General features: G+C 39.4%; 9 protein-coding genes across 14 annotated transcripts in view; 6 read left to right on the forward strand and 3 right to left on the reverse strand.

Moving 5' to 3' along the window:
- Positions 1-15,439: 15,439 nt before the first annotated feature.
- Positions 15,440-46,426, reverse strand: lhfpl3 (LHFPL tetraspan subfamily member 3). Its single transcript, XM_078243224.1, has 4 exons — positions 45,991-46,426; positions 18,309-18,539; positions 17,347-17,402; positions 15,440-15,520 (listed from the first exon to the last, which is right to left on the reverse strand). The coding sequence occupies exons 1-4, from the start codon at positions 46,424-46,426 to the stop codon at positions 15,440-15,442; spliced, it is 804 nt and encodes a 267-aa protein (XP_078099350.1).
- A 945-nt stretch (positions 46,427-47,371) lies between these two features.
- orc5 (origin recognition complex, subunit 5) lies at positions 47,372-57,579 on the forward strand. The gene is made up of 15 exons (XM_078242966.1): positions 47,372-47,593; positions 47,691-47,817; positions 48,809-48,901; positions 50,009-50,194; positions 50,551-50,625; positions 52,584-52,695; positions 53,030-53,160; positions 53,258-53,306; positions 54,177-54,267; positions 54,409-54,464; positions 54,738-54,850; positions 55,089-55,136; positions 55,228-55,338; positions 57,051-57,163; positions 57,292-57,579. The coding sequence occupies exons 2-15, from the start codon at positions 47,704-47,706 to the stop codon at positions 57,335-57,337; spliced, it is 1,338 nt and encodes a 445-aa protein (XP_078099092.1). The 5' UTR covers positions 47,372-47,593; positions 47,691-47,703; the 3' UTR covers positions 57,338-57,579.
- A 491-nt stretch (positions 57,580-58,070) lies between these two features.
- Positions 58,071-61,224, reverse strand: guca1aa (guanylate cyclase activator 1Aa). Its single transcript, XM_078242660.1, has 4 exons — positions 60,871-61,224; positions 59,922-60,071; positions 59,124-59,217; positions 58,071-58,623 (listed from the first exon to the last, which is right to left on the reverse strand). The coding sequence occupies exons 1-4, from the start codon at positions 61,066-61,068 to the stop codon at positions 58,496-58,498; spliced, it is 570 nt and encodes a 189-aa protein (XP_078098786.1). The 5' UTR covers positions 61,069-61,224; the 3' UTR covers positions 58,071-58,495.
- Positions 61,225-63,210: 1,986 nt separating this feature from the next.
- Positions 63,211-83,462, forward strand: golgb1 (golgin B1). Of its 2 annotated transcripts, none has more exons than XM_078242580.1 (20): positions 63,211-63,321; positions 64,839-64,917; positions 65,264-65,455; positions 65,573-65,686; positions 65,859-66,026; positions 66,130-66,252; positions 67,556-67,669; positions 67,940-68,642; positions 68,746-68,816; positions 70,836-70,896; positions 71,138-76,211; positions 76,297-76,708; positions 76,797-77,030; positions 77,118-77,954; positions 78,101-78,294; positions 78,621-78,780; positions 79,442-79,542; positions 79,627-79,698; positions 80,718-80,805; positions 80,916-83,462. In XM_078242580.1, the coding sequence occupies exons 2-20, from the start codon at positions 64,849-64,851 to the stop codon at positions 81,051-81,053; spliced, it is 8,925 nt and encodes a 2,974-aa protein (XP_078098706.1). In that variant the 5' UTR covers positions 63,211-63,321; positions 64,839-64,848; the 3' UTR covers positions 81,054-83,462. The 2 variants fall into 2 exon arrangements, with proteins under 2 accessions (XP_078098706.1, XP_078098707.1); XM_078242581.1 differs by having other exon boundaries at positions 65,862-66,026.
- A 724-nt stretch (positions 83,463-84,186) lies between these two features.
- hcls1 (hematopoietic cell-specific Lyn substrate 1) lies at positions 84,187-90,562 on the forward strand. Its single transcript, XM_078242582.1, has 16 exons — positions 84,187-84,297; positions 85,015-85,098; positions 85,184-85,257; positions 86,007-86,130; positions 86,289-86,399; positions 86,751-86,805; positions 86,919-87,029; positions 87,112-87,222; positions 87,303-87,413; positions 87,500-87,555; positions 88,261-88,330; positions 88,484-88,632; positions 88,727-88,879; positions 89,306-89,459; positions 89,543-89,611; positions 89,710-90,562. Exons 2-16 carry the CDS (start codon positions 85,015-85,017, stop codon positions 89,844-89,846), a joined length of 1,569 nt encoding a protein of 522 aa, XP_078098708.1. The 5' UTR covers positions 84,187-84,297; the 3' UTR covers positions 89,847-90,562.
- Positions 90,563-91,071: 509 nt separating this feature from the next.
- On the reverse strand, positions 91,072-93,154 carry llph (LLP homolog, long-term synaptic facilitation factor). The gene is made up of 3 exons (XM_078242589.1): positions 93,044-93,154; positions 91,850-92,078; positions 91,072-91,575 (listed from the first exon to the last, which is right to left on the reverse strand). Exons 2-3 carry the CDS (start codon positions 92,064-92,066, stop codon positions 91,412-91,414), a joined length of 381 nt encoding a protein of 126 aa, XP_078098715.1. The 5' UTR covers positions 92,067-92,078; positions 93,044-93,154; the 3' UTR covers positions 91,072-91,411.
- Positions 93,155-93,222: 68 nt separating this feature from the next.
- pex26 (peroxisomal biogenesis factor 26) lies at positions 93,223-96,315 on the forward strand. 3 transcript variants are annotated; one of them, XM_078242586.1, is made up of 6 exons: positions 93,223-93,323; positions 93,428-93,639; positions 93,903-94,043; positions 95,011-95,336; positions 95,446-95,586; positions 95,696-96,315. In XM_078242586.1, exons 1-6 carry the CDS (start codon positions 93,249-93,251, stop codon positions 95,800-95,802), a joined length of 1,002 nt encoding a protein of 333 aa, XP_078098712.1. In that variant the 5' UTR covers positions 93,223-93,248; the 3' UTR covers positions 95,803-96,315. The 3 variants fall into 3 exon arrangements, with proteins under 3 accessions (XP_078098712.1, XP_078098714.1, XP_078098713.1); XM_078242588.1 differs by having other exon boundaries at positions 93,518-93,639; XM_078242587.1 differs by having other exon boundaries at positions 93,235-93,323; positions 93,432-93,639.
- A 685-nt stretch (positions 96,316-97,000) lies between these two features.
- usp18 (ubiquitin specific peptidase 18) lies at positions 97,001-106,576 on the forward strand. Of its 3 annotated transcripts, none has more exons than XM_078242584.1 (10): positions 97,002-97,172; positions 98,146-98,242; positions 99,259-99,395; positions 99,471-99,550; positions 99,646-99,780; positions 100,647-100,742; positions 100,816-100,977; positions 101,069-101,200; positions 103,949-103,992; positions 104,830-106,576. In XM_078242584.1, the coding sequence occupies exons 2-10, from the start codon at positions 98,148-98,150 to the stop codon at positions 104,900-104,902; spliced, it is 954 nt and encodes a 317-aa protein (XP_078098710.1). In that variant the 5' UTR covers positions 97,002-97,172; positions 98,146-98,147; the 3' UTR covers positions 104,903-106,576. The 3 variants fall into 3 exon arrangements, with proteins under 3 accessions (XP_078098711.1, XP_078098710.1, XP_078098709.1); XM_078242583.1 differs by having other exon boundaries at positions 97,003-97,259; XM_078242585.1 differs by lacking the exon at positions 101,069-101,200 and having other exon boundaries at positions 97,001-97,259.
- Positions 106,577-130,681: 24,105 nt separating this feature from the next.
- LOC144537772 (G1/S-specific cyclin-D2-like) overlaps positions 130,682-143,166 on the forward strand; it is a 15,872-nt gene continuing 3,387 nt past the window's right edge. The window contains exons 1-4 of the mRNA XM_078281643.1: positions 130,682-131,110; positions 131,976-132,191; positions 137,588-137,747; positions 140,969-141,117. Coding sequence (XP_078137769.1) covers positions 130,916-131,110; positions 131,976-132,191; positions 137,588-137,747; positions 140,969-141,117 — 720 coding nt within the window. The 5' untranslated portion in view covers positions 130,682-130,915. The remainder of the gene's footprint in view (positions 131,111-131,975; positions 132,192-137,587; positions 137,748-140,968; positions 141,118-143,166) is intronic.

Raw genomic sequence — 143,166 nt, forward strand, 5'->3', positions numbered from 1 at the left:
TTCGACATGCTATACTATGACTTTTTTTGACATACTATACTATGATATTTGTATCACTTTTTTCGACATGCTATACTATGACCTTTTAACACTTTTCGACATGCTATACTATGACCTTTTTCAACACACTATACTATGACTTTTTCATTATTTCTTTCGACATACTATACTGACTTTTTTATTATTTCTTTCGACATGGTATACTATGACTTTTTATCACGTTTTTCGACATACTATACTATGACTTTTTATCACTTTTTTCGACATACTATACTATGACTAACACTAATACAATAAAAATAAAAAATAAATAAAATAGAAGAAGAAAAAAAGGATAATCACACACGAAGGGAAGGGAGTGACCACTGTCTACAAAACCATCACTGCAGTATGGTTAACACTACTGCCTCATACATTACGGAACTTCCACACATATCCACAAATGAAAAATAAATAAATAAAATATTAAGCATTATCTACTCATTCTACTGGGAGTCAGGTAATGTGATTTGTTCCCTACCATAATCTAAGAAAGGTCCCCATATCTTATTGTACTTATTTGCTGATCCTTTCAAAGAGTATCTAATTCTTTCTAGTTTGAGAAAATAAAGGGCATCTTTTAATCTGAGTTTAGTCCAATGTATGCGATGAACAATCTTGAACTGTAATAGTCCATGCCTTGCACAAATTGATGAGTTATGTACTCTGCATAAGGCAGCCTCCCAAGATGCTTCGGGGATAGGTTCCCCCAGCTCCCTTTCCCACTGAGATTTTACGTCAGAAAGGGTAGAATGTGAGAGTGCCATCAGTTTGCTTATAAATGGCTGATATAATGCCCTTAAATGATGAAGGTTGATCAAATATATGATCATAGGGGGTGCATGGGGGTTGATTTGGAAACGCTGAGGAGATATTCCTAATTAAGTCATGAATTTGAAGAAAGCAAAAAAAGGCTTTTTGGGATATTAAAGTTATCGCATAAATGTTGAAAGGAGACAAAAGTTCCGTTATGACAGAGATTATAAAATTGTTTAATGCCTGTGTTGCTCCAAATAAAGAAGGCGTTATCCATTACGGATGGTTTAAAATAATGATTAGGACAAATGGGAGACTTACATGAAAAAGATTGCCATCCAAAGTGCTTTCTTATCTGATTCCATATTTTCAGGGAGGCTGTGACTAGCACGTTTGTTGTGTGGGCTGTAAAGGATGAAGAGAGAGGGGCGTAAACAAGAGCAGCCACTGATGATGATTTACAAGGCATTCAATAGATTGCCAAGAGAGAGCATCTGCTCCAGGGTCTTCAAATAACCAGTGTATTACAGGCGAGTGTTACACGCCCAGTAGTAAAACAGGAAATCATGGAGAGCCACCGGAGTATTTGGGTTGTGTTAAGAGACTCTTCCGAGCTCTGGCAGGTTTATTATTCCAGATAAATGATGAACTAATTCCATCTAGCCTACGAAAATAGGACTTTGGAATGATGACAGGGATATTTTGAAAAAGATATGTGAACTTCGGGAGTATAATGACATTTAAATATAAATGACATTTTAATTGAGTTAATTCGGCCTACAACAGACAATGGAAGTTGGGTCCAACGTTTTAGGTGCTTAAGTTTAACACTTTTTTCGACATACTAATCTGTGACTTTTTATTTCTTTTTTCGACATACTATACTATGACTTTTTTCGACATACTATACTACTGGGAGGAGGCCTCGGGGGAGACCCAGGACTAGGTGGAGGGATTATATCTCTAACCTGGCCTGGGAACGCCTCGGGATCCCCCAGTCGGAGCTGGTTAATGTGGCCCGGGAAAGGGAAGTTTGGGGTCCCCTGCTGGAGCTGCTACCCCCGCGACCCGACCCCGGATAAGCGGATGAAGATGGATGGATGGATGGATGGACTATACTATGATTTTTTATCACTTTTTTTTGACATGCTATACTATGACTTTTTTCGACATACTATACTATGACTTTTTTTTATCACTTTTTTCGACATACTATACTTTGACTTTTTATACCTTTTTTCAACATACTATACTATGACTTTTTTATCACTTTTTTTCGACATGGCTATGACCTTTTTCAACATACTATACAATTACTTTTTTATTATTTTTTTCGACATGCTATACTATGACTTTTTTAACGCTTTTTTCGACATACTATACTTTGACTTTTTCTTTCTTTTTTAGCCATACCTTACTGTACTATGACTTGTTTAACACTTTTTTGGACATATTATTCTATTACTTTTTATTCACTTTTTTGGACATACTATACTATGACTTTCTATGACTTTAGACATACTATACTATGACTTTTTTATCACTTTTTTTGATATACTATACTATGACTTTTTTCTACATACTCTACTTTGACTTTTTTCACCATACTATAATATGACTTTTTTATCACTTTTTTAGACATATTATACTATAACTTTTTATCACTTTTTTTCGCCATACTATACTATGACTTTTTTATTTATTTTTTAGACATATTATACTATGACTTTTTATCACTTTTTTCGACATATTATACTATGACTTTTTATCACTTTTTTTGACATTCTATACTATGACTTTTTTCGACATACTATACTTTGACTTTTTATACCTTTTTTCGACATGCCTATGACCTTTTTCAACATACTATACAATTACTTTTTTTATTTTTTTCGACATGGTATACTATGACTTTTTTCAACATACTATACTATGACCTTTATCACTTTTTTTGACGTATTATACTATGACTTTTCATCACTTTTTTCGACATATGACTTCTTTAACATTTTTTTTGACATACTATAATAAGACTTTTTAATCACTTTTTTCGACATACTATACTGTGACTTTTTATTTCTTTGTTAGACATGCTATACTATGACTTTTTTAACACTTTTTTCGACATACTATACTGTGACTTTTTCATTTCTATTTTAGACACACTATACTATGACTTTTTATCACTTGTTTCGACATGCTATGCTATGACTATTTGATAAATTTTTTCGACATATTATACAATGACTTTTTGTCACTTATTTTGACATACTATACTATGACTGTTTTATCACTCTTTTCGACATGCCTATGACCTTTTTCAACATACTATACTATTACTTTTATATTATTTTTTTCGACATACTATACTATGACTTTTTATCACTTATTTTCGACATGCTATATTATGACTTTTTTCGACATACTATACTGTGACTTTTTATTTCTTTTTTAGACATACTATACTATGACTTTTTATTACGTTTTTCGACATACTATACTATGACTTTTTTTATCACTTTTATTGACATACTATACTATGACCTTTTTTTAATTACTTTTTCCGCATGCTATACCATGACCTTTTTCAACATACTATACTAAGACTTTTTTATTATTTTTTTTCGAAATGCTATACTATGACTTTTTCAACATACTATAACTTTTCATTACTGTTTCGACATACTATACTATGACTTTTTAATCACTTTTTTCGACATGCTATACTATGACTTTTTATACCTTTTTTCGACATACTATACTATGACTTTTTTTATCACTTTTATTGACATACTATACTATGACTTTTTGGTCATACTATACTATGACTTTTTAAACACTTTTTTCAACATGCTGTACTATGACTTGTTTAACACTCTTTTCGAGATGCAATACTATTACTTTTTTATCACTTCTTTCAACATACTATACTATGACTTTTTTTGACTTACTATACTATGACTTTTTTTTACTTACTATACTATGACTTTTTAATCACTTTTTTCGACATGCTATATTATGACTTTTGTCGACATACTATATTATGACTTTTTTGGACGTATTATAATATGAGTTTTTGTCACTTATTTCGACATGCTATACTATGACTCTTTTATCACTTTTTTCAACATGCCTATGACCTTTTTCAACATATTATACTGTGACTTTTTTATTATTTTTATCGACATGCTATACTATGATTTTTTTCGACATACTCTACTATAACTTTTGATTACTATTTCGACATAATATACTATGACTTTTCATCACTTATTTCGACATGCTATACTATGACTTTTTATTTCTTTTTTAGACATACTATACTATGACTTTTTATCACTTTTTTTGACATGCTATACTATGACTTTTTTAGCACTTCTTTCGACATACTATACTGTGACTTTTTATTTCTATTTTAGACATACTATACTATGACTTTTTATCACTTGTTTTGACATGCTATGCTATGACTATTTGATCACTTTTTTCGACATATTATACTATGACTTTTTATCACTTATTTTGATATGCTATACTGTGACTTTTTTATCACTTCTTTCGACATGCCTATGACCTTTTTCAACATACTATACTATGATTTTTTTTCAACATACTCTACTATAACTTTTTATTACTATTTTGACATACTATACTATGACTTTTTTATTACTTTTTTCGACATGATATACTATGACATTTTTCAACATACTATACTATGAATTTTTTATCCGTTTTTTCGACATATTATACTATGACTTTTTATCACTTATTTTTGACATGCTATACTTTGACTTTTTCTTTCTTTTTTAGCCATACCTTACTGTACTATGACTTGTTTAACACTTTTTTGGACATATTATTCTATTACTTTTTATTCACTTTTTTGGACATACTATACTATTACTTTTTTGGACATACTATACTATGACTTTCTCAACACTTCAACATACTATACTATGACTTTTAAATCACTTTATTTCACATACTTTAATATCACTTTTTATCACCTTTTTCAACATACTTTACGATGACTTTTGTTATGACTTTTTTGACATACTATACTTTGACTTTCTATGACTTTAGACATACTACACTATGACTTTATCACTTTTTTTGACATACTATACTATGACTGTTTTATCACTCTTTTCGACATGCCTATGACCTTTTTCAACATACTATACTATTACTTTTATATTATTTTTTTCGACATACTATACTATGACCTTTATAGCTTTTTTCGACATACTATACTATGACTTTTTATTACTTTTTTTAGCCATACCTACTATACTATGACTTGTTTAACACTTTTTTGGACATATTATTCTATTACGTTTTATTCACTTTTTTGGACATACTATACTATTACATTTTTCGACATACTATACTTTGACTTTTTTGGACATACTATACTATGACTTTTAAATCACTTTATTCCACATACTTTAATATCACTTTTTATCACTTTTTTCAACATACTTTACTATGACTTTTATTATGACTTTTTTGACATACTATACTATGACTTTTTTTGACTTTAGACATACTATACTATGACTTTTTTTCGACATGCTATACTATGACTTTTTTCACCATACTATACTAGGACTTTTTATCACTTTTTTCAACATGCTGTACTATGACTTGTTTAACACTCTTTTCGACATGCAATACTATGACTTTTTTCAACATACTATACTATTACTTTTTTATCACTTCTTTCGACATACTATACTATGACTTTTTGTCGACATACTATACTATGACTTTTTTGGACATGCTATACTTTGACTTTTTTCACCATACTATACTATGACTTTTTTATCACTTTTTTCGACATGCTATACTATAACTTTTATTATGACTTTTTTGACATACTATACTATGACTTTCTATGACTTTAGACATACTATACTATGACTTTTTTTGATATACTATACTATGACTTTTTTCGACTTACTATACTATGACTTTTTAATCACTTTTTTCGACATGCTATATTATGACTTTTGTCGACATACTATACTATGACTTTTTTGGACATGCTATACTTTGACTTTTTTCACCATACTATAATATGACTTTTTAATAACTTTTTTCGACATGCTATACTATGACTTTTTATCACTTTTTTTGCCATACTATACTATGACTTTTTTATCACTTTTTTCGACATACTATACTATGACATTTTTGGTCATACTATACTATGACTTTTTAAACAATTTTTTCAACATGCTGTACTATGACTTGTTTAACACTCTTTTCAACATGCAATACTATGACTTTTTTCAACATACTATACTATTACTTTTTTATCACTTCTTTCGACATACTATACTATGACTTTTTTAAACAATTTTTTTCAACATGCTGTACTATGACTTGTTTAACACTCTTTTCAACATGCAATACTATGACTTTTTTCAACATACTATACTATTACTTTATCACTTCTTTCAACATACTATACTATGACTTTTTTCGACTTACTATACTATGACTTTTTAATCACTTTTTTCGACATGCTATATTATGACTTTTGTCGACATACTATACTATGACTTTTTTGGACATGCTATATTATGACTTTTGTCAACATACTATACTATGACTTTTTTGGACATGCTATAATATGACTTTTTTAACACTTTTTTCGACATGCTAATGTAATGGATAATTTTCTTGCGCAGAGAGACAATAAAACAGAGAATGGTTACAAGTGATATATTGCAAAGGTTTTATGTAATTAATTCAAATTAATTACAGGGGAGTTTACAAAGCAAAAGTGTCATTCAGTTCTACAGCTCATAAATAAGTAAACAAGAAAATCCCTTACATAGGTAATCTCACACACCTCAATGTCATAGCTCATACAACAGTGAGACAATTTTGAACAGATGCATTCAGAGAAACGTTCAAATGATTAACAAAAACTCAAAGGAAAATAATTTCCTTAACACTATAGTGTGACATTTTTTCGACATACTATACTATGACTTTTTATTTCTATTTTAGACATACTATACTATGAATTTTTATCACTTATTTCGACATATTATAATTTGACTTTTTGTCACTTATTTCGACATACTATACTATGACTTTTAAATCACTTTATTCCACATACTTTAATATCACGCTTTATCACTTTTTTCAACATACTTTACTATGACTTTTATTATGACTTTTTTGACATACTGTACTATGACTTTCTATGACTTTAGACATACTATACTATGACTTTTTTTGATATACTATACTATGACTTTTTTCTACATGCTCTACTTTGACTTTTTTCACCATACTATAATAGGACTTTTTATCACTTTTTTCGACATGCTATACTATGACTTTTATTATGACTTTTTTGACATACTGTACTATGACTTTCTATGACTTTAGACATACTATACTATGACTTTTTTTGATATACTATACTATGACTTTTTTCGACATACTATACTATAACTTTTTATCACTTTTTTTCGCCCTACTATACTATGACTTTTTTATCACTTTTTTTGACATACTATACTATGACATTTTTATGACTTTTTTCAACATACTATACTATTACTTTTTTATCACTTCTTTCAACATACTATACTATGACTTTTTTCGACTTACTATACTATGACTTTTTTTCGACTTACTATACTATGACTTTTTAATCACTTTTTTCGACATGCTATATTATGACTTTTGTCGACATACTATGCTATGACTTTTTTGGACGTATTATAATATGACTTTTTGTCACTTATTTCGACATGCTATACTATGACTTTTTTATCACTTTTTTTCGACATGCTATACTATGACTTTTTTATCACTTTTTTTGACATACTATACTATGACTTTTTTATTACTTTTTATCGACATGCTATACTATGACTTTTTTATCACTTTTTTCGACATACTATACTATGACTTTTTTATAACTTTTTGACATACTCTACTATAACTTTTGATTACTATTTCGACATAATATACTATGACTTTTCATCATTTATTTCGACATGCTATACTATGACTTTTTATTTCTTTTTTTGACATGCTATACTATGACTTTTTTAGCACTTCTTTCGACATACTATACTGTGACTTTTTATTTCTATTTTAGACATACTATACTGTGACTTTTTATCACTTGTTTTGACATGCTATGCTATGACTATTTGATCACTTTTTTCGACATATTATACTATGACTTTTTATCACTTATTTTGATATGCTATACTGTGACTTTTTTATCACTTCTTTCGACATGCCTATGACCTTTATCGACATGCTATACTATGATTTTTTTTCAACATACTCTACTATAACTTTTTATTACTATTTTGACATACTATACTATGACTTTTTTATTACTTTTTTCGACATGATATACTATGACATTTTTCAACATACTATACTATGAATTTTTTATCCGTTTTTTCGACATATTATACTATGACTTTTTATCACTTATTTTTCGACATGCTATACTTTGACTTTTTCTTTCTTTTTTAGCCATACCTTACTGTACTATGACTTGTTTAACACTTTTTTGGACATATTATTCTATTACTTTTTATTCACTTTTTTGGACATACTATACTATTACTTTTTTGGACATACTATACTATGACTTTCTCAACACTTTTTTGGACATACTATACTATGACTTTTAAATCACTTTATTTCACATACTTTAATATGACTTTTTATCACCTTTTTCAACATACTTTACTATGACTTTTGTTATGACTTTTTTGACATACTATACTTTGACTTTCTATGACTTTAGACATACTACACTATGACTTTATCACTTTTTCTGATATACTATACTATGCCTTTTTTATCACTTTTTTCAACATGCCTGTGATGTTTTTCAACATACTATACTATCACTTTTTTATTATTTTTTTCGACATGCTATACTATCACTTTTTTAACGCTTTTTTCGACATACTATACTTTGACTTTTTCTTTCTTTTTTAGCCATACCTTACTGTACTATGACTTGTTTAACACTTTTTTGGACATATTATTCTATTACGTTTTATTCACTTTTTTGGACATACTATACTATTACTTTTTTGGACATACTATACTATGACTTTCTCATCACTTTTTTGGCCATACTATACTATGACTTTTAAATCACTTTATTCCACATACTTTAATATCACATTTTATCACTTTTTTCTACATACTATACTTTGACTTTCTATGACTTTAGACATACTATACTATGACTTTTTTTGATATACTATACTATGACTTTTTTCTACATGCTATACTTTGACTTTTTTCACCATACTATAATAGGACTTTTTATCACTTTTTTCGACATGCTATACTATAACTTTTTTCGCCATACTATACTATGACTTTTTTATGACTTTTTTCGACATACTATACTATGACATTTTTGGTTATACTATACTATGACTTTTTAAACAATTTTTTCAACATGCTGTACTATGCATTGTTTAACACTCTTTTCAACATGCAATACTATTACTTTTTTCAACATACTATACTATTACTTTTTTATCACTTCTTTCAACATACAATACTATGACTTTTTTCAACTTACTATACTATGACTTTTTAATTACTTTTTTCGACATTCTTTACTATGACTTTTGAAGACATACTAAACTATGAGTTTCTTATGACTTTTTTCAACATACTATACTATGACTTTTTTTTGGACATTTTTACGATGTACTATACTATGACTTTTGAATGACTTTTTCGACATACTATACTTTGACTATTTTATGGCTTTTATGACATACTATACTGTGACTTTTTTCAACATACTATACTATAACTTTTTCATGACTTATATAGACATACAATACTATGACCTTTTATGATTTTTTCGACCCTATACTATAAAAGTTTTATGACTTTTTTGACATACTATAATTGACTTTTTATTAGACTTTTTTCGACATAGAATTACATTTTTATGACTTTTTTGACATACCATGACTTTTTATGACTTTTTTCAACATACTACATTAGGACTTTTTGGACATACTATACTATGTCTGAAGAGAGAAACCTTCTATATTTATCATATGCAATCCACAACTTTTCCAGGACTAAATGAAGAAATTGATTACGGTCCTTTGGAGCTGTTTTTTTAATGTATATGTATAACCCTCTGAAGCTGTTGCTAAAAATACTGAAAATGGTTAGATTTTGTTTTAATTATTTTTGTTTTCCTGTTTCTGTTTTGCACACCCATGTCAGCCTTATTTTTCACTTTCATTCTTTTTTCCTTCTTCTATATATTTTGTAGAGCCAACTGGTGGTTATACCTTTGTCAACATACTATACTATGACTTTTTTATTATTTTTATCGACATGCTATATTATGATTTTTTTTTCAACATACTCTACTATAACTTTTTATTACTACTTCAACATACAATACTATGAATTTTTTATCCCTTTTTTCGACATATTATACTATGACTTTTTATTACGATTTTCGACATACTATAATATGACTTTTTTCGACATACTATACTATGACTTTTTTTTAATCACTTTTTCCGCATGCTATACCATGACCTTTTTCAACATACTATACTAAGACTTTTTTATTATTTTTTTTCGAAATGCTATACTATGACTTTTTTTCGACGTACTATACTATAACTTTTTATTACTGTTTCGACATACTATTCAAAGAAAAGACTGAATAATTGCTGTGTAAAATTGGATCAGCAGCTCCTGAGGCAGTTTGAACTTTCTGAGCTGGCAAAGTACATCCTCTGATGGACCTTTTCCTGATTGTGTCAATGTTGGACGTCCACTTAAGGACCTAGGAGATTGTGGATACCAAAAACCTAAAGACTCCACAGCAGACACAGTTATGTTTAGTATGGTGGGGCAATGTTGGGGAGCGCCTCCCGAAGTCCATTGTCATCTCCACAGTTTTGAATGTGTTCAACCTGCAAATTTCAGGAGTTTAATAGATGGATCTCCTGAGCTGCAGTCTTTGCTGTAGAGGGAGAAAGCAGTGGGGACAATGTCATAAAAAGTGTAGCATGTCATCACAATTTCATAAGAAATTTCATAGTATGATGTCAAAAGGTCAAAATCTATTATGTCAAAAAATGTCATAAAAAAGTCATAGTAGAGTATGCTGTGTAAAAATGTCATAAAAATGTCGTAGTATATAGTATGTCGAAAAATATGTCATAAAAAAGTTATAGTATAGTATGCCGTAAAACATATCATAAAAAGACATAGTAGAGTACTGTATGCCGTGTAAAAATGTCATAAATGTCAAACTATAGTATGTCGTAAAAAATATCAAAAAAGTCATAGTATAGTGTGTTGACAAAATATGTTTTAAAAAGTCATAGTATTTTATGTCAAAAAAATATGTCATAAAAATGTCATAGTATAGTACGTTGTAAAATATGGCATACAAAACTCATAGTAGAGTATGCAGTGTAAAAATGTCATAAAAAGTCATAGTATGTCGAAAAATATGTCATGAAAAAGTCATAGTAATGTGTCGAAAAATATGTCATAAAAAATTCATAGTATGACAAAAATATGTCATAAAAAATTCAAGGTATAGTATTTCGTACCTTCAATTAAAGGTATAGTTGAAAAAAAATGGCCTAAAAAAATGGCTTAGAAAATATGTTGGATCAGCAGCTCCTGAGGCAGTTTGAACTTTCTGAGCTGGCAAAGTACATCCTCTGATGGTCCTTTTCCTGATTGGGTCAATGTTGGACGTCCACTTAAGGACCTAGGACTGTGGCTACCAAAAGCCTAAAGACTCCACAGTATAATATAATGTAGTATAGTATGTCGTAAAACATATCATAAAAAGACATAGTAGAGTACTGTATGCTGTGTAAAAATGTCATAAATGTCAAACTATAGTACGTCGTAAAAAATATCAAAAAAGTCATAGTATAAAAATATGTCATAAAAAGTCATAGTATAGTACGTTGTAAAATATGGCATACAAAACTCATAGTAGAGTATGCAGTGTAAAAATGTCATAAAAAGTCATAGTATGTCGAAAAATATGTCATGAAAAAGTCATAGTAGTGTGTCGAAAAATATGTCATAAAAAATTCAAAGTATGACAAAAATATGTCATAAAAAATTCAAGGTATAGTATTTCGTAAAATATGTCATAAAAAGTCATAGTATCTTGCGTCAAAAAATATGTCATAAAAATGTCATAGTATATAGTATGTTGACAAAATATGTCATAGAAAGTCATAGTATTTCATGTCGAAACATGTCATAAAAAAATCATGGTATAGTACGTCATAAAATATTGCATACAAACCTTATAGTAGAGTGTGTGGTGTAAAAATGTCATATAAAGTCATAGTATAGTATTTCGTAAAATATGTCATAAAAAGTCATAGTATAGTATGTCAAAAAATATGTCATGAAAAAGTCATAGTATAGTGTGTCGAACAATATGTAATAAAAAGGTCATAGTATAGTATGTCGTAAAATATGGCATAGAAACGTTATAGTAGAGTATGCCGTGTAAAAATGTCATAAAAAGTCATAGTATAGTATGTCATAAAAAATGTCATGAAAAAGTCATAGTATATATAGTATGTCAAAAAATATGGCATAGAAAAGCCATAGTATAGTATGTCTGAAACAATGTTAAAAAAGTCATAGTGTAATATGTCGTTGAAAAAAAATGGCATAAATGTCAAACTATAGTACGTCGTAAAAAATATCAAAAAAGTCATAGTATAAAAATATGTCATAAAAAGTCATAGTATAGTATGTCGAAAAATATGTAATGAAAAAGTTGTGGCATAGTATGTCGTAAAATATGGCATAGAAAAGTTATAGTAGAGTAGACGTGTAAAAATGTCATAAAAAGTCATAGTATATTATGTCATAAAAAATGTCATGAAAACGTCATATATGTCGAAAGATATGTCATAAAAAGTCATATTATTGTAGGTCAACAAATATCTAATAAAAAAGTAATAGTATAGTATGTCAAAAAATATGTCATAAAAAAGTCATAGTATAGTTTGTCGAAAAATATGGCATAGAAAAGTTAGTACAGTATGTAGTAAAATGTGTCATAAAAAGTCATAGTATATTACGTCAAAAAATATGTCATAAAAAAGTCATAGTATGTCATAAAAAAAAGTCATAGTATATTACTATGTCAAAGAATATGTCATAAAAAGTCAGTATAGTATGTATTCAAATATGTCATAAAAAGTCATAGCATATTACGTCAAAAAATATGTCATAAAAAGAAAACTCATAGTAGAGTATGCTGTGTAAAAATGTCATAAAAATGTAGTATATAGTATGTCGAAAAATATGTCATACATAAGTCATAGGATAGTATGTTGTAAAATATGGCATAGAAAACTCATTGCAGAATACGCCGTGTGAACATGTCATAAAAAGTCATAGAAGTATGTCGTAAAAAAGTAATTAAAAAGTAATTGTATAGTTTGTCGGAAAGAAATGTCATTAAAGTCATTGTATATTATGTTGTAAAATAAGTCATAAAAAGTAAATTAGGTCATAAAAAAAGTCAAAAAAAGTCATAGTATCGTATGTAATAAAATATATCATAAAGAATTCATAGTATGTCGTAAAATATGGCATAGAAAACTCACAGAGTATGTCGTGTAAAAATGTCATAAAAAAGTCATAGTATAATATGTCTAAAAATGTCATTAGAAAGTCGTATGTTGTAAAAAAAGTCATAAAAAAGTCATAGTATATAGTATGTTGAAAAATGTCAAACAAGTCATGGTACAGTATGTTGTAAAAAAAAAAAGTCATAAAAAAGTCAGAGTAAAGTATATCATAAAAAATGCATAGTTTATGGTATGTTGTCATAAAACTTTTGAAAGAAAATAAATATATATATATATATATATATATATATATATATATATATAATATAGTTAAATGATTAAAGCAGGTTAACACATTCCTAAGTAAAGTTGGTCATTTTTTATTATGTCTCACACTTTGATTCCATATTAGAAGTGAATAATCTAGACAGACTTATACAGAAAAGGGTTCTTGTCAGTCTCAACATAAGTTGGGAGAAAGAAATACTGCCTCCACCTTACACCTTTGGGCCCAGGGATGCGACTTGATGAGTGACACAAACACACATGACTCCTTTAGCTTGACATAGTACCTGAAGTAACAGGAATAATAACAAATAAGAGCCACTTACAACATATAATGTTGCTGTCTGACACTCCTACTTTGTTTAAAAAAAGTGTTAAAGGAATCCAACATTTTAGGAATTATACTTAGCTTTCCAGCGGAGAGTTCTCTGCTGAGAATGTGATTGGCTGCAATCTGCCATCCCTTCAGGACCTGTGCGTCGATCCCTACCACCCTGGTCAAAAACTTTTTGAAACACGCTCTAGTTTAGCAAGAAGCTGCAGTCCATCAGGCCTAAAACCTCGCGCACACCACACAAATAGTTTCTTCCTGACTGCTGTCAGCCTCATTAACAAGGCCTGTAATTCCCACTGACACAGTCTCTTAACCCTTTTCTGATTGTGATTTCTGATTCTTACCCAGGTGGCTAATGCTAACTCTACACCAAAAAGCGAATGAGCATATTTCCCAAAATGTCAAAATTTTAGCTTTTAAAGTGTTTCTTTTGTTCCATCATAGTTACAATAACAGGTTTAATGTAAGTTAGACACACTCCACTAGCTCTTTTAGCGGGGAGACTGAAGAATGACAGGCAACAAAAAGATACAAAGAGTCTGACTTATCCAGCTTCAATTAATGTTCAGTTTAACTTTTCTTACTCCCTTTAGTACTCCACAATACTGTCAGATTACAAGATATTGTATGGCACACACTAATAATGGACCAATAGCTTGACATTTCAAAGTCAAGACAAAATACAGGGACATAATAAACATATAGCTATACACAGATTATATACTTGATACAATTGATGTTTTCTCCTTTTTAGCATTTTTTTTTTTTGCAAAGTTGTCACCAGCAAAACCTCTAATTACTACCTTTGATTCTATAACATCAAACATGTAAATATAACAAAACAATACTGCTCTCTCTCTTCTTTTGTCCAGCCTCATTCATCATTTTCTTCAGTCCTTACTTTGATTTTCTTTAAATCAAAGGTCAAACTGTCCATTGCAGAGAGTTTGTTGACTTGATAAGAAATTAGATCTGATAGCTTTGACCTCAAGTCTTATTTGTGTCAGTCGAAGTCTGGAAAAGTTGTTTTGATTTAATTCGATTTGAGCAGCCTTCACTCAGTGGTGTGTGTCCTGGAGCTATACTACCGCATGAAAAGTCTTTAAATAAATAAAATTCAGCTTAACTTGCACACCGGCAGCCTTCCTCATATCCACATGGACAATCATTTCAGTTTGAACAGCTCTAGAAAAGATGATGCAGTGACATACCAACACAGGTACACTTTTAGAAAGTCTTTTTGAGAATTCATCCTGTGAGATTAAGCAGTTTGAGTTGAATGAGAAGGCTATTTTACAGGGGGGAGCTTTCAGAGAGGACAGGTGGCATCCTGGTTCCCACCAAGGTTGTATGACCTCTTCCAGACCTCCTCTTCTTTGATCTGTTCTTTCCCCACACATCAGCTCTGCATCTCAGCCACAGGCTGGACCAGGAGAGAGAAGCTGGATCCTGAAGTAACATCATGCCTAGGCAGCAGGACCTGCAGGCAAGAAGAAAAATAATGTAGAATCTGCAGGAATTCAAGTAGTTTAGAATAGTGGAGAATGGATATGGATTGGTTATTCCCTCTGATTTGCACTCAATTTCAATTGATAAATCCAATAAATAGCCAAAACCTATTTACTATGTATGGTTTTCAGAAATCTAGTGAGTGAGTGGAACGGGGCAACAAGCTAAAAATAAAGTCACCAAATTGATCCGGTGATGTTAATTCAGCAATATCTGCTAACATTTGCTAATATTGGCCACCATAACCTACTGGTCATACCAGACCAAATAAGGCTTTAACAGCAACACCCAACAAGAGTGCTGAAATGAGGAAAGTGAGGCTTTATTGCTTATGAATTTAACATTTCATTTGTAAAAGGAAAAATGTCAAATCAAAATAAAGTAAAAGTTTAAAAGTCCCTGAAGATGTATTTTTCCAATCAGCAGATTCATTGAGTTTTGAGTCTTAATAAAAGTGTTCTTAATAATAATAATAATAATAACTAATAATAATTTTGGTAAAATACACAAGACCTGAAACCAAGTTTTAAGGAAATAAAAGGGGACAACTAGACATTGAACAATTTGTCCAGGAACAATTTTAAGAAAATACATGATTATTATTTGAGAGGTACAGTGGTAGTGGCATAAAATGGTTGTTACCAATTTCTTACTGTTGCTATAAAACAATATTACACTCTGATCCTTACCTGTGTGTGTGTGTGTGTGTGTGTGTGTGTGTGTGTGTGTGTGTGTGTGTGTGTGTGTGTGTGTGTGTGTGTGTGTGTGTGACTGCTTTACCATTACCAGATATTATATGGTATTATTGCCGCTCTCTGTGGGAAAAAAAGAGAGAGAAACCGGTTCAGTATGGAGAGGATACAATAACTGACATTTTTAAACCAGCAGGTGGCAGTATTACATAGAACTTCTTCTCTAAAGGATGAAGCATGACTTAAAACACCCCTCTGATGTTTCTGGACAGGTGTCACTATCCATCCTCCTGAGTGACAAGATAAGAAAATATCCCATTTAAACTTCATCTGCTGTTTGATGAATCCCCCACTTTTCACTTTCATTCTCATATTTCATGTACATCCTGCCTCTCTTCCTCTCTCATCGGCTCATTATCCCTCTGTCTTGTCCTTCCCTCTTCGGTCTCTCGGCTGATAATGGCTTCTTTCTCCCAGTCTTTTTGCTTATACGAGCTAACAGGCAACTGTGTCTCGGCTGATAGGGTGGCTGTGATTCATTTAGACATGCTGGCAGCAAGCTGTGTAAACAGCCATTAGTAATTCATGATTCTGTCCAGCATCCCCAGGCTTCAATTAACCCTTGCTATTGGTGCGTTCTTCCTCTCCGTCACCCATCTTTCTCTCTCTGTGTCTCTCATTGCTTTTCATCTTCGTCCTTCTTCATCGGTATTCTCCTCTTCTTCCTGCCTGCTTCCTAACTGTTTAAATCATTCTCGTTGGGTCCGAGGGCAGTTGTCATCTCGCCCCAATCAAGACAGGAAAATCTCATTGGCAACAGAGGCAAGCAGGTGGTTTATAACATCCGCCTAATGCATGAAAATGAATAACTTGAGCATGGAAAATTATGCAGGAGGAAATAAGGTACGTTTTTAATTTCAAGATGCTGGTGGGCTGTGCGGTACAGCAATAGGAATCAGATGTGATCTTTGATATGTGCTGTCTCATTATTGTATGGAGCTTTAATGGAAAGGCCAATTAGGCACAAGAATGTAACAGAGGTGTGGATACGAGTCACAGATTTAGTGTATTTACATAAAAAAGACTTAGCTTAGACGTAGCTTACTTTGACTTTGCTTGGAGCTTGAGCCTCATGATTGTAAAGACTCATAGGATATGCTCCTGGAGCCAAAAGTGGAATCAAATTCAGACACAGTGCAAACATTCAGGCCAGCGTCCAAATCGATTTTTTTTATTTAATTTTTTTTAATTATTTCGAAAATAGCCTGAATCTCATTTCCGGTGTAATTGCACTACAGCTTTTATTATGTTGTTGTATACAAAACTGTCTTAGTTCAAGTTCCATGAATTAACAGGAAATAGGTTTTGGAGAGTACAAAATATAATATTACTCTTTTGGTGTTTCTATTTTAAAATGGTGACAAATCTGGTGAAGACTGGTTATTACTTTTATAGGTCAATATAAATGTTTAGTCCTTTAGCTTCTGACTTTTTAGGGCAAAGCAATGTTGTGACCTCTCGTCACAGGCTGCATTTATCTACAACAAGTTGCGAGCAGTTCAATCCAAGAGCAGCTGTTCCCCTCTCTGATTGATTAATCTGAACAATTTCTAGAGGCCTGCAGTGGAAAAACTATCCATTATTTTCCAATACAAAGCAAGGATTAGAGAAAAGTCAGCAAAAATACATTTCATTTATGTAGCAAAAAAAGTTTTGTTTGTATTTTTTCCTTATTTCCATCAAATCGTGGCCCTTCAGATTGATCCAGTGACCCCTTGATGGGTCCTGACCCCTGGGTCGGGAACCACTAGAATAGTCAATCTAAAGAAAATAAAACAACAGCAATTTAAATAATTGAAAACATTTGTCATTTGTCACGTGATTTATTCGTTGCATCACCATTGTTGCAGCTTTTCTCAGTCTATCTGAATCCCTTTGGGAAAATGCATTTGCAAGATGGTTTTAGGAGCTAGAGTATACAAAAGTATGTGGACTGTTGTTTCTCCTCTCCCTGACCAACTGCACTGTCACCCACTATGAACCCTAAAGGTATTATTATCCTCTTACTGTCTCCCAGCAGCTCCTCAGACATCAGACTGTCTTGACGGTTCCCCAGGACGAAGGCCAGAAAGGAGAGAATAAGAGCATCCAAGATGCCCATGATGGCCAGGATGTAGGCCCAGCGCACCGAGCACGCCCCCAGCGTGTACTTGTCCGTCTGCTCGCCACACATCCGCTTCACCTCGTCGCTGTCCCAGCCATCCGGGTAGATCATGCAGCCCAGAATCAGACATGTACCTGAATCAGGAGGAGAGAAAGATGGGTTAGTGTTAATTGACTACCAAGAGAGGACTTTAGATTTGGGATACTCTACTACTTAAACCTATACAAAATGCATTAGATATGAAGTGTACAGTACTCAGTGTAAAGACAGTGTGCTTTGGGGAGGTTATTTACACTGTTAAGCTTGAAGTATAGTCAATCAAATGCAAATTCATAGAGGATATATACGTAGAAGATCAGAAATCTTGAGTTATAAGAAGGTGAACTCTGAGGAGAAACAGGATAAGATAATATTTTACTGATAAATATTGTTTTTCTTTCATTTCAATTATCAATTAGAAAAAGAAATAAGGAAGTACAGGGAAAGGAGGTGACAGCAGTGCAGAAATGGGACAGAAGGAAGGAAGGAGGCAGAAAGAGAGAGAATATGTTACAACATGTCACAGCACCAAATGGTGAGTCGGGCTGCCTTCATTAGCCATCTGCTGCATGGCTGACAATGACAGACTGAGCTGTTAGAGAGCAGAGTCATCTAACAACTTCTTCTTCTGCTGGCAGTACAGAGCTGTGTCACATTAACACACACACACACACACACACACACACACACACACACACACACACACACACACACACACACTCTCTCTCTCTCTCTCTCTCTCTCTCAATCGTCTGTGGAGCAGAAGGGATCAGAGCAGGGGGGTGGAGAGAAGAGGAGGTATTTTGTCCTCATACCTTCTTGCATCTGCCAGTTTCTGGAATGTCTTGAATGTTAGACTCAACGTAGAAAGTGGCAACAAAAGAAAAGACAAGTACCTCAAATTTGTACTTAAGTGTAGTACTTACATTCCACTGCTGCATTCAGGGGCCTCAAGTAGGGGAACTCAAGTGTGTGTGTGTGTGTGTGTGTGTGTGTGTGTGTGTGTGTGTGTGTGTGTGTGTGTGTGTGTGTGTGTGTGTGTGTGTGTGTGTGTGTGTGTGTGTGTCAGGTTAGCACACTAAGGTGAGCTGCCAGCAGTTTAGACAAACAGATAAACTCCGGAAATGTCAGGGACTCATGTTCCTCCTTCCCCCCACTCCCCCCTTTCTTATCTCACCCACTCTCCCCTTTCGTTCTTTTTGTGGCCACCATAATGAGAAAAGATAGAGACCTTTATATTCAGGATAGAGGCGGAGGATGAGCAGAGAGAGACCTCATGGGTGTCTGGGTCATGTCTGTTTTTCTGGTAGTCATGAATTAAACACACCCAGCCATCCCTCTCACAGCAGCGACAAGCTACTGTAATAATAACCAGTATTGATGCAAAACCACTCTAATCCACATGCCTCGCCTACATTTCCCAAGAGGAACTGAGTCTATTGACTTTTCTGCAGCCTTCCTTAGTTTGGAGATCAATGTTCTCAGAGCACAGGACACAAGAACAAAACCTAGTATATGGCTGGACCGTGTATATTCAAAATGCTTAGTTGTGGACACATTGTGATGCAATATGAACACGCACGATGAACAAATTGCAAAAGACTGCCTGAAACCTTTTAAAAAGTTCAAATGGCACATGCCAAAGATCTCGCCGCCAAAACAAAGCTTGAAAATAGCAACAGAGAATGGAATCTGTGAAATTCAACAAGGCTGAGGCTGCTAATTTTTGTTAAGATATTGGTATCTTTCCAGAAGTGCTTAGTATGTTTGCTATACAACAGTTGTTCTTCCTGGAGTCCATTTAAAATCATAAACAGTGACAAATCAACGCACAGCTCACAGTCATGTACAATTACATACAAAAAAACATGATATACACCATTAGATACATAACCAGTTTTATGATCAGCTTTTGTTCCAGATCTGAGTCAACACATGTAATCTCTGAAGTTCACAACAAAACATTTGCTGTTTCTCTAATGAGAGTGAAACAATGTTTATCAACAACGCTGGGGTGAATATTTTAATTTCGTATCACGTAAGGAAGACGGTCAGGTCCATAAATAAACACTAAACTTTCACCATATCTTCCAAGCTATATTAGTGTTGATTTTCTTTTATTCATATTAGAGGATTTGGTACATTGCACACAGTTCTCTCCTGTGTAAACAATCTGCTACTGCAGGCCTTTTAGCTGTAATATTAATAAAATGAGTTCAACTGCACGCTCTGTCAATGGCAAATCTTGAAACTCCCACAGAGCTCAAGTCTACGAGAAACACAGAGGATCAAAGAGACACCGGGTTTGTCTTTCTGACTCTCATCTGAATGCCTTAAAATGTCCATTTCAGGCGGTTCAGGCTTCAGTTTCCAGAAGCTGCAGGTTTCAAAATCCAAAGTAGATGTCTACTTGAAGCTAAATATGCAGTCCTTGCATGCTTTTCATAAAAGTACCAGCCAATTCTTCTCACTGACTGATCTAATCATCGTCCTTTTATCTTCAATAACTAAACGCTTCCTGCTAAAATATTTTAGCTTCAGCAGACATGCAATTTAATTTCTTCTGCCGTTATCACCAAACAGAAATCATCTCCATCTCCAAAACGGCATCCAAATATCTGTAAAGTAGGCCAATCTTTTATCTTTGGCAAAATTGTTTTGTTTTCAGGCTTGCACAGGAATGTGTAGCTACACACAATCCTATAAATGGCATGCCGTTACAGTGTAACGTTCAGTAACAACAGGAGTAAGCCAACGGGGTCAGCCTCTTCATCTCCTAAAAAAATTTATTCTCCTCAATATCCCTGCAGCCACAGCAGCCTGCACACAATCCCTTCCATAAATAATGAAGGAATCACGTCAGCTCTTTTGGACACTTTAAATGAGTGATTTTTTTCTAACCTAAAAGCTCGGGAGAACATTCACACTCATAGTAAGAAAGCAGATGAGAAATTGTTCAACGCTTAGGTCGAATGAAATATCCAGCTCACTAGCTGTTCAGAAATGTTCAAAACAGGCTTCAGTATGGTAGTACTCCAACTCTGCAGGAGGTGGGTAGTAATAAGCTGACGTTCACACTTGGACTCGAGAGAACGACTCTTCATCGCAGAGAGAAGAGGAGGTCAATTACTGAGCAACGCTACATCTCACTCTTTCATCTCTCTCGTTACTAGAGAGGCATATTTCTCTCTTTGGTCAAGTCAGTATTGAAGAGATTAAGTATTCTGGATTTCTCGACAGTAATGATTTGGTTTGTTTTTTCATACAAATAGTGTAATGTTTGACTGTGTTTTTCCTACTGAAATCAACTGAAGTAAAGCTGGATTTCCGCAAATAATATGATTAAGAAAAATAATATTTTTGAAAATTGATAATTGATTTATCATTTATAGGAGGAGCTTAATAGGCTAAAGCAGTGTTCAACAACCCTCTCTGGTTGCAGCTGTAACCATATACCCAACAGTGATGTTGCAATGCACTGACGCACCCTGCAGTCAGCAAAAAAATAAAAAATAAATTCCAGGGTTTTTAGTTGCTCTTTTAGTCATTTATCAGGTAAAACTTTCAAACATGTGCTACCTCCAGCCTCTAAAATTTGGGGATTTGCTGCTTTTCTCTGTGTTATATTTTTATAAATTCAATAATCAATTCAAAAGGACTAAAGAACCAATTTGAAGACATCACCTTGGGCTCTGGAAAATAATGATGACATTTTTTAGTATTTTGTGACATTTTATAAACTAAAAAAGCTACAACTAAAGGAAAAGTATCATTCCACATGGAGGTCAGAGGTCACACAGAACAAGTGTGCCATTAAAAAGTTTTCAAACATCCCTGTCATGATTTTGGATGCCCTTGATTTCTCTCTCTTTAACACACACACACACACACACACACACACACACACACGCGCGCTAAACACACACTTCTTCTCTCCTTAAAGCCTTTCCAGCTGACAGCTGTTGGCAGTACCAACAGGGACAGTCAGAAGAGGTGTCATAATCTAGACCTCTGTGTCCAATCACCACGATATTACACACACACACACACACACACACACACACACACACACACACACAAAACCACTCATTATGGTGCATTTCACAGGTCCAGCTGTACCTGTCTACTTTGTGTGATTCATGTTCCTTTAAACGTCACGGTTATTGATGAAGTGTGAGTGCATGTGCAGGTGTGTGTTTTTTGTGCATGTGTGGGGGTGTGTTGGAGATACAGAGGGCTCATCCTGTATGCACTGAGCATCAGCAATAAGGTGGACCATGGCAAATTATATTAATGGGAGTTATTGGGGCAGAAACTGGCAGATGCAAGAAGGTATGAGGGCAAAATACCTCCTCTTCTCTCCACCCCCCTGCCCTGATCCCTTCTGCTCCACAGACGATTGAGAGTGTGTGTGTGTGTGTGTGTGTGTGTGTGTGTTACTCGAGGGATAAGGCAGAGGAAAGGGAGCATGATTTGCAACAGAAATCCTGCCGTATGCCCCGCATCCCATCCTCATTAACACCTCTTGTATTAGCGCCACTGATTCACAGGGTTTGTCATGTTGCATGTTAAACACATACAAAAAAGAAATAATATGGATGAACAATCTCTGAATATAAATTAAACAGCAGTTTCTCCTCACTCAGATTATATTTAGATTGACAAAAAAATATGTGCCTAAGAACTTTTTTATATTTACAGTAAACTCATTACTTATGTAGAAGCTGAGATAGCCTATTATATTAATATATATATATATATATATATATATATATATATATATATATATATATATACATACACATATATATATATATATTAATATAATAAAAGGAGCTTAACTTAGAGCATTTACCACTAAGGATATGGTTTTAGTACAGCAAGATGAAAGTGAAAAGTCAGAAAAGATCAACTTTGAGTTACTGACTGCATACTAGGCCCATAAAATCTACATGATCAGGGATCTTTTATGAACGTTGGCATGAGCTATATGCTTTGTTCAGCACTTCATCAGACCCATGAAAAGATACAGCGAGCCAACATTAATTCATGATGGTACCCATGTGTGTTCATAAAAAATGTGGATAAAAATTACAGGAAAAATCCAGCTCTATATGAGGAAACATATAAAGCTCTGTGGAGCAAAACACAACACTCTTTAACATAGTTTGAATGTCAAATGAAATCAAATTAAAAATAATTGTTGTTACTAATAATGTTAATAATAATGTTACTCTTTCAGTAATGTTCTTCCAATTAACCTTATTTTACCAAAGTAAGTACATTTTTTAGGAGAAACATGGAGAATAATGTCTGCAGCCAATTATGTAATCGTTAAGATAAGAAAAGATCAACTCCCATGCAGGGAAACTAATGCGCCACAGCAGCATTAAAACAATAACATATGCATAGATAAGTAACGGGAAAACTGGGAAAACTCATATAAAATGTCAACATGAGTCACAAATAACGTGACACTTGAATCACAAAGGTAAATGTAATACTGCAGATGTCAGCAGCTTAAAATACACTCATTACTGTTATTAAACCTAAAAATTGTAAATGAGTGCATGGATACTTATTATGTATAGTACTGTATAGTGTACTGTCTCAGGACAGTGTCTCTATTTCCTCATAATAAGCACAAGTCCATGCACTGCAGTGCTAAAACAACTGTTTTCAGCTGCTCTGTTCTCCACTACACAGCCTCAACAATTCCCTGTGATTTAGACACTGAGTGGGGTCACTCTGCGCCACTCTGTATGCATGCCAGCACACAGGCAGAAACAAAAGACTTTCCCTCTCCACCACCTACAACAACCATGTTTCTGTTACTGTGGATGATAAAGAAGGGGAAGGAGAGGCGAGGAAGACAAACACAGACTGAAGATGAAGAGACAACAGAGAGAAAAAAAGAATAAAGACAGGAAGTGAGGAAAAAATAGTAGAAGAGAGAGGTGCTTGATCTATGCAGCTCAGGATTAAAATAACATGAGTGGCTGCATGGTGTTTGTTTGTTAAGATGGAAGAAGAAACAGACTGCAAGAACAGGATGAGGATGAGATTATTAAAATATTTAGGACACAATCTGAAAATTATTGATATTGTAAGATCCGTGTGTCATTAATGTGTCATTTTCAGTTGTGGATTGAAATGAAGACTGGAGAAATTTGGCAGGAACAAGGGTTACAAGATTGGAATCCCCATGTACTTCATTTGAGACATGAAGGGAATGAAAGTGGCTGTTAAAAAAATGCAGCGCCACACAGACCTGACTCCTCCATCTGATCAGATGATGGCACACAGACAGAGAAACCACAGTTCAAAGACATAAAGCAGACTGACTTTCAAGTCAAGTCGGGGCAAAAATGGGCTAATCCACTCTTTATTTTACTCCCTAGGACGACCTCGGCCATTAGACTGTCCTCATTCAATTTATTGAAAGGCAAAATAAAATGTAACTCTGTGTCAAAGACAAGCTAGTTTGGGGATGGTCCCTGGAGAAGAGAGTGCCGTAAAATTGATTGAGGATCAAATTTACAATCTAATCATCTCTGAGCGGAGAAAGGGAAGCAGCTCAGGTCTTTATTGAGCGCAGGCCAAACAGAAGACTTATTATATCATTAGTGCTTTATCATTTATCCAAGGAAAAACAGCTGACCTTGGTTCAAGGATATACACACCTTTATCTAGACTTAATGTAATAGTAGAAACTCAGCAGAGGCTAATTGACCGTCCTTAGTTAGGCCGGCTGCACACTGGCTGCGTGGCGTGAGCGTGGCGTTTCTGTTGCGTGTCAGTTGCGTGGCGGCTGCGTGGCGTTTTCTATGTCTTTGCACACCAAAAATGTGTCTGTACACCTGTACGTTTCCCATTGATAAAATGAAATACCATGTTAAACATAAATATTGTATCTACTGATTTGATTACAGCAAAGACAATGTCGGCAGTATTGACGGGAAGCTAGGCTACAGAATGTTTCTTCTGTATTGACAGGTGCTTGCATGTCTCGTGAAAAATAGGCATCAGTCCTATTTCTAGCATGCACGCGTTTTCGAGACGTGCGTGTCACGCAGGCAGTGTGCAAGCTCTAACCTGTTAACATGGGAGCCGAAATAAAAACGGACGCTGTATTTTGGCTGCTGTCTGTAGATTCCTTCATGTACAACTCGTATTCTTTCGGATGTTTCATACGCAAATGTTTTAACAGCAGCGATGTTGTGCATTGTTTCGGGTCCTTGCCACCACGAGACAAATCGGCATTGCAAATTGAACATGTAGCTCGACTTGAATCGCCTTCTTTTGACTGAAAGTACTGCCAAACAACACTTTCTGCTCACGAGTTCCATTTTCACTTTCTCACAGCCTACTGCAAAGAACGGTCCACCTACGTAAACACCTTCCCCTAATCAACAACGGCATCATTACGTCGACCAGCGTATCGCGCGTAGTGCAAGCGTAGGGTTCGGTGGAAAAAAATTATAAGTCCTGTCAGAAAGCCCAATATTCAGCCGAATCCGAAGCCGAATTCTGGATTCGGTGCATCCCTAACAAAAAGAGACTAAACAACTATAAAGTGTGTCTTGCTCTTATGTAGTAGAGCTGGTGGGGCCTTTTACATGTCTGTGCCCAGGGGCCCATTGTCTAGAAATCCACCCATGCATGCAGTCACTACTGTAGTAAGCAAACTAGATAGCCGGACATGCGTTACGCTAGAGCAAATAAACATAGTTTAATCCACTCCTTACAAATACAAGGGCTAAAGAAAGACAACAGCTTTTCAAATTATTTAAATGCAGAGCTTTTCTCTTACTACTTTCAACATGTGTGGAAATCTAAATATCGACAGGCCTACCGTCGAGCCTTGTTACAGCTGTTAAGCTATGATTGGACAATCACTGTTTAGGAGAGGGTGCTACTCCTTCAAAGAAAATAGTAAATAATGTAATGAAAATGGCTCAAAGCATCTTAAAGGTGATAATGTGAGAATGTGCTTACAAGTGTGTAAGCCTACAGTCTATGGTGTTAGCAAACTAGGATTACTTATAAATACCTCCAGTGGCTCTTCTTAAAACCCCTCGGCATGGCAGTGCCGCAGAAACAAAGCCTTCTTATTTTTAGTGATAATCTGCATAAAAGTTATTCTGATAATCCTCCTGTGCTAAGGTATTGTTTTCCTCCTTCAGATGCCTCCTCCCTTGCAGGATCCCCCCCCCCATCCCCCCCTGCTGCCTGACAGAACACAGGAGACGACTTCAGAAGTTACATCCAAACACTGCTGCCGCCTCAGATTCGATGCCTGTCTTGTTTGAAGTCGGTCCTAGTTGGAACAGTCTTCTTCTTTTGAGTATTCATTCAAGCTTTAATCAAAGCTTACTCTTATTTCGCCTGAGCACAGAACACGTTCGGGAGTGGGAGGTCGCTCCCCCACGCCGAGGATCCAATCGGCTGGTTGGGTTGAGGGAGATGCTGCATTGCCATGGTGACGGGGTGCCTGCTGTCCCCCCTGCTCCAACTGATTTGTGGATTTGTATGGATGAGTGTCAGGACTGCACCAACACCTCAGTGCTCTGATGTGAATGTGACACAAAAGGCCTCTCTTGTTTTCCCCCTCCCATCTCTTCTGATAAGTAAAGCCCTGTCGTACTTCCATATGAGCAACATATTCTCACTTATGACCATAATCTGGAGCAGATTTTGTTCTCTGGAAGTACAGCATGACTCACACAAACCTATCAGGTGGTGATTTAAAACAGGTGTCCCCATTAATTAAGGGGATCCATGCTACATCCCAGACTGAAGATAAACATGTGTTAAGCCTTGCAAGCTTGCTGTCAGTGAAGCTAACATCCCCCTACAGTGATTTGTGAAGCTCAATATTGTGACAGACGAGGAATAAAGCAAGAGTAAGACATTTTATTTTGCCAGTTGGAGGGTGAAGGAAAAAGCCCACATGGTCCGATTTTATTTACAACATTCGATCGGATGAATGTTAAGTTACACGTTTGATCAATCGTTTCATTTAAGTGCTCTCTCTTCTCTGTGCTTTCTCAGATGTTGATAAAGGCGTTCTTGAACATAACTTTTGGCATTTCTGAATCTCTTATGGTTGTCCTTATTTTCTCTTCCAAAACCGGCTGCCTTTGAAGTTGTGCCGAGGGAATTGCTCCACTCCGTTTCAGTAACTTCTAATGTGTCTCTGATCTGTGGCGATGGCAGCGAATACATGATCTCCTTTTTTTTCTTCTTTTGTTTAAAGCGTTCTCGCTCTCTTTCTACAGCAATGATAATGATGTGAGGGGAGATAAAAATTACAGAGCTCTGTCTTAATGAGAAAAGTCCACCTGCACCAATATTGAAATGCAAGCGGTTAAGAACAATGGAAGCATGGAGACCTCTTAAACTGCACCGAATGATCAGTCAGTAATAGCTTGTGTCAACAAAACAAGGTTCATTTAGTAGCTGTTCTGGAGCTTTTGGCCTTAATTCACACAGACATCATGGACTTTTAGATGTTACTTTTTTTTTTCATCCATTTTGTCTCAAAGGTTGAGACCGAAAGTGCATACTTGACTTTGGAAACGGCAGTTGAGAAACTCACCACAGGTGCCATTTAGAAGCTGTTCTGGCTGTTCAAGCTTTTGTTAATCGTCTCAAACATAGTTCAAAACTACAGAACTTTATTTTGAAGTCTAGTGGAGATCACAATGTTTTCAATACATCGGTGTATTAGGGCCATTGTAGGTAAAAAAAAAATGAAATACAAAACAACATAGAATATGTGTATAAAAAGATGTGCAAGACATCTTTAATGTTTCCTTTTGATGGACTAGTGCTGAAATAAAAACCGTGAAGTATTTCTGGAAACTTGGTGACAGCAAGGCCATGTGATATGGTTGAAAGCTCCATAACAAGCGAGAATGTGGAACTTGACTTGAAATTGTTTTGTCAACTGCTGTTTTCAAGGTAAAAAAAGAACTGTCAAGCTTAACTTTTAATTCCCAGTGGTACTCAGAAGTATGGAAATTGTATGCATGACTTCTACTTGTAACAGTATTTCTACATTGTGGCATTCCTTCTTTTACTTAAGTAAAAGATCTGAATACTTCTTCTGTTGTTGATGGTAGTCAAGTTGCTTCAAATGTCGTCACTCTTGCATTGATTTGAGAATCCTCATCTTGCCACTTATCATGCAGCTGTGATGCTTCACCGCTCCGGAGATGCTCTCCTGACCTGCGGTTTGGGACCTGAACCAAGCGGTTGGCTTTGTGAAGCAGCCATATCGTTTTCAACCTTGTTCTTGAATCGATGCAGGTTGCCATGGAGACACCTTCAACCAGAGTGCATCAGCTTCCAGATCGCGTCCCCCTTCTTTTGGCAGCTCCAGAAGGACCCCGCTGATCCCGAACAGCTCACTCTGGCGATCTCTTGGAGAGTGAGAGTGATAGGATGTTGCCAGCAGCAGGAGCACGGAGAGGCGTTTCCATGGCAACCGGCAAGCTCGGAGGATAGGAAGAGCATTAATGGGTGGCTGAGGTGGCTGCGAACATCACTGAAACAACACACGTCCACTCTCTCCACACACAAACACACACTCAGAGTCTGTGTTCTCTGATCCGTGACCTTTGAAAAAACAGTGACTGTGAACAAACAAACTGCAGAGCAGAAGCAACTGTTAACCCACAGAAGCAACTGTTTACCCACAAACGTATGCACACATGCACGCGCGCGCGCGCACACACACACACACACACACACACACACACACACACACACACACACACACACACACACACACACACACACACACACACACACACCTTGAGAAAGGATCCTCTGAGTGCAGGGAGGAGTCTTGTTCCTCTGGTGTAATCATCAGTAAGTCCACTGGGACGCAAACACTCCCACAGCTCACACTTCTTAACTCCTCCTGCTAAGTTCATCAAATAACAACCCTCTGCTGTGTCGCTACTCAAGCTCTGGAGCCTTGTGATGTCCTCTCAAGCTCAAACCTCATTTGTATTCTACTTCTGCATCCAGTTTTCACTTAGCTATCTTTGATTCAGTCCCCCATGCCAATATATTTTCCAATGTTAACATTGTTTGTAACGTTGTATTCCATACAGCACTGTGCACCTCCTCACTTGCAGCTCATTACCACTGTTATAATCGTCGATGGATGATCAGTGTAATCAGGCGTTCAACTCGAAGGGAAACCAGCGGGACGAGATGCTTTATACTGTAATTTCAGTTCCGTTTGTCCCACTCAGGTAGAAATGTATCCTCAGTAACAGCCATCATGTTTCCCATCAGTCAACCCACTTAAATCTTCAAAGGCCGCAGACAGTCCAGGTCCAGGAGAGTAATATATTTTGGATGTCACGTCTATATGATTGCTAAAGGCTGCAGTCATCAAACAGCTTTCTTGTCCAATATGAGACTATTGATTGATGAGAGGACAGGATGTTGGAAATTAAATGTCCTGCTGGGAAGTAGCTCTAATGGATCAGAGTTTTGTTTTGGCTCTTTGGGGGAGGAAATGTGGATGCACTTTATGCTGGCAGAGATTATCAGAACAGGAGATTTGTAGGCCATAGATTGAATATTTAGGAGGCGGAGAAAGCATAGAGAGAATAGAGATTGAAAACTGGGCTGAATATACAATTCAGGAATGCGGCTGGATCCATGTAATCCACTAATTTCTTTAGTATCAACAAACTACAAACATGTATGTTTCTTTATAAAATTTCATTTCAGCACTAACTGGTAAGACTTTATAATTGTTTTTTTAATTCCAATTGTTTTTCCAAATGTATTCATTCATATTCTACTAGACTGTCAGAACTTCATCTTTCTTTATGTTCAAGTAATGTGTTTTGTGGAAATCAAACTTGCAAATTGTCCATCATTCAGCATCTTTATCTACTATAAAAAAAAAAAATGTCTTAAACAAACTACCCAATTACAGTTTTAACTGTTGGACTGGAATGAGAAATATATCTATACATTACTATTATTATTATATATTATATTTATTGTTCTCTTCATCTTTTTATTTCTTTTCAAATTTTGTAGCAGCCTTTTATTATTTTTATTTAATATAATTATGTTCATCTTGCCTTGAGTTTGATAAGAAAGGTCTATCTATAAGCTTTTAGCTACACAAGCGTTTGCTTACTTTAAATGTATGTACATCTGAGTAGGTAGGTGTGTTTGTACATATGGGAATTTGCAGTATTTGTGTAGATATATCTTTTATAGTAATTGTATTTTTTGATTGTATATGCAAACAAATAAAAAGAAAATTAATGAACAACAGAGAAATACAGTTTGGGATATATGATAGTAAAGAATTGACATCAGGCAGTTGGGGAGTTGTATATGGAAGTGGAAGTTTTCTTTTTCCATAAACTGGTCTAACAGCAGGGACATACCACAAGAAACAGTGTCAATATATCACTAAGAATCACATAAGAGTTACACACAGCATTGACATATCATAATAAGCAGTGACATCTGTCAATAAGAATCAGTATATGCCAGTGAGAAGTGGTATATAATATGACACTGGAACATGAGCAACATACCAGAAACCAACAGTCTATACCACTCAGAATCGACCACAGCCAGTTTTCACTCTAAACATCACTCGTTATATCTGCTAAAAGTACCTTTAAGATATGTCCTCTTACTGTCATTTGAAAAGAGAGTGCATAGCTGTTTTTCAAAGTTTAAAATTGGGCATTGTGGTGCAACCTTCACAGATGTGTCTTTTCTATAAATCAAGGAGCATCTGAGCATCATTCAGCCTCAAACAATAACAGCCAGGTGTCATAACAGAATCTGATATATGATGAAGACCTGAGACTGCGCGTCAGTCTCCTCGACACCAGCAGACACACGCAAACACTCACACATGTTGACATGAACATCACTCAAATGCACATGCACGGACACTCGCAGGCCTATCCAAGGCAGATATAGTTTCAAATGGGTCACAGTGTCCTTGTCCTGCTGCCTAATCCAGGAGGAGGAAAATAAATCAAACCTGCTGTCTTCTCCATCCTGGCCCAGTGATCAAGGAGATAAACCCCTGATGTGAAATCTATAAAGCCTGCCCCTACTCTGGGAAACGCGAAAGCGAGTGGCAGAGAAAGAGACTTATTGACAACAGCTGCAAAGTCTAATGGATCAAACAGAAGCTTAGGATCATTTATGTAGTTTTATTCCTCTTCTTGCTTATTCAATAATACACATACACATAATACACAAAGACAAGATAGTAAGCAGCATTTTTTAAAACCAACCTGTTAATGTACCAAGTTGCCCTTTTTCCAAATGAAATTATATCGGTATTCAAACTTTTTCTGTCAGATTTCCTGTTTTGAAATGGTGACAGACTAAAAGCGTCCATCTTGGAAATACCAATCAAAGCATCTCAGCTTTCAAATTCAGTTCTGCAGAGTACATTTTCCCTGCCAACATGGAAATAGCGGAAACCAGCCCACAGACATGCTGGTGAATTTAAATGCTTGGATCATTAGTAGCAAGGAAGAGCTTCTCAATAGTGAGCTTTTGTAGCATAATTACTTAACACGGTGTACTTGTTCTCTGCACAGTAAACATGTTCATACAAACATAATGTCTTGTTGTTAATACACCACATCTCCCCCTTTTCTTTTTGCTAAAACGTGGCATGCTCTCATTGCCCTCGGGCTGTGATTATTTGTGTGAAGTTATTTATCTCTCTCTCTCTTTGCCCTCAGGTCCTAATTAAGTGGAATTCAACTTGCTTCATCTCGTAATTACGAAGCCGGGGGAAGAGGAGTTCGCTCTGGTCCGAGTATACAAACAGATTGAGGAGAAGGAGGATGAGAGGGAGCTGGAGAGGTTGGGCAGGATGTTGATAGTTGGATGTTTTTGTTCATATTTTTACTGAATGTGATTCCAGAAAAGATACAGGTTCATTTGCATTCTTGAGCCACAGAGAGTCAGAGTAGTTACAGCTGCTATCTGCGGATTCAATGAGGATATTTACTTTGTAACAACGTGACTGAAATTCTAACAAAAAACTGCACTACCACAGAGACTCGACACATTCCGAGGCTTTCATTCATGTCTGAGAGCATAATGATTTATTCACAAAATGATTAGTTGTGTTTGCATATACAATTCATATCAAAGTAACCCACTGCAGAGAGACAATGACAACAACAACAGCATGCATTTAATCTGCAAGGTCAGTGGAACTGGCTGTGATGTTTAAAATATCTCAACTGTGAACTGTGAGCTCAGATTGAAAAGGCCAGAGGGATCAAGAAGCAACAAAGTCATTCGCCAGTTGATTTGGCATACTCTTGGTTCAGGGTCTCGTTCCTCGCATTCAGCCTGTCACATCCCATCTTAGCAAGGCGAGCCTCAAAGCTCAGTCTTGTTTTTAGCTCTGACGAGAAAGTTTGGCAGAAGTTTTCAGTTGTCTGAGGTTATGAGGAGTTGTCGGGGAGAAGGTGGCGTCCGACGACTCTTCATAACTGTAGGCACTGGTGGACTCGGGAGGAGCGACCATGTTCGGAAAAAACGCAGCAAAAGTGCTCTCTTGGATGACCCTATGGTAGAGAAAACGTGGGGTCCTTGAGGAGATTCGAGGGAGTCTCCAGAAAAAGGTGAATTTTCACTAAAACATTTAGTATAATTCCATCCAAGTAACACAATGACATAATGTATGACTATAGTATTTTGTTCATGGGTCTCATACACTTTCTGTAAGAAAACATCTAAAAGCAAAAATGATATCATATCTTATCAAATGGGGGTCAGTTTAGGGGTTCTTTACATGACAAAAGTTTGGGAACCACTGCTCTAGGGTGCCCTTACAGTCGAGAAAACGTAATTAGGTGCCCTTTAGGGTGCCGTTACAGTAAATAAAACATGATAAAGTGACCTCGAGGGTGCCCTTACAGTCGAGAAAATGTGATGCAATGCCATATAGGCTGGACATATATGGCATTACATGCTAGAAAACTTTCTGCGTGCTGGTGCCCCATTTTATTTTTAGAATCAGCCACTGATTGTAGGTGTCTAAGCCTTACAGGCCAGGGCAGTAGGGCATGGCTGCATCAGCCTTTTTACACCCCCATCCTGGTTACACTAATTACATTACTCCCGGAGAGACGGGATAATCAAATCTCAATGAGGAGTGGAAGACTTGAATGCTGTGCTTGACATGAAAGTCTTTACTGACAGAGATGCTGAACCTTTGTTTATTTCCAAGAGCCCAATGTGTAGAGAAAAAGCACCTGAAACCCATTTTACACCAGATCTGTTAGGAAACACCATCAGTGTGATGTAGTCCAGCTGGATAAAGATCAGTGCTGAGACCCAAGTTTAACTCAGCTCTTCTTATTATTCTTGGAATTATTATTATTCTCTCTATTATTTTAGAGATGAAAATGGTGCTGAGCCCCAACTGGATCAAACATCATCCCTTGGAGGGCATTCAATGGCTCATTGCGGAAATACTGAATTTTACAAAAGGGGAAAAAATATATATATATATTATAAAATATATAATATTGGATTAATGCATCCCTGCTAAAAAAAGAAAAAAAAAGAGCAGTTACTGTACTGATACATTACTATGGTATTGCTTCACACTTTAAACAGAATTCAAACTACATTTTGATTTCAATGTCTTCTAGGATTTACTTGAAGAGGACACAGAGCTGCATTCATTTATGATAATAGCAGCCAAAAAGCCAGATATTCAATGCACCACTGTTTGAGAGCTGAATAATGGAGGCCTTCCTGTTCAAGTTCAGTTCAACTGGTCTAACTGGAAGGATTTTAGCAATTACTTAATTGGAGGACTCCATCAGGACCAAGTCTATTTGTGATTGACTGAGTGGAGTTAGTCCAAAACCGTTTGGATGGTGGGATGGATGGATTTAAATGTAGCTTCTCAATCAAAATAACATGTTTACAAAGTCCTATATATGATTTAAACTCGAGCACGTGGCACTTTGACAAATGTGGATGACTATGAACCATTCTACAACTGAGAAAGTAAAATCCACCATCATCGTAGCCTTTGATATGCAGAAGAGACAGATTTGAAGAATAAGTTAGTTAGTGTTATTCTGGAGCTTCCCATAAGACTTAAAAAGGCAGCAGGAAAAACAGAGTATGTTGTTCTCCTCTGGGACGAGTTTATGTTCCTTATCATTATCACTTTCCCCTGCTGGGGATCCCTCGTGCAGCGGGGCAAGCTATTTAGTGACGCTCCCTCAGGGATACATAATATAATAGGATAATGCAACAGAAGATTGGGAAAATTTTCTTTTGCAGAGAGAAAAATAACACAACATAGACAGCTGCTGCTTGCATCAGTGATACTGCTACTCAGCCAGTGTGAACCACAATCACTGAATATATCTCTTGCCTTTCATACATACAGACACACTGTTCAACAACACACTGGTGATGTCAAACTCAGAGCTGCCAATCACTCCTCCTCCTCTCCTCAAGCTATTCAGCACTCTCATTTCCATCCAAATATCTTGCTGTTAGCTCTCCTGCTGCTCCTTAAGTAGCTCCTGATTAAGAATGTTATTAAACCCTATAACTTCAGCACATCCACATCCTGCAGAGACTCCTGGAAAGACCTCATTATCTCCACATCAGCTTCACCACTGGCTCTGTCTGTCTGGCAACTGGAAACTATCCCATCATCATCCCACCAATTTAAAGGGCAACACAACCCTGGAAAATGCCAACAGACTTCCAAAGCTGCAGTTTCTTTCTCTGGCCTCAGCGAAACATAAGAGAACCAGGCAGATCTCGTGAAACATATATAAAACCATACTTCTGGCAAACACTGCAGAAATCAGGCTATAGGCTGCCTCTGAGACACCTCGCTCTTTAGACTTTGGTGTTGCTTCATGCAAGCAAATTGAAGGTGTAATTAGAGTTTCAACACTGACAGTTTTTAATAACAGCCATCCTGAGGGATTTCCCTCAGTATTCTCTTAACAACATACGAAGACGAAGACTAAACCAGCTTCTTAGGTAATGGAGCCTGTGAGGTCTCTGATGCTTGTCGAAGTGCGATTAAGTGTTAGATAAGCCATTCAAAACAAATAGAAAGCAATCAGAGAGCACAGATGTGCGCAAAGGCCACATTATTCTGATGGTAGAAAGTGTTTGCAAGTTTTTAATGTTCTTTAAAAGAGACACAGTGCTGGACATGGGTGGCCATCAGTTTTTGGAAAATCAAGGATGAATTGTGCCAAATTTTACATGACAGCTGGGATAGGACTGTTAAGATTTATTCAATTTCTGTAGCAGCAACTTGCATTTAAACATTGCTCAAATGTGTGCGTGAGTTATGAAAGTTTATGTCAATAGATTACAGGAATTTGGCAGCTAATTATAGAAGAACTGTTTGGCATGTCAAAAAAACAAATCAATAACTTTTATTCTCAGGGTCATTGAAATATTTAAGTTACAATTTTTGGTAAAGCTTGGAAAAAAGGTCTACTTCTCATGGTTTAAAACTGCAATCATTGATTTTTTTTTGGCCACTTGGGGACAGCATAACATCCACAAACTTAACACATTCTCACCTTTTTAAACTGTTAGGTTGCATTCACACCAAATCAGGGGCTGCGGCGGTGGGGCCCACAGGGGGATGCCGAAAAAAAGTCTGGAAAAGAAGTCGATGATAGCCATGGGAGTTAACTAAAACAGTAAATGTGGAGGCCTTAAACCAACCTGTGAGCTGAAAGATGTTAAAATGTTCCGTAGAGCTGAGGGTAACTGCAGAGTCGGGTGATTATTCTACCAACCACATCTTTCACCTTAAACATTAATTTGATGTATTGTTAATATAAACATGTTGGTTGGTGCAGCTATAATCTTTTGCTGAAAATTGTAAAAACATCTTTGAGATATGGTGCTAACAGACAAACAAAGTAGCAAGTGCGTGACCTCCTCTACGCCTTGGAGCTGTTATATTATGTTTTGTTTGTGCATGTAAATTTACACCCCTATCAATGCTCTTCATCTCTTTGCAGTTTAACTTCAACAGACAAGTATCCATTTTGTGGAGTAAAATTAGAGTCCCAGAGCGTTTTGAAGAACGAGGGACGCTGAAGTCATTTTCATCTTTCAGCCCTGACAGTTTCTTCTTCTTCTCCTCCTCGCCTCACATAATCTCCATATCTCTGCTCATTCCACGTCACACTTAAGACTCTAAATACCTTGCGATTCCCCAATCAGACACACGACCACTCTCGCTTTACCTCGACCGAGCTCCAGACGCTCCTGCAGCCCTATCTGTCCATCACGCCTCAGCAAATGAAAGAAAAACTCATCATCACTTCAGCATGACATATTACTCATCAATAAGCTGCAGTAAATGGCTCAAAATAATGTGACCTTGACAATATCAGTGCAATGTTTTTTCTGTTTTTGTGTATATTTATCACGTATTTCATTGTTATCTTAGTGCCGTGGCTCTAAGGATATCAATGTCGATCTAATGGTGGCTCTGTCGATCTACCTCTTTGGTCCAGACTGAAATATCTTAACAACTATTGGATGGATTTCCATGAAAGGTTATTCAAAAATTCGTGGCAACCAGAGGATACATCCTACAGATTTTGGAGATCACTTACCTTAACTTTTCATCTAATGCCTTTATCAGGTTAAAATGTGTCCTACACTTTGGTTTATGACCAAATACTGATGCTTGGTCAGTGGGTCTCAGCGTCAGATACCGACGCAAAAATCACCCTTTAGCGTCTGTATGGGATGCACCGGGAAGAGGTTGGGGTGGTGGATGGGTAAAACAACACAGGACGTTCTCCTTTGTGTGTGTTTAGATTTATTCTCACTGGGTGACAGCTCTATTAAGATCGCTGATCATCTGGGTGGTACACTTTAAAGGACGCATTTCAAGCTTTGTTTTGGTTTTGTGCACTGGATTTCATGAAGCTCTGTATATTTTTATGTTGAAAGGGGCATTTTATTTTCTTATCCCATAGCACAGAACAACCATCTGTGGAGAGGCTATATATTTGTTGTGCATAGGGGTGCATGATATATCGACTCAATATCGTTATCGTGATATCACGTTGCGCAATATTATATCGAAAGGGTCGCAAAAAGTATGCAATATTTAGTTTATTTTGTGGAGCGCTGCGTCCCTTCCGTTGGCTGTGTGGCTTAGTTGTGTTCGATTTAGAGCCCGCATGAAACGCTATAATGATCATGTTTCATTGGCCAGTTATGTTAGTGCAAGTCAGCGCATGGGTCCACTACGTGACAAACCCTATTGCCTAGCTCAACAGAGTGACAGTGTAAGTGAAGAAATAGATAGAGACAACAAAACGGAACGAATCAGAGAAGCGAAAGAAAAGTTGTGTCCTATTCTCTTTATTTATTTATTTTATACTGTACCACCAGTAAAACATGTCCTGTTCTAGACATGGTCCTTATTTATTTATTCATGTTGTACCAGTCCAATATGACAGTCAGTTGAAATAAACCTTGTGTTGTATTTGTTATGAATCTATTTTGATGTGTTTTCCCAGAACTTTTGTAATTTTACATATGTTTTAAAATATTGAAAATAATATCGATATCACAATATTCATAATCAATATCGCAATATCACATTTTTTCAATATCGTGCAACCGTAGTTGTGCATGTAATAGGTTTACAAAGTGAAAAAGCCCAAAGTCCACCCCAAAGGGACTTACCATCTCCAACAGAAAACACTGTTCACCAACTGCTCCAAACAGCTCTGTTGTAGTCCAGCCTTTACTTCCGTGACAAACGAGCGTCACTTTGTAACACACTTTATAAATGCTCGCCTAGCTGCTAGCATGGCACGCCCTCATACTCTGCTTCTGACTGGCTAGTGGTGCTGATACTGTGCATGTGCAACTCACAACAAACATGGGTTAGAAGTGAGATGTCTCACTCTGTAGCTAAAATGGAGAGCTCAACACACAGGGTGAAAAGAGGAGCTGAAGCAATGTGCAATACAACAAAAATATGGTGTTTTTTGAAAATTAAACCATCTAAACGTATTCTGATATAACCTCTAAATACAATTATGAACCTGAAAATAAGCATAATATGTTTAAGTTAAGTTAGTTATGTAGGACGTGAAATAGAATTTATGACTAAAATGCTTCATTCTCAAGCAACCAAAGAAGCACAATGATGAAGTAGCTTCTTGATTGTATTATTTTTCTCAGAGTCATTACTTTTCTAAATGTTTCTGTTGTCAAAGGTACATTGAAGCTATGAAAGTGTCAACTTAAGAGGCTGACAGATTGGCCACTGTCCCTTTAAAATCCTCATCAGCTAAAGGAGGTGATCGACTTTTTTAATCCTCAGACTAGTCTGTAGTTCAAGATCTGGGAGCTTCAGCTGATTTGGCTAGTTTTTAATTTGGCTGATTCCCTCTACATACATCAACATCTCTCTTTTTTTCTTTGTGCTTCTGTAGCGTTTTTTTGACTCTGTGTAACATCACCATCCATCCACTGTGACCTCTCAGAGGTTAAAAAAAATAAAGTTTTCCTAAGGGGCAGCCCGGGAAAGCAGCAGAGCACTTAAGAGAGGGAGTAAAGGAAAAGAGTGCACAGGGTTCCATCTAAAAACCTTTAGGTGAACACTCCGATTTTTTGGGACTTGTTTTTCCCGCTAATAGCTTCTTTTTCTGAGTGTTTGTGTTCATGTTGGCGTCTTAGTCTCATGTGTGATCAAGTTACATCACTGTAAAGCCTCTCAGACTCTTCCTGCCCTTCATTTTATGTGTGAGAGGATAAAGACCGGGCTAATGTCATTAGCTCTCTGCCTTAAATCCAGACCATCTCAGCTACACTGCAAATGTTCACAGAGCTCACATGAATGCCCTGGCTTTTTTGAGATTGGCTTTGATCAGCAACCAATTATTGCCAGCAGACTCTTGCTCTTATTTATTTATTGTCTATTTTTGAAGAGACAAGTACAGAATTCATAGAATCTATATTCAGGGGTCGAGATCAGTGAGTTCAGCATCTTTTTTTGGAATAAAACAATATTTCACATGTGAAAGGTTTGTGGTTAGTTGGACATTGTATAAGTGTTACGTTTACATGATATAGGCAATATCAGATATTTCACATATTAAATGTAAGAAATAACATATGTATGAAAAACATGTAATAAGGTTCAAACTCCATCTGCTGAGAAAGATCATACGGCGTGATCAAAATCTCCAGAATGGATACTGAACGGACCTTGTAGTGGGCTGTCAAAAATGCAGGTCATTGCCATTTGATGATGGATTTGAAAACATTAATTCCACATTACCTTTCATGAAAAGAAAATTTGCGTAGTTTTAGTTATTTTATCAAAATAATCTCATTTATTTTTGCCAAATTAGCTCATTAAGTCATGGCATTTTTTTCACATGAACACAGGTTTATGGTTGATTGATTGATTGATTTTATTTGACCACTTAAATATGAAAATATGAAACAGTACATGTGTCATACATTAAAAATACATAAATAGTCAGGGATGACACAATAAAGCCCAAAGACTTATTTCCATTGTGGTCCCTAAATAATGGTAGGGTGGTTTAATAGGATCTCTTGTCAGGAATGAAAACAGAATATAGTATGTAATTTGCAAAGCATGTGTGGATTTCCATCTTCAGATTAGACAAGAGGAATAACATATATACTTCTTATTGGATAATAACATGGACAAAAATAACACAAGCACTATTTCAAGCTGAATATTTCAGCTTTCAAACATTCCCTGTATCAGATTTGATTATCTTCCCTTCTCCTCTGCAGACACATTGTGATTGTGCACTCTGTGTACCTTTCGCTCTCCTTTCCCTCACACAATGTGACGGTGATAAGCAGAACGTCCCGGTTCCACTTGACATCTTTCTGAAGAGGTGTAAATTTGAATACTGCATGATGCACCGAGCATATATATAATAATATCAGTCAGTCAGACGCTTTTATCAAACTGTGTTATCATGCATCAAACATAAGGCAAACAGAGCCTTTGTCTTCTCTGTCACTATAACAGGGTAACACACAACTGAACTACGGTACATGCAGCTGTCCCCGCAGCAGTTCTTCCTGATATTCTGGAAATCAAAGATTGGATCAATAAGCTTCGAGCAACCAAAATGGACTTGTTTGTTTTGGCTCCGAATGCGAGACCACTTAGAGCACCGAGAGGAAAGCCACTTATTGCACAGGAAGCTGCTGGTCAGACAACCAGGAATTGGACACACCTCTGATTCTATGGATTTTTATGGATATACAGCCACAGAAAACAAACACATTCTAGTTTGCTCAAGGGTTTATAAATGGTAACTAATGGATTTGTTAATGGCAAATAAATCACTTATTTATGGCTTTATATATATATATAAAGTAGGTCATTAGGCTTTGAAGAATTCATTTGGCATCCTCCAGATTGCCTTTTTATAATAAAAACTAAGGAATTATAAAGTGAAAAAGAAATTAAAGCAAAAATAAACATAAAATGTCTTAGTGGTGCTAACACGATCTTCCAAAACAGTTTCAATGTTGCTTGGCATAGGTTCTAGAAGTCTCTGAGGGATGAAACAGTTTTTCCTAAATTTAAACGCACATTTGTTTTTTTTTATGAAGAAATCTCCTGCAGGGTCTACTGTATATGACTGCGAAGGCCGTAAAATATGATTCACATCATTTTCATGCTATTGTTTAAGTTTGTAGATGATTCCACATCATCAGATTGGATTTTAAACATTCATGAAGCAACTTACAAAAATAGGTTTCATCCCTGCTGGAATGGTGTGCAGCCAACAACTTGGAGTTCCAAAATAAAGGTAGTAGTAATGGGTGGACTTCCATAAAAGCCATCTACATTCATGAATCAGGAAATTCATTAGGTGGAGAACTAGTGGTGTTCATGCAGAAAAGTGAAGATGAGAACAAAATAGAAAGACACAAAAGTTGTCTCTCTGTTTGGGCCAGATGCCAGCTCTGTCTGATGTACACCTGCCAACTGCTGTGCAAAGTTTTGCAAAAGATTTGCGCAAACTATAAAACCATCAAACCAGACTGTAGTTTTTTCCACATCTGCAAAGAAGCAAAGAAACGGCTACATCATTACAGTGATCATCATTATTCTTAGCTGTAGTTCTAAAAAATCTCTTCATCTACTAGAAGGCAGAGCTCATCAAACATTCAGGACATCCCATCATTGGAGAGGAGGGCTGCCTTTGATAGCACATCACAGCAGCCTCATACCACCTGAAATGACATCTGACAGGGAGGATTTCTTTTACAATCACGTCAGAATTTCAGACTGCTTAGAGAGAGAAAACACCTCGATATTGGCTATTTAAGTTGCCTAGAAAACCTTGAAATGGCAGATTATTACAGTGGCCTCAGTGAAAATGAGAGACGATATGAGACAGAGAGTGATACTGAATGAGGCTGTGAGTAAAAGAAGCACTGTGATGATCAAAAAAGATGTGTTTTACTTGAGTAAAAATGCAAATATTAGTGGCAAAATGAACTTAAAGTACCAAAAGTAAAAGTACTTGTTTTGCAAGAAAAATGGCCCTTGTGGCTGATACATTAGCCTATTATATATGACATCATTAGATTGTTAATACTGATATTAAGCTAAATATTTTTGTGTTCTGGACTGTTGGTCAGACAATACATTAAATTTGAAAGTGTCATCTTGGGCTTATGGAAATTGTGATGGACATTTTTATTGTTTTCTGACATTTTATGGGCCAAACGATTGATCGATTACTTAAGAAAAAGATGGTTGTCAATGAAAATGAAATTCCTGAAATGTAACCATTAACTACAGTTGTTAGATGCAGTCAGAACGTGAATTGTTAATTTTCAACAGGGGGAACCCAGTTTGTTTTGTTCACCTGTGACTAACAAACCGCCCCATGAACGACTCTTTTGGTTCTGTATTTTTTACAAAATTAGATACTTTAGAGAATATTATAGATCCAAGATGAAACTGACAGAAGGGCAGGAATCAGAGAAAAAGTTGCAATTACAAATGTGTCTGCTACTCCAGCACCACGGACAGTGCCATGGATTTATCAATACACATGCTACTGATATTTCAGAGCCATGGGGCCATAGATTCTAACTTGCACACACTTCAGTCAGATAAAGGATCAATGAGTCCAGCAGACTAGACTAACATATTATTTTTTATTTATTTTTCTATTTTTTTGGGGAGGGCATTTCAGGCCTTTATTTTTACAGGACAGCTGAAGACATGAAAGGGGAGAGAGAGAGGGAGGAACGAAATGCAGCAAAGGGCCGCAGGTCGGAGCCGAACCTGCGACCGCTGCGTCCAGGAGTAAACCTCTACACATGGACGCACGCTCCACCAGGTGAGCTACCCAGGCGCCCTAGACTAACATATTCGACTAAACAACCCCTCTGCCCCTGCACTCTCTCTGCTACAAGGAGATGGAGAAGGGGAATGGCAGGTTAACATGGGGCATACATTTCGGTCATTTTGCTAACAAGGTAAATGGCATCCCCCCTCAAATCATCTACTGATTATAAGTAAAAAGTACAATATTTGTGTCTGAAATGTAGTAGAAGTATAAAGTCATAAAATGAAAAGCACATGTACCTAAAAGTACAGTACTTCAGCAAATGTACTTAGCTACTCTCCAGAACTGCTAACCTTATTCACAAAAACCACCAGAGATGATTTAATTCTTTACCTGAATATGTTGCAAACTGTCACATCTGCTCCCCTGACATGGTGGGAAGCAACTGGAGAAAGCCAACATGGGAAACAGTGGATTAAGAAGAAGCTTTGATCTGTGACAAAAAAGACTGCAAACTGCCAGGATGTGCCACTCATTAGGACTCTAATGATAGGAGCTCATCGTTGTACTTTCGCTCCAATTCGCAGCTGCTGAGTAGACACTCTGGATACTTTAGCGACACAGCTGGCCAATGGCTTTACCAATATATCTAATCAATGGCTTGTGCAACGAGGAATTAGATTGCAGACAGACAGAGGCACACGCTCCATGAATGTGATTATAATTGGTTATGACGTTTAATTCCCATTTGAGAACAAGCTGTGTTTTACAAGCAGGCATCCATGAAGATGAACAGTATGACGCTGGAAGATTATTTATACATACAAATTAGAGTTATGTGAGAATTTGGAACCTTAAATTATGCCCTAAAAGTCATTATTTGTCATATGGGTGTAAATTGGTGTGATGGCACTCATTTTCTCATAGCAATAACATCACATCTCCTGTTTTTGGCTTAAATTACAGCTCCTTCATGTACACATTTCATCTGTTGTGTCTCTTAACAATGCTTCTTTCACCACTCTCACCAGTAAATGTTAAATCAAGGTCATTTGAATGTAAGGCCGACTGATGACCACATAGGTTCTGCTGCATCATTTTTTATACTTCTTTTAAACTGTCCATCGTGAGTCTGACAATGTCATCTACAACACTGGAGTATTGTAATTCTAAAAAGTGATTATTAAATGAGTGGGTACAATGGTGTTAAATGCAAAAAATAAAAGTCTGACAATATGCACAATAAGAAGGAGGAGAAAACTGAAACCAATACATTTAACATGTGTAAATGTCAAAAGTCAAACTACTACAAATAAATCTGACAAATTGCAAGCTTCTAATCTACATATATTCTTCAAGTTGTATCTCATAGTCTAATTTATAGTCATATCAGTTATTGCTGTGCAACACAGCTCAGAAAGATATGAACAGATTGCATTAAAGGAAGCAGCGAGAATGATCTGCGTGGGTTTGAAAATAGGAGCAAGTACACTGTGTGAATATTCAACAACATTCAATTGCACTATTTGGAAAAATTCAACAGTTTAAAACGCTAATACACATTCAAAACAAAACGTTTATAGTGCGAGACAACCATATTACCTAAATGAAATGTGTTGTGAATATTATAATTGATGGATGGATGAGTATTATTGTCGTCCTGTGTGCAATAGGTATATGTCTATATAAACTGTGTGTGTGATGATTATGTATAACTGAGTTTGTGTGTATATGTGTGTGTGTGCTATAGTATATGTGTTCTTATTGTGATTTAAATATGAACTCTTGTGAGAGAAGCCTGGGACATAATAAGATCCAAATGAACACATACATCCTAATACAAAAAAACAAAATGTAAAAATCTTCTGTTTGGTTTCTCATCATTTGACAATGACATTGTGGGAAAACAATGTTATTGCTGACATTTTCTGTCATTTCCCCTTGTGTACTGAAATATCTGAGATAAAAAGCTGAGCTGCACCCTCAGTTATTTGAAAAAAAAATATTTTGGAAGGAAACCACGATCTTCTCTGTCTGCTTCAGAGAGGATGCTGGAAATTAGACTAAAAATAATTAAAGGCAGTTCAGTCAGTCACACATTACATGTCCCTACTCCTTTGATTTTCTTTTCTCATTTCCTTTTGTGTTTATAGAAGGTGCAAGAAGGGTTTGAAGATGTTAGAGAGACATTTTCTGTTCTTATTAAAAGAAAGAGAATCATTTATATTTTCAATTTATGCTCCTAATTGAAAGGCGCGTCAAATGTAAACCCCAAAAAACAATTGAGGACTTACCTGTTAAGACTGTCATTGAGCTTTTAAACTGGCAGACTTGAGTTTACTACAGTTTACCACGAAAGACAAAGACCTAGATGTACTTTGGAATATCTTGCTTTAAAAGGATTTAATGAATGTCAGAGAAAATTATGGGGGGGTTTTGTTTTGTTTTAGAACGCAAATTGTTAATTTTCAACAGGGGGAACCCGGTTTGTTTTGTTCACCTGTGACTAACAAACCGCCCCATGAACGACTCTTTTGGTTCTGTATTTGTTTTACAAAATTAGATAGTTGAGAGAATATTATAGATCCAAGATGAAACTGACAGAAGGACAGGAATCAGAGAAAAAGTTGCAATTACAAATGTGTCTGCTACTCCAGCACCACGGACAGTGCCATGGATGTATCAATACACATGCTACTGATATTTCAGAGCCATGGGGCCATAGATTCTAACTTGCACAAACTTCAGTCAGATAAAGGATCAATGAGTCCGGCAGACTAGACTAACATAGAGAGATTCGCATAAATATCACAAAGCCATGTGCAGTGTGCATGGGGAGATGAGGGTAAAACCTGTGATTGGCCAATTCCCAGTAAATTATATGATTGTGAAATTAAACTCTAACTCATTTGTGCTCCAACCTCAACAGATTTCAAATGAGTACCTATTGGAGTTTATGACCTGAAGAAGCAGAAGAACACCTGGTTATACCAAACGTTATGAGGTGGAGGAGATGAGGGTAACCCTCTGAATTTTGACAATTTCTAGTGAATTGGTTGATTTATTATACTAATTTGATCTCCGTGTAATCTCATTGGAGCTCTGACTCACTGAAATGTTTTATTAACTCACTAGTCAGAGCAGAGTCTCCTACCTGCAGCGAGCTGCATCCAGCCGCAGATCTTATACACGGTGCCAGTGCTGCAGAAGAAGAAGAGAGCGAAGCAGCCGATGCAGGTGAGGACCAGCACCATGGACATGCCGATGAAGAAGGAGGCGGCCTTGAACGCACCGGAGGGGATGGTGCTGAACTCGGTGAAGCTGCCCTGACAGGTCAAGTCCCGGGACAGCCCGTTCCCGATGCAGTAGTGGAACAGACCAAAGTAGCCCGCCTGCGGGGTATCCATGCCGTCTCCGATCCAGTACGGCTGGATGAAGCACACCACGTTGACGATGGCGAAGAGGATGGTGAAGATGGCCCATAGGGTGCCGATGGCGCGGGAGTTGCGCACGTAGTTGGTCTGGTAGATTTTGGCAGCCTCGGCGGCGGGGAGCATGGTGGTGGTCGTGCTGGGGGCCCCGGGGATCATCCTCCGCTCTGTGTGAAGGGAGGTCTGCTCGGTACTCCGGATCAATGAACCTGCTCTCAGCAAACTAACATCTGCCGTATCTGATCCGTAAAAGGCAGAATCCCAGTGTTCTGAGGAACTTGTCGCTGTTTTCGGATTTTATCTTTTCTGACTTAATTGAGTCACAGCTGTTCCCACAGCATCACTGCAATCTCGTATCCATGACGAGGTCGGATTTGGTTATCTTCTGGTGTTTTCCTCTGATTGTCATTCATCACTCTCGCAAAAACGAAACGTGAGCTCCGGAAAAACAAGCTTCAGGAATCAATCCTCCATTCAGAAGCCCGGTTTATCCTCATGTTTATTAAAAAATGTCGCTACTGAGTTGTGTCCAAAGCCAGAGAGGTGCTATTCCGACAAAACAGGTTCAGCTCTGTGATTGTGTGTGTGTGAGAGCTCGCTGAAATGGTCCGTCTGTGCTCGACGCCGACGAACCAACAACCGCAGCTGAGATCCTATTGAGAGTAGGAGAGTAGCCTTCGACAGCCTTCGATCACAGGGCCAACCCACATCCCTTAATCCCAGTCTGACGTATTATCCCAGTAGCACGCGCGAAATCTTAAACAGACACAATGGCATAATAAAAAACAACAATAGTCCTAAATGTAATTCTCACATAATCTCACTCAAACAGCTGCATCACAGCACCCTAATTGTATGAGCACGGTAGGACAAATGCAACAAGAGTTAAGGCACAGAAATGCACCTATTCAACCACAGTATTAACAATAGCATAATAATAATAATAATAATAATAATAATAATAATAATAACAACCTACAATGTCTGTAGTGCTATATAATTGGACCTTAACAAATAAGCGTTTCCGCGCCAAAACTACATTACCCATGATTCTATGTGTAATTTGTGATTGGCTGGTAACCGAAGTCCGTCATTTGACGTAATCTGAGGGCGCGCGCGAAACTCCTGTGAGTGTCCTCGACTGTTTGTTTGTGTTTTCAACTTTTAACTTAGCTTTTCACAGTATTTGAGTTGGTTACACATTTTATTTTCAGGCATAGGTGTTTTCCACAGTACCGTGTCATGTTCACAGTAAACAATTTCCTACAATAGTCCTCGATGTATTCGCATTTTGACTGAATACCGGAGATCGTCGTCTCAAGTCTCGTGAGTATGCTGTAACTTACTGAACGTTAAGCTAACCTGGTTGTTTGTAGCCGCTTGATCCCTCACAGTGTAATATACACGTTGTTGTGGTTGGCAGTACGGAAATCAGGATGGCAGCGCTGTTACAGCACCCAGGTTATGAGGAGGAGAGGCTGCAGAATGTCGCAGAGCAGCTGCCCTGCAGAGAGGTCCAGACGGGGATCCTGCTGTCGCTCATGGGGCAGGTATGTGCATGTAGGCTGTTATCAGGGACCGCCTAGGACTCCAAGTGTTCAAGTACAACATACTTAATGACGTTAGTGCTCTTGATTGCACTCTTTGGATTTGACCAGTCAATTTACCAAAAACCAATATTCTGAAAACGTTTGGTTTTGTTTACTACATTTGGAGGACAGCAATTCTCGTTTTAATAATGGTGTTAAAAATAATAATAATAATAATGGTATACGTGCAGTTTAGTGTCACAAATTCCCCATACAATGTCCTTAATTAATTATGAACCTGCTAAACCACCTGTGCTACCCTAACCCTACTCTTAACCCTAACCTTAACCTGTCTCAAATAAGACCCTCATCATTTGGGACACTCAGTTTTTGGAAAATAATTTGTGACACTAAACTGCACGTAAGCCAATAATAATAATAAATAAACCTTTTTTGTATAGCACCTTTCATACTCAAAGTGCTATTTATCATATTGTATAAAATATTTCCAAACAACAATAACAAACATGCAAGTACAATAAAACAGGTTAGATAGAATACAGAAATTAAATTTAAAGCATAAACATATTAAATAAAAGCAAGGCTTCTGTCTAAAAATGTGAGTTGTAAGATGTTAAAGTAATTTAGAGCAGTTGCATATCATATCATGCATATTTATCATGATTATATCAAATTTTCTCTCTTTTAATAGTACTCAAACATATTTACAAAGATGAAAAACACACATTAAACAAAGTGATTAGGATTGTAAATCAACAGATAAACAATAATTCCTGTTGCAACAAACTTTCAATCAGTAATGTCTGTCCATTTTGGATTAGGGTCTTGGTGGACAAAGAAATATTTTGATTCATTTTGAATGTTCTTTGTATGAGAATGAACTGGGAGAGTGTGTTTGTTTATTATTATCAAACATGCTATTATTATTAGGGATCGTAATGTACTGTCGCAACTGTATTGAGTAAAAATGTACTGAATTTTGTTCTTACAGCCACACCAGTACAGCTACCCCTCAATCTTCATCTATGGTCATCGTGCTTCAGGGAAGAGTCATGTCCTGCATGTTTTGCTGAAGGAACTTGAGGTGAGAGATATTTGTTGTCAGTTCATTAGTCTGGATCAACGGAGGTACATTTTCAGGATACAGCTAAGCCACTTGCCGGATGTCCGCTCTCTGTGTGTGCCGTTCTCAAAAACCCCTTCACTGTGGCAAACGACAACAAACAGAGCTAGCAAGCCACATGCTGAAAATGGATAGTTTTGAAGAAAATTTGGATTGCGCAATAAGGCAGGCCTGCTTAGTTCTCTCTGGGAATAATTGTAAAGATTTACAAGGAATGTGTTTACGACATTTACTATCTAAATGGGGCGTTTAGGGACCAATTGGCGGGATTGCTATGGACGAAGTACACACCGCGATACACTGGTAAGAGCAAATTACATTTAACCATGTATTCAGCTAATTTAAATGGCTCACATTACTGTATTATGTGAACGGTTACCGTAATTTAATATTGTATGTTAAATACGTTACAGGACTAACCTTTAATCAGGTTTGTTTCACTGTCGGCCTAACATGAAAGAGTTTGACTCACTGACTACTTTAAGCTCATATAAACCTTAAACAGATACTGGAACTTAAATCATGCAAAGCCTCCTTCAGACTGCTGAAGGAGTGCTTAGTCTTTTATTACATTACAATATTACATTTTATTTAAAGTACCAACAATTTCAGTTCCTTTTTAATGAATTCTATTTCATTTCGGAAAAATCTCCTTCTCAATGCACACAAAGCTTTGTGTGCGTTCTTTAAATGTGTGCGTACGTCTTATGTTTCCCTTTTTGATATAAAATGTATGGACAGAATATGGATAAAAAAGCTCCTAGCAATTTCCCAGAACTCAAAGTAACGGCTTCAAACTGCTTGTTTGGTGTTTTTTTGTTTGAAAAGTAGCTGAAATGATTGGTTAATTATAAAAATAGTTGGCAATTAATTTGTTTTTCAATCAACGTATCGATTAAGTGACTAATCAGTTCCACCAAATTAAAGCAGAGGAGAGCTGTGACAATTTGAATACTTTATTGTCATTTCATTATGGACGGATTGAAGGAGAGAATCAATACAATGTGAAGATGTGTATTCAACCCAATTACCAAACTGATTGTCTTTTATCATTCCTCCTCTTTGCAGCTGCCTCACGCCACAGTCAGCTGTGTCGAATGTGTTTCTGTTGCGTTGCTGTTTGAACAAGTTCTGCTGTCCTTCTTTGGCTGCGACGCTGCCTCGCTGCTCCCCCGCAGTGCCTCCCTGTCTGATTTTGTACGCATCTACAGACAGCAGTGCTCCCAGTCTCCTGCCAAGCAGACGCGATACATTGTGAGTACCATGCACTTTACGCCCAAAATCACAAAATCACTCCTCCATGGCACATTATTCATTATTTGGATGTGTCACTTAAATGTTTGTATGATAATATGATTAGTAGTGATAACATGTGCAAATAGATGCTAAACAAAGTGCCAGATGCATTAGCATGGAGAGAATAATTGTGATTTCCAGCCAGCACAGGAGGTTTAATCTAGTATTTTGGCTTCATCATTAGATACTATTTGAAAGTGAGCTCAAAGCATATAAAACAGCAATGTGCTGTGATAGAACAGCCATTCGCTACCTTTAGTTTAATAAATATAGATGTTACAAAATAAGCTCAAATGTGCATGTATATTTTTCAGGTAATGGAAAAGGCCGAGCTTCTGAGAGACACCGATGCCAATCTCCTCCCTGCTCTACTGCGCCTTCAGGAATTGGTGAGAAAGTGCAGCAAGCGCTTTGTGTTATTTATTAAGTGAGCCACTTTATTGTTGTTGCAGTGTGTGGATGATGACGAGGGACTGGAAGAGCTTCTTTTGTAATGAATGACCTTGAGCTGAGTGTGTGGAGCTCTTTCATAATGCTGTTAGGAAGGAAGGATGGCAACCACTCAGCATTTTAATTAGAGACATCAAGAGGACAAAGACTTTAGATTATTTGTGTTTTATTCATGTGAAAGCAAATGGGTTTCTGGTGGATTGTGAGTGTATTGAGGAATTTTGTCACTTCAGTGCTCGCAGGAATCTGTACATGTATGTGAAAGATGACAGGATGATGAAGAGTTGTTGTGTCTCTAATGTGTATTCTTATTATGACCTCTGCAAAAAGGTTAACATGACAGATTTACTGCCTGGGTTAGAGAGGGTATTTTATTTATTATAGTGGCAGAAAGGCACACGTAGAGGTTGGAGTGTGATCTCTCTCTGTCTGCACAAATCATGCTGATGCACATATTAACCTATTTAGGAAAAGAGCTGCACAGTTATCTTTTTCCGAATTGGTGTAGCCTGCCAAACTTCAGATCTTTTTGGAGCAGGATGTGTTGTTGTGTGTCTCTCGATAATCATTTTTCAGGGTACCTCAATTTTTGCCAATATCGAGTATCAATCTGACACTAATGCTCTCTTTTTCCTAAGTTTAAGATCTGTTACCTCACTGAACTGAATTCATTGGGATCATTTTTATTTAAGACAGCATAAGGCATCGCTGAGGCACTAAAAACTGTCAGCTGAATGTAACTGATGGCAGAAATGCTGAATTGTATGACTTTGATAAAGAAATTGTATTTAATGTGGATCATCACAAACTGAAACAAATATTTGGTAAGTCGATCCACAGAAAGTTTATCAGTATGTTGATTGTCAATCGTTTAAGCAAAAATGCCTGCTTCCAGCTTCTCCGGAGTAAAGAGATTTGATGCTTTTCTCCATTTTTATATAATTGTGTATACTCATTCAAATAATTTTACTTTGAAATGATCAGTACATTTCTTAACTCTAAGGCCGACATTAAAGGTCCAGTGTGTAGGAATTCCTCCCATCTAGCGTTGAGATCATACATCGCAATCAACTCTCTCGCACCACGTGGTTCAAAGTACGTATTACAGCTACGGTAGCCTTCACGCTTCAAAAAGCCGGTCTCTTGCTCTTTTCAATATCCTTTTTCTTTTTCTGGGCGAAGAAGAAGACTCCTGTTCCTGAAATGTGGATTTTGAATACGTGTGGTCCTCCATGTTTCCTTCTTCAAACTTGCCGGGACCGGGAAGCTACGATACCCATTAGCAGCATTAGCAGCACCTGTGAGTTTATCATGTGACAGAGAAAACGCGAAAGGCGGACCAGTATGTCCTGTATGTCCCTTACCGGCTAACGTATTTCAAGATGGCGCATGAATATGGAGCGTCTACCTCAGTTCATGCGAATGCAAATGTAAAATTTCAAGCCAAAAGGACTACTTGGAATTGATGGTGGTGGTAAATATTCATGAAAAAGGACAAGTTTGTGAACGGGCAACACAGATTATGATAATGAACAACTAAACACGTTACACACTGGGCCTTTAAGGTCAGCACAATTCAATCTGTTTATTATTGTTTAATTTCTCCAATTGTCATATATGTAAATGTAGAGAAAAGCACAAAATCCTTACCTTTTGAACCACTGGAACCAGGGAATGTTTGCCGCTTTTGCTTAATAAATTACTTATATGATTAGTTGACTATCAAAATTGTTGCAGATTAATTTTCTGTGTCAAATACACAGAACGTTAAATGTAAATGTATAAAACAGATTGAACAAAGTAGCAAAGTCTGTAGCCATGGAGATGTACGCTCACTCAATCCACTTGTACAAAACCACTATTATATGACATATTTGTAATGATGTGTCCTTTTCAGGTTGAGGACAACGTTACCGTCATCCTGCTCAGTGAAATCGTCTGGGACAAGTTCAGACCAAACACTGGCTGTTTCGAGCCCCTTCTGCTCCATTTCCCCGACTACAGTAAAGGTATATACACACACACACACACACACACTCTCTACATCAACCAGTGTCATGAATAAACTCCCACCACACTGCATACACTTGGCGGATGCGGTGTGAGATGTTAGATTTGTACCTGTGATTTTGTTCTAACACTCGAGTCAGCGACTGTGAAGGAATATTGCATTTTAAAACACCACTGTATAAATTCAGCACTTAAGAGGGAGTGAATCATTGTACTTGATGTGTGAGAAGAGACATTTGGAGAGACATTCTTTTTATAGTATCAATGGTTTTTTGTGTGAGTATAAGTGACTTATAAGTGGTTTTCTGTATGTGTGTGTTCATGTATTTAAAGGTGAGCTGCACAAGATTTTGTCCCAGGACAGACATCCTTCATATTCGGATGAGTTTTACTCGTCCTACATCAATATCCTGCTGGGAGTCTTTTACTCGGTCTGCCGGGACCTCAGAGAGCTGCGCCACCTGGTCTGACAAACAAACACACACACACACACACACACAGAGTTTGGATTTTCTTTCAGTCTCGCTTCATTGGTTTCTGTTTTTTCCTCTTTTCAACTAGGCTGCCCTCAACTTTTCAAAGTTCTGCGAGCCGTTAGAAGAAGGGAAAGGTAAAGCATAAAGAGATGTATTCATTCATCTGACAGCTGATCAATAGCCTTATTTTACCCTTTTCTTTGTGTTCATTTGAAGAGGGATCTTTCTATCAAGTTGAAATGCCCTTAATTAATTTTAACTTTTCAATATTTATTTCTTTAAAGCTGCATTCATTGATTTTTTTTTTTCTTTCTTTTTTTTTGCAAATTGGGGGAAGCGGAACAAGCTGTAAACACAACATTAACATATTATCACCATATAACATATAAATATAAACATTTGCTGCCTATTTACACATTGACCTTACACAAAGCAAAATCAGCTAACCAATCACAGTTCTTGCGTTCCCCACGTGGTATCTCAGTAGCTGCTGTATAATGATGTTTTAGAAGGAGCACACTAGTGTACAGTGAGGTACAGCATAACCCTTAAATGCAGAAGTATAAATGAAGCTCAAGACAAGAAAGAAACATCGCTATTCTTATAGCTCTGATTTGGTCTCTTGGTGTAGTGTGACAAAAATATCTGGATCTTTAGCTTCTATTTGTTTGACTTTCCTCTTTTTTTGCGTGCCATTTGGTGCTGAACAGGTAGCATACTGGTACGCATAGTCGATTTATCAGAGCTTTTCTTTGCTTTTGCTTTTCTTCCCGTTTTATGGGCTGTAAAACCAAAACAATGAGCTAAAAGTGGCTAAAACACTAAAGATTATTCTCTATGGGTTTATCACAAAACCTTTGACTACACCTTTCACATTACACACAGTCATTTGAACCATCGTTTTTATTTGCCTTCCAAATGACACTCCTTCACTTTAGAAGCAAACTTGACACTGTCACTGTGGCTTTTTCAACAATTCTGTTTCAACTGTTTTATGTCTTCAGTGAAAGAGACTGACACACACAAGCTGTGGAGAAACATTGAGCCTCATTTGAAAAAAGCCATGCAGACTGTTTACCTGCGAGAAGTCTCCAGGTTTGTGTCCTTTACATCAATTTGCTAATGAACCTTGTCACTGTTGATCTAACGACTCATTCTGCTTGTTTGCTGCCTCCTGGCGAACAACCTGATTAAGCGTGATGACTGATCCTTATGTCTTCTCTTTTCTCTGTTCAGTGTTCAGTGGGAGCAGATGCAGCAAATGGAGGAGAAGGAGAATGGAGCCTTGAGAGGTACCACCACACACTGAGCGCTGTTGCTCTCAATGACACAAAACCATTGCAGAGCAGATGCTGAACTATAAAACCGCCGTTAGGGTAGAGTGACACCCTGGATTCATGCTAAAATTGGGATTTTTTTTTTTAACAGCATATCAGTACATCACACCAAAAAGTAAATCACAATACATTATCACCATATCTTACGTTGCGCTGAACGGCATGGTGGGCTGGTATATGTAATTTCCCAGATATGTAGTCTGACTCATTGCATTTATTTCCCCTAAGGTTTATCTGCTCACACTCATGTTGAACTGCCTTATTACTCCAAGTTCCTGTTGATTGCTGCCTACCTGGCGTCCTACAACCCTGCCCGCACAGATAAACGCTTCTTTCTCAAGGTAGAGGAATTTTATCTTAAAAGGTTTTTATACCAGGGACTCTCCTGTTGAAAGTAGGCCTGTGTAGTTTTTTCTTATCCAAATCAGGGGTTTGAGGATAGAGAGAGAGAGAGAGTTGTATGTTGTACAGATTGTAAAGCCCTTTGAGGCAAATTGGTAATTTATGATTCATTCCAAATTAAATTGTCTGACTAGTGTGAATTATTGAGTTTGATGTCCCTCTGTTTCCTCCCAACAGCACCACGGTAAAATAAGAAAAACAAACTTCTTGAAGAAAAATGAAAAGGTGATTGTCTTAACATTACACTAGTTAGTTTTAATGACAAGTTTCAGATATATCCTGTTAACATAATATCAATTCTGTCTATATTTTCTAGACAAGTAACCATCTGCTGGGGCCAAAGCCGTTCCCTCTCGACCGCCTGCTCGCCATTTTCTACAGTGTGGTGGACAGTAGAGTTGCCCCCACTGCCAGCATCTTCTCCCAGGTCAGTTGGCCAGGTGGCTGCTGCAAACTATTGCCATTAAATTTGGTACAGACATTCATTTTCCTCTCAGGATGAACTATAATAACTTAGTGATCCTCTGACATTTCAGGACCACAAGGTCAAAATTTCAATTTGTTCAGTAGCATTTTAGCCTAGAAATCTAGACGCACCGTAGCGGCAGCAAATGTCATTTGCAGCCAGGGTCAGTCTAGCAACTCTCCGTTGGCTTGCGAGCTGGAAAAACCAAACTCTAGTCAGGCCAATCACATCGTGTATAGAGTCGGTGGGTGGGCTTAACTTGAAAACAAAGAAGATGGCTGCTGCTGCTGGCAAACAGCGGTCTTTCGAATCGTCTTTGGCCGCGACTCTGGAAGACTTGGAGTTAAGCTTTTCTTTGAGAAAAGAACAAAGAACGGCACTGAAGTAATTCTTAGAAAAGGAAGATGTGTTCGGAGTTTTGCCGACCGGATACGACAAAAGTTTAATCTATCAAGTAGCGTTGCTCTGCCTGGTTGTAGCGCTATCCTACTGCGCAGAGGGAATTTGAAAGACAACCGTTTATCCCGCCCCTCGGATTGAGCCCTGCCAATGGTGAGTTCCCAGACCAACATCTTGATGTGGGTCTGGCTTGTCAGGCTAGTAACATTTAGCTTTAGCTGGCAACTTCTTGGAAAAGTCCGGATTCAAGGCAGCAAACATGTTTACATCTGGACAAGGCCTTCATCTGTTGATGATGAAAATAGTTTGTGATGACTGGACTCGTGAAAAAAAGGACAAATAAAGCTGTACGGGGCACCTGGGTAGCTCACCTGGTAGAGCAGGCACCCATATATAGAGGTTTACTCCTTGACGCAGCGGCCACAAGTTCGATTCCGCCCTGCAGCCCTTTGCTGCATGTCATTCCCCCTCTCTTCCCTTTCATGTCTTATTATATTATCCATCTGTCTGTACACATGCTTCCCATTGCCTTTTCCAGCACAACCACTTATTATTGAGCTCTGTAGGTGGTTTAATGTTGCCCTTCATTTAGTCCTGCAATGCTTGTTATCTTTCTCCATGATTGTGACTTTGAAAGTTAGCTGTAGGAAGTCTCATGGGTCTGTAAAGTGGTTCCTACAGAATTTAGAAAATGATTTAATGTCATGCTTTTTTCCCATTTTCCAGACTAGCAAATGAAAGAGAATATACACCATGATAATCAGAGGATTTTTTTTGTTAAGATTATTTGTTGGGGCATTTTAAGGCCTTTATTTTCACAGGACAGATGAAGACATGAAAGTAGGGAGAGAGAGGGGGAATGACATGCAGCAAAGGGTCGGAGTTGAACCCGTGGCCACTGCGTCGAGGAGTAAACCTCTATAAATGTGCGCCTGCTCTACCAACTGAGCCAACCCGGCCACAATCAGAGGATTTTAAATGATAGTTTTTCCCATTTTTAGTGCAAATGGCACACTTTTTATGTTAAATCAAGCCTAATGACCACAGTGTCTCAGATGGGAGTTTTCTACCCATATGGTCATGAGTTTTGGATCCGTGACCAAATGCCGATCTATTTATGGCCCTGAGCATGAAATGGTTTTGGGAAATTAGGCTCGAGCCTGGGCAGCTGGCGCTGTCTATCATTTATTGCCTCTGCATCAAAGTGGGGGAAAGCTGTGTTTAAAGAAGTGGAACAGAGAGTCATTTCATGTTTCCCTCTATTCTCCATTTAGATCTCCTCTCTGGTGACCTTACAGCTGTTGACTCAGGTCAGTCATGACGACCAGCTCGATGCCCCAAAGTACAAATGTGCCGTTTCTATGGACTTCATCTGTGCCATCTCCAGGTGTGTGTGCATGTCTGGTAATACAATATGACTCAGACTGAAGGCAGATTTATTCAAGTTAATTAACCTTTTACAAGTTTTTTTTTTTTTTTTCACACAGAATGTGCTTTGTGTGATTTATCTTCTAGGACGGTGAATTTTGAGATTGTCAAGTACCTTTATGACTTCTTGTGAGCCGGCTGAGAATAAAGGAGAGGCGACACAAAGGGACAGCAAGACAAAAGGGGGATTAATACATTTAAAGACAAGCAAAATGAGGAGCTCAGACTATTGTTGAGAATTGTGTGGAGAAAAATTCATCCAATTATGTCGCTGCCCCCTTGTGGAGGATCACTGGGTTTATGTTTTTCTTGTAAAGTCATGTTGAATAATTGATTTGTATAAAATAAATGCTGTATTGATACTTTCACTTTCAATATTTTTGTTTTAGTCTCTGTTCAGTTTGCTATGTATTTATCCAAAGAGTTTTACTTTAGATGTGGTATCTTCTTTTATAATACAAATAGAGCCAGTATATAATATAGTTCATTCTGCTTAAAATAATGAAAAAGATGAATACGATGCAAGTTTAGCCTTGGCACCTTACCAATCATCGTCCTTGCTCAAAGGGAGAATTTTGTCACCTTTGTTTATCCTGTTGTATGAGGTGATTTACTCTTCAAGTCATACTGATAATAAATCACAATATAGTAAAACGCAGTTTTATACACACAACAATACCACAAAACAACAAGCTGGTATTTTGCCTTCTGCTTCAACTTTATTTAAAATGTAAAAAAAAAAAGGTAAAAATTTGAGAATCTGAACAAGTAATCAAATAAGTATGGATGTTAAGCACACTGCAGAGTCATAGCTTCGTCCTGTGAACCCCACAGGCAAGAATGGGTAAAAAAAAGAAAAAAAAAAAAAAAAGAAAAGAGATTGAAGTATTTTGAGGCAGAAGAACTCCGACCCAGAAAAGCACTGAGTGCATATAATTGCCACTTTGCTCCACTATCTCCTCTTTTATCCTGCGGGGTATCTGTGGGTAAATGGACCGTCTGAGAGATCATCCCTTGTGCCAAGGTGGCCTTTTGGGGAGAGCTCAGCATAGATAAACAAGGACAATGACCAGTTTGCAAAGGTTGACTGAGTCATCCAAATGCATTTAAAGTGCACACGTTTCACTCTTTTTCGAGATTTGAAATAAGACATGTCAGAGTTTGCAGTATTAAACTGGATTCAATCCTAAAAGAAATCGCAGTCTATAAATGACGTTTTTATTAGAGGCCATGTCTTGAATCTCTCGGGTTAAATCATGAATGAGGATGAGGTAGTTTGGATGGGCAGATCCTAAATGCTGTGCCTCCTCTTGTCAATCATGGCCACGATGTGTGTGAGGTCCAGACTTTTCATCATCACTTCCATGAAATCTTCGTCACTGCGAGCGCCGGCCACAAACTCCTCCAAGGAAAGCTCGCCTGTTGGAGGGAAAAGATTATATTTACATTTTTGAAGTACAAAGACATTAAATACATGCATTGGTTTAAAAGAGTACTCCACTGATTTAGCATTGCACTTCTAGGTATAGCATTGTCGCACTTACCTTTTATAACAGATTGTTATTGTGTTCAACCGCCACCTACAGAATATCTTCTTATTGTGCTTGTTGTTGTGTTCCCTGACTCAGGACAGCACTGGAGCTGATAAATGTTTACCTGCTGTCCACCCACGATCGATTTCTTAAAAAATCTTCCTATACAGTGCCAGAACACACTCACTGGCCGCCCAGATAGCTCAGTTGGTAGAGCAAGCGCCCATATAGAGGTTTACTTCTCGACGCAGTGGGCCTGGGTTCGACTCCAACCTGCTGCACGTCATCTCCCCCTCTCCCCTTTCATGTCTTTTGCTGTCCTATCAAGATAAAGGCCCGAAAATGCCCAAAAAAGAATCTATAAAAATAATAGAAGAACATACTCACCATCTCCGTTTATGTCAATCCGGTCAAACACACGGTTAGTGAAATCCTCAGCAGATCCATCCTCACTTTCATTCCCATTGATTGCACGGATGGCCTGCGGGAACAGAATAAAATCACTATGCCATATTAAGGCATTTCATCTCAGCCCCCCTAAAAATTATAATAATACAAAAAAAAACTTGGTGCTTCAAGTGAGGGTTTTTTGAACTTGTCTGTTAGTGACAGAGGACAAACAATTACAGGTTCAAAGGGCTTAAAACAGGTTAAATATCCTGTGTGTCTGTCGCCGACGCTATGCACCTGTAACCCAGTCAAGGAAAGGGTTAACAGAAACGTAGTGTTGGCCAATCAGAGGTGGTCGTGCCAGACTCCAGCCTTTGGCTGAGTCTCTATCTAATCTGTCAGAGGGAGAGCAGGAGTGCGGTTGTAAAGTCTAACGTTGGTAGTCCCCAGAGAAGAAGTTGGTGATTTCATGGCGCAGATTAGAACCAAACTCAAATTTCAAATTGAAACGTAAGCAACTAAAATTGCTGAATGTTAAAACATTGTGTCAAATTGGTCGTTATTACTGTGACTTATAAAGTGTCAGGTTTAGTTCCATCATAGTGTTAATAGCGTCAAAAAATGTTAGCTGACGTTGTTGTTCAGTAGCTAGCTCAGAGATGATCGGCTAATGAAATTACTGATTTAGCAGGGGGGGTTAACACTTTTGCAAGGCACTGTGTCACATTCTCATTAGGGGCTGAGCCCCCCTAAAGGTCTGATCCTAGAATCGCCCCTGGCCTTGGCCTACTGTACCTTTATGATGTTGAGGAGCTCATGTCGGTCAATGCAGCCGTTGCCATCCACATCATAAAGTTTGAAATACCAGCGCAGCTTGTGCTCCATCTTTCCTCGCATCACCAGACTGAGAGCAGCTACATACTCCATGAAGTCGATGTAGCCATCCTGCAAAAAACATAAATTTTTCAAACATAAATAAATGATTATGCATGCCTGTCCGCTTTTTATTTAACATTTGTCTTAGCCATTCAAAGAGATAAATCAGTCCCTCAGTTGAAAGAGATCCCCCCCTCATCTCAACTCAATAATCTATCTGTGTGAAATAAAGGCATGCCAGGATGGAGGATTATCTTCAGAACTGTCTGTACAGGAGCAACAATCTTACCATCAAAGCATTTGTCTCACAGATAATCTCAGAGTTTAAATCATGGAGAAAGATTACCACAGCCTTTTGTGAGTTGAAGGGGAGACTAAATATAGCTTCTCATACAGACACATCCTGCGATGACCCTGTCGCAAGCTCTGAGACACTTAATTAAGGGTTACAAGCCGGTTGCTGAGAGGTCACTGCATCGCTTGTATGTTTGAGTTTACATAATTGATACTGATGATTTTCAATTTGGGCATTATGTTATAGTTTTAAGAACTTTTCTGCTCTTGACCCAACTTTAGGTCTAGCCCGAAAACAAACACTTCAAAAGTCAAGCACCATCCTATTTGAGTGTTTATCTGTTTTAGTGCTGAAACAATTAGTCTATTAGTCAATCAACTGAGATTAATTTGCCACCTTTTGATTTTAAAGTAATCATTTAAGTTGTTTTTTTAGGCAAAAATACCTCAAATGTGCCGCTTCCAGCGCCTCAAATGTGAGGGGTTTTTTTACTTTAAAAAGTTCCTCTCTCTACAGTCACCCTAGTAATGTATGACAATTTAACTTTTGCAGTCAAAAAATGCAGCATCTTACCTTGTTCATGTCAAACGTGCGGAACATTTGCTCTATGTAGGCGTTGGCCTCTGGGTCCAACCCTCGCAGCCCGAAGATTTGCTTGAACTCATGCAGGGTGAGCTGACCTGAGGGGCACTCAGTCATGAACTTCTTGTACCAGAGGTGCATCTCCACCGCCTGCAGGTCTTCCACAATGCTTCCTGTTGAGTTACCCATTTCTGTCTGACACCTGAGTGTGTGTAGATAGGATAGCTGGATCTTTTCGCAGCTGGCGTACAAACCTCTCAGCCCAATTGGTCTACTGTGAAGCTGAGGTTATCCCTCTTCACAGTCACACAACAGCGGGTCTTACGGTGAGAGTAGTGGCTGGTGGGGGCCTTTTGTAGCTGTCTGTGTTTGGGGATGAGCCAGTGGACTCTCCTGTGTCCTCCTTGGGTCTAATCTCTGGCTATAATCCAGGCAAACATGCAGATGATCGGCATAATCGCCCCATTAAAGGGCAGGTTAACTGCTGACAAACACAATACAGCTTTCATCCCTCACGTGGAGACACGGGACATCCATCGCAGTCATGCATTCGAACTGATGACTCAAGTACAAGTAGTGCAGCTGTAATGCTCCTGATAAAGACTTTGCACACTACAAACACACTACCCTCAGTAGATTAATCATTAATAAAAAATAATATTTAGTTGCTGCTCTACTTGTTTCATTCTGCAAAAAAAACTAAAAGATTACAAAACATTACTTGGTAGAGAGTTTTATTTAGATACCACAGTTTAAAACCAAAAGGCATGAGCCATGCAGTTTGAGTTAGTGAAATTAATATAAAAACACTGCAGAAAGCTTTTTGATCTCAGTGTGATTACCATAAACAAGGAAAATAATACTACAACCATGTAATCATATTTCAAAGCAGTATTAGTGGTATTCAGCAGCAGTATTCAGTGCAGTTAATGTTTCCAACAGTGCGTTCTTACGACTTGCAACTTGTGTTATACGTCAAAGGAAAGACAAAAAAACAGAAATATACATGTTAGTGCTTTTAACTGAAGTCTAAAAATGCTTTCAATTAAAATATATGTATTAATACAAAAGTAAAAATAAAAACATCATCAGTAAATACAGCTATGGGTCACTTTAAAGCAACAATTCACTTTTCATTTAGTCATATCTCACATTAAACTCATTAGTTGCCTCTGTCTGGGATACATTAAGGAGGAGCGTTAGCGTTTCTTTCTGGCCAAAAAACTTGCAAAACAGAAGTATGACTTTTAGATTATCACAGGAAAACCTCAGGAAGCAGCATCTCCACAGGTGTAGTCTGAGTGGTAGCTGATTGTTCATTCATGCCACATAAGAATTGGCCAAAATTAAATATTGTGCATGCTTCAGACAGGCACAGATGTAAAAAATAAAACAACCAAAAAACATTTGGCTGATAGTTTTCAATCCTTCATAGGATAGTTTACATCCTACATGCACTGTAGTGCAATAATGTAATGCGTAAGAGGCATACAGTATATGAATGCTTCCAACATATTTTACTCTAGTTTGCATTACCCTGTAATACATTTGCATTAACAGTCAAATCAGCAGATATAAGTGATGAATGTCAGCAACAGGGTTTTCCCCATTGTGTCTCACAAATAGAAATATAGTTTCCAACAGCATTAATGTAGTTTTTAACATTTTGGAAGAGCTTTGCCTGACAATAACAAACATGGTATACACACATTATGTAAGACTATGTAACAAAGAGCTCTGTTTCAAGAGTTTAAAAAAGTAAAAAGCTGTAATTATTCTGACTTCAGTAAGGCCTCAGTTTCCTTCTTCATATTTTTTTTTTAAGTTTATCCCTTCAGCTCCAGATGTGTTGTGTTTGTTGTTAATTTGGCTTTATGACAACACAGTTAGACAAAGTTATAATACACATTAATTCACTGTAGCTCCATCAGAGCTCTGGGCAGATCTCTCTCGCACCCCCAGCGACACTTTTCCTCTTCCCCCAGTGCAGATGTCTGTAGATGAAGTCAAACACAGACACCGTGTAGCGTGCAAACAGGCTGGTCCACTTCACTGCATTGACCATCCACTGCACGGTGCGCCCCACAAAGGTCACAAACACTGTGGTGTAGAAAACCAGCAGCAACAGACTTCTCCCGAGCTGTCTGCCATGGTTGACGATTCGGTTGACTCTTTGTTCATGTCCTGCCATCATTATACTGTCTTCTGTATGGTTCGTTTTATTTTATGTTTTATTTTTAAATATATGTTTACGCAGATACTCCCTAGAAAGGAGTAGACGCCTGAGAATTTGCAGACAGTCCCTTATATACGGCTGTCCAATCAGAGCAAAGGAAGTTTAGTTTCCGGGAATGTTTGGTGATGTGGCTATGCTCTGACATCCATCCGAGGAAATATATCAAATCAAAAGCAGATACATTTACCTGGGAAGCACTCGCACAGGTGAGTCAAATGTCCTTTCTTTAAAAAAGCACACCACTTACTTGGCTGCATAACAGAGCTGTCATTCTTAGAGGAAAAAACTCATCGAATCAGGTTTGTAATCCTTATTTACGAGTGACCAGCGTTAGCTAGCTAAGTAGCATTAGCTAACTTACTGTATCGTGGAAACTACACGCAGAGTAAACACCGGTTGTTTTCACAAAGTGTCCTGTTCACACCACCGTTTCTTAATCTTCAAATGTGTCTGCTACTCTTTGAAGACATCGCTGTCCAGCCGCTTGGATAGCGTCCTGTCGATTTTTGCGTTAGCTAGCTATAATCTTTGCTGTTCACAAAAAAGTGACGCAGCCGCAGTGGAGTGTCCGGCAGGTTCGGGGAAGCTCGGCTCTACCGATCCAGCTCGGAGCAAATAGGTTGGGTTGGGAGGTGTCTGCCAAGTGGAAATGTGTTGTTTTAGACATGGAGGGGAAAAATAAGAAAAAATACAAAATATGGGTCAGTAAAAGCCCAGGTCGTATAGTTTATTTATATAAACATTGTTCTGAAAATCTGTCTGGTTCTGAAAAATAAATAAATTCCTGTAAAATATCCTAATTCCTGTATTATCCACGTATAACCTACAACAATTTAGCTACATATACTCCATATTACACCGTTCCATTTCTAGGTAGAGATGTACTATTTTCCCAAAATATTGCTTTTCATTCGTTTTCAGGCCTACTTTGTAGTGAGGTTTGAAATGTAATTTGTATGGCTGCAACCAACAATTACTTTCATTAACAGTTATTTTCTCGATTCACTGATTAATCGTTTGGCCTATACTATTATGGAGAAAAAAAGATTGCAGTTCCCTAGAGCCCAAAATGATTATATGATTTCCCCCTTTTTTGCCTACTTGTATATAAATAATAGTTCTGTGTTTATTTCCCCTATCTTTGTTCAGTTTTGTTGTCCTTGTTTTTAGCTGTATTTCTATCTCTATTTCTATTGGAACTGTGTGTAACATTGAGAGCAACTTAAAACTAGAGTCAAAGTTTTTGCATGTATTTTTCAAGCCTCACAACTAATCGTTTCAGCTCAAGTGTAATGTAACAATCTTGCAGACACTATGTGCATACTAAAGTCAAATACAGTAAATATGCTTGGGATTATGTGTATATTCACACCTTCAGAGGACATCATCATGCAGCACTTCAAGCTGTTCTTGGCAAAGATGTAGTTAAAGGGCGAGTGTACCGATATACTATATTATATACTGTGCATTACAAACACAAGACATATTTAATTGTAGGCTGTATTTATGATACTATGAATATAATTAAAATGTATGCTTACATCTGTAATGCTAATTAGCCTGTACACTGATGAAGGACATTGGAGAAAGATTTTGAATAGGTCCACTATTTATCCATAGCAAACAGGAAAGGGCTTGCGCAGGTGCAGCAAAGAAAGGATTTCTATGCCAGACATTACTAGGCTGAAGCCTCATACCTTTTGATATTTTTTTCCCCTCACAGTGCCATCTTTATGTTCAGCCGTCTGGCCACAGTCCTCCAGGAGCTCTCTGGAGAGGAGGGCCCAGATGGAGACCCACAGGTGAGAGAGCAACACACAAACTATAATGAATTCTAATGAAGTTCTAACTGTGTCCCCAGTTTTTAAATGAGGAATTGTGGATTTTATGTCCAGTTTCAATGTCCCTGGAGCATTTTGGAGCAACCATTGAAAAAACACATGAGGATGATGAAAGGAAATGTCTGCTTGCCTCCTATCTTAGGAAATAAAGGAAGATGATCCTATCTGTACAGAAATAGGTCAAAGACAGCTATATCTTGCATCTTTCATTGGATCACATAGCCACCGAGGACATTATAGCTGTTTTTACAGCTTGAGTTGGACTTGCCATGACAAATAAACTGACCTTATCTGTTTCCTTAAACAGGACATGCTGGTGCCTCAGCTCCCTGCCGGTGAGGACCAGGCTCCAGTGGAGTCTGAGGCTCCTGAGGAGGCGATGGAGAGACTGGCTCACCTAGAACAACTGGTGGTCCAGCTGAAGGAGCTCATCCGAGACAAAGACACCCAGCTCATCCAAAAGGACACTGAACTGTCTAACAAAGATGCACGGCTCAAGGTAAGCAACTTTTTGGGTTAATTTGCTGTTAAAACTCCAAAAGTCAGTTCACTATATTCTTTATGTCACGTCTTCTATGACTGAGCACGGATGCTTTTTTTTGCTTCATATCCACAGAATGAGAAAGATGAAGCTGAGGCTCGCTTCACCAAACTCAAACTGCAGGCCAAAGCCAAGATGGCTTCACTCAACAAACAGATAACTGAGTTGAAAGGACATGGAGGAGCAACAGTAAGTTTAAATCGGACGAAATAGTCTGTGTTGTGCTTGTAGGATTATAACAAATCTACCTCCAGTAGCCTTTTACAGCAAAGATCTTATACAGACTAAGTTATGCCACCCGCTCACCACTAACTGACAATAAAGCTCAAAGCTTTTATCTGACTTGAACATTTGTCTGCAGCAGAGTCCAGACAGCTCTTTTACAGGAGCTGGTGCCGCAGTCGAGGAGGATCTCCAAGAACTTAAGAAGAAGCTGAGCGAGGTGGAAGCCGACCATAGAGAGCTGCAGGAGCGACTCCAGACCACAGAACAGCTCCTTCAAGAGAAGGAATCTGCCCATGCTGCACAGGTGACCTAACTGTGTCTTGAATTACATGTAGCCATCATTATTTGTATTTTAAATTTCACGAGAAAGCTCTTCCTGAATGATTTGTTGAGTTTTTGTTTTTCAGTTGCAGAAACTGCAGGCTGTGGTCTGCGAGAAGGACGTGCGTTTCCAGGAACAGATCCAGAAACATGAAGAAGAGCTGCTGAGGGTCACAACACAGTCTCAGAGGGACAGCGAGCTTCAGCAGGTATACGATCCAGGAGTTCTTTAAATAACTGACTTAGTTTGTGGTTTATTCATTTATAATCGACCCATTCAGCCCCTACTCTAAGTATTTGTTTGACGTTTTCTTCTCTTTTTATTTAATGGTAGAGCTGCAACTAAAAATTACTGTGACCATCAATGAATCTGCTGATTATTAACTTGATTAATTGTTTGGTCTAAAATGGCTTGTTTTCTGATATTTTTGACTAACATTCAAAATCTGACATATATGAAGTTTTCTTAGTCTGGCTATCACCAGACCAAGCTCATTCTTTTAAGATTGAACATTAGTCTGGGGAGTCTGCTCTGTATTTTCTTCTGCACAAGAGGCGTGATCAACGGGCATAGTTCAAAATGACTCTGTACGCAATCGGATAGTCCTTCAACCAATCAGACCAACGATCCGGGTGACGTAGCAGCGACAGCAGCATCAACGGGTTGCTGCCGGTTGCTGCACTTCGGTGGCCGCTAATGTTGAATGTAAACAAAAATCTGCTTGGTCTCTTCTCTGTCGTCATCGTGTTAAACCCGCCAATAGCGCGCCAGGTGGATAAGCCAGTTTGTGATTGGTCCCCTCAAAATTGTAACGGAAGCAGGATAGATAAACGTACAGGTCTCCAGCCTGAGCTGCAGGGCGAAATCAAATCGCCAGCAGATCGGGCTGGGTTTACCCAGTCTACAGTTTTCTATCATAGAAGACAGAAGATGAAAACCAGCAAATATTCACATTTGAGAAGCTGGAACCTCTTAAGTTTTAGCATTTTTGCTTAAAAAAATACTTAAATGATGAATCAGTTATCAAAATTATTGCAGATTGATTTTTATCTCTTATCAAATAATTGATTAATTGATCGTTGTAGCGTCAAATTCTGGAAAATTTATGTTTTAGACTTTTACCAACAGTTTAATGTCATTGTCCTGTAAGGAAATGTAGTTAAGTCGGTTTTATCTGTATAGTACATAATCACTTTGCAATCTCTACAACTCCTTTTATCCTTAGACCCTCAATTCAGATTTAAAAAAACCTCGAGACCAGGCCAAACATAGTCCATGAACTGCAACTTAACCCTTTATTTTGAAATAGCTTGAGCTAAAAAGAGGAATTACCCATTACCCAAGTTGTGAAAACTGGCAAATAACTGGAATTTGCCTCCGTTCATCTCGAGGGGATGAACACAAAAATGCTTCAATTTCCCCACTAGTGAAAGAGAAGGTGATGGCCACACTTCACAGATACATTCACTGTTTATATGATCATTTGGTCTCTTTGTTTTTCTTTCTCCAAGGCCCTGCATGCAGCACAGAGGCGTTGTGAAGAGCTTGAGGAGGCCTTAAGCTCTCGGTCCCAAGTGCTGGAAATGCTGCAGCAGGAAGTGAGCAGTGCTGATCAGCAAAAACAGGTGCAGGTCCTGATGAACTGGATGCCGTTTGTGTTTGTGCAGCTACTTATAGTGTGTTGGTTTAGAGACTGTTCGGCATATTGGCAGGTATTTATAGAGGAGGCTTCAGTTGTAGTGAATACTGCTCCTGCTTAATGAAAAGAGAACTGTTCAAACAGACACACCCCACATCTTAATGCCATGTCATTATTATGCATTGTTTGGCTGAGCCACACATCACACACCCACTCATATCCTTTTTCTCCTTCTCTCTGTTTATTTTCTGCTCAGATCTTGACTGCTCAGTTCCGGCAGATGGAGCAGGAGCTGGCCGAGGCCGCCAAGCAGAGGGAGGAAGAGAGGCAGCAGTGGGCCGAACAGGCCAGCAGGGCCCATGCAGAAGTCGCAGCCCTCCGAACCAGCTTGGAGGACTTGGAAAGAGAAAGAACGGAGGTGGCAAGACAAGAGGGCGAGCTGGCCTCCCTGAGAGAGGCAGAGCATGCTAGTCAGGAGGCTCTGGAAAAGGAGAAGATGGAAGTTGCCAGATTGGAGAGAGAACTGGCTCTGATGAAAGAGGCTGAGCTCGCAGCCGTCCAAGCTAGCCATGATGCTTTAGAGAGCGCCAGGGTGGAAATAGTTCGGCTCGAAAGTGAACTTGCCTCTATGAAAGAGGCAGTTGTCGGTGCCAGCCACGAGGCCTCAGAGAGGGAGAAGTCGGAAGTTGATAAACTAGAGCGAGAGCTGGCGTTATGTAAAGAGGAACATGAAGATGTCCAGAAGAAATGTGAAATCTTGGGTGATATTTGGAGACATCTACGTTCTCTGGCACTTGAAGATGTGCAAGCAGCAGATGAAGTCCCCTTCCCTGCTGACCTTTCCCTGTTCCTGGACTCTGTGCAGTCTTTTGAGACCCAACTGACAAAGCTGAAAGATGAACGCAGTGAGAGTAAAGAACATTGTGCTGAGCTCACACACACCATACAAACCCTTCAGGGTAAGGAAATGTGTCTGTTTGTGTCTGTTTATAAAATTCAGTGTGTTCATGTCAAACCTTTTAGTTTTATCATGATGTTTTCATATAAATCTCTGATCTTCAGAACAACTTGACAGAAAAACCACAGAACAGGAGGAAACCACTGCCAAGATACAACAGCTGGAGCTTCTATTGGTCAGTGCAAATTTGCCTATTTTACACCTGGTATTAACCATAGACTAAATAATAATAAACATAGAAGAATAATAATAATAATAATAATAATGGACCGTCAATGTTGACGTGATGTCACCCACTGGTTTGTGGAGATCTGCTATGAGTCGGGCGCAGCCATCCTGGTTGCGGATGTGACGATTTTAGACGAGAGGGAGGAGTGAGGGAAGAGCTGCTTACACTCTACGTTACGTTAGACACTTTCACTGGCAATCACATCATAGCCACGCCCTAAAACACCCCTTGCTTTATCGCCGATTTTAAAACCAACGAGACCATAATTCAAAATATGAACATCATTCTGTGTTGCAGAAGACTTAAAACTAGCGATTGAGACCATACCTGTATCTGGATAATGGCATCCAATCCACAGGCTTTTGCATTTACATATTAAATTTCGGTTCGGCCTGCGATGGGATTGGATCTAGATATGTAAATTAATGAAATCCATTTTTGTCAGGAAAGACTTCTAGCTGCCACTTGTAGTTTTTGCCAGGCAGCTTAAGCTAGCAGGAAGAGCAGTTAACCTTTCAACTTGTGTGGGTTTTCTTCTTAAAGGTCCTATAACATATAACCAAATAAAATAAATTTATTTATTAATTTATTATTGGTCCCATAATACTGTATCTGGTCCCATAATACTATATCTGAAGTCTCTTTTATATAGACCTTAGTGGTCCCCTAATACTGTATCTGAAGTCTCTTTTATATAGGCCTTAGTGGTCCCCTAATACTGTATCTGAAGTCTCTTTTATATAGGCCTTAGTGGTCCCCTAATACTGTATCTGAAGTCTCTTTTATATAGGCCTTAGTGGTCCCCTAATACTGTATCTGAAGTCTCTTTCCCGAAATTCAGCCTTGGTGCAGAATTACAGCCACTAGAGCCAGTCCCACAATGAGCTTTCCTTAGTATGTGCCATTTCTGTGTCTGTAGCTTTAAATGCTATTGAGGAGGAGAGAGGCGGGGCAAGGTGGGGGGTGGGGGTGTGTCCTTGACCAAATGCAATGCTTCGCTTGTTTTCAAGCCATGATGTCTCTCTCTTTCTCATGGGGGGGCCAAATTCTCTGGGCAGGCAAAGCAGAGAAAGAGGAGGTAACCTTCCTCCTTATGAGCTCATGAAGAGGAAATTCCAGATCAGCCAATCTAAGCTTTCATTTTCTCAAAGGCAGAGCAGGATACCCATGGCTCGTTTTACACCTATCACCATTTCTAGCCAATTGGGGACCAAAGGCAGGCTGGGGGAACTCATATTAATGTTAAAAAAAAAGTCATAAAGTGAATTTTTCATGCCATGGGACCTTTTTAAGAATGTGGTCATGCTGTACGGACTGCATTCACACTGGCTGAGATTTGATCACAGTGCAAACCTGACCGCCTCAAAATGTGGTCCGTAAGCTTTGTGGTACTCTGCAAGCTTTAACTTCAAAGTTTCAGATTTCGTTATGAGTTTTTCTGTGTCTCTGTTTATATGATTAAAAAAGGTGTTGACGTGGGAGATGTGGGACTGGAAGCTTAGTATAAGCTGAGGTTTAAGAAGTTAAAGTAGTTCTTAGTCAATCTACAAAGTCAGACAACCGTGTCATTGTGTTTCCCCTCTTTCATTAAAATACAGTTTGCAGAACTTTTTATTTTGAGAGCAGGGCAGTCTGACTGGTCTTATCCTCTCCAACTGGTCCAGGATCACAACATGTGTCTGAGTCTCAGACAGGACAGGCGCAGGGTCATAGAAGGACAATACTTCAACTCAGTGTGAAGAAGTGCGTCTAATCCCCTCTGCACTGATCCACTGTTATGACCGACCTGTCTTATCCGACCTTCCTCTCACGTTACAGCCGTATTTAAGAACAATCATAGAAGCCATACAGAGTGTTAACAGTGTTGTCCCCCTTCTTTTTATACAGGATTTTTTTCTCCAGTAAATGTTTAATCATAATATTGTAAAAGTTCCAATCCTGCTAAGTCTCATTTTTTTGTTTCAGACATCTGAAAGACGGGATGTGACTGAACCAGCTGCTCAGGATTTATCTGATGCTAATAAAGGTACAAAAACTGGATTTGTTCTCCCAAAATAAAATGTATACATTATATGGAAACAGAATCAAATATAATGGTCATGGTCAGTATGCTCACACATACATACATACTGTATAAATTAGGATGCTTGTAAAGCTAAAAATAATTAAATGATTAAATAAATTAATTGTCAATTAGACCTCAAGTTATTTTTCTGGAGAAAAATGCCATACAATGTTTTTTCTAATTACTTTGTTGATTTCCACAGCACACATAGTGGAATTGGAGCAGCAGCTTTTAGAAAAAGACAATGAGCTGGTTGCCTTACGAGAGTCCCTCAGACTGGCTGAGGAGCACAGCTCCAGTGGGGTTGCATCATGTGAAAACTACAGTCAGACTCCAGATCAGGGTCAGGATGCCAGTACGGCCCCCCATGACAGTTGTGCAGCCCTTCCTGACTTCATGGACGACACACAAGAAGAGGACACCACCTTAGTTGCTCAGGACACCTCAGTCCTCTCCATTCCTGCTGATAATGAGAGCAGCCCAGAGCTTATTGGACACCAGTCTGAGTCCCCAGAAGAATCCAAAGGGACCTCCTCAGATGAGATGGTCGCCAGCAGTGATTCAGAGGTGGCCCACAGCAGCTGGACCCTCCTGGAAGCCGTCAATCAAGATGGAGGCCAGGAGTGGCCGTCCATCCTGCAGGACTTTGGCCAGCTGCAGCTGCAGTCATGGGAGGCGACGAGCATGGAGCAGGAAACATCCACAGTTCAAGTTGAGTCATCCTCTGTCATCATCCGAGAGACGGTACAAGTTCATCTAACTCAGCAGAGTTCTTCCACCACAGATGGCAACGTGCCCTCTGGCCAGGTCTTTGCTCAGGCCTTGGCTGAGGAACTCCAGAAGAGGTACAGTGAGCTTTTGGCTGAGCTTCAGAGGCTCAGAGAGGCAGCTGCAGAGTCACAGGAGAAAATCAAGAACCTGGAAGAAGAAACACAATGCCTTGCTGCTGCCAAAGACGAGGCTGAGTCCCAGGCCAATGTTTTTACAGAAGAACTGAAGTCAGCCAGAGAGGAGCTGGACAAGCTCTCTCAGCAAAGCAGCTCAGTGGTGGAGAAACGCGGTGTTGAAATGCAGCTTCTAGAAGAACAGTTAGACATTTTAAGCACTCAAAGTAAAATTAAGGACGAGAAGATCCAGGCCCTGCAGACAGAACTAGAAATGGCTCGTCAAGCTTTCTCTGAGCAGGAGGGGCAGGCCAGGATGCTGAGTGCTCAGCTGGAGGACAGAGAGCTCCTCTCCTCTGAGCTTGAAAGGAGGCTGCAAGACATGGAAAACAGCATGTTGGAATACTCTCAAACATCAGAGCTCAACAATGACACTTTGTCAAAGAAGGACTCTGAGATCAGTGAGCTACAGCTTCGTCTCAGCCAAAAAGAGCAAGAGGTGATGGAGCTCAATGAGAGCATGTCTGCTAAACTCCTCCAAGCAGAAGAAGAGAAGTTCCAGATAGACAGTGAAGTCAATAAACTGAAGGGGCAGATAGTGGACCTTGAGAAAGTCAGAGACGAGAAACAGAAAGGGAGTTCTGAAGACTCCGCTGCTCATGTAGATGATGAACTTGGTAGTTTGCGAAAGGAGAAAGGAGTGCTGGAAAGCCAACTGACAACCACAAAGAAGAAGTTGCAGGCTGCACTTGTGCAACGCAAAGAACTCATGCGGAAGGTTGCTGAATTTGAGGTAGAAGCAAAGAAATGGAAAGAGCGAGATGAAACTGCAAAGGCAGAAACTCCTGCAGACATTCCAGAGGTAGAACAATCTAGAGCATGTGAGCTTCAGGAAATGGAGGCTAAAGTCATTGAACTCGAGCAAGCTTTAAGATCCAAAGAAGAGGCAGTTAAAACTCTTGAACAGAAAATTAGCCGTCAGGATCAAGTTCTCAGTGAGACGCTTGCTCTGAATAGAAAGCTGAGTGAAGAAGCTGAAAACTCTCAGCAGGCTGACAGTTCTTCTGAAACAACTGTGTTACAATCCCAAGTGGTCTCTCTTGAAGCAGAGTGTGAAACCCTTCAGAAAAAAGTTCAGGAGGCCCAAGAATCTCGCAAGGAAACCATCCGCAAAGCCAAAGAGAAAGATAGGCACCACCGTGAACAGCTGAAGCAGCAGAAAGAAGAATACAGCGAGCTTGTGGAACGTTTTGAGGTGCAGAGCGGCGAGCGAGAAGTTCTTCTCACTAAATTGAGAGAATTAGAAGAAAAAGTGAGCACTGATAGAGAATCTCGCCAAGAGACCACACAACTGGCTGAAAATTTGGCAAAGCAAGCAACAGGTGATTGGGTCCAGGAGGATTGGGTGGATTTTGCCACATCTGAGACGGATTCATCACAACCACAATCCAGCGATCCAGTTCAGCGTCTTGCGGAGCAGTCTGACCTCCTTTCTGCACAAATGGAGGAATCTGTGAAAGCTCTCAGAGGAGAGATCCAGACTGTGCGGATGACTAACACAGAGCTAGAGAAGCAGCTGCAGGAAACCCAGACCAGTTTGTCACTGAAGGAGGCTGACTTATTGGAATTGGGCAAAGAGCTACAAGCATTACGAGAAAAGGAAAGACAGATTGATGCACTCTCAGAGGAAATTAATGATCTTAGAGAAAAGTATCACCAGGCTGAGTCTTACGCTGAAACCCTGAAAACGGAGATGGACGCTGCCGCCAAAACAGAATCTGCAGATTCTACATTCTCAATTACAACTCTTCAGGCCGAAGTCGAGGACTTTAAGCAGTTCCTCGTCAGTAAGAACCATGAAATCATGGAGCTAAGCCAGCAGCTTAGCGAGCAGAACGCTCTCATACGCTCAATGCAGGACACAGTGACTCAAAAGGATCAGCTAATATTTTCTTTACAGGAAGAACTGAAGGCTGAGCAAGAAAAAACCCAAAGGTTAGAGGTTGAGCTTCCGCTGAAGCAAGAGGAAGAAAAAGACAGCGAGGCAAAGAACCAGCAGCTTCATCGGAAACTTCAGGCTGCCCTGATCTCTCGCAAAGAGGCCCTAAAAGAAAACAAAACCCAGAAGGAACAACTAGCTTCAACTGAGAAGCTCCTAGCTGAACTGCAGCAGAAAATGGAGTCAGCACAAGATGAGCTGGAGAAGCTGAGAGCGGAAAAAGTTCGACTCATTGATGAGGTTGACCGGACATTACTGGAAAACCAAAGCCTAGGATCATCCTGTGAGAGCCTCAAACTGGCCATGGAAGGCATACTGAATGAGAAAGATGCTTGTAAGAGAGAAGTGGAGCAAGCGAAAGAAGAAGCTTCCAGAACCTGCAGAGAATGGGAGGAAAAGGTTCAAGGCATGAAGGACGAGTACGAGACTCTGCTCAAGTCGTATGAAAATGTGAGCGATGAAGCAGAGCGAGTGAGACGAGTCCTGGAAGCTGCGAGGCAGGAGAGACAAGACCTCGTGGCCAAGGTGAGGACGCAGGAGGCTGCGAAGCAGGATGCCGAAAGACGGGCGGAAGAGTCGCAGAAAGAGGTGGATTCAGTGAAAGACAAAATGAGAAAGTTTGCCAAAACGAAGCAGCAGAAAATAATGGAGTTAGAGGAGGAGAATGAGAGACTTAGTGAGATGCAGGACAAGAATGTAATAAAACGAGAGGGCAGGGCTCTCAAAGCTGAGGTGGAAAGACTTCACGATGAGCTGGGGGCTTTGAAATCTGAGTTGGATGCTACAGTGGCAGAAAGAGACTCTTTAGGGCAGCAGATTGAAGAGTTGAGGGAACAACTTGCCCAAACAGGAGAGAAAGAAGACAATGTAATGCACGCAACTCTGCTTAGCTCTGCCCCTGTTGTAGAAGAGGTTGTCACTGCCCAGCAATCAGACATAATCACGACCAAAGCAGAGCATGTTGAGAGTCAGTATGAAGACAAAGAAGAAGACACAGCAGCTGACCAAATAGCTGCAGTGCATGCACCAGAAACACATTCACAACCTACTGAGGAAAAAGAAAAAGCAGAAATGACTGAAAGTGTTCAAGTTTTATTAGAGCATAAAATGAGGGAGATGGAGGCAGCTGTTAATGCCGAGAGGGAACTGTGGCAGGAACAGGAGGCTAGACTCAAAGCTGAGCTGGCCTCTCTTGAGCGAGATCTTCAAGAGAGTAGAGAAAAGGAGAGCCTTGTGGCCTCTCTAGAGAAGTGTCTCCAAGAGGGCAAAGAGAGAGAAAAGAGCCTGATTGAAGAGGGTTCAAAGAGGGAAGCCCAGTTCAAAGAGCTGCTCAGAAGCCTCGAAACTGAGAAAGATAACCTGGAGGAGCGTCTGATGAACCAATTGGCTCAGCTCAACGGCAGCATCGCTGGCTACCAGCAAGAGGCAGCAGACAACCGGGAGCACCTCGCTGAGCTGCAGCGGGAGGTGGAGAGGCTGGTGAGGGAGCGTGCCGAGCTGGAAGCCGAGGCTCAGAGTGAGAGTGACCGGGCTGCCAGGCTGGAGGAGGACATGAGGCAAGCCCAGAGAGAAAGAGCCGAAGCTGAAGCAGAGTCTGGTAAGCAGAGGGAGCTGGAGCAACAGCTGAGGTCTGCTCAGAGGGTCCGAGAAGGCAGCCAGAGCAGAGCACGTCAGCTGGAAGAACTGTTGAGGGAGAAGCAGCTGGAGGTCCGTCAGCTGCAGAAGGACTGCATCAAGTACCAGGAGAGGATCAGTGAACTAGGTAAAGAAGCTAAGGCGCTGCAGCAAGGCCATGAAGAGCTCCACAACAAACTAGAACAATCCCAAGTGGAGACTTCCAAAACTGTTGAAGACCTGAAAAGGACTCAAGCAGAGTTGGCTAGCTGCAAATCTCAGCTGGATGAGGCTCAGAAGAAGGCAAGCGAGGCTTTAGCTGAGAAAACGACCCTTGAACAGAATGCCCAAGAGAAAGAGGCCTCGATGAAAGCAGAGGCAGAGCAAACCCTCGACTCTGTGAGATTTAGGCTTGGAGCCGAACTGAAGGAGATGGAGCTGAGACTGGAAGAGGTGGACCGAGAAAGAGACAGGGAAGAGGAAGCCACTCTGGAGGCCCGAGAGGTCGCAGAAGCAGCTGAGAGACGGGCCCAGGAAATGCAAGCACGTCTGGACGAGTCTCTGGCCAGGCTAGCCGCTTTCTCACGCTGCATGTCCTCTCTGCAAGATGACCGTGACAGAGTTTTGGACGAGACCCGACAATGGGAGACTCGTTATAAAGATGCTCTGCAGGGTAAGGAGGCTGAAGTTCGGGAGGCTGAAACACGGGCCAAGGAACTGGCAGAACAGCTTCAGAGAGAATCTGCTCTGAAAGAGGAACTTCAGCTTTCAGTCGACAGGTAAAAACCTTTTCGCTGGATTTGTCTTATTTCCCTGATTATGTTCTGCTTTAGCTCAATACTCACAACATTTCTTTTCTTTCAGACTAGAGAAAGCAAGCAACGATTGTCAGCTGAAACTGGAAGAGGAGGAAAAGAAAGTCACAGAAAGCAAAGCTGCTCTAGAGGAGGAGAGGAGCAAGCTTCAGCAAACTACGATTGAGCTGCATTCTGCACAAAATGAAGCCCGTGCTCTGAAAAATGAGGTGGAGAGTCTCATTCAGAGGGCCAGAGCTCTGGAGGAGGCTGTAGGCCGGCTGCAGGGTGAAGTCGACCAGGCCAGGACTGAGCTGAGGGAGAGGGAGGCAGAAGAGAGGCGGCTGTGTCTGAACGTGGAGCAACTAGAGACAGACCTGAGGTCGTCTAAGGCCTTGACAGAGAGTCTGCAGACTGAGTTAAATGAAAAGGAAAAGAGAGAGGTGGAAATGCTGGGGGAGAAGGAGCAAGCTGTTACTCAGGTTTTAACACGTTTTCATCTACAGCACATGCTCTATATTGTTCTCGGATGACACATTTTTCACCATTCATGTGTGTTTTGTTTCCCAGGCTGCAGAGGAGGCTAGAAAGGAGGCCGACAGCAGGGCACAAGAGGCTGAGAAGGAGCTGGAGCAGAGAAGAGGGGAAGTGCGGGATCTGGAAGAAAAACTGCGAAAGGCAGAGGAAGAGAGCAACAACAGAAAAGCCAGACTGGACTCTTTCATGAAGGCCATGGGCTCCTTGCAGGATGACAGAGACAGAGTCCTCAACATGTACAAACAGCTGGAGGAGAGACACCTGCAGGTAATGCACAAAAACCTAAAGCTTATAGTATCTGAAGCTGAGCTTGTTTTAGTCAATAGTCAATATAATATTTATATTGTGTCTCAGGTGATTATGGAAAAGGACGGTCTGATCCAAGAGGCGGCAGGGGAGAACAACAGCCTGAAAGAAGAGCTGCGCTCTCTGCTGGTCCAGAGAGACGACCTGTATGCTGGAAAGGCCCAGCTGTCCGCTCAGCTTCACGGCTACCGTAACGAACTTAACCATGTCCTGAGCATGAAGGACTCCCAACACAAACAGCTTCTGGCAGCTCAGCGAGAGCGCATTGCCTCTCTGGAAAAGGAACGCGATGAATTGGAAAGTCAGGTAAAGAGCGTGAGCAGAGCCAGAGAGACGGGAGTAGAAGCAGTTAGAGTGGAAAGGGAGACTCTTAGCCAGGCTGTTGACGTTAGGACAGCACCACAGGTGATAGATGCTCCCGGTGCAGAAGTTGAGAAGCTGAGGGAGCAGCTGCAAGCAGCGAGAGAACAAGTGGAGGCTTTGGAGGAGAGGCAGCTCAAGGAGAGACAAGAGCAGGTGAGCAGGAGCAAAGAGCTAGCTGAGCTGCGATGGGAGGGAGGTGTGATGCGGACAGAGTCGGAGAGTGCTCAGGAGAGGGTGGCAGAGTTGGCCAGAGACTTGCTGGCTGTCGAACAGAATCTGTTACAGGAGAAAGAGGCAACGGCGCAGCTGAGAGCAGAGAACCATTCATTCTCAAAAGCCATGGCCTCCCTGCAGGACAGCAGGGACCAGGCAGTAAGCAAGGTCCAGGAACTGAGCCGGAAGCTGGAAGAGATGAGCAAGGCAGGTGGCCACGCAGCACACAGCAGCCCTGGAGGCTCCACTGGAGAAGTGTGGGGGCTGAAGAACGCACTACAAGCCCTGCAGAATGACAGGGAGAGACTGGTGAGTTACATGTCACCATAAATATACATATTTTAGTCAGAAACACACAGATAATCACAACTCTCCTGGCAAAGAATATAAATAATGATGTGAGCAGTTGTATTATGTTGTCATATATTTTTCTCTTTCCTTCTCTTTGTGTGCAGCTGGAGCAGCTTCAAACCCAGTCGTCTGAGCTCAAGAAGCAGAAGTCAGAGCTGGCTCGCCTTGGAGCAGGAGAGCTGATTAAAATCAGCCAGGAGCTGTTTGAGGAGAAGAACAAGAATGAAGACATACTGGGTGTCATAATGCAGCTAGAGAATGTGGTGGAACTGGGCAAGCAGGAAATAGAAACTCTCAGGTGAGCCACAGAGCCAGCATTATGTCATCATAGGGCTGGGCGATATGGAGAAAATCAAATATCACGATATTTTTGACCAAATACCTCGATATCGATACCGCAACAATATTGTAGGGTTGACTATTGGTGCTTTCACTAAATATTTACACAATGAGATTTTTGATGAATAATCATCAGTAATCTAAGACGATATCTAGTCTCATATCACGATATCGATATAATATCGATATATTGCCCAGCTCTATGTCATCATAGTCACTGTTTTGACAAAGCAAAAGGGCACAAAAGCCTTTTATTGCATGTTAATTTGTCATGTGCTTTATTAGACTGGAGCGTATTGACTGGATGGCTCAAGCAGAGCAGCTGAAGCAGCAGACCCTCGCCACGCTCTCGGAGAGGGACCAACAACTGCGGCAACTCACCGCCATGCTGGAGGAAGCCCGCACACACAAGCCCAAACTTCAGCAGGAACACTATCAGAGAGAGGTTAACATTTGCATGTACTAATGACTGGAATGGAAAATAATAGTCTGTGCATGGTGACATTGCGAAAAGCACTAGTGTTGATTCAGACTTGGGACCCCTGACACAAATACCCCCAGGTTATGTGTTTGTGTCATTCTTTGTCTTTTAGTTCCACATCTCATACCACATTGGGAATAAATAATTGGACCTTCAGTCGTGTTAGAAGTCTTAAAGGTGCTGTAGGTAGGATTGTGAAGATCCAGGACTTAGCCAAAACATTTGAACATCAACAACTTCTCAGTCCCTCCCCCCTTTCTGCTAAAGCCCAAAACGGTCTCCTAAGCCCCTCCCCCCACAAGGGAGAATGAATGCGTGTGCATGAGTAGTGATTGACACGCAGTTAGACCCCCCCCCTGGCCCTGATTGGTGCATCTGAACAGGGAGCTGTGGATTTTTGCAAATCGCACTACAGGCTGTAGGTGGTGCCAGAGGAGCCAGATTCTTTTTTTAAATGACCTGCTTCATGTAGTTCTACTCAAACATAGGGTCAGTTTCAGCAAATATGAGAGAAAGTTAGTTTTAGAAGTCTTACCTACTGCACCTTTAATTGGCCCTCCAGAAATTTGGCTCGCAGAAGGCATAATATAAACTATAAAATCATCAGTCGTTATCTTCTCTACAGGGCACAGAGGAAGTGGACAGTGCTCCTGGAGCCCCACAGGAGCGCAGTGGCCTGGTAGACAGCCCTGCATACGTAGCTGAGGTCAAAGAGCTACAGAGAAGGTATAGTATAGGTCAAACCTTACCAGAAATACTGTTAGAAGTATTAAAGTAAGGTATAATCAATGTTAAACTCTTTTGAATCAGGCTGGATGAAGAAATGCAGCAGAGGGTGGCTGCTGAGGAGCAGCTAATGGACACACAGGATCGACTCAAACGGTATCAAATGTAACAAAATAAAGGGAAAGGGAAATTAAAGCTGCTATAAGCAATGCTTTTATATTAACAGTAGATTGAATGACTGTGTGTAATATGAAAGGGTGGCTAATGGTGAAAAACTTCTAGTTATCATCTGACTGCAGTTCTCCTTAGCTCTACAGAGCTTTTTTTAAGGGTCTTTTTTTGGTTCTTCGGCCCACTTCACTATTTTGGTTCACTCCAACCACTCTCATCAAAGTTTTTTGCAGGAGGCAGATGTATTTAGCAACAAAAGCTCTAATGAACCCACTGTACAGTACACTACCTTCTCAGCTACAAACTACAGACACACAAAGTTAGCCACTAGCTAAAGAGCCAGATATTTCCCTCAGGAGTTGCTGGAGACCAAAACAAAGCTAAAACTGTAAACTGCTAGATGTGTAAATAAGCAATGGTTTGCCAACAATATAAATTTAGAAAGACAATATGTCAGTGTTTTGTTTATAGCTTGTAACCTACTAAAACTAGAATATCTTCACATCACATACGAGTATCTAGCATATACAACAAGAAGCATGAAAACAAATAGTGGTACCATATACAATAAACCATAAATATGCTATGGCTGCAACTAATGGTTATTTAAGTATTTATTTATTTCTAAGTATTTTCTCGATTTATCTGTTTGGTCCATCAAATGAAAATAGCGTAAAATGTACGTCACAATTGTACCAAAACCAAGTTTAAATCTTAAAATCTTGCTTTTTTTGGTCTAACAAACAGTCCAAAACCCAATGATACTCAAATAATTATAATAGAAGGCTCAGAAACATTGATCATTAGATTGTTCTTGATTAAATGTTTTAAATGGTATGATGTTGAGACTAATCAGATCATATTCTGTAATAACAGTTGACACACAGTTCTTTCATATGCTTTCTGTTGTTTTTCTGCAGGTGAATTATTCATCTTTTAGCTCTGATAAATTTGTTTATTTACAAAATATGACATCTAACATCCGTTTTTATTATTATTATTAGTCATAGCCAGGCCAAATGGCACCCTACACAAGAAGAGGATCACTCAGAGACTGCTGTTTTTATCGAGCCGGAAGGAGCTGTCACTCGAGTAAGGCGCCACTAATGTGCTGTACCACCTCATCTGTCATCTTAATAACTATAATAATAAAGACTTATGAGCTGAATGTTTCCCGTAACCTTGTCATCTGTCTCTTGCAGACTCGGAGAGGTGGCCCGGGTTTGATGCGAATGCTCAGAGTGGCCTTCTGCTCCCGCCAGCGTACCCCTCTGCTGTTCAGCCTCTATCTGCTCACTGTGCACGTCCTGCTGCTGCTGTGTCTGGGCGGATACCTCTGAAACCAGCTTCCTTTAAACAAAAAAAAACAACTGACGGATAAGAGAGAGAGCTAGAGAGAGAAGGGGAAAGAAAATGGAAATATGACACAGACCTAACCCAAGCCATCAATATGTTTTATTTTGTATAAGGGTGTGAAGGATCTTCTACACCCAAATGTTGCACTTTACAGGACTTCATCTTTTAGCCAAAGTATGTAGATTTATATAGGATGGTGTTGTCATTGGTTTTAACTATATTGCTCTTGTATGACTTTGAGGTAAACCTTAATTTATCTTTTTTTTTTTTTTTTCCCCACCAAAACAAGTTCCTTCCCGAGACCATTTTGCAGAGCCATCATCTCTGCGTCCGGAGCTTAGCGCCGGCCAAGACGATTGTGATTGGATTAAACAAATGCAAACAACCCAACCAGGAATGTGTGTGTAGAGGAGCCAGACCTTACTCTGCAGCGCTGTGGAGTAATGGAGTAAGGTCTGGCAATGGCGAGACTTCCGTTAAATACGTTAACTACTCCTGAAATCTTAAAAAAAAAAGATATTATAATAGATTATCAACATATGCTCCCCGTATTCTTACCGTACACTTACCCCTGTTTGTAATCAAAAACATACATAACGATTATGTTATAATAGTCACGAAAATACACACAAACACATTAGGTGTGCTTTTTCGACAAGGCAGCATAAATCGTCAGAACACCGGCGGTGTTGCACAGTATTCTGTGATCAGGTTATATTTTACCTCTGAGCAGTTGCCTGGCAGCCTGTGCTGACGCTAGAAAAACGGAAAATTGTCTCTTCGAGATAATGTGTTAGTTAGTCATCTTTAGAGGGGCTTTTAGGGGGATTTTGTTACCGTTGGACAGAGTGAGCCTAGTTTATTAGAGTGGTATCAATCTTGACTCTGGCAAGAAAGCAAATGAGCATATTTCCCAAGATGTGGAACAATTCTTTTAAGATGGCTTGAGGTTCAGGCCGTGCTGTTATAGCCCAGTCTCTTCCTCTTCTACTCATTTCATGCACAAAACGGAGCACAGTGCAATTTCTGTTCTTACACATTCCTATTGTGTGTTTCCTTTTCTTTTCCTCTTATATAAATCACATTTAAAAAAATGGGAGCATTATAGTGATATTTGTACATATGTACTTGTATTATGTATGTCATCTGGATGTAGGTTTCCCTCTTGCATATCCAACAAGATTCCCTGTCCATGAGTCTGTTGCACAGATTTAGATTTTACAGTTTGCTCTGTAGTTTTCTATGGCAGATGGAGCAGTTATTCAGGTGCAATGTTACCACAGTGTGGGTTCATTCCAGAGGAGAAAGACTGCTGTGTTTTCTAATGGTATCCATCCCATTATAGACTATTTTGATGTAGCATAATTTATTGCCCATAACAGTTAGAATTATTCACTACCTACATATATATTGACATCATCCTCTTGATTCTTGTTTATTTAATCGCTCACTGTTGGTGAAATGATCCCTCTGTACTCATCTTCTCTATCCATTTCTTATGTTCTTTATATCTTACACACTGAAATATACTGTAAATAACTTACAAAAGGGCTGTATAGAGAACTAAAATGTAATAAAAGTGTTGGTGGTTTAGATCAGGGACCAGGGACAGATCTTGTCAAGCATTAATTATTTGCTTATTGTATCTGTAGAAAACAAATACAGACATTGGGACTTATTTTTTACTTACAGTAGGACTTTTGTTTACTGTTTTTTGGGCTCAGTTCATTTTTAACACAAATTGTCCCTTTTATGTGTGAAGTAATTAAGAAATGGGTATCATTAATCAGTGATTTTGCCATTTCAGCAAACCTTTCTAAATATGGGAGTAGGGTTGGGCATCGAGAACCGATTCTTACTTGGAATCGATTTGGTTTCAAATCTGATCATGGGTTCCAAATTTAACATGCACAAGTTTTGGTTTCCGTAGCGGCCAGGCGCTTGTTGTGTTGCAGCCATGGAGCACAGTAAGCGGCGTTCTAGTGTGGCTTTATTTTACGTTGAAAAAAGCCCGGTAAAACTGCAACCCACCATTGAATCAAAAATGTCTTCTTATTTGTGAAATAAGCATGTGACCCTTTTCAACTCCACCCCTCAAAGAATCGGAATCGAAAGGAAGAATCGCAATTGGAATCAGAATTGTTAAAATCCAAACGATGCCCAACCCTATATGGGAGTGACGTTACAATTAAGCGCTGGTGTTAAAAAAAGAAACGACAATGCTTCATATTTGTATGTGTAAGGTGTCCTTGAGTGTCATAAAAAGGCACCCATAAACAAAATGTATTGTTATATGGGAGGAAGGATGATATAAACACTGTTTTTGCTGAGACTTAAGTCACTATCACTTTTTGCAAAAGTGCTTATAGCACATAATAAAGATTAAACGTGAATTGTGTCTGGCTGTACTGATGTCAGTCATGAATGACTAAAGTTAATATAGTACAGATTTAGTTTAATGAATCAACAAAACGGAGCCAGTGAGAAACAGAAACAGTATATTTAATTTGTTCATGCAGGATGTGAACTTCTAGAGGGAGGTTATTGTATTTCGTTTAAATAGGGTGCTTGCATGTGCCTGAATCTAATAGAATAAGGTTGAACTTGTTTAGTCCATGGATGTATGGTTTGGTCACTGTGGTCCTTAAGTCTTGAGTACTCAAAAATCTTTCCCAGGTTTTTCCTATCACTGTTGGCTATTGTGTTTAAGCTGTGTGAGTCTGCCCCCAAGTGTTGTAACTACAATATAACGGTTGTAGCTGACTGCATTTCATTTCTTATAAATTAGTTTTAAAGTAAGAAACAGTCACTACAATAGTGATAATTGGTAGTGTTAGTAGTTGTAGCAGCTCCAGTATGCTAACAACCCTGTTAACTCCTATCACCACTTTGTCTGCTCGTTCAATCTCGGATTAACGTACGCACTTGAATGCAGCATTTCTTACTCTTTATTTCTTTCTTTTTTGTTAAGCCTTTTATTTATTTTTTATACTACATATACATATCCAATACAACATAGCAATACAATACCAGCGCCGTATACGTGTTATTAATTAAAGTACGATGTTAAAATTGACGACATTTGTACTATTATTTACATCAACGCGCGTTCATGTACTGTACGCTAGATCCGCGTTCACTTGTCGTCCATCAAACTGTCACAACTTGAGTGAAGACCAGTCGGTGTAATATCCACTTAAACACATATATTACCGTGACAACTAAAAGGTAATGACATTTTCTTCTTCTTCAAACTAACTCTAACAAGCCTGTATGTGCTGTTATTTCATTCATCTTTAAACTTTATTAAGGAACTAAGGTAGACGTAGTTTAAGCTTACGTACTGTAAACCGTGCAAAACATGGATGACATCAAAAATGCTTAAACAATACAGTAAAATAGGAAGGGCTAACATTAGCATTTATATATTATTATGTAGCCTACCTGTATGTCCAATGTTATGTTCAATATTACTTCTACTAATAACTTGCCTACAATATTTATATATATATATATATATATATATATATATATATATATATATATATATATATATTTAGTATTACAATATTTATGTCAATCAGTAACCTAACATTAGATGAATATAGAGAATTATTTGTATGCCTCCCTCAAGAAATTATATTATTTTCAGTGTGTTACAGAGGATTTAAAGCTACGGAAAGTATTTCTCTTGAATCATATGTGTTTCATTATGGGGAAATGAAGCTTCATGTTGAAAATAACTTCCTTTTTGAGACTTCAGCAAATGGTGGCCAGAGCTTGTGGTTGTACATTAGTTTGTTCAGTCATAATAAATAAACAGTGATTAGACTCTCAGTGCATAGAAATATGCCACTTTTGAATATGTCCAGTTGTGAACACATGATCATTAATCAGAGTTATATACTGTCTTCAGTGTGGCTCATAGTGTTTTGCTTCCCCCAGATGTGGAAGTCAGTCGTGGGCCACAATGTGAGCATAAAGGTGGCTGCAGAAGGGGACGACTGGGAGACAGACCCTGACTTTGAGGTGCTTTATACTTCCTGGAGATGTGTATCACTGTGGGGTAAAATATAGGTGCGTCAGTCAAACCCTTTCTGACTTTGTGTTTCAGAATGATGTATCAGAGCAGGAGCAGAGGTGGGGAGCAAAGACCATCGAGGGTTCAGGACGAAAAGAGCACATCAGGTTAGAGATGCACAACTGCATCCGTCTGGAAATGAACAAATCTTTAGACGATGTAGAGAAATGTAGGTCGGAGTGGGTGCTGTGTAGCAACAGGAAGAGGAAGTGAGAGCAGACAAGCTGTCAGGCAGCAAGTCTCTCCTAATATGGGTAATATATAATGATGACACTTGTCAGTGAGATTTAAACCACTTTCTAAATCAGGGAGTGGTGCTAGATGTAAAATAGGACTAAAGATTGCTCACAAATTTAGATACCACTTCCTGATACGTCACGCTTTATTAAGAGTGTATAAGTTGTTACTTGCTTGGTTGTTAAGAATCCCTCCAGCAGGACACTCAATTTATATATTTATATTTTTATATAGTTATTTAGTTCTTCAGATAGACGCTCTGGGCAATGTAACGTGTACCGAGTTGACCAAAATCCATTTATTAACTTATATAACTCTTGACTTGATGCCTTATTAGGAAGTGTTAAATCTGACAGCATCTATTAATAGATTTCCAACATTTCCACTAACCTTATTACCAAACAGGAAGAATAAACACCAGCTTCTCACAACCCTGGCAACCACAACGTTGCTTGTATTAGTGGCTTACAGCATATTAGTAAATTATTTATTTTTAGCCTTTAAAAGTAGACTTAAAACCCTGTTATTTTCTTCTGCCTTCTAATTTATGTCTTTATTTGATATCACAATTGCCTCCAAATATGTTCACACTTTCTTTACTTTAATCTTTTAATCCTAGTGTTGCAGAGCTCAGAAGAAATGTCGCTGTGGAGCACGAGCAGGGGAAGCAGAAGGATCAGACTCCCAAAGCGTCATACGGATATGGAGGGAAGTTTGGAGTCGAAAAAGACAGAATGGACAAGGTAGACAAATATTTATTTTTGATATTCAAAATATGGTGATAAGATCCTCTTAGTTAGTGCCAGATTTGATCTATTTTATCCTTTACTCTGCATCCACTGCTCATATAAAACACATGCTGTAGGGGCAATCTGTTCATTAATGCATTTTTACTGTGCAGGTGGCTTTGGGGCACGACTATGTGGCACAAGTCGAGCAGCACTCCTCCCAGAAAGATGCGGCACAAGGGTTCGGCGGAAAATTTGGTGTTCAGAAAGACCGTGTCGACAAGGTAAGGTGACAAGTAGAGTCCCCCTTATCTTAGAGATTTGTTTTATTATTACTTCATTTGGATGTTTGACCTTCAGTGGATGATGTTCTTGCCAGGTTTGAAACTGAAAGAAGTTTCTCTGCTCACCTTAAATCTCAGTTTAACATGTGTAACTAGTCTACGAGCATGATTTTGAGACATTACAACTAGTTTGGGAGCCAATCGTGCTCAAATAAACTACTAGACTTTTGTAGGAAAACCATATCAGATACAAGTTATTCGAAGCAGAGTATTTTTTAAATGTCTTAAAACCCAAGAGATCTTTGAAGAAAGATATGAACCTTAAATGCAACCTGTGTGTTGTCTGTGCAGACTGCCATGGGCTTTGAATACAAAGGAGAGGTGTCGCAACATGCATCTCAGAAAGGTAAAGCTATCCGTCCAACTTTAAAGAAGCCTTCTCACTTACAGTACAATATTTTCCTTTTGGAAGTTGCTACCAAACACAATGAATTTTCCTCACAATCCATATGTTTTTAGATTACTCAAAGGGATTTGGAGGAAAGTACGGGGTGGAGAAGGAAAAAGTGGACAAGGCAGCTTTGGGGTACGACTATAAAGGCCAGACAGAGAAGCACCAGTCACAAAAAGGTGAGCTTAAGTTGTAGCATTTGTCAGTTTTCACACTATTTGCTTTGACATTTGCTTAATTTTGCATTTTTGTTTTCACCAGACTATGCTAAGGGTTTTGGAGGAAAGTACGGGGTGGAGAAGGAAAAGGTGGACAAAGCTGCTTTGGGGTACGACTATAAAGGAGAAACAGAGAAGCACCAGTCACAGAAAGGTACGTTAAAGTTGTAGCATTTGTCAATTTTTTTTACACCTTTGCCTGACATTTGATTTCTTTATTCATTTCGCATTCAGATTACTCAAAGGGATTTGGGGGGAAGTTTGGTGTTGAGAAGGAGAAAGTGGATAAAGCTGCTTTGGGCTATGATTATAAGAGCGAGACGGAGAAACACCAGTCACAAAAAGGTGAGGAGAGAGAGACACGTATATTTTATAATATACTATTACTTACAGTGTAGTACATCAGACTGATTAAATGCATCTCTCTTTAGATTATTCAGCAGGTTTTGGAGGTCGTTATGGAGTTCAAGCAGACCGCATGGATAAGGTCAGTATTACAGCTGCAACTATTCATTTTTTTATTATTTTTTATTAAGGAGGTTATGGACCTTTTACACAGCAGACATTTTGACTTGTCATAGTAGGAAAAGCACAGCTGAAATTGATAACTTTGTTATAAGTGTTGAATGCACCTGTGCTTTTCCTACTATGACATGTCAACATGTCGGCCGTGAAAAAGGTCTGTTTCTCTGATTAATTGACTAGCGTGTGTTATGTATTGAAATGGTATAAAATGCCCAAATCAAAATTTCCAATTTTCATTTGAATAGGTTTTCAATAAGCCTTTTGGCATGAATGTTGACATTACACTATTGTCAAGTTACATATTGTTGGCATTAATATTGATTATTTTGTACCTTTAACCTGTAACTGTTGCTATAGGGTTGTACCAGCTTGGTTGTATATACAGTGTATATATATATATATATATATATATATATATATATATATATATGTGTGTGTGTGTGTGTGTGTGTGTGTGTGTGTGTCTGTAAAATACCACCATTGTTGAAGCCAAGAATAGAGTGTAGTTTATTTGGCTTGGCAGAGGTTTCCATCAAGCTTATGGCACCAGTGCTGAACCTTTGTTTTGCGCTATATAGGACCAACCCATTCCAGTACTAGTCAGTATTGATAATTGACTATCTTGACCTTTCAAAACAACATCTTCCTCTCTCTTGATCTCTTTTAGAGTGCAGCTGGCTTCTCTGACATGGACTCCCCTACCTCTGCATATGAAAAGACACAACCATTAGAGGCCTGTAAGTAATTTTTTCCCGCTCACCATAATCAACCCTACTGCGCCATCGTTCTGCTGAACAGTTAAAGCCACCAGCGCTTAGGTGTTCACATGTTCAAACGGTTATTGCTAGTGCGATCTATTCCTATATTTTTTTTTTCTCTGTAATATGCAGCAAGTGCAGGTGCAGGAAAACTTAAGGCACGTTTTGAGAACATGGCCAAAGCTTCCGGTGACGAGAACAAGAAGAAAGTCGAAGAAGAGAGAGCGAGGAGACAAGCCAGAGAGAGCAGAGAGCGAGAGGTGGCCAAACGCAGACAAGAGGTAACACGTACACACTGCACTGTAAACATGTAATGAGGTCAAACTCTTAGGTCATGGTCAATATGCATGTGAATGATTATTGTGTTTCCTGTAGGAAGAAAGCAGAAGAGAGGAGGAAATTCGTCCACCACCTGTTCCAGACGTGGCTCCAGATGAGACTCCAGATGTGGAGTATGAAATGACACACTCAGACTTCCACCAAATGCCGGAGATACAAGAAATACCTGAACCAGAACCAGAGTCAGAGGTAAGACACTCGGATTCAAACAAATATCAGATGTACCAAATAATAGAGTAATTCATTCATCCGTTTAAACGAGAAGGCTGGCAATATTCAGTATTTTTGTTATTGTCAACAAATCCTAGACAGTCAATCAATATCTGAAAAAAATCTAAACAGTTATAACAACTAAATAAAACTGGGGAGGGTAAAGAAAAAGGCAACAAAGTGTGTAGATAAATCCACCCAATCAATTCCTAGGGTTCCCAGGTTTTTTTCATCCAGGTGGTTAGAAAAGTCTGAAATAAACAGACACTTAGCTCAGTGATTCAAATGTAATGGTAATACGTGAGAGACACAAACTGGAGCTAGTTAGGTCTTATATGGAAATCGTCTCTGGTCATCTCCCGGATTTGAGATCATGAAACCAAAGATATTCTGTGCCGTTTCCAGGAGGAACCAGAATACGACATGCCCCCGGACTTGCCTCCACGTTCAGACAATTTCCTCGACCCGGACGCTCCTCCGTTACCCGACAGGTCAGCAGATGTGGAGGATGAAGGAGAGTACGAGGAACTTCTTGAAGCGCCTCCTCCTGTGCTGACAGGTCTGTGTCTGAATTGGCTGAAGGTTAAATGTCAAACCTTTTGCATCTAAAACGCTCATTCCTTTTAATGTTTTATTTTACAGCTAACGATAACGACTACGAAGACCTGTCGGGGGGCCAGAGGGCAGTAGCAATTTATGACTATGAAGGAGGTATGACACCTTTTCGATTCATAATTTGTTGACATTTGTTAACCATCTCTTAACATTTGCCATAGACAAGTCCTCAAATCCACTCCTTTCCCACACAGAGGCGGATGACGAGATCTCCTTCAACCCAGATGACGTCATCACCAACATAGAGATGATTGACGAGGGCTGGTGGAAGGGACAGTGTCACGGACGCGTTGGCCTTTTCCCGGCTTCTTATGTTCAGCTGACGCAGTAAGCAGCATGCTTAGGGAGGTTTTGCACAAGCTTCAGTTAAATAATCATGTATCTTAGGTGGTTCAACAGGGAGAATTCATTTTAGCACTGTATTTATAGAGAAATCACAGAACATTTGTGCCATAACGGCTTCTAATTAGCGGACTTCTTTTATTGTGTAATATCTCGCTTCGGGTCTGTGGCAAAGAGTATCTTGACAGTATGACCATATAAGGGGCAAGGAGTTACATCTTTTATCTGTAATGCAGTGATTTTCAACCACTGTGGGAAATTATCAGATTTTACTTAATTGGTCCAACAAATTTTTTTTTATTGAGTTACAGCAAATAATTTGCCATTGTTGCGCATCTGTGCCTGCAATGTGATGACTGGCAGAGAAATTAAATACTATTCCCTGTCAGTAGGTGGCAGTATAGCGCAATAATGACCTTGTTGATTTAAGACAATAGAATTATTGCCACAAGGTGGCAGTGACAGGATGTAAGCAGTAGGGCCGAGATCATCGATGTAAGCCCGCAACAGCGATTGATACATTTTTAAAAAGGAAAAATGCAGATTCTGATCTCATTAGGCTACAATGTGTCATTTAGTAACATTTTTGGTTGGTGGTGTGCCGCGGGATTTTTTTAAATGTAAAAAATGTGCCGTGGCTCAAAAAAGGTTGAAAAACACTGCTGTAACGAACCAATTGGAGTCAATAAAATATTCTACAGACAAGCTTCTTTGTGTTATTTCTGTGCCAACGACTTTTCTCATTAGTGACATTTTACAGTAACGCCAGGGCTCGATTACCATCTTTTACTGGCAATCGATTTTATCGTGATCACATTATGTTATTCTGCTCTCCAAATTAATGATTCAAAGTGTGGTTAAAAATTTAAGGGAAAAAATAAAAAAATAAAAAATCAGTTCATTGTTTTACAAGCATTTTATCTACAACAAAATGAATTTGTAATTTTACATACACCTATATCTTAGAATATGCAGCTATATTGGAAATATTTTCAAATTCATTAGAGAGTCTGACAGTAGAGAGATAAGACGAAATGAGGGGAGAAATAAGGGAATTACATGCAACTAACGTCCCCACTCAAACCAGAGACTTTGTGCTTCATGGGCAGCGTCTCAACCTCTAACCCATGAGGCTGAACCAGTAATCTTGATTTAACCATATCACCCAGTCTATATACAACCTTAGTAAACAAAACAAGCCACAGATCTGTAAATTATTTATGAAAAGATTTAAATTGTAGTAGAGAATATGACAATCATACATATTTTGCACCAGTCTTACTCTCTTAAAAACGTGTCCTAACATGAAGATGGACTGCTGTTCCATAAGAACAAACATTTTCCTGCAGTGAATTACTTTCTAAGAAACAGACTACGTTGTAGAAGAAAATGTTCATTTCCCACACTGTGGCACAACCATGAATCTTGTAATCCACTGAACAGAATGAGATTCAAAACAGAAATTCCACAGTTATGTATAAAAGAATTCATCAAATGATTCTGTGTTTCTGCGTCAAAAGTCTTTTAAGGCAAAGCAAAGGTGTTTCCTCTGGTTCACCAGGCGATGCCCTTCTTCTTCTTGCCCTGGCCAGTTTTCTTTGCCACCCGTTTGCCTTTCAGTTTCTTGGCCTGCCGTTGATTCATCCAGCCAGGGTACTGACCATTTTCATCCAACTGAGTTTTCTTGTTGCGCTTGCTGTCCAGTTCCATCTTCCCATCTGTAACACAAAAGACAAAGATTGATAAATAAGAAAAATGATAAACATTTTGACTCGAAAAGCAAAGGGACCAACAGAAGTAAGACAGCCTGTCAAATGTAGGATTCAAATCATTTTTAAAATTCTAATTCTACGTAGCTTCGGGTCAGCTTCTCCAGCATAATACTAAAATGATTAAAATGACCTTTTAGTACAGACACTTTAAAATATGAATGGTAAAATGTACAAATATAAAAAGCTGTTGATTCCCTGTGGATCATGTTGTCTCACTCACCTTCACCCTCAACCTCCACCATGTCCTCATCCGTTTGCTTCTTGATCTTGTCAGCTGGCACCACCGTGGCAATCTCCTGGATGTCAGTCATGGTAGCTTCTCCTTTCTTATCTAGACTCAGAGCTTGTTTCAGACGGGCCAACTCCTTGGGAGCATTTTTCTTCCTCTTCTCTGCACGCATCTTCCTCTTCCATTTGCTCCTAAGGCTTTTTGCCATTTCAAGGACGATCTGAAAAAACAACAAAAAACACACGTCAAACTAACAGGCTTTCACATTCTTATCCAATACTATCGCTAGACAGTAAGAAGGCTCTACACTGCCATGATTTGTTTTTTCTAGTTCCTCTGGGAAGCCAACACCAAAAGTACACATTCACTGTAGGCCAAACACTCAACCAATATGAATACATTATGTTTCAGCTTCAGGAAAGCTTAAACTCTATTCCATATCCCTCACTTGTTTTTGATGAGGACACCCTCAAAATGATCCTCCTAAAAGGACCAGAAATGGTCGACAATTAATTACATTTTTAATTGCACATCACACATATATAGACTTTTGGCAAGAAGTTCTAAAACCACCAAAATAACAGTATCAAGTAAAAAAAAAAAAAAAGTAAACAATCACTGATAATTCAGTTGCAATTTTAGGTTAGAATGGTAGGAGAAAATATAGCTCACAGGACATTTATAGTATAAATAGTGATGATGGTATTAAATGTCTTGAAGGGAGATGACACAGCTCTTCAGTCAAGACAGCAGTCTAAGTTTTACACATCACGTTTAACCCACTGTTATTGCTTGATGGGGGTCGTTTTTAACACAAAAAGGGCCTCCAAAAGATCTGCCTTTGGCCTTTAATGAACTTAGAAGAGGGGTCCTGCTCACTATTTATATTACGCAAGATCATGATTGTCCACATATCAACCAGAATATAACATTAACGTTATACATTGTCACTATTTCGCGGTATTTACATTACATGACTAAATAGTATCAAGCTATGGTTATTAACGTTAACGTACAGCAAGATGCGTAAACAGTTTGCTAGCTTGAATAGCTATCCAAAGCTAAAGAAGCCCGAGTATACCTTTACTGTCTATGAAGTACAAGTCAACGCTAGCTAGTTCCGCATATTAAATTAATACAGTGTGCTAGCATTATTATATATGTAAACAGTAAGCGGTGACTTACAGAAAACTAGTTTAGCTGCTTAAATTTCCTCCGTGGAGCGACAGGAACACACTCCGCTGCGTCCACGTGTTTACAAGTTGGAGAGAAAAAAAAACCGATGACGCGTTTTTGAAGAAACAGCAGCATGATTGGATGCTTCAGCCAATCTGAAGATTGTAGCGTCTGATTGGCTGGCGATCTCAAACCAGGAAGGTCGAAGGATGTTATGGATTGTAAACAAGATGTCGAGGAGATGGTAGTGTACAAATCAAACCTCCAAACAGGTTTATTTGGCCTCCAGGTATAAACCCAGCTGCTTGAAGTAAAACGGTATCTTTTAGCATTGTAAAATAATTTTAAAGTTTAAAGTTTTTTTGTTTGTTTAATTGGTCTTAAATTTGACAGAAAGTCATGAGCAGCTGTTCAACCAGCCTGGCTCCTGCTCGCAGCTTCGGCTCAGTATGCAGCCCACAGCTCACTTCTTCTCTAACACAGATGTCCAGCATGTTGGACACTGCTGCAGAGCAAATGATGGTCCATAAAGACTTCCAGGCAGCCTTTGACACATGCGACAGAGGCCTGCACAGTCTCGCCAACATGGAGCAAGAGGACAACAGGTGAAAGTCTTAATGCACTTTGCACCATGTATCAGTTGAATGCTCTGCAGCCTGGATAGTAATTGTTTTGTTCTTTGTTATTTCTGCATCAGTCACTGAGTCTCTGGTCTAATTCAGTTTCAAACTCCGTTACTGCAGGTTGCATCCACGTAATCTTTAGTCTAATGAACAACCGCTACTGACACCTTCTGGTTAAAGGGTGTAATACCACCTAATCATCCCAGTAATGTCACTGTGTGGGTTTCTGTGTTTTGTGTACTCAGATGTGGAGAGTTTAAGGCTGGCTTCTGCATCTTAGGAATTCAAGCACTGGCTGAGCTGAATCAGTGGCATGGTGTCCTCTCCTGGGTGCTGCAGCAGTATAAGCACCAGGAGAAAATACCAGCTAAAATAATGCAGATGTGGTGAGTAGAGCTGAAGCTTTTTATGATTAATTAATTGCCAACAATTTAGATAATCATGTAAAAATGATCTCCTTTCTTCTCAAAATTCTCTGGTTCTAGCTTCTTAAATATGAGGTTTGGTTGAATTGGCTGAAAGATTCAAAGGATTAACCAATTATGAAAGTAATCATTATTTGCAGCTCTAGTTGTGAAGAATCTGAGGAACTTGCACATCACTGAATAGCCAGGCCAAGAACAGCACATACAGCAGATATTTGGATTATTTGTTTTTGTTTTTCCCCTCTTATTCTTAAATTTATTTTATTTTCTTAAACCAAGAATATGCTAGCAATTTTTTTCATTTTTACTATATCGCCAAAAGTCAGTGGAAACCCTTACTATCTACTGACGTTTCACCTTATAGTGTAGAATAATCTGCAGATTATTTTCTTAATAATCGTTTTGGCTACAAATGGTCATACAATGACAATAAAATGGCCATTATTATTTCCAAGACCCCAAGGTAGCATCTTCATATTCTTTGGTTTATCCAACAAAAGTCCAAAACTCAAGGATATTTAATATACGCACACACACCAGGACTGATAAAACGTGCAATACAAAATGTGACTGTGCAATACTGTAAATACATTTTAGTATTTTAATATTTATTTTCTTTAATTATATGTATTATTGTGTGTTTATCTGTGTCTTCTACTTTTCCTCTTATCCCTTGCTGCTGCAACAGTGTGAATTTCCTCATTGTGGGATTAATAAAAGATTTTGAATCTTGAATAGTATCATATATAACAAGAAGAGCAGCAAATTCTCACATTTGAGAAGCTGAAATCAGAGAATATATGGCCTTTTAGCTTGATAAATGACTGAAACAAATACAATTTCTCTATAGATTGCCTAAGCAAGTTACTGATTGATCTTTTCAGCTCTAAAAAAAACATTGCATATATTTTCTCTCTCGTTTTGGCAGCATACTTCTTTACTCCAAGGTGGGAGAGCCAGCCGTGATGCAGGAGGCAGCCAGAGTTTGGTTACACTGCCTATCCAACAGCAGAGTAACAGGGTTCGGGACTGTGGCGGAGCTGTACCTGCTGCATGTCCTCGTGCCTCTTGGACACGGAGATGAGGCTCTGGAGCTGATCGTCGGTGAGGTTGGAAGTGTTGCGTTCACAGAAGACCAGAGGCAGACAGCACTGGATGTGGTAGAAGAAAAAGAGCGACAGAATCAAGAACTGCCTCTAAATCCTGGGACAAGTCCAAACTCTGAGATCACTGCACATCCTGTCTCAACTCAAGGTCTTATCATGTATATATATATACATATATATCATATGACATGCTTAATACTAAGTCATATAAGTATAAATAATAGTGCAGGCTTTCTGACTGTGTTTGTGTTCTACAGGATCTGTAATCCGTAAACTTGCAGCCATGCTCAGATTTCTCTACAGAAAACTGTTGGTGACCGGCTCTGGCTCATTCCCTCTACGGAGACTCTTTCTGGCTGCCGTCCTTCTCTACATGCTTTTTTCCCGAATGGATCCAGGTTGGATTGAATGTTCTTTGTAGCTCAGTTTCATTACAAGTCTTTGTTGGAGTAAAAACATTAGATAAATAAACAAATGGGTGCATTTCTTCCTGTTCTTTCCCCGCAGCTCTTTCGTCTTCATTCATGTGGATTTCCAAACTTCTTGAGCTGCTCAGACAGATGTGGAGTTCCATGTTTGCCCCGTACTATCAGGTTCTCACTCAGAGACTGTAAAAGACTGAAGATCACAACATGTTTTGTAAATCATTTTCATTCATTTTTATTTTGTTGTGTTGGTAAGAGAATATGGTTTAGCTCCTTTTTCAAGTTTCATCAAACCTGTTTAAACATCGGCCCTATTCATTATTTAATTTCTTTACTCCACAGAAAGACATTTCCAGGCGTATTTGCTTGTTTTCTGAGTTAGAAACTACAGGTTGCAGGTCCAGATCGTTCATCCTAAAGCAACTCCCTCTTCATCATAATAATAACCAGGGAAGTGCCTCGCAGAGATTAAAATATTTTTTTTACAGCAGTGTCCTGGCTCAGAAAGCAGCAGCACATACAAAACATATAACACAGACTAGATAAGATATCAAAAGAATACAGATGTGTTCATAATAAAATATATTCAAACATACAATAAATATATATTTAATTGTGTTTCTGGCTTGTGAGATAATATGATTGTACGTGTACAGCTGAAAAAAATGATTAAAAGAAAGTGTGAAAACTTTCTGAAGTGAGTGCTGTTGACTCTGACATTCATTCATCAACTTTTCATTTAGCTTTACTTAACCTGACACTAATAAAATGCATTTAAACCAGATCATTGTGTGTAAGGTATACGTACAGATGCGGACATATTTACGTGTAGGCCTATTATACGTCAAGATTCTCAAGTTAAAATGCATCAACCATAGCCTACATTTTAATGATAATACACAAATATTACGGCAAAAATAGAAATTACATTATAGTGATAAAATGGCAGGCCTACATCACGTGCGCATTATTTAACACTGTTTTTACAGTTGAGATGAGAAACTTGTAAAAAAAAAAAAAAAAAAACAGCAGACATTTTGACTTGTCATAGTAGGAAAAGCACAGCTGAAATTGATAACCTTAACGATGGCTCAATTCCATCAAGTGTCCCAGTGAGCTAGTTCAGTGAGTCAGCATGCACAATACCAGTGTCTCTCCTAAGTGGAATGCAGCCATCATTAATGGTTTTGAATACACCTGTGCTTTTCCTACTACGACAACATGTCAACATGTCTGCCGTGAAAAAGGTCATAACGCAAATATCACAAAAGGCGAATGAAGTTACCGTCATTTTGTGTTAATATTGTCGGTTAATGTATACATATTTTACAGTCTTCTGCGCATGGCAACGTTTAAGTTTCGATTCCAGCAGTGACGAACCGAAAACTTAAAATAAAACGAAAGTGAACCTGAAGCTGTTGTGACGGTGATGTTTACTCTGAGATGAGAGGAGCAGTTTCAGTCTGTAAAATACACGAAACGTTTGACTCCTTTTAGTAAACCGGCCGATGCTGAGCTGGACGAGTCTTGCTGCACCTTAGTTGTCTTCAGACCTTCAGGTAGTTTACTGACCGTGTGAAGTGTGTGTGTTATGTATGGAAGGCTCTGCAATGCGTTCTCAGCTCTTACTATGAGAGACTGCTTTGGTAAGTAGACCACATTCATCCCTGCAATGTACAGTAAGGCTTTTCCGAGGCAGTAATTGTATTGGACTGTATTGGGTGTGTAAATAAGTAAATAAGATGGAGAAATATATAAGGATAACACTATTCAATATAATGCAATCAAATTTTAGTACACAGAACTAAGTACCATACAGAAACTAAAGTAGCAGTCGAAGAATGCTGGGCTTATGTTTTGTATTGTCATGTATATGTCATTCAATTCATTCTATTTAATTTGTACAGGGTTGTTTCTAGAGGGAGGAAAAGTTAAAATATTCGACTTTAGACATTTCACAAAGGGAATAAAAAAGAGGTAAATAACTTATTTTCTCCCTAAGGTTCCTTTGGGAGGCCCTTTAAGAGCTGACCAACACAGGTTGTTCCTCAGCTGTTATAACAATATGGCTGAATTAAGATCTGCATGGCCCCACCACAACCTGTAACAATGCAGTTTCTTACACATAATGTGTGGTCTCACTAGTGAGTTTCCTACTATTAGGGCAATTATTTTTCTCTTCACAACCAATAAATCCCTCATGTGCGCAACAACGACATAGAAAACAAAATACTGCCCTTCGATCTGTGTAAAATAAACATCTGCTGTATGTAGGGCCTTAAATCAATAAACCAAACATGTCTTCCTCGCTCTGTCTTCTATAAAATGATTGATTTGCTTATTTTAATACTATATGTAAGTGAGGTGGGTGTTCTGCACAGCTATATTTACCTTTTAGCATGAGAACTTTACAGTTTTCTTTTATGTTCACACATTCGAATGCCCGCTGGCATTCTGGGGCCCTAAAGGTGGGCCATTGGTTCAACTTTTTAGTACCTGGGTTATTTTGACATTTCTGATGGTCTGTCACAGGAATGAGAGGCCTCACCAACTACCATCTGTCCTGCTGTGTCAACACTTTGCTGCAGACCTTCTTTGCTACCTGGGAAATAGGAGACCTACTAGACAAGTAAGACATTTAAGTTGCATATTCATTATGACCCTGACTTATAAAAACAATAATACCTTAATCACTGTAGGTGTGAGGGACCAGGCAAGAGACACAGTATAATTAAAGGGTTTTATTTACCCAAATCTAAACAGATTGCTTTAAGGGTAAAATAGTGCAGAACTTGGGCTAGAAACAAATGAATGAATGAACACACTGAGGTGACAAAAGGGACAAGCAAACACACTATACAATAAACAAAATTAAAAGGATAACATTAACATTACGTGTAAATAGTTTACCAGTTTAATCCACAATATTACTTTGCTCTGTATAATTTAAAAACAGTTTATATTAAATAAACATATAAAGTTATATGACTTATATTTTGAGCTCCCCTATGGATCCTGATAAGTTGGTTCTGCCCAATTAGCACACCTGTTGTATAAAGGCAAGTCAACGCCCTAGGTTCTTTGTTTTGCTGGTAGAATGCCACATCACAAACGGGTAACAAACAGAACCAAAGCAGGAGTAACGCATTGTTAATGACAAATGACGTCTGTTTTATGATATATTAAACAATGTGTCATGGTTCAACTTGTAAATTGTTATCCTCATCTGTAACAGGGTAATACTATTTTTCTGTTGGGTTGAGCACCTCAGTGACAGAAAACAGACTACACGCAAGAAGAAATGACTAAGTAAAGACATTTATTATACAAAACAACAATTATTTAAACAGGGAACCACAATGAAAATGGTGTTCTATACCGTCGACATTGAACACCACTTCATAATAATACACAGACTTAAAAAAAAAAGCACACCAATGATAGTGTTTACAAGCAGTGCCACCACCAGATATTCCCTTAATAATCAGTGAAAATACATAATTACTATAGATATTATTGAATAAAATGACAGCAACCTTGAGAAGGAAAGAGGGGGAGCGCACAGGTGTCAATCTGGAAACAAGGCTGCTTTCCTCATGTGCCTGAAAAAAATGAAGATAAATGACGGTTTATTAATTGCACAAGGTGGGAAGCAGCTAGTGCGAGAGCGGACACCGTCCCCCTGGAGCTAAAGAGAGTTCTCACGGCCATGAGGAGGGACCACAGTCAGCCCGTTCCTCATCGTGACTTCATCCACTCCCTGGACAGGAACGGTGTTCGACGTAAGGAAAAACAAACTTACAAAATATTAAATATTGATGTGATTTATCTTCTGACTTCTGACAATTTTTTTGCAGTTAATACGCAGCATGATGCTGATGAGGTGTTTCTCTCCATCCTGAACTTCATGCAACAGCAGATGGATGACAAACCTCTGGTTGGGCTTCAATCATGAATCATGATTATTCGTTATTTTTTTCCACCTGTAAGGGCATCATCTATAGTGTGCTTGCATTTGTTTTCCCTTGCCAGGCTCTTGAAATCCAGAATCTGTACAAGATTTCTGTGGAGACGTACCTGCGGTGTTCAGAGTGTCCCTCCGTCCAGACTCTGACCAGCTACCTGCTCAGCCTGCCTCTGCATGTAAAGGAAGATCACGATTCTCTGGTGCTGTTTCTTTTTTCTTTTGAAGTGAATTGTTTAAGGAATATTTCGACATTTTGGGAAATATAATCATTGGTGTTTTTTTGACAAACGTTAGATGAAAAGATTGATACCACTCTTGTGTCTGTGTACGTTCATTTGGAAGCTACAGCTTGCAGTTAGTTAGCTTAGCTTAGAATAAAACAGAGAAACAGCTAGCCTGGCTCTGTGCGAAGGTAACAAAACCCCCCTTCCAGCACTCCTCTTATGCTCACTAATCAAAATGTTATGTATGTTGTTTAATCCATAAAAAATCAGAAGTGTATAACAACAAAGTCGCTCCTCCTGGCTAAGAAGTAATCCTGCACAGATTGTACAGATTAAATACACAAAATATAACCTGTTCAATTGTGAGAATGTGAGGTGCAGGTAGCTGAATTTTCTTTACTGATCGACAGTGCTGGGCTAGTTGTTCCCAGTTCTTATGTAAAGCTTTTAGGGGGGGAGGGGTTATGTACCAGACTATTTCTTTGCCAGGAGCAGTTGCCAAGAAATAGTCCAAAATATAACCCCCGTAAAACAACAAATTGCCAATTTACACTTCGGTTTATGTTCTGTTTGTGCTGATAAGTGGATTTTGTTATCTTTGGACAGAGCCATGCTGGCTGTTTCCACCTGTTTCCAGTCTTTATGTTAAGCCAAATTGCTGTCGCTACACATTTACCCTTCAGAAGTGAGAGTAGTCTAAGTGGTCTAAACTTCTCATCTCAACTTCTCATTCTCAACTCTCGTCAAGAAAGCAAATAAACATATTTTCCAAAATGTCAAACTATTACTGTAGACGTTCCTGAAGTCGAACTTACAAGTATTCTTTACATTAACCTTTTCAGGAAGACTGCATGACCTCCTTCTTTGAGCATCAGGAGCTAAAGGGCATAAATTGCTGCTTTTGTGCAGAATGTGGCAAGAAGACTCCATCTAAACAGGTGAGACTTGGTTTAAATGCTTCCCATAAAGTATGGATCAAACATAGTGGAACATCTTTTTTTTCTTTCTCAGGGTGTCAAACTGCTATCCCTGCCTCGGATCTTATGTGTGCACCTGAAAAGGTATCGGAATGGCCATGGTTTCACCCAAAAACTTGATTGCAGGGTTACCTTTCCAGAAACCTTTGACTTTTCTGAGACTCTTAATGAAGCGCTCTCTACAGACTTTGCCCAGGTACTTAAATAATAATAATAATAATAATAATAATATTATCTGCACATTGTATCTTTTATACAATGTTTTATACGTTACTTTGTTCTTCCAGAATGACTGCAGGTACACATTGCATGCAGTGGTAGTGCACTCTGGAAGTGCAATGTGTGGGCACTATACTGCCTATGTTCGTAACAGGGAGAATCAGGGTTGGTACTATGCAGATGACAGCCACGTAAAACGGGTACGTTCAATCTGACAAAATCTGTCTCACTTAAATGCAATTTATATCTGGCTTGTAAATATTTGTAAATGGAACACTTTGTAATCAATCACAAACTTCCATTTAGATCCTTTTTTAAAGCCTTCGAAACGTTTTGCATAAATAGGCTACCGTATATCTTAAAGTGCCCATATTATGAAAAAAACACTTTTTCTGGGATTTGGGGTGTTATTTTGTGTCTCTGGTGCTTCCGCACGCATACAAACGTGGAAAAAAAAACAAACATCCATGCTGTTTTGAGTGAGATACGGGTTTCTGAATGTATCCTTCCTTCAGTCTCCGGGTGAGATGTTCAAAATCGGCAGGGCTATCTACGTCATCAGCCGAAATGTTTGGTGTGTGCCAACCAGTTTAGCTAATACCATATCAGCTAGCCGTTTCTCCAACTTCGGTCAGTACTGTGTGTGTGTGTGTGTGTGTGTGTGTGTGTATGTGTGTGTGTGTGTGTGGTTAGCCATCTCGTTCTCAATGGCAAAACACTGCTACAACACACACGAGTTCACCCTAATCTACAAAAGAAATTGTATAGAACTACTTACATGTCCCTCGTCTGCTAGCACCGTTAGCTAGTGGTCCTTGTCTTAGGGTGACCAGATTTCCAATAACACTATAAATTAAAAAGATTTATTGAAAATTTTGAGCATTAAACCCTTCATTTCCTGCATTCAGGTGAATTTGTATGCACCTATTTCTACCTTTTTCTGAATCAATGTATGCTGCAAATATCTTTATGTAAAGAGAAACATAGATTACAATCCAAATATATAAACATAATGGAAAATATTGCAGTAAGGCTCTCAGGCATTCTGTATTGCTTTCAACTATTCTCCTTTGGATCGACTTTACAGCAGAGTCAGCACACATGTAGCCTAGCATCATTTACTCTTCCCTCCTCTTTTGCATCTTTTGTCGGGGAAGTAACCTCCTTAAATGTGCATAGGACAATTATTCACCTCATTAATTCATTTTAATTTATTAATAAACCCCTGGACTGTAATATTTCAGATGTTTGAGCAAGATTTCTGCTCATGTCCAAAACTTTGTGCACATTCAAAATACAGTATATCTGTGTTCTCTGTGATTTGGAGGAGTCGTGATATTTTGAGAAAAATAAAGTTATAATAGGCTATTACAAGAATAAAGTAATTATATTTCAGAAAAGAATCTATACCTGCACCATAGTCTGCTGTGCGTTACGTGATTTCTCTGCTGATATGGTAGATCTCAGACCTTCTGACAGACACCGAGCCCCGTTTGGGTCTCTGGTCTCTGAATGGGACAAATAGTTTAGCTAGGGAAGAACGCTGCTATACATCGGAGGTGGAAAACCGGAACTACGGCAGAAATACACGGAGCACAAATGCAACACATCTGCCGCAGCATGTCCACAACTGAGCGCGTCCATAAACCTGAAGCTGCACAGCTTTTTACAGAGAGACTGAACACTAAGCGACGCACGGGTCTGCTTCAGAGCCCCTTGTGTTTGAGTCTGAACCGTAGACTGGAAACGTCACAGGAACTTCGAACTAAATCATTAGTATTGCGCTCCTAAACTTTGTGTTGAGGGCATCAATGTATTAGACTGATTTGGCTATGATTCCTCCGAAAACTTCACCTTTCACAGCTTTCCTCACTTAGAGACGATTGCTAGGTGATAGCAACAAATACAGCACGGTCGGACCCCGCACGTAGCTGCCCTTTCTATTCGCCTCGTAAAAATAAACTGGACAAAGTTACATTCAGGGCTACACTCAAAACATTTGGGGCTGAAGCCCTGGCAAAATCGGCTGATGCCGCTCCTGGTGTAAACCGGGACATTTTAGCGTCCCAACAGGCTTTTGTCGGGACTCGGGACACACAATTCAAAATCAGGACTGTCCCGGTCAAACCAGGACGTCTGGTCACCCTACCTTACCTAGCTACTGTGCAGAGATGGGATAGAAGTGTGATGCCTCACTCTATTGAGTGGTTGTCTGCTAAAACGGAGAGCTCAACACATAGGGTGAAAAGAGGAGCTGCAGCAATGTGCAGTACAACAAAATGTTTTTTGAAAATTAAACCATGTAAACCTATTCTGGTACAACCTCAAAATACAATTATGAACCTGAAAATGAGCATAATATGGGCACTTTAAAGCTAGAGTGCGTAGTTTCTGTCGCCCCCATGAGGAATTCTAAGTAATGACGACAACACTGTCGGCGCGTCCACATGATGAAGCCTTCCGTGATCGCGCACACGCCCCCACCCCTCCTCCACGCAGTTGCTAGTAGCCAAGGAGGACACGGAGGATTAAAAAAACATGATGGACTCTTCAGAAGAGGTAATTATCTTCACTCAAGCTTCTGCTCAGGAAAGTCACCGGACGACAATCTTCTGAACGCAACCATACTGGGAAATGCAGAGAGTTGTGTGGAGCTGATAGTCTTAATTAGCTTTGTAGCAACTCATTTGGCAATGGTTTGAATCTAACGGACGTTCATAAATATCAAAACGTTACGCACTAAAGCTTTAAGTATAAGTTTAAAACTACCTAAAGTGCGTGTTGAGATACATTGTATGTGATATGTCAGGTTTTCTGACAAAACCATTATGGGAAAATGCAGCTTTTATTCTCCACTTGTTCAAGAGGGATTTTTTTTGTATCCCTATAATTCAGTTTTATGCAAACTTGTGATTATTTTGGTCTTTGATTTGCATTCCAAAACATAGTCCTCCTGGGAAGAAGTGCAGACAACATATGGAGGACATCACAGGTAAATTGCTCAACATCAATGTTCATGTCTTGCAATTTTGATAACCGTGCATGAGGATTATGGAGTCATCTTAAAGGACTTCTGCCTACTGCTCTTATTTGGTCACACAATTGAGACCTGTCTTCTCAAATTCTTGGCAATAAAAGCAAATAAGTGTATTCCCCAAAATGTCAAACTTTTTCTTTAATTTTGAGAAAGAAGATATGTAAAGGAAGAAATAACTCTGAGCTGAATACAGAGAGCTAATCAGACTGTTATTTCTTCTCACATTAACAACTCTAGTTCTATGTTCAGCCTCATCTAAAAAAAAATAAAAAAAATAAAAAATTCTTCCACCTTAAAAATGTGGAATACAGCAACCAATGCCTTCAGCAAATAGTAACAAAAAAAATGTGACTCCCATATTATCCCCCTTAAACTAGCCTCCAGTTGCTTTCAAGATTTTTATTAATAACATTTAAAGCCTCAGTTAACATGCTTGACTCCCGCTGCCAACATGCAGCTTTTATCTTCCTACTGTACTTGAGGAAACGGCTTCAGATCTTTAGACAAAGCCTATATTGTCTGTTCCTCAGTGAAGATTAAAGACTTAAAGGTGGTCATGTTTTTGCCATGAGTGCTTTTTAACCTTTTCAACACATAAACAGAGGAAGTCTGTTTTATCTGTCATGTTGTCTTGTCTTTTAGCAGCTTTTGCCCAGCACCTTATATTCACTTTTTACTGTTTATTGCACTGAAATGTGTTCCTTTTATCCCTTTCCTACCTAACTTGTAGAAGCTTAACTCTGATTTGTACATTTATGTCTTAAAATGTTATGTTTTTTATTTTTTTTACAGAGGCACAGCATACATGTTAATGTACAGAAGAGGTTCGAAAGAGGAGTTACAACAACCTGAACTTTCTGGCTGAGTGGATGGATGCAGATAAATTATACCTGGGGTCATGGTGCAATATTGGATCAATATGGAAACTATTGGAATTTTAAGGAATATAAATGATGCTTTAAATAATGTATTGATATTTCAGATTTTACATGGTGAATGGTTTAATATTGATTTTTTTTCTGAGCTCATTCAGATTGGACGTCAGTAATTTCTGCCAAACACCAGCAGGTGGCGTTGAAGACTCAACACACTGACAAGTTTTCCACCCTCAGACCACACACAATGTGAACACTCTATGATACTAGGGGGGTTGGTTTGGAAAGAATGCTTAGCTTAGATATTCACTGTTTGGGGCGGGGGGGAATAACTCCTATTGGAGTCGGTGTTCATTTCCCTGACACTGCTGTATAATATATGAGTCACTCATGAAGAACAATGAAGTAATTTCTTTTATCATTTGGGCTGCCAAAAATAGCAAAATATTTTTCAGCATCTCACTCTTATTTTATGTATTGCATTTTCTCACCACCTGCAGGCCCTTTAACATGACCTACAAAAACTGATTTTAAATGACACACCTTAATGTTTTTTTGCTCTTATTGATGCATCAACACCAGCATGCATCTCCCGCCACCTGAGCTCAAAATGAATGTGCTTTAAGGTACTGAGAAATGCCTGTTCTGTATGTATCTTAAAGTAAAAATAGGTTCAAGGTCGCAGTTACAGCCAAAGTGCTTAAATGCTTGGTATAGGCTGTCTGCAGAGCCTCTTAAATTCCCACTCGCTTCGCCAAGAGTCTGGGGACCGTGTGAAATGGTGCGTATGTGCTGCAGAGCTCTGACAAAATGGAACATGTCTGCACAGGGCCACAGGCAGCAGGTCTAATGCTTAGTCATCTCACTGCCATGCGGCAGAGGCTCAGCTTTATATATGGGGGGTATCTTCCTCCCACATTTACACCAGACCAGGGATCGATGTTTATCTAGATTAGAGTCAGTGTCACATTGAGATCTCATCTGTTCCTCTGACTTGTATAAGTAAGAAGCTGACATTGGAAACAGTCATAATAATATAGACTGTTGACATATACTGACAAAAAAGATGCCATTTTTACACGATAGCAAATGTTGAGATTAGAGTATATGGGATGTATTTACAAGCAATGTAATGCATTGTTATTAGTGGTGGAAGACTTGCTCAGATCATTCCATTAAAGCTGCTATAATCAATATTTTTATCTTAAAAGTAGATCAAATGACTGTCTCAAGTGAATGGGGTCGCTCGTTGTGACGAACTCGCAGAGAATTATCCCCTAACTGCAGTTCCTCAGCTCAACAGAGCTTTTTAGCGTCTTTTAGCTCATTGTTTTGGTTTTCTGGGTTGCAACTTTATTTCACGCTCACTGCTGTTTTCCCTGCAAAAACTTTAAACTCTAGAATATCCACTGTAATGCTACCTGCTCAGCACCAAATGGCAGACTCATTTCCAGTAATATAATACATTGTGATAATATAACACTTAGAAAGGGACCATTGTGCATGTTGAGTACTTTTACTTTCGATTCTTAAGTCCATTTTGTTAAAACCTCTGTACTTTGACCTGAGTACATTTTTGAATGCAGTACTTTTACTTTGTAAGAGTGTTTTACATTGTGGTATTTGTACATTTACTTAAGTAAAGGATCTAAATGTTTCTTCCACCACTGTTTGATTATCATTATTAATGCACTAATGTGTAAGCCGCATGATGTTTTAGCTAGTCGAGGTGGAGCTACTTCATTTATTCTACATACTGTTGGGTGGTTCATATTTTATTTGTAGACTAATCGGAATATAATCTGACTATAAACTTAAGCTGCCAGGTACATGTAGTGGAGTAAAAAGTACAATATTTCTCTGTAGTAACTTTCCACCACCTTATAATACTCAGTGTTTGTGTAAAAGGCACATTTGGTATATGCATCCCAATTATCCAGACTGAATGTGGACAAGTAGGTCAACTGAAATTTTAACAAGGACGGGTTCTTCTCTTTGTAGGGTTTTAATCAATAATTCATATTGTATGACCATGTGTTAAGTAGCATAGATGTTAGACGAGCACCTGCCCAGCACCACCCTGACAATGACCACAACACTAACAACGCAATAGCATAACATAGGCAGCACATCCCAAGGCCACACGAATAAAGTCTTACTGAACGTCTGGACGTCTTTGTTTCTTCCCATGCACGTGTCACATGCATGTAGTCTTTGTCTCTTTTGTATGAGGTTGAGCTCTGGCCCTGGATGCGGTTACTCAGACACTTTATGGCAGATCACAATCTCTGCAATTTAGTGTTTGCTCTTTATCTTGATCAGGTGTTAGCCAGTCAGTAAAGGACACTTTATGTTGTATTGTTTTGGCATATCATTTGCCAGCAGGGATAGTGGTTGACAATAAATCTGTAAGTAAACTGAGGCAGATATACGGTGTGAAGTGTTGGCAGTAGTCTAAAATGATATTCCTCAGGCTTTGCAGTGTGGCAACTCTTAAACTATTTTCTTTGGAGAATATATTGAGGTCCAATAATGCTTTTTTCGTCACTGTTGATGTGTGTTTACCAGTTACTAGGTGAGCACACCACTGTGATGCATCAAGGAGAAAGAATTTGGCTATTTGAGAACCACTCTTAAATTTTCCCTTTTTTGTGTGGAGGATTTCACAGGCTTAGATAAATGCCTATGCCTGACTTGATATTTTTTTCGAAAGTGACAGCCAGCCAGCAAGTATTCCAGCCATAATCTTATTTTATGTCACTTGTCAAAGAATAGCCCTCATGCTGTTCTGCCATACAAAGGCAGAGAGCAGTAAAGTTAAACTGTGATGATATGAGATGGCAGTTACTTCTTCTCTGCTAAGCTAGTTAGCTTTAGCAGGAGTTTAGCTAGGTCTTCTTCTCTATCATGAATGAGCTTAGCTATATCCTCATTTAGTTATGTAGAACAACAACAACCAAGATGTCAGTTCATCAACATTGATATTTATACAGATAACAGCTTTGGAAAATAAGTACATTTAATTTTAGCAAGCCGTGGCTACCTCGACAGCTAGGTTTTAGCTCCATTCTGTAGTAACTGCAATTTTGTACATATTGTTTTCATGGGAATTATACATTTCTATGGCATAAATACTCTATATGTTGAAAGAATGAAGTTACTGCATTTTGGCTTTGCAGGGAAGTGTTGAGAGCTGCCTGTTTCATTCAGAATATACCGGTTTCCTCTTCTCGTTTTGTTATTATAGCCCTAAAAAGGAAGTCATTCATGCACTCTCTACACAGTTAACCTTTTCTGCTCAGGACAGAGACTGTGAATGGTGGCTGCATTTATTTGCCTGTTAAATTGGCTTATTGCAGGAATGCTCCCCTATGAGATAACTCTAAGGGAAGATGTTTCCCCCGTAATGTCAAAACCCTTTTCTAACTGCCCCTCATCTGCTCCAATCCTATACAATCTAACAGCATATCTTTGGAGGCTTCAGGGATGCCAAGCCTGCTCACGCAGCTATACTTTGGTTAGGCCTACATAATGAGGTTTCAAATAGGAAATTATTCTCTTTCGTGTCCAAAGTGCATGCCTGGTGACCATGGTGAAGTCTGCTTTTATAAATAGAAGAATAAACAAGAACTGAAGGCAAATGTCTGCTGCTTGACAATATGCAATATTTCCTCTCATAAAAAGTGGTAAATTAGATAAAGGAGCACATACCTGAAAATGTATCTGCATATTTCTTCATAAAAAGAAAATCCTGCATACTTTAAATTACCTACATTCCTAATTTTAGCCATCTTGGAAGGTTTGTCTATGATCTGCATTGATTTGTCACCTGTAACCCTCACCTCTAATTTCAAAATAGCTGCCCTTGGCTCATATTTAGGTCATAGCAGTGCTTTCATGCTTTAGGTGTTAACGCATACATTGATCTGTAGATATACTATGGTGATTTCCCTGGAATTTGTAGTATGAGCAGTCGTGTCGAGTAAAGAAGCCTTATCTTTCCCCAGTGAGTTCATAGAATTTCCTCTGGTAGGAGAAGGGGAGTCTGGTCAACACAAAGTTTACCTCTCTTCACATGTTCAGTTGTCCGCCCCGAGATTCTTGGCAGTCTGAGCGTAATAAATACAACATCTGCTGAGGTTTCTAGGAAAAAGGGATGTCGAACAGTCAAACGTGATATAAGTGAACAGGAAAGAAAAAGTGTGGTTCAAATTTGGTTTGGTTTGGTTTGAACCAGATGATTCACTTTCATTTTGGTCAACTCTAAATGGCAAGTGACAGTACAATTTAGTGGCTAATGATACATATTCAATCTCAGTTATTTTTTAGGTTATTTATATTTATTATGAAGTAGACTTCCAACTGAGTGGAGTTGGCAGCATGTTACAGATGTTGGTTCTCACAGGAGGTAAGCGCAGGCCCCTTGGTAATTGTGGTCATGACATGCAGGGATATATGACCTGATGCCCCACCCTTGTCTTCATAGCTCTGTCGTTACCCATCAGTTAGCTCTTTATCTCAGCTCCTTATCATCAGACTCAGGATCCAGAGAAGATCAGCCGTCGTCTCAGAAGCCTGGCTGCTCAGGTTACAGGTGAAATGGCTTTACTGACGGGGTCCAGGTAACTGTCTGTCTCTCAGGGTGTGAGCATCCTGCCTCAAAGCTCCTGCTCTGACATGCACAACACCATATTTGTGCACCTCCAAACTGGTGGCCCTTCCACCGGTCCTACCAGTATGAGTGTCTTTTTCATTACCTCTGCCAAGGAGGTTATGTTTTTGGTTTGGTTTGGTTTGTTTGTTTGTCAGCAGGATTATGGAATACTACTGGCCCGATTTTCATGAAACTTGGTGGAAGGGCGAAGCATTGGCCAAGGAATGACCCATTACATTTTGGAGCAGATCCGAATCACGGGGAAGATACTTTTTTTCCCACTTTCGTTATCATTGCGAGATAGGGCATGGCCTTGGTGGAGGTTTGCACTCTCCGAGTGCCCTTCTAGTTTATGATGTGATATGTTGGCATTTTGGTTATGCAGTGCTATGCATCAACCGAAGAATCATAATTGAATGTCACTCAACTTAACTCTTGTTGTGACTTGTGAGAAACCCTCATTTGATAGTATCATAATAAATCCTCATCTTCACATGGCATCCCTCAAATTAAAATCCTCCTTCTCTGGTCTCTCACTATACAAGAATGAATGGAATTGCACCTTGAGGCTAAACACTGCCTCACCGTTCCAGCTCTCAGCTAGTGATAAGCTCCCAACAACCAGTTAACTGCTGCAGACACACATTTCAGCTGTGCTTGTGCATGCATGCCAATCAGTTGCTACATCAGCACCCAGTTAATGATTTGTACAGTAGGAGAATAACCTGACAGGTGGAGCGCTCATAGCGAAATTGGCCTGGTTGCAAACAATGTTTTTTTTTTTCACTTCCCCTTGGTGCACCTTGCCATGTTTAGGAGACTAGACCCGGGTTCTGCTGTTCAGTCGCTCTGTTATATGGGCTGGGCACCTTGAGAAGTGAGCTATCCATTGTCAAACCTCATTGACCTGCTCTCTCCTTCAGCTTCTCCTATTTCCGCACAAAGACTCTCTAATGCCAGGTAGCTGGCTCTGGCATTCCTGTTGCATTCCACCATGGGGAAGTTGCTGGGATCAGGATGAAAAATGCCTGAAACAAAGGCCTACTCTCATTCACAGGGGTTTGGGTTCTGTGGGAAAGTCCAGCCTGGACAGAGGTTGGATGGCAGAGGAATGCAAAGCGGGGCATAGCTCACACAGTCTCTACGGCACAGACCCAAAGACACATTAACAAGGTAGAGGTCTTCTTACAGAGAGGAGTCAACCCTCATGAAAGAGGATGATAGGACTCTGGATAACTGCAGTACATCCCTCATTCATCATGTTTGCAGACAGTTTAGTAATCCGTTCTGCAGACATGATGGGTAAGACTTTGATTGGATGTCTGGGTGGAAGCTCTGTTCATATCCCCTCAAACCTTTTCTGGCATATTTTCCTCTTATTTAAAAGCAACAGTAGAGAGAGAGATAGCATGCAATGAAACAGTGGTTCTCAACCTTTTGGGCTTATGGACCCTTAAAGAAAAGGTATTATAGGGACTCCATGAGAGGTCCCATTTTGACCCAGCCACTGCCATAAAGGACATTGCAATTGTCATGGCCTTACATTTCTATACTCTTAGCTGAAAATAAATGACAGCTCCTCTTACCATTTATTCATCATAAATTATTTCACTACTAGCCTTTTTATTTCTAAAGGTATGAAGTCCATTCCTTTACCACCTAATGGGGAAGTGCCTGACCTTGTTTCACCCATCCGCCCCCAAGTCATATTTAAACCTCGGCTTGTGAAGATTTACAGAAGAATTTACTGTCAAAGCCTTTTTACTCTCCCACAACAAATACCAACAGAAATTCCTGATAATGCATCTTCATCTACGGGGGAGAGAAACTCAGTGAGATGAGGTAAATGTAGATACTTTTAGATGACAGTTGAACATTTTGCAGGCCAGACTCTTTAATATTTTAGTGGGATTTATTGATCTAAGATTGCAGGTAATTGTTTTTAGGCATGGCAATGGTGGTCAGTCCATCCATTTGGTTCAGACTGCAATATCTCAACAACTATTAGATGGATTGCCATGCAAATTTGTACAGACATTCATGGTACCCAGACAATGAATCCTGACTTTTCCTCTAGTGCCACCATGAAGGTGACATTTGTGGTTTTGAGTGAAATATCTTAAGAACTATTAGATGGATTGCCATACAATTTGGTGCAGACATTCATGACACCCTTAGGATGAATTCTAATCAATTTGATGATCCGTTTTCATCTAATGTCATCATCAGGTGTAATTTTAATTTCTCCAGTACTTAGTAAGTTTGTGACTTAATACCTGCAAAACTACAGAGGTTCCCATTTGAGCAAGTTAACATACTGATGTTAGCTCAAAGCACCACTGTGCCTAAATAGAGCCTCACAGCTGTTAGCATGGCTAATCACCTCTAATCAAAAATTGATTTATTGAATTTGAAAATAAAACACTTCCTTCTCTCTCTTCATGATATAACCCACACAGTAAAACTGGACTACAGTATATTTCTGAATGTACAGCAAAAACAATGCTAAACTCAGTGATTTGCATTTAACTAACTACGTAACCACAGATCACAACAATGGGCAGGAAGACTTCCTGAGTATTGTCAGTATGAATAACATCAGTAAATAATCCTGCAATTTCTACATTTCACACAGGTTCCTTTTACCTGTAAACTGTTTCTATCTCTGTGAATGAATGTGGACAGTTGTTGATGAAAGTTTAGTTTGACTTGATTATTTTTCTCATGGAGATAAAATTGTGGCTGAGCACACCTAAACAGAAAAAGCTGCCATTTGTTTATACTCTGAGCCATGGCCTGCTATCAGCTCAGGCTATATACCATCTTCAGAGTCTATACGTAGTGTGTGGTTGTGGGGCGTTGGAGATGGAGTATGTGGGGAAATGAAAGATCTATTGCAGCCTATAGGCCCCTTCAGATTCTCTGATGTGGCTTCAAGACTTCCTAGGAAATGCAAGGCCTTCTGGGATAGCACTTAAGTAGTCTCCAGAGTTTTGTGAGCGTGTTTTGAGTGTGAATGAGTGCATGTGCCTATATCTTAGTGTATCAAAATGTCTTTTCCACCAACATTCTTGTTAAAGTTAGGCTAACTGCGGCTTTCCAAAGAATCAGGGAGTGTCGCTACAAACGAAAGGGCACAGTAGACTATATTACACAGGTGATTTTCCTTACGGGTGGGGTGTGTTGATAACAAATGGAAGGCTCTGCCTCTGAATCTCACTTCCGCCTCACATATGTGAAACGCTAAAGCACAATGGCATTACCACTGTTTTCTCATGGGCTGTTATCAGTGTTATTCAAACAAGGTGCTCATGAGACAAACAGTGAGCTATTATCTTCGCTATCTCCAGTCTGTTGCACTCCTAACTGTCTGTGATGCATTATGGAATATAATGCATAATAAGTGAGTTTAGATGAAGAAAAATGTTAATGTTGAGGGATATTCAATACCGTTTTTTATGCTTTCCTGCCTTGCGTTAAGTGAATAAGGCTGCTGAGAGGCCCAGCCCCTCTCATCTGCAGCCTGTTATGGCGGAGCGGGAGGATGACATCATATTGGTCTCGGAGCGGCAGCTGGTAATTGGCCCGCTCTCCTCCTCCAGCGGCACGGGCCAAACAGAACACACAAGTGGAGCCAGGCAATGCAAGTCAGATGCACCGGGTTTTTCCAGAGTGGCTGGTGGGGCCTCAGTGCAGACTGAGAGCCAAGAGGCCTCGAAGAGGGGTGCACCAATCCAACTGTAAATGTCAGAAATGAATGAAGGTCCTCAACTCAAAATGAAATCTGATATAATGCGCCCCAGGCTAGCCTGTTTGATCTGCTGTTCAATCCACTGCTGTAGTTGTTCAGATAACTGCGCCTATTCTCCAAGATATGACATTGCAAAAGCATTTTTAGAGAGCCAACGTCAATGAGCTCAGCCCACACAAAGTTCCATTACAGTGAGACTGAATTGCTGCGCCTCTGGCCTGCAGAGGAGCCAGTGATTGTTTGTAATATTGAAATCAGTGTGCAATTTCTCAGTTTTGAAGAAATTCATATGCCTCGCAATGCGGATGCATTACTGATGATAGATGATGTAAAGCTCCACAAGGCATTATTCTGAAATTCCTAACACATGTGAATAATGGCCAGAGGATGAAACATCTGGAAATAAGATTAAACCTCTGCAGGTTCAGATATGTGTCTTGCAGACAAAAATCCCATCAGCAGGACAATAACATGCAATCCCATTTTTTAAGCAGCTATTTGATGTGGGAACGTGGGTAAAGCCTAATTGGTTGCAGTGGATCTGTGAATGAGACCTGGTTCTACCCTGTGGCCATTCTCACACATAGCATATGGACCGGGCAGAGATGTTGGATACCTCTGTTCTAACAAAACACAGTCTTTATCTTTTATAGAGGCTGCTCAGTCATGCCACCATGTTTCCTGCAATGTGGTGGTTGTAAAAAAAAAAAAAACAGAGGTGTAGTGATCTTCTGATAACATAAGTGGAGGATTACATAAACCTCTCTGTTATCATCTAAAAGAACAGCTGTAAGAACTTGTTTGGTGTCTAAAGCCTGTGTGGGAAAACATTTGTTCCTGTTGTGTCAAAAGAGGGTGCAGTGCTCAGCGTGTTGGCACGTGTCCGTCCGCCTGTCTGTTGCCTATTGTTGTTTCCCCACATCAGTGACAGATAAATGGGTGTCAGTTGTGAACAGAAGGTCACATTGAGCTTGTAGGTGGTGAGAACATCAGAGTTCCTGTCACGGCTGAGCTGCAACTCAGCGTCTGTGGGCAAAAATGACTGACTTAGCAAAAAACTGCTCTCACTGAAATTAGGCTTTGAATGCTTTCACTCTCAGTGCTACGTGATGTACTGCACTTAGCTGTGAAGTTGTGCACTGCAGTCACTCAACGTAGGTATTGTTACCATGACGAAAACAATCTTTCTTGCATCTTTAATGGATTTCCTGCAGAGTTTTAGTATATTGTGGCCTGAAAGAAGATATACAGATTGGTGATGCATGCGACAAAAGTCACTCTCACTTTACTGTGAGGCTCCTTAAAGCCCCTTTTTTAAGGCACGTAGAGAAAATCAAATGGCACTTAGAGCGTCTCATCTTAAAGCAGCATTAATTGATTTTTTGGCCACTTGGACAGCGCAACAAGCTGTAAACCCAACAATGACTTATCACCTTCTAAAGTTGTTGCGATCAGCATGTTAGCAAACAGATGTCTATGTAACCCATTCTCACTCCCAACTCGTCACATACTGTATGGCCACTTGGTCAGGACCCATTGGCGTCACGTTTTTAACATTCTGGGTACCCCTTTGGCGTAATTTTTCAACGTGCAGGGTATGGTTACGTTTAGTAAATGTAGTGGTTTGGGTTCAAATAAGTATTTTTATTACGTACATACTTACATATGTGACATTAGGCATGTAAGTAGTTAACTTACGTTGGTTACGTGTGTAAGGTAAGCTGAAGGGCGCCCTGTGCTTCAGTATAAGACGCTGAGGACCATTGTCCAAGCTGCCGTATTTGACCAGTTGGATAAGAACAGGTTGCTGTTTATACTGTCACTGATTTTGAGTCATATTTCTAGTCCATATTCACTGTTTACAGTCTGTGTGGTCTCCAGCAACTCCTGAAGGAAATATCTATCTTTTTAGCTGCTAAATGCTCCACTATGTTCACCTGCTAGTTGCAAACTGTGTCTGTCAGCTGTTTGTTTTTTAGCTTTTTTGCTAAAAAATGAAGTGGAGACTGAACGAAATTGTGATGTTGCAGGCTAGTAAAACTAAAACAATGAGCTGAAAACACTTAGAGCTGAAAGGGAAGTGCAGAATTGTATAATAATTCGCATTACAAGCAAAACTCTTCACATAGCCTAGTCATTTTATACATATATTGTTAAATATTGATTAGTGCAGCTTTAATGTAACAGCAGAAATTAATAAATTAGGAATGACTAACAGGAAGAGAAAAGAGAGGGATTTTAATATTCAAACACTCAAAAATATATTATTTTCAACATATATTTTGCATATAAGAAGAGATAACTGTACTAATAGTGTCCCTATGTGTATTGTAAATAAACCTTTCAGCTATTGAGATAAGTTTTTGTGGAAGCATTTACACAATAACTGGTTTTGCTGGTGTGAAACCCTTTACTATGATAATGACGACTTCGCCTTTTCACTTCCTATCACAAATCATCTGAGAACAGAAGGCTCATTTTGAATGGACTGGTGGCTGTGTAAACTCCATTCAAAGAGCTGGTCAAAGCTTGACTTTAAATGTGAACTTAAGAGGAGAAGTTCCCATGTTTTTCATGTTTTTGCTGCCGCTGGTGCACATTTCCCAGTACATCCTTTCTGCCTCTCAGCTGGTGAGCTAGCTGTCGAGGCAGAAACTGCGCCGGAGGGAGGAAATGATTATAGCATAAGGGAATGTGTTATCACTTTCTTCCTCATGTGCATACTCTCTCAACCAGTTGAATGACATACTGTGTATTTTAGTGTCTTATCTGTAAGATGAAAAAGAAGCACAGTTCAAAACTTGGACAAGAACAACACGTGTCCTCTTTTAAGAACGCGTCTGTGTGTCATGTCAGGACTGGTCATTCAACTTGGCCAGTTGACTTGACTTGACCTTCCGTGCTCATCTCAGCAATGTCTGCTAACTAGCAGGTATAGTTAACTACAGAAACAGACAGTAAAGTTTGGGCAACCTAAATGGCACAGGGACACATAGTATCTACAAACAAAATATATTGTTGTTTATTATTGTTAATTACAGGATCAATGGAAAAAGTGGGTAAATTAGCTTTTGTTAAGGCTATCTTACTAGCTAGCATTAACTATCCAGACTTACACATTTCCTTGGCAATAATAAATGTTATATCGTCCGGTAAGATGTAAAAAAGTTAGATTCTGGTCTTAACTTAATTTTGATGTAAGGTGCAGTTAGTGCAGTTTGACTTTGTAGGGCAGTATACAGTGGTGTGAAAAAGTGTTTGCCCCCTTCCTCATTTCCTGTTCCTTTGCATGTTTGTCACACTTAAGTGTTTCGGAACATCAAACCAATTTAAACAAAAGTCAAGGACAACACAAGTAAACACAAAATGCAATTTGTAAATGAAGGTGTTTATTATTAAAGGAGAAAAAAAATCCAAACCATCATGGCCCTGTGTGAAAAAGTGATTGCCCCCCTTGTTAAAACATACTATAACTGTGGTTGTCTACACCTGAGTTCAATTTCTCTAGCCACACCCAGGCCTGATTATTGCCACACCGGTTCACAATCAAGGCATCACTTAAATAGGAGCTGCTTGACACAGTAAGGTCCACCAGAAGATCCTTAAAAGCTACACATCATGCTGAGACCCAAAGAAATTCAGGAACAATTGAGAAAGAAAGTAATTGAGATCTATCAGTCTGGAAAGGGTTATAAAGCCATTTCCAAAGCTTTGGGAATCCAGCGAACCACAGTGAGAGCCATTATCCACAAATGGCGAAGACATGGAACAGTGGTGAACCTTCCCAGGAGTGGCCGGCCGCCCAAAATTACCCCAAGAGCGCAGCGACGACTCATCCAAGAGGTCACAAAAGACCCCACAACAATGTCCAAAGAACTGCAGGCCTCACTTGCCTCAGTTAAGGTCAGCGTTCATGCCTCCACCATCAGGAAAAGACTGGGCAAAAATGGCCTGCATGGCAGAGTTCCAAGGAGAAAACCACTGCTGAGCAAAAAGAACATCAAAGCTTGTCTCAATTTCTCCAGAACACATCTTGATGATCCCCAAGACTTTTGGGACAACATTCTGTGGAAAGATGAGACAAAAGTGGAACTCTTTGGAAGGTGTGTGTCCAAGTATATCTGGCGTAGAAGGAACACTGCATTTCATAAAAAGAACATTATACCAATTGTAAAATATGGTGGTGGTGGTGTGATGGTCTGGGGCTGTTTTGCTGCTTCAGGACCTGGAAGACTTGCCGTGATAAAAGGAACTATGAATTCTGCTGTCTACCAAGAGATCCTGAAGGAGAATGTCCGACCATCTGTTCGTGTACTCATGCTGAAACGAACTTGGGTTCTGCAGCAGGACAATGATCCTAAACACACCAGCAAGTCCACCACCGAATGGCTGAAGAAAAACTAAATGAAGACTTTGGAGTGGCCTAGCCAAAGTCCTGACCTGAATCCTATTGAGATGTTGTGGTATGACCTTAAAAAGTGGGCCAAAATTCCTCCAGGATGCTGTAAAAGCCTCATTGCACGTTATCGCAAACGCTTGGTTGCAGTTGTTGCTGCTAAGGGTGGCCCAACCAGTTATTAGGTTTAGGGGGCAATCACTTTTTCACACAGGGCCATGATGGCTTGGATTTTTTTTCACCTTTAATAATTAACACCTTCATTTACAAATTGCATTTTGTGTTTACTTGTGTTGTCCTTGACTATTGTTTAAATTGGTTTGATGTTCCGAAACACTTAAGTGTGACAAACATGCAAAGGAACAGGAAATGAGGAAGGGGGCAAACACTTTTTCACACCACTGTAGATGATGTTGCAGCGGAGCGTGATCTTAAATAGCCTTACTTACCTTCACCATCACTGTATTTGTGATAGCCTGAAACTGAACTCAGGAAACCCTACAGAGTGCAAACATATACGGAGCCTTCTGAGAACACATATCAATTTGACTGTCGGGACTGCAAAAGGGTAGAGAGAGGAGCCGCACCTTGAAAGCCCTGGCAACTTTTCATGTCTCGCAACCAGCCACATGTGTCAAACTTCTCCTCCCACGCTGCACATTTCACACATTCCTCAAGAATGTTTGCTTTTTTACCAGGTCGAGAGAATGAATCCAGTGCTGCATTGTGTGTCTCATCGGCTTTGTGCAGCTTTTGGAGATCATTCTATTAGACAATTTCATCTTCTTGTGCAATTCGTTCTTTGCCTAGTCATCAGTTTTTCTGCAGTCCAATTGAAAATCTTCCTTCTCCCAGTGAGTATTTATGTCTACATGGGCTAACCATAAAGAGAGCCTCCCTGTGCTTTCATTTCCTTAGTGACAGTGGGAATCCTGACCAAGGGCTTGAGCTCTGTCTGTTGCTCTAACCATGACATATGCCTCACTACTTCCTGTTATCAAAGATTACATAAATTTCGGAAACAAAGGCATCCTAGGTTGTCAGGGAAGCAGCCAGCTCACCCCTCGATTTCCATGAGAATGGAATAATTGCAAGTTTTATAGTGACACTGAAAAGGGGAGTCTTTGCATAATATCACACTCTGTTGAAGGCTGTTATTGTAGGATCTGTCTTTACAGAATGCCAAACTATGCATCCTTGTTTAAAACAAGGCTAAATCAACAGCTATGCTAGCAGCTCTGTAAGGCTGGCACAGAGATGCTTTAAGCTAAATGAATGCTAATGTCAGCATGCTAACATGTTCACAATGGAAATAGTAACATGCTGATGTTTAGCATGTTTAATGTAGTATACTTAGTTTGGTGTGTTAGAATGCTAACGTTAGCTGATTAGCACTAAACACAAAGTACAGCTGAGGCTGATGGGAATGATTGCAGATTGGAAAAAAAAAATGAAATTATGGGGAAAAGTCAGGGAATCACCAATGTAATTAGGATTCATTGTCTGCCTTTGGTTGTTGTTGAGGAACACCAAAGTCATGATTTATTTATATTAATATTATATTTATATCTTTGTTTGCACTCTATGTCTACTGCGTAATGTGATGTCTTGCATGCATATGTGCATGCAGTATGTAGGTCATTACAATTGGGATGGGTTCCCAATATGGACAGTGCTGAGTTTGCAGAATGACATTGCTGGAACTGTAGCAGAGCTCCCTGGGGACGAGGCCTCGGTCCTGGGAAGCTGTGGCCGAGGATCAACTAGATCATCGCAGCTTTAGTCCGCAGCAACACTGTGAACCTTCTTCTTTCCCAGCGTGGGCTGACATCTACTAGTATATGTCCTGTTCCTCCCAGACTTTTGGTGGGAAGAATCAATGATTTTAGGCAAAGAGGAAAAAGTTTTCTCCTGGGAGGAAACTATCATTAACAGCCCCGATGGACTGCTAACCAAGCAATGTTGGATCAATTGTCATGTTTCCAGGAGTGTGAAATGATTTTGTGTGTGCGTAGCATGTTGTATCATGATCAGTCTAATCCACCTCTCACAGCTCGGGTGGCTCTTAGCTCGGTAACAAAGCCCTGGTATCTGGGTCTGCAAGGTTGTTATTTGATTAAAACTAATCTCCAGGTTTTGATTTCAACTACTTTGTCTAGGGTGGAAGTACTGTTTGTGTTTTGTCTGTGTCTAAACTAAAGCTCAGCCTGTTCAACTGGATTTTGAGCTTTCTGAGCTAAAAAGGGCTGCACCCAAAGTACAATGCAAAAGACATGGGAAAATGCTGACTAAACTGTTTTAAGATGACAAATTACAGTAGAAGAATGACATTTATTACATAAATAGTTTGACATTTTAGGGAGAACACTTATACCCTCTCTTTCTGTGAGCTCAATAAGAAGCTCTCTGTACAGTAAATATTTAGCTGGAGCCAGCATCCAGTTAGCTTAGCTTAGCATAAAAAATGGAAACCGGGGGAAACAGCTAGCTTGGCTCTATCTGAAGGTAGCAAAATCTGCCTACCAGCATCCTTCAAGCTCACTAATTGACATGCTTATCTCATTTGTTTAATCTGTGTAAAAACCAAAGTTTAAAACTACAATTTGCCATTTAATGGAGATGCTAGACTATTTCATGGCAATGGACAGTGTCATTGACAGTGTGGAGTGGTGTCAATTTTCAGAAAGAAAGTGAGTATTTCCCAAAATGTCAAACTATTCCTTTAACAGTGTAATTTGTTGGAAGAGTCTTTGAAATAATGTAATGTTTATATCAGAGGATGGGCCAATTACTGTTGTTTGTCATATTTGTGCACTTGGAGAGAGAGATGAGATGATTTCAGTTATGTTGCCCAGTATGTGAAATCCCTTGACATGGCTAGAAACAGGAACGCCCTAGTGGATACAGATTCAAGCTAATGGTCTGGGCACCACTAGGCGGGTTGGCTCCTCTGCTCCACTGGACGTCCACTGGACCCCCCACCCATAACAGGATCAAAGCCAGGCTGGATGTCAGGGGACAGAAGAGAATGATGTTGTCATCCACCCCCTGACCACTCCATCACTATAACTTATACCATGGCATTTCCTGCAGATAGTATGCCCCTGTTTGTCCTTTTTTAATCTGGCATGCAAAAGTACGCAATATACTAGGACACGTTGGATTTAACCATCAAATTAATTGTTGGTTTGCGTCACTAGCTGTGGTGGTAAGCTCACTGCAAGCCAGAGATGGACCAAACAATTGCTTTGTGGTTGTAAAGTAAAGTGGTCATTTCAGGGCTATATTGTGCCATATCGTGCTATATAGGCTTTCCTTCCCGTTTTTCACACACACTTCTTTTGTCTTCTATTCTTAATTGGATAAATGTAGTCTGTTTTGAAATGACATAGTCGGCCAAGAATGCTAGAATGGCTTACATTTTAAGACAAGTCACTACAACAAGAGTTACCTCACAGAAACAATATTTCCAACTCCCACTTAGATCTATTAAACTGACAATACTCATCAGTGTGCATCGATGTGTTTGGTCTGGCTACACTTCATGGCCTCTTTCTCTTTCTGCACAACATGAGAACCATTGTTGTGGCAGGCTCCTGCTCTCATACTGATAACAAGTTGATTTCCACGCATCTGTTTGAATGCATGAGACATTTTTGGGGTAAACGGGGGCCTTCTGAGTCCCCATGCTGAATTTAATCAATGAGACCAATAAGGTGAATTAAGGCTGGAGTTGACTCAGCCTTACAGAGGCCTCTTTATGCCGCTGCCGAAGTCGAGGGGGCCCAGGGTTAGCATGCATCACACACAGGAAAACACCAGGCAGCTCCCAGACAGTCCAGGCCCCAGCAGTCCACCCCTGAATTCCTCCCTGCTCAACGTTTATAAGGAGCATATCGCCTCACTACAGCCACTTTCAAAGAGCTTTCGTTCACATTGCAAGGCCCCCCATTTCCTCCTTTCTCTCTCAGGAGGGAAATGTAAGTGTGCAAGGGTGGAAATGTTGCAGAGTTGAAAGGAAGTGAATAGACGAAGAAAGCAATGTTATTTGTAGAACAGTGAGGCCCATTGGCTTAAAATAAACTTACACAAAATGACTTACTGGAAACTTTTCAGTCCTCTGCTGGTGATTAATGTTTCATTTTTTCTATGGGCACAGAGAGTGTTTGAAAAGAGGACATAAAGCTAAAGACTAACTTTTGTTTGATCCAAGGTCATTGAGTGGCCAGCTGCAAGGTCCTCAGTCTACCCCAGGGAGCTGCCTTCCTATTGGACATCCTGTCCCTGATGAATTGTCACTCTTCTCATTTAAGATTACACAGAGGAAGCAGGACACTGCCAGGACACACCCACTTGTCTTCGCTGGCCAATCGGTTCGCTCCAGTTGTCCAGCATCCTTTGCACTCAGAAAACCACAGCTGCCACAAGAGCTCCTCCGCCGGAATCTGTGTTTGTGTCCTTCTTTCCCTAATCTCTGACCACACACACTTGTTCACTTGTGACAGCCAGCCGATGCCTGTTGGCCCATGCCCAGCCGTCCCTCCATCTTCTGCACCGCCCTGAGACATCTGTGTGATGTGAGGCAAATGAGCAGGAAAGCTGGGGGAACTTTAGAGTCGACTGCTGGAACAGAACATGGGGGGCCCCACAGCAGAGTAATATAAGAGTCTGAAATCTAGCTGTACATGAAGAACATCACTCTCTTTTGTAGACACATGTCGAGCTCTCATACCGTGAACATGGACATTACTTTCAATGCATTTCTTTTAAAGTCTGGCATGCAGGGAGGGATAGAACAGACACAAAACTCATCTTATCCAGATATCTAAGTGATTCCTTCTAGACATGAGGTTTGTTCACTGTGAAATGGAGAGGATGTGATCTCACCCAATTAAAATCCAACCTATGTCGCTTGCCGCTTATGACTTAATCCAGGCTTCCCCTTTGTGCCAAGTGTCCCTACCCACCCCCCACATATAGAAAAATGAGTGTTCTTCAATGGCTTAGGATAGGGATATATATACTACATACAGTAGTTTTGGATAAAGCTCTCATAATATTGCAAATTCAGGACATTTCTCACATTGTTACAACAAAACTTTGACATTTTGGGAAAGAAGTTTCAATAGCTATTTGGCGGACTGTTACATGAGAACATTGATACCAGTATCGTATCAGGTGAGTGGTTTCAATCTTCTTATTTAACTCCCTGCTAGAAAGAGTATTTCTCAAAATGTTGATGTGAAAGGATTTTTTTTTTTTACAACAGCAGCGTAGATCATTTTGTTCTGGCACCTTATAGAACCCCTTTTGTTTAAAGTGTACCCTCTTCCTCTCCCCTCCTCTGTCTGCTATTACTCCTGAGTGCATGCAGGAGAATAGGGCAATGTTCTCAGAGGCTCTGGTAGGAGTGAGGGATGCAAGCTGCCGGACGTCAGACTTGTATACAGACTTAATGGAGGAGGGGGTAGATTCAGCAGTGACCGAGGCCCAAACTGTAGAAAAGAAACCCTCTTGTGTTCATGACGCAGACGACTAAAGACCAAGCCCGGATGTTGCTATCTGTCCCGTCATTGTCTCCTAAAATGTTGGCATTTCAGTTTGAATGATGGCTTTCAGTTTAGCCACAACATTCCTTCGACACAGTGTGGAAAACACTCTCTTTTTCCTGCGCTGATTGGACGTCGCTCCATTTGTTTTTTAATCTTGCTGCGTAGTTGAGTACAAATTAGCTGGTTGCAGGGCATCCAATCACATATTAAGGATTGATGGTGGAGGTTACTCAAGCATTAAGGAAGTGGGATTAACACATCCACAAAAATATAATTATGAGATGGTGGGTAGAGAAGCAATGTGCAGATCCTACACATTAATGTGCAGATCCTACACATTAATTGTTAAACTTCTTCTGGAAAACACCTTCTTTTCCCACTTTTCTCCTCAGCCACTCTGCAGTGAGTGGCAGTGACAGGTCAGCTTTGATGTGTGACATTCGCGATAGAGGCCCGCTTCACGCTGCTGATAGCCTGACCAGAATAGCATGTGAAAGAGCAACATTCATGTTGCCTACTTTTCATGTTTGGGAACGGGTGTTTAGTCCACTTCCAGCGGGGTGTAATCATTTGATGTGAAAGCATACACTATGCAACCATGTGACAGACAGAAGCCATTTTATCATCTCTACTGGCTGAGCTATCACTCAGCACTGGGAGGAGTGTTCACCACTGTTCACACCACAGCATTCCAGCCATAGCATCCTCTTTTCTACTGTCAGTAAACCCAAACAGCTAGCTTGACTCAGAGCACATGGGTAACCTGTAATCAAGCTTGGCCCTGAAACTGGCATGTAAAAGTAAATCCTGTGTTTATATCCGAGAGAGGTCTCCCTAATGGAGCAACTGGCACAGGAAATACATAAAATGATGTTAAGCTTCAAACCAATCTCTGGGATTAAAGATCTTGACAATCACCCTCCACCTCTTCTCTCTTTCTTTGTCTTTGTCTCTTTCTCTTGATCTGTGGCAGTCTGCCCATCTCCGGGCCCCTGTGCTCTGGTGGGTTCAGTGGACTGGTATGCAGCAGGAATCTTTGGATCAAGGTGATTTCACGCTCCTCCACGTTTTCCCAGGGCTTTGGGCGCTCTCTGTTACCTCTGTGCTGCCCGGAGTGTGTGATAGTGGCTGACATGTGTTATCATAGGACACATGCACAAACAGCACCAACAGGGTAAGGCTGCTTTATCGTTCTAACACCTCTTTTTCCTTTCCCTCAAGTTGCAGGCTTTGACTGTCTGGTATGGTATGCTTCTTTGGCGTCTTGTGGAGAGATCCCCTTTGGACAAAAACACTGACCCAGGGATTTGTCAGACCCTCCATGAACAGACAAATGGATAACCCTCTGACATGAAATCTCAATTTTAAGATGAATCCTCTCAAACATACACCCACTCCTTTGAAGTAGAACTTATCTTGCTAACCTTGACATTCCCTCAGAGACGGTTCCCACTCTCACTTCACAGCTCTCATAATAGCTCCACAGTTCTCTTTTTTTTCCTCTCAATGAAACTCCATATCTCATTCAGCTATTTGGTGGCGACTGTGAAAGGGGGGAAAGTTTGTGAAGTCGTTCCAGCGAGAAGTGGTTCAGTTCAGCTCCTGTCATTCAGCTGAACTGACTGTAAATATGCTTACACATGATCGGAAGCAGCACATTTAGATGCGTGAACGGTTTACTTGTGCATGTTTTGATGTCTTTGATAAGGAATTTAGCACTTACAGCTGCACATAGAAAACGGAAATGAAATAGTCTTCAGAGATCAAACATGAAAGGTTGTGAACAACTTCACGACTTACTCGTCTATTATAATCCTACCTTTTTCACATTAGATCATGTCTAAGAAGGACAAAATAGCATTTAGACATCCTGGAGACACCACAAGCACTCTCTGCAGATTTACATGTCCATGCTCATCCTTTGGCATGTCACCATGCCAAAGGACTTCCTTTATGGAAAACTTTTCCCTGGAAAGGGATCAACATCCCTATGGCAAAGGGTGTGGACAACATCACAATATGTCACATGGATCCCAGCTCATGTGGCAGGACTATGACCTGATTAAAAGCACCAATGGTTTCAGAGAGGCTGTGTACTGACTTTAAGTAAGTGCTATCACACATTAGCCTAATAAATAGTGAACCTGTGGTCACACTTACAATAAAGAACATCTACAAACAAGCTGCCGCTGTGTACCAAGATACCAGAGACCAAGCATGTACAGCCATGCTAGCGTGTCTGTGAGGCTTTACCTTATACTAACACAGCCGTGCTTTAAGCTAAATGCTTACGTCAGCATGCTAACATGCTGATTTTAAGCTGGTATAATGTTCATCATAAGCCCCTTTCACACATGCACTGCAACCCTTAACTTATCTATACATTACCCGGAGGAGCTACATGTGAGAACACAAATGTCCAAATCAGCTGGATTGGGCGTCAAACGGTCTTTACCCTGCCAGCTGCTTGAATAGAGCAGGTAGGCTAATTGTCCGGAGAACTCACAGCAAGCGAGTGGTGAGTGGCGTGTTGATGACGTTTCTATCAAGCGGCTGGTGGAAAATGGAAGAATACAAACATCCAAGGGTGAAGAAGTAAGGTAATTTACACAAAGACGGCAACGAAAATGTCTGAATGGAGAGACGAGGAAATTCTGGAACTTCTGTCGATAAGGGCCAACAATGAAAATGTCATAAATTCAAGGAATGGCAGGAGACTCGTTTGTTTATGACCAAATTAACTAACTGGCAACGAGACCATGGTGTAATCTGCTTAATATTACAGTAGCATGTGGACCAACACCTCTAGAGTCATGCCGATGACAAATCAGGCAGAGAAATGATTAATGTCATAGATTCCCCACTGAAAAATGTTGTAAAAATAAAAAGGCTGGTACTCTTCAAAAATATACAATAGCTTCACTTTGCAGGTGATTAGCTTTGGACAACTACAGCTTACCAGAATAAAGCTTAGCTAGCTAGGAGACATAAACCAGCTAGTTAACCAGCTAACTTCAAATATTGTTGCTGTTCTAGTCATTTTATTTCTAACTGATAGATTTATCTGATGTCCTCAATTATTATTCACTCACTGTAAGTGTGGTTTGTCTTGTAAGTTAATTTTTCCTACGTACTAAGTGTTCAAAATGACAATAAAATCAACTAGAAAATGCATTTCCTGCAGAAAATGCGTGGGAATGCTGAATAGCTGAATTTCTAAAGCTAAACTAGATGAATAGCTTAAATCCGTAAGAAGTGAAAGTAGTGATAATAGTTGAAAAAGTTTAAATCATTTTAATAAGTATGAATTTCCTTAAAAAGTTAAAAGCTGATGACAAACTGAATTGTTGGCTTTAAAAGTTCAACGATGCCATCGATGTAAAACATTGTGAGTTCTGAATTTATCTGTTAAGTATGGAAGACTTACAAATGCATTATAAAACTGATAAAATGCAGAAATCAAAAAAAATTAAAAAAAAATCTCAAATGGTTTGCACTGCACTGCTGAAAAACTTGGAATTTGAAATGTAAAAGTGTCAGTTGGAAGCTGAACTGCATTACCTTAATAAGCTAACAGCCAAAGAACATTTCTATAAAAGCTGGAAGCTGAACTGTAATACCGTCAAAAGTGGAAGTTCCAATAACTTAACTAAAAAGGCTGAAAGTATAAATACTTTGTATTATTATCAGCCATATCCATTGTGTAGAACAAACAAGCATGACCCTAAAGAGCTGAGAGGTGAATATATTGCCTGAAAAGAAGCGGGTTATATACATGGATGAAATCACAAATGACCCTGGAGGTAGGGAGGGAGGGAGAGAGAGACAGAAGGAGGGAGGGAGAGAGGGAGTGAGAGAGAGGAAGGGAGGGAGGGAGGGAGGGAGAGAGAGAGAAGGAGGGAGAGGGAGGGAGAGAGAGAGAGAGAGAGAGAGAGAGGGAGGGAGAGATAGACACAGATAGAGAGAGTGAGAGAGAGAGAGACACAGACACAGATAGACACAGACACAGATAGACACAGACACAGATAGACACAGATAGACACAGACACAGATAGACACAGACAGACACAGATAGGCACAGACAGACACAGATAGACACAGAAAGACACAGATAGTCACAGACACAGATAGTCACAGACACAGATAGACACAGATAGATACAGACACAGATAGACACAGATAGAGACAGACACAGATAGACACAGATAGACACAGACACAGATAGACACAGACACATATAGACACAGATAGACAGACAGACACAGATAGACACAGATAGACAGACAGACACAGACAGACACAGATAGACACAGACAGACACAGATAGACACAGACACAGACAGGCACAGATGGACACAGACACAGATAGACACAGACAGACACAGATAGACACAGACACAGACAGGCACCGATAGACACAGACGAAGGGAGGGAGACAGATAGACAGAATGATAGACAGACAGTAGTGGAACGCAAAGGATATAGACTAATGTTCATATTACTGCCTGTAGTATTCAAGTTGACTGTCTGTGAAAGTGTTGTCGTGGCTACTAATGACCTGTGACCATGTTGATAAACATCCTTTGAAGTCTGTGATGAGATCTCTTTGATCTTTAATCAGTTAACGAGTGTGTCACCTCCTGAAACTGTCACCTGTGCCACACTGGAGCAAGCTCTTAAATAAAGGCTCAGACTGCTAAAATGATAAGGGGTATCAGTCAAATGATGTAATCGTGACCACCACAACGCCTTTCTGAACGTGTCCATATAAAATTTATGTTGATAAACTTAAAAATGTGGGCATATCAGCAATTTAAAAAAGTGGTTCGCTCTGCGTTTTGCTCAGAAATGTGGAGAATGTTAAACAGGGCAGCGAATGGAGGAAGATGTGGAACTCTTGTCATTTGGAAGCTCACCGAGCCAAAAGTATAGGTCATATCGCATAACTGAGTAGATTGGCTGAAACTAGACAACAATATATACGTTTTGATGTATAAATTGTGTATGACAAGTAAATATTGTGGGTGTGAGAGCAGTTTATAGAGCAAGGACAAAGATAATTTTTTCGAAGCTCCACACTCTAATCTGTGACATCACTCACTCTAAGAAGCTACATACACACTCTGTTTAATCGATAAAATTTCCTGAAATGTACACTAAACTTAAATAGCTTTTTTACAAAAACTGTAAAAGATATCAAAACACTGAGCACACCCCGAATACCTGAATATTTTGTGAATGGTTTAAAGTTTGAATCACTTCTGTAGGTGAAAGAATGTAGGAGGAGATACATTTTGAAGCAGAAGAGGATTTGAAGGATTTAAAGCTTGCTGACATTTACTTTAATGTTAAAATAAAATGTTTAAAAGCTTAATATTTAAAAAAGTATAAATAGTAGAAAAAAGTTGAAGAAGTCCCATCATTAGCTGAAAGAGCTGAACATTTTAAAAGTTGAATGGTTTTAATAGCTGAACGTATGCAGAAGTTCCGGAGAGCCAAAAAACGTACGGAATAATAAGTAAAAGAAGAATGCTGCTGAATCAGCATTCCCACTAATGAGAAAAAGGTTGAACGTAGGACAGAGCACATGCACATTTGCAGCTGCAAAGAAATGACAGGGAATCCAGTGTTATGAGTGAAATGTTAGTTGAATGAGAGATATGTCATTATCCTATTAAAACTGAGTAGCAGGTAGCCTATAAGCTAGCAGTGGTAACTAATGTCTGCATGGATGGTCCACTGTGCAGACTAAACTTTTCTGACTTTAATCTGGTGCATCACTGCACTGTTAGCCACAGTTAGCTTTTTGAGGGAGAGTATTAATAAGAGATTCTGTCAGAACATGGTCCTCACATATGTCGGACCATCTGGGTTGGAGATATACAGGTCTAATGACAGACAGTACAAAGTGCTAATTTGTATCATAAGCTGCATACGTTAATGTAAACAGTCTATCATTTGTACACTAGGGATTTGGCATTTTTCCAGTTTTCAATACAGCACTGTTGTTGATATTCACTCTTATGCTGCCTTCAACTTTAAATTAATGTAAACATTTTAATTTATTTACAATAACTTATGTTTTGCCATTTAAATTGCAAGATGTATATAGGAATTTAACCCACTTTATAAAAACTTGTATGTAAGGTACTGTGCTTAACAGGTAAGTCTTTTAAGATGTCTGGCCCACAAGAGGTGAGTTTTATATAAATTTATGGAGGCCCCAACATAGCATCTATTTTATTCAGAAATTCAGGGAAATTGGGGGGATTGAGCAATATTCTTTCAGGGGGCCCAGCTGATGGCAAGACGGCTGCATTATAACTGTAGTGATTTGTGTATGGTAAGTATTACCATAGCTATTATTTCTACTTGTGTCTTTTCTAGCATTTGCATGGTATTTTCCCCCAGCAATTATTCTGTTCTGATCAGACACGTCATTGTCATTGTCCACCTCTCATTATATTCTACTTTCTTCACATATAACCTAAAAAAAAATTATATTCTGCTTTTTGTTCTTTGTTGTTTGAATCTAATTTTGATTATATTTCTTAAATTAAATTTAGTAATTATTGTATTTTGAATTTGAATGAATTGCATTAGTTGTAGGCCTATTAATGTCTGTACACGGGACCACAGTAGCTAAGTTTAGTACAAAGTATCTCTTCTCCTTGGCTGATTGATTAATGTTTTTGTACATGGTCCCTGAGAAATAAATGTAATAAACTAAACTGAATTTTAGTTTTAGTCAATGTTTTATTTCCTTTGATGGTGAGATGCCCTCATGACTGTGTTTTTGAATTTGACCAGTACAAACCTTTGTTTTTTAGAATTATGTTTTATTTTTCTGTTACTTAAATAAAAATAAATACTATGAAATAAATTGTATAATATATAAAACTAATACATTTCATTTAACGGTTTAACATGTTAGTAGTTAATGTTGAATGTTAAATTAATCTTTTACATTTCTATTATGATCATAATGCGGCTGCTGATTATTATTATTATTATTATTATTATTATTATTAGTAGTAGTAGTAGTAGTAGTAGTAGTAGTAGTAGTAGGCTAGTAGTTCAAATTATATACAAACTAGCTCTATTCTAAACTAAGCAACTAACCCCCCAAAAAGTGTAGGCTACATTGTCCATTATGGTTATTATCCTGTAGGCTATGCAGAGATCTAAAGGCTCCATTAAAGGTAGTCTAAACCAATTGTGGGGCAGATAAGACCTAAGCTACGTCATGTTCGGACAGTCGGCCTCGAGTCTTTTAAAAGTATTGTTTAAAGTAGGCTATTGTTAAGAAAGTAGAGCAAGATCGGAAGCCAAGCAAACAGTTCCTAGTGGAGCAGATAGGGTTTCTGCCACATCGGCTTTTATTTTGAAAGCTCTAGCCGGATGTCGTCCTCGTTGTGTCCGGTTTGACTCCGAGCAGGCAGCGCAGATCGCAGTAGCAAAGTTGAGAGGCAGTGGGACTGAACTGAAGCATAACCCAGCAGTCGCAGCCTCATGCTTTATCCTGGGCTCTTCCCCTCCTTCTCTTCTTGTCCGCTGTCGACAACATCGTGACAATATTTATTTTTTATTTGTATTATTTAGCCACAAAAAACAACAAAAAAGTGGAGGGGGGGGAGACGGGGCCGAGTCATGGAGCTTTATTGCCTGGAGTCGGACATATCCGTGAGAGCCCAGCCTGACCCAAACATCCTCTATGATGACAGAGTGTTGCAAAGTTTATTAACAATTGAGGACAGGTTTTTACCTCAATGCTCTTATTTCCAGCGGGTCCAGAAGGATATTCAGCCTTATATGAGACGAATGGTTGCAGGTTGGATGCACGAGGTTTGTGGGCATTTTATGCATTGATAAGCTAACTGCTTTAGCTATTTTTTTTGCATGTTGACACACATCTTTAAGCTAATTTTGGCTCATAAACTGTGTGTTTTAGTTCAGAGAGTTGTCATGGATGTTAACCTATTCGACAATTGAACGAGAATGACTCACCAAAGGCGTGGGAGAGTCGGAAATTCCACCACGAAGAAAATTCGGCTTCAAAGAAATAGCCTAGCTAGCTAGATATTGACATTGATTAACAGTTACAAAGTTGGTGCTTTTTGCTAACTAGCTAGCTCACGCGTGAGAGGGGAAGTTCATCTTAATTTACATAATCGAAAAACCGGCAGTTACCATTTCTAATAATTATTATTAATTTTTTCAAATGGCTCAAGCTCGTTGGCTTTGGTCGGGCAACGTGCATGCAAAACCACTTTCATTTTTGAAGATAAAATTACTTCATGTTCACAAAATTCCGTTTTTTAACTGTCGGAAACTATTTTAACGCACTTTATTAACATTGTGCACACGCTGTAAAGCTCCTCGATGATATATTTTAATTTTTACATATTTTTTAAAGAGACAAGCCCCAACAAGGAAGAGGAGTTGAATGGCGACGTTTTGCTGAAGTGCTTCCTATTGAACTAATTTGTTTCTGCCATGCCCTGACTTTGCTAAGTGATATGGAAATTAGGGATTTAACCTTTTAACCTTAAGACAACAATAGCATGGAAAAATCACGTTCTTCTGCAGAACCACCCACATCTTTAACTGCTCCTTTGCTTTAAAGCATGAATACTCTTTTTTTATTTTACATTTTTATTATTTTACAGATATATACTAATTTCTCTGTTCCATTTCTGTCTCATTTTAGGTGTGTGAAGAGGAGAAGAGTACTGAAGACGTCTTCCCTTTAGCAATCAATTATTTAGACAGGTTTTTAGCAGTGGTGCCCACAAGAAAGAGTTATTTGCAGCTTCTGGGAGCTGTGTGCATATTCCTGGCTTCCAAGTTAAAAGACTGCAGGCAGCTATCAGCAGAAACACTTTGCATGTACACAGACAACTCCATCACACCACAGGAACTGCTGGTAAGAACTGAAGATTTTAAAAGCCCCATTCATGAGAGCATAAAAATGCACTGTCATGATTTTATAATGCTAATAGCTAAATTGGTTTCACTAGAAGTATCCTGTTTTCCTTATAAGTGGAGCTGTGCACAATACAGCCACATCCTTTCTTTGGATCCATGTGGACTGAAGAGGCGTGTGATGCCATCTAGTGCCAGTTATGCAGTATAGACTTTGGATCTCTTGCAGTACTACATGTATTTGCTCTGTATTTCAAGTAGATATCTCCACACATCTATAGAAGTATTAAACAAGAGGAGTATATCTCTTTATGGCATTTACAAGAATACTTTTTATTCTTTCTCACAAACATGAGGCTGATTTAACTTGACGACCAGTTTGTCCACCACAAACTTTGAGCTTTGTTGTTTTTTTTTAAAGCAAAGTAGCTACCATATTAGAGCTGTAACTAAGGATTATTTCTTTGTCAATAGTTTTCTCAATTATTTGATCTATAAAATGTCAAAGAATTGTATAAATTGGCCATCACCATTTTGTAACGCCCAAGTTTTGTTCAACCACCAGTGCAAAAACCAAAAACAATCTGCACTCAAGGTCCACATACAAACTTGTTCTGGAGCTTTCTACCGTATCACACAGTCCTTATTGGCAGATTAAGTTTGCTCAGTTGTAATGGACCTGTACAGTAGCTGTTCAGACTTTCCGTGATTCTGAGATATTCAGTTTACCATCACAAAGCTAAAATGAAGAGAAGCTGAGATGATCAGTCGATCGACAGAATAATGAATTGTTTCAGTAATTTTTCAAGCAAAAGTGCCAAAAATTCTCTGGTTTCCGGCTCTCCAATGTGATAATTTGCTGCTTTTGTTTTCATATGTGATGGTAAACTGTATATCTTTGTTCAGAAAAAAACAAGAATTTAAAGATGACAAATTAACCACTACATATTTTTTATAGACAAAACGGGCAATTGAGAAAATAATCATTAGTTGCAGCCCTAAAGTCAAGCAGCAAATCCTCCCACTTGAAAAGCTGTGACCAGGTAATGTTTGGCTTTTACAAAATTGCTTCTTATTTCAACCAAACGGCTCCACACGCTCTATACATCCTCCTGTGTTGCCTGCAGCTGTTGAGGGAAATTACATTAGTCCTATTTGATGCTCTTTAAGACTCCAGATTCCTGGATATCCTGACAGGATGCACAGAGAAGGCCGTAAGAGCCAGTCAAAGATGTTGCAGCTCTTCCTTTATAATGAACAGTCTTATGCTGCTTCAGCTGGAAGAGAGAAGTTTAAGGGGGTGGAGGGGTGGTTGTGTCGGGGGCAGCTGTCCAGGAAGTGAGTGCACCGACAGCAAGCCTCTGCCCTGCTCATCTCAGTCAACAATCTCTATAAGGGCTAAAGTAGGTTGCTAAATGTGTGTGGCAGGTTATGTACAGGAAACCCATGTAAACGGGGTGGGGGGGGACCGTCCCTGTCGGTGTTGGGGTTTCAGTGTTTACTTCGTTTGCTTTTTAGGTGACGCTTTTCATTCCCTCCAGGATTTCACGGCCTTTTTTTGAGATTGTTGGCCCAAAATGCCTGATTTCGCGGGAGCTTTTGTAAAAAATTGCGATAAAAGTTGCGATGTCTTTTGCATGTTTTTTTTTTAAAATTTGTATAGTTCTTCCAAAATATAAAGGAAACTTGTTTTGGGGAGAATAAAATTACTCTGGGCTGAGTTTTCCTAGCAACCTTACCAAAAAGGCTCAGGATGCTGTAAATGTTGGTATAATATGAAAATGGCTGGTGGATTTAAGACAAAAATAATAATTTATTGAATCAATCAAATCTGAACATATCTGTCAGTGGCTTGTTAGTTATTTTCCTATGCTGGCCTGGGCTGGGACACATTCATACGGTTTGATAATACTGACTTTAATTTATCATTGCACTTACAATAACGAGTGCAGCTGTCCTCAATTTAGGTCATCGTGTCGTCTCATCTCCCTTTTTCTCCTGCTTCCACCGTGTGTGTGTGTTGTTTGTGTGTGTGCAAGCGTCAGTCGCGGGGGGTACGGAGCAATAGCCCCACCTGTTGCAGAGAGCCGACAACCAGGACCAGGCAGCAACTTCAGTGGCTTTTAAATCGTTAGTCTACACCGAATGTATCGGACGGTCTGAAATGTTTTGCACGGTCTTCCGCTGTACGTTTTGTTGGTAAATGAGTCCCACACACGTCTCTTCTTCATATCAAAAACAAGGAAATGATCAACCCGTTCTCACTCCCGATTGGTCATTGGCTCTCAGAGTGCACGTGGGACTGCTGTGATTGGTTGAAGTCTCGGGAAACTTCAGGTTATTGGTCAAATGTGCGGAAAAGTTGCGGTGATTGGTCAAAATTGCGACTCGCACCAAATTCGCGGTGATTGGTTGAATTGAGTTGAGGACTGGCATTTCCGTAGAGCAGAGGAGTTTAATTCATCAGCATTTATTTATCAGCGTAAGAACCAGTTTAGCTGCTTTTACGGCGTTTCCCTTTTTATTAATGTTATCATAACTCAGGGTCCCCGCGGGTCCTTTAAAAGTCTTAAATAAGTCTACTAATCTACTAATACTAATCTCCGATTTTTAAGGTCTGAAAATGTCTTAAAATCTGGAATTTATGATAAGGAGGTCTTAAATTTCAAATGGGACCGAGTCCGACTCGTCATCCGTTGTATTTTTTTGTTCAACCGCAATTTGACCAGCGCACCATCTGGGGGCAGCACTTCGATCTATGTGGGTGCAACCTTCCATAGGTGACTGACGAGTCGATCAGGGGTGGCTGAAGAAAACAGCCAGTAATCATGAAGCGAGGTGTGCTTTCTGTAAAAAGACGATACAGCTGGGGACAATGGGCCACATAGCGCTTGATTCACACATGAAAGCAGAGAAGCACAAGAAGTATGTGTTGTCGCAGGCAAATAGTTTGCCCATAAGTATCTTCTCATCTACACAGTCAACCATGTCAGGGTCAGTGATGGGAGTAACGCATTTACAGCAATGAATTCCTTTTTGCTGTAATGCAGTAATATAACGCATTACTAATATAATTTCGATAATATTATACCCGTTACAATCTCAGTAACGCGAGTTACAACGCATTTACCCGACATTTAGTAGTGTTTTTTTAAGAATTCACCAACACCTCAAAACATTTCGGCACAGAGAAAAAAAGTCCAAGTGTTATTTCCTGTTGCTGTATTCGGTGATTGAAATGACTGCAGAGATGGATACATTTGCGACATGGACATTATTTTCAGGAGTTATTATGCTGCGTTGAAGCGAGCTGTCCCGTCACTGTTCCTGTGGTCAGAGCCAGAACCAGAGACGGTAGGCTAGGGACATCTGTGTCCTGACAGTGCCGACAGCAATGTGCCAGAGCAACTGACGGATAACATCTCGGGAATTAATGTTTAGTCTTGCTACACGTAATTTCATTACATTTCATCAGTGGTGGAAAGTAACTATACCGTAGGCTACTTCGATTCAATTAAGGTGCCAAATCATGCTTCCGCTATGATTTTGGTGAAAGTAACGCAAACGTAGTGTAAAGCATTACAATTCAGAGACAGTGATATTGTAATATAACTAATTATTCTCAAATGACAGTAACTAGTAATCAATAATGTATTACATTTTGGAATTAACTTGCCCAATGCTGGTCAGGGTTGTAAGGCGAATCAGCACTTGGTATAAAAGTTGCCGTGTCCCTGTGATCTGTCTTGAGCGTGGCTCTGGTGAGCTGTGCCGCGCTACGCTTCGCCACATCATCCTGTGTCGTGTCACGCTGAACTTTTTCCTGTTTTGTCGTGGTAAAGTCTTACATTTTCCTTTTTTAGAGGCCTTAAAAAAGGTCTTAAAAGGCATTACATTTGCTGTTAACAAATGTGCAGATACCCTGTAACTTTTTATACACTTAGATTACTTAAATACACTTCAGTTAGTCTTTTTAATCAGCTTTGTTTTTCTATTACTTTCAGCATACATACATACATACATGTGACGTGTCAAATTTAAAGGAAATGCAAGCATGAAGCTGTACTCATTAGTGTAACGGGGCTGTCATCTTCTAGAGGGTTCTTCATAGGTAACGGTGATTTTGATAAGTCCTCTGCATATGGCCGACATCATGGTCTTCATACTATAAAATAACAATAGACAGTCCTTTCAGAAAAATGCGGAGTTTTTTTGTGATTGTTGCAGGCAAAAATCCTTGATTATGCGGCACGTTTTCTTAAAAAATGCGATGGAATATGCGGGATATTTATGTGGCAAAAGTGTGGCATATTTGAAAAAATGTGGCCCCTGCATAAATATGCGTACTTTGGCTGATTATGCAATGAATTACGCAATCGCATAATCGTGTTTTTCTGGAGGGACTGAATAGATGACGTCATGGGGGACCAAGAGGAGAAATGTCAGAAAACCTTTAGTGTCCTACTGTGATGCTTTACTGCAGTAGGAGTTTTATTTGGAATATTGAGTAGGTTTGATGAGAAATATGGAGTTAGAATCAAGATTTTTTTGTTTTTTTAAATGTAACACGGGACACACAGAAATGTTTAAAAATGTGTACGGCAGTTTGTAAATGCACTAGATCACAATGCTCAGCAAGATTTGTGAATGTGTCTTAAAATCCTGTATCATTACTTGTGGAGGTCTAAAGAAAATCTCATCAGTGAATTAACATAGCAAGACTTATGGAAACCCCGTGGTGAGTATTGGTTCTGGTAATGACAATGATAGCTCATTCTGTCTCTCTTGTCTCTGCCACTTTTCATAACCAATTTTTGTGCTAAACATTTGTCAGGCATGGGTGGTTTTGACTAGTCGGAGGTCTGTACACATTTGTGAATGTCAGCATATCGGTGCACATTTTTACATCTTAAAATGCAACATGCATGTGTGCAGTTTTTTTCTATAAATACTTAAGTTGCATTCTCCCCCTGGAATTGTAAAGGTCAACTCAACACACAATGCTGCAAAATCTGACTGGATGTAGAGTCAGCTATGTGCTGCTGCCTGTGCTGGGCAAACTCAATGTAGCTGTTTGAGGCTTGTGACAGGAAGGAAGGGGCTAGCTATCTCATTGGCAGGGTAAAGCTTGTCACATGCCGGCGATATGAACACAAAGGATGTGAGGAATGAGAGGCATGCAGATAATAAGATACAGCGAGGAGAGATAAAGTGAAGAAATGTTACTCTTCTTACAGAGCCATTTCCTCTGGGAATAGGGACAGACTGTGATCTTTTTCACGGTCAATGGAGGCATGGCAGCATGCCATCTAACCCTCTGACTGAGTAGATTTTGCCAAGAGACTGAATCTGAAATGAATGACACTTGTTTTTATCATATTTCTCTCTGTATTTCAGGACTGGGAGCTGGTCGTCCTGGGGAAGTTGAAGTGGAACATGGCCTCGGTCATCCCCAATGATTTTATAGAGCACATCATACGCAGGCTGCCCCTTCCCAAAGACAAGCTGCCGATGGTCCGCAAACACACGCAGACATTCATTGCCCTCTGTGCCACAGGTAACCCAGCTGCATATCACCTTATGAGCCTTTTCTGTTTCATTTGCTCACTCGCACGCTCACTTTGCTGCCTTGTGATTCCCACATCTAGCAGAATATTCCCACACACAAACATTCTCGCATCATGAGTCATCTGTGACCTCTTTCTTTTCTCAGCATACTCTACTGGCAGCCTTATCCACTTTCTAGTCTCAGCCTGTAGTAGACCTTTTTCTTCAAAGCCTCTTAAAGTGGTCATTTCCACATTTCTCTTCGAAGTGTCTGGGAAAAATCCTATCAGTGGTGTGTTTAGATGAACCACGTACATGGTTAATGATGGCGGTTGTGTCATACTGTATCTTGTGCTCTATGACTCGGGTGCAGTTTAACTCTCCCTGTATTGTTTGTTGACAGGGCAGCTTCCAGGTTTAAAAGTCAGGGCAGTGATCCTCCTCCCATCCTGGCCTCATGTCCAAAATAAACTCTCGAGGTTCTGGAGAAGCACAAACTCAGATATCCCCTTAGGCCTCTCCCTAGGTGAATTTTCATGGCATTCCTTTGCCTATACTAGGAATCCCTCTAATAGTTTCATATCCTGGACTCCAGGATCACCTAATGCATATAATATACAGCACTACTCACAGGATGGGTCACAAGGATGCCTTTCATCTGCCACCTTTTTTCAGCTAATTCATTAAAGTAAATGAAACAAAAGAGGACACTTTAGTGCAATTAAATTCCTCACAAACGCCAGTGTGGTCAGATCTGGCCAATAAGCACTTGTTTACAAGAAACTAGTTATTGGAACCATAGGCTCCTTCAATGAGTTTCATGCCCCGTTTAGCACAGTTTTAGTGTCACACTTTTTTTGGTATTTGGGTGTGTTTCAGTGGTCACCTCTGCTATTCATAAGCAGCTGGTTATATCCAAGCACAAAGTAGCCGCAGTGGAAGAAAAAAAAAGGCCTGCTGTGGTTGTGCAGTAATGTAAATGTTTGGAGTTTTATATGGAGTTGAGATGTTATTCTTATGATGGAGGAGCTCCTCCTATGGACAGCTGGCCCCTGGAGGAGAAGATGGGCGTAGTGAAGCAGGCGGTTGCTCTCCAGGGTTTAGTCAAAGCTATCAGGCCACCACGACTGGTTTGCACTGGGCTAGGACTATGTGCTGGGTTGGACTTGTACAGTACTTAACAATTGTGTGTGGCAAGTTTTTTGAGGATTAGTCATATCCATGTGCTAAGACCGTAAAAACCTGTGTATTGTAATAGTGAAAGACCCTCCCGGGGCTATATTCACAAAACATCCTAAAACTAAAGTAACTCCTAACTGGCCGAGTTGGGAGAAACTCCTAAAAAATAAGGGGTGTGTGTGTTCTAACTTTTCCCGACTCCATTCAGGAAATATAAGATAAACTTTTTTGATCCCACACTGGGGTGAGTCACTTGAGCTGCTGTGACTTGAGTCACAGCAGCTCAAGAATAAAAAGAGTAAAGGAAAGAAGTTGCAAAGTGTTTATAGTTGTTCCACCACTCTCAATACGAACACAATATTGTTTTAATATGGGAATAACGGTGTACATTTTCATAGTACTGCACTTGGTTGTACACACAAAAAATGCAACGTGATATGACTTCGCGCAAACATACACACCACTTTCCTAAAGCCAAGTGGCGTGTTATCTGTACGCATTTTGAGCAATCCGCATGTATGTTTACGCTCTATACAGCAGACGGCAGTCTGCAACGTCACAGCGTAAACCTACACGCCACGTGGCACTTTCTAAAGCCACGTGGCGTGTTATTGTGAGGCTACGTATTATCGCGAGGCTACGGTTGGGTTTAGGAAAAGAAGAACAGGTTTGGGTTTAGGAAAACAACAAACGTGGAAAGGAAACATCACATGCGGGACACAAAGTCACGTGGGACGCAATCCCCGCTGTCCTGGGTGGAAGTCCTGTGTTCCGCCTTTCATACTACACGCTATGGTGTCAATTTACACATAATCGCAAGGTAATGTAAGTCAACGGAGGCCAAACGGCGTTGATAAACGCGCTAAAAAACAAGTATGCGTCTTCATAACACGCCAATAATGGCATACGAATTGGCGTGTCATACATACGCCACTTCATGAGATCAGTCTAAAAAAATGACAGTAATAGTTCTGTCAAGAACGAAAGCACGTGCACCCCATGTACTAAGGCTCAGTCCTTACCATTGTGGCCCATGTTCGAGTTCGACCTGCAGCCCTTTGCTGCATGTCATCCCCCCTCTCTCTACCCTCTTTCCTTCAGCTGTCGTATCAATTAAAGGCCCAAAACACCCAAAAATATTCTTTAAAAATAAAAGAAAGGCAAAGAGCTAGAGAAAGGTGTGGAGGGAGTAGGTTTCTAAAGCAGGTCTGAGAAGCATTCTTGTCTGAAGAAGCATACTGACAGCTTAACACTGGAGTTCATTTGAACGCTTACAGTATGAACCGCTGAATTATCCATCAAACCACAAATGTGCTCCTCAGACTCCACTTTGTTCAACATAAATACATACATAAAATACTCACCAACAGCTATAAATAAATAGATTAAGTTGATTTGTTCGGTCAACTGGAAAATAAATCACAGTCTAGCTATCTATATTTGTTCCTTACACTTCTATGTGTTTGACAGACCAGTTCTGAGTTCCTCTGAAAACGTTTCTCTTAGCAGCTTTGTAAAGAGACTCCTAGTGGTCAGATAAGATAATTGCAGGAGGCGAGAGGTGGTTTCATTCACAACCACATCATGAGCTGTTCTACAGCAGCTTCAGCTCAGTACTTGCGGAGGTGTACTCTCCTTGGCTGCCTCCTCTTCCGCCTCCTCCATCTAGGCCTGTTGTCGCTTAAGCCTTTAGACTCCGATACGTACCGGAGGGAGTCGTTCCTGGAACTCATTGCACAGCGAGTAGGAGGATTCCTAATCTGCTTTTCTAATCAGAGCTGATGTTTCTATGAAGAAACCCACACAGGTTACACTGTGCAGCTTGATCTGTTGAAATTTACACTGTGGGAAAGTCGGGTTCAGCTGTTGAGCATGTTGGTGATGATTCAGATGTTTGCAACTCTCCTGCATCTCTCATACTTCCTTTGGGCTGATTTTAAGTGATGCTGCTCTTTGTGTCACAGATTAAAATGTGATTTCCGTACGTCACTGTGGCCTAAAGCTGCTGCTTGACTAATTGCACAGTAATACTCCTTCCTCTTTTCTCGCCAGATGATCGCCTTGCCATGAACCCTCCTTCCATGATCGCCACTGGCAGCCTGGGAGCTGCTGTCTGTGGCCTGCAGCTGGACCACAGTGACCAGAGGCTGAGTCGAGACAACCTGACAGACCTGCTGGCCAAGATCACCAACACCGAGGTGGTGAGTAACGGTGAAGGACATGTATGCCTGCCAGAAGTAATTACTCAATAGTTTTAGTGCTACACAACAATGCATTGTTAATAATAATCATTGCAACATCTCACGACAGCAGCATAAAAGGCCCTTTAGTAAACAACAGTGATGACTTCAGCAGTGGCAGATTGAAGCTATTTACTTTTCATGGAGAGAGCGAGGGAGAGCGAGCGTTTGGCTCTTGGCTGTGGAGCCAGACTGCTGCTATAAAGAGCAGCGGCAGAGGGAATGTCTTCTTAAAACTCAGAGCCCAAATTCTTGTGGTAGGACACATGCAATTTCTCTGCATGGCTCCCACTTTAGCTGCGTGCCCCTCCTGGTGGAGGAATATGTTCGTAATCAAGTCGAGAGGCACCTTTTCTAGAGCAAAGGGCCGGTGAAGAAACGGAAAGTTTTCCGACCTGTCCGCATACCTGCAGAACAACACTTTAGAACATTTTTAGATGACTTTAGAAATTACTTTTTGACTTTAATGTATTTGCAGAATCGTAGATGCAGTGGGAGTGAATGGAGCTATAAAACGCATATTGTACAATACTGAGCATTTTAAAATCTGAACTGTTTCTGCTGTATGCAGGTGCCATTATAAATACAATGGGAGTGAATGGGCCTTCATTGACTTTAATGCATTATATTACCTCCTAACAATTTATAAACTATGAATGTCATCTTAATGAGTTTATATACGCTTGATCAGTGGGTCAGTGTTTTTTGCTGCTACAGAGAAATCACACTAACTTAAAAAAAGACTACTTATAAAATATTTCTCCCAGTGTGTGGTTTCATTGTCAGTGTCACATTGTTATTTCAAAGGACCAGAAGCATAGAAATCCTAAAAGGCCACAGCCAATGGGCCACAGGAACAACACTGTTTGCCTGTTAGCTTGTGGTTACGTTGCCACGGCGACGAGGGACCCGAAAACCCAGCCGTCACAACAGGCGCTCTGACTGCAGCCCATCAGGTTCCAATTATCCGTACATTTCAAAGGAATGTTGGCCTCTTTGCGAGCCTCGGTTCATTCTTTTAAGAGTCCTGCAGCCGGCTCAGTGAGCTAGACCTCCCACATCTTCCACACAGACCTGCAGCGGGATGCAGACAGAGAGACCGAGGATCCCCTTTCACAAGAGAAGTTGTCCAAAAACATCCGGTCCCACTGTCCTATATTCAGTTTTACACCCAAACGCTGAGGTTCAGGGTGCAGTAGGTCAAAGCCATTTCCTCTAGACCTCCACATGGGACTATCTGTGCTGTAAACCCAAAAGGGGGTGGAGGAAGGGAGTCCAGATCTGCCTATTTGTTCTCTGACAGACCACAGAGGTCCTTTAGGAGCCTTGCACAGGTCTTGTGTCAGAGGGGATTCTTGTGCCCACCATGTACCTTGCTGCACTGTGTTGTCTGTATTGGAGTGTGCTGGTACCCATTGTTCTGGTCATGATGCAGACAGGACCACCTACCTCAGCGCACATAATTCCCTGCTGGTATGCAATGCATGTGACCAAAGCTGTTAAACAACTTGCAAATCAAATGGGATAAAATACCAGGTTTTTGCACGCTAGTGTCTGCGTACAGGTGTACAGATTAAACCCTGTATTCATAATTGCAGTGAATACAGTAAGCATGTTGTATTTATAGAAACTAACTTTATTTGTGTATCATATAGAAAGATACTGAGACCGATTTGAAAGTGCTGATGTGAGACTTTCACACTATCTCATTTATGTCTGTAGACCATAACTTTTTTTGTTTGTCTCTATTTCTATACCCTGTAAAGCGACTTTGAGTTTGTGAAAAGCGCTATATAAATTCCATTTTTTATTATTATTGAGGGACATTTTTGTTTTTGGCTCCTGGCAGCTTTATACTTTGTTAAATTGAAAAAAAAAAAAAAACTGAATTTGTGTTGATAATAGGATACCATGCATGTGGGGTAAGAACAGTTTAAAAGACAAAAATCATGCATAGAAAGTCAGCAAATATGAGCCTGGTCTCTAGAGGGTTGTTTGGTTGGTGTGTTA

Source organism: Sander vitreus, chromosome 23 (assembly GCF_031162955.1).
Source record: "Sander vitreus isolate 19-12246 chromosome 23, sanVit1, whole genome shotgun sequence".
In the NCBI taxonomy this organism is placed as follows: domain Eukaryota; kingdom Metazoa; phylum Chordata; class Actinopteri; order Perciformes; family Percidae; genus Sander; species Sander vitreus.

What these genes read in the sequence shown, in the direction of transcription:
- lhfpl3 (XM_078243224.1), bottom strand. Translation starts at nt 46,426, where the DNA reads ATGATCCCCGGGGCCCCCAGCACGACCACCACCATGCTCCCCGCCGCC. An exon ending in CTGGATGCAGCTCGCTGCAG is followed by an intron (nt 18,540 to 45,990) that starts GTAGGAGACTCT and finishes CTCCTGATTCAG; the next exon opens with GTACATGTCTGATTCTGGGC. An exon ending in AAGCTCCAAGCAAAGTCAAA is followed by an intron (nt 15,521 to 17,346) that starts GTAAGCTACGTC and finishes TCTTGCCTGCAG; the next exon opens with GTCCTGCTGCCTAGGCATGA.
- orc5 (XM_078242966.1), top strand. Translation starts at nt 47,704, where the DNA reads ATGGCAGCGCTGTTACAGCACCCAGGTTATGAGGAGGAGAGGCTGCAG. An exon ending in CCAAGCAGACGCGATACATT is followed by an intron (nt 50,195 to 50,550) that starts GTGAGTACCATG and finishes TATATTTTTCAG; the next exon opens with GTAATGGAAAAGGCCGAGCT. An exon ending in GGAGAATGGAGCCTTGAGAG is followed by an intron (nt 54,465 to 54,737) that starts GTACCACCACAC and finishes ATTTCCCCTAAG; the next exon opens with GTTTATCTGCTCACACTCAT.
- guca1aa (XM_078242660.1), bottom strand. Translation starts at nt 61,068, where the DNA reads ATGGGTAACTCAACAGGAAGCATTGTGGAAGACCTGCAGGCGGTGGAG. An exon ending in GCACGTTTGACATGAACAAG is followed by an intron (nt 60,072 to 60,870) that starts GTAAGATGCTGC and finishes TGTTTTTTGCAG; the next exon opens with GATGGCTACATCGACTTCAT. An exon ending in AGCTCCTCAACATCATAAAG is followed by an intron (nt 59,218 to 59,921) that starts GTACAGTAGGCC and finishes CTGTTCCCGCAG; the next exon opens with GCCATCCGTGCAATCAATGG.
- golgb1 (XM_078242580.1), top strand. Translation starts at nt 64,849, where the DNA reads ATGTTCAGCCGTCTGGCCACAGTCCTCCAGGAGCTCTCTGGAGAGGAG. An exon ending in GTGCTGATCAGCAAAAACAG is followed by an intron (nt 67,670 to 67,939) that starts GTGCAGGTCCTG and finishes TTTTCTGCTCAG; the next exon opens with ATCTTGACTGCTCAGTTCCG. An exon ending in AGGAACACTATCAGAGAGAG is followed by an intron (nt 78,781 to 79,441) that starts GTTAACATTTGC and finishes TCTTCTCTACAG; the next exon opens with GGCACAGAGGAAGTGGACAG.
- hcls1 (XM_078242582.1), top strand. Translation starts at nt 85,015, where the DNA reads ATGTGGAAGTCAGTCGTGGGCCACAATGTGAGCATAAAGGTGGCTGCA. An exon ending in AGACAGACCCTGACTTTGAG is followed by an intron (nt 85,099 to 85,183) that starts GTGCTTTATACT and finishes TTTGTGTTTCAG; the next exon opens with AATGATGTATCAGAGCAGGA. An exon ending in AACCAGAACCAGAGTCAGAG is followed by an intron (nt 88,880 to 89,305) that starts GTAAGACACTCG and finishes TGCCGTTTCCAG; the next exon opens with GAGGAACCAGAATACGACAT.
- llph (XM_078242589.1), bottom strand. Translation starts at nt 92,066, where the DNA reads ATGGCAAAAAGCCTTAGGAGCAAATGGAAGAGGAAGATGCGTGCAGAG. An exon ending in GGTGGAGGTTGAGGGTGAAG is followed by an intron (nt 91,576 to 91,849) that starts GTGAGTGAGACA and finishes TTTGTGTTACAG; the next exon opens with ATGGGAAGATGGAACTGGAC.
- pex26 (XM_078242586.1), top strand. Translation starts at nt 93,249, where the DNA reads ATGGATTGTAAACAAGATGTCGAGGAGATGGTAGTGTACAAATCAAAC. An exon ending in ACATCCTGTCTCAACTCAAG is followed by an intron (nt 95,337 to 95,445) that starts GTCTTATCATGT and finishes TGTGTTCTACAG; the next exon opens with GATCTGTAATCCGTAAACTT. An exon ending in TTTTTCCCGAATGGATCCAG is followed by an intron (nt 95,587 to 95,695) that starts GTTGGATTGAAT and finishes CTTTCCCCGCAG; the next exon opens with CTCTTTCGTCTTCATTCATG.
- usp18 (XM_078242583.1), top strand. Translation starts at nt 97,205, where the DNA reads ATGTATGGAAGGCTCTGCAATGCGTTCTCAGCTCTTACTATGAGAGAC. An exon ending in ATAGGAGACCTACTAGACAA is followed by an intron (nt 98,243 to 99,258) that starts GTAAGACATTTA and finishes TAATTGCACAAG; the next exon opens with GTGGGAAGCAGCTAGTGCGA. An exon ending in ATGACAGCCACGTAAAACGG is followed by an intron (nt 101,201 to 103,948) that starts GTACGTTCAATC and finishes TCCAAAACATAG; the next exon opens with TCCTCCTGGGAAGAAGTGCA.